Source organism: Macaca mulatta, chromosome 2 (assembly GCF_049350105.2).
Source record: "Macaca mulatta isolate MMU2019108-1 chromosome 2, T2T-MMU8v2.0, whole genome shotgun sequence".
Classification (NCBI taxonomy): Eukaryota; Metazoa; Chordata; class Mammalia; order Primates; family Cercopithecidae; genus Macaca; species Macaca mulatta.
In genome coordinates, this window is record NC_133407.1 from 92,635,145 (window position 1) to 92,779,323 (window position 144,179).

At 36.4% G+C, this 144,179-nt stretch overlaps 2 protein-coding genes and 1 non-coding gene across 5 annotated transcripts; 2 read left to right on the top strand and 1 right to left on the bottom strand.

The window, feature by feature from the left end:
• Positions 1-82: 82 nt before the first annotated feature.
• LOC114676478 (U6 spliceosomal RNA) lies at positions 83-189 on the top strand. The gene has a single exon (XR_003727550.1). It is a non-coding gene; the product is annotated as a U6 spliceosomal RNA (small nuclear RNA).
• A 21,971-nt stretch (positions 190-22,160) lies between these two features.
• Positions 22,161-38,621, top strand: TTC14 (tetratricopeptide repeat domain 14). Of its 3 annotated transcripts, XM_002802906.4 has the most exons (13): positions 22,161-22,420; positions 22,891-23,015; positions 23,125-23,324; positions 24,496-24,580; positions 24,747-24,876; positions 25,202-25,357; positions 26,101-26,172; positions 26,603-26,722; positions 26,831-26,953; positions 28,003-28,120; positions 29,058-29,167; positions 29,978-30,354; positions 37,680-38,621. In XM_002802906.4, the coding sequence occupies exons 1-13, from the start codon at positions 22,260-22,262 to the stop codon at positions 37,865-37,867; spliced, it is 1,965 nt and encodes a 654-aa protein (XP_002802952.4). In that variant the 5' UTR covers positions 22,161-22,259; the 3' UTR covers positions 37,868-38,621. The 3 variants fall into 3 exon arrangements, 2 of the variants coding, with proteins under 2 accessions (XP_002802952.4, XP_001099584.2); XR_013413661.1 differs by lacking the exon at positions 37,680-38,621 and having other exon boundaries at positions 28,003-28,629; positions 29,978-31,311; XM_001099584.5 differs by lacking the exon at positions 37,680-38,621 and having other exon boundaries at positions 29,978-31,311.
• Positions 34,333-98,620, bottom strand: CCDC39 (coiled-coil domain 39 molecular ruler complex subunit). The gene is made up of 20 exons (XM_015131565.3): positions 98,423-98,620; positions 86,282-86,401; positions 84,258-84,404; positions 82,978-83,136; positions 75,855-75,947; positions 75,630-75,758; positions 70,974-71,165; positions 68,396-68,499; positions 67,626-67,758; positions 64,370-64,564; positions 63,281-63,445; positions 60,326-60,463; positions 58,524-58,732; positions 48,179-48,302; positions 39,644-39,803; positions 39,097-39,203; positions 37,109-37,249; positions 36,799-36,978; positions 36,559-36,644; positions 34,333-35,363 (listed from the first exon to the last, which is right to left on the bottom strand). The coding sequence occupies exons 1-20, from the start codon at positions 98,510-98,512 to the stop codon at positions 35,207-35,209; spliced, it is 2,829 nt and encodes a 942-aa protein (XP_014987051.3). The 5' UTR covers positions 98,513-98,620; the 3' UTR covers positions 34,333-35,206.
• Positions 98,621-144,179: the final 45,559 nt, after the last annotated feature.

Here is a 144,179-nt window from a genome sequence, read left to right on the forward strand (position 1 = left end):
GATAATCAAGAAAGTAGAGATTCAGTTGCATGAAGCAGTAGGAAAAAAAGACCAGTGAAAATGAGGATCACAAAAAAATTAGGTGCTTGCTTTGTCAGCACATATACTAAAATTGGAATGATACAGAGAAGATTAGCATGGTCCCTGTGCAAGGAGAACATGCAAATTCATGAAGTGTTCCATATTTATTAGGAGGCTATTGGTATGTTTTAGTAGAGCCAGATTTTAGGGTAATGAGGCAATGGGAAGATAGGTTATGACACCACCAGCAGAAATAGAAAAGAGAAGAATTGGTTTGAGAGCAAAATGAAACATTTCATTTTAGACATGGAATTTTCAAACTGATGACAGGATATCCAAATAGAAACTGACAAATAGAAATATAATGTGAACACATATGTAATTTCAAATTTTCTATTAGCCACGTTGTTATTTTTTAAATCACTCTTCCCTTTAAAATCCTTCCACAGCTCTCCATTTATCCAGAATAAATCTAAACTCTTTAGTATACAAAGTCCTTCTAGGATAGTCTCTTATGCCTCCTCTAGCCCAGCCCCAACCTGCATTATGAAACAGCCATATTGGGTTTCTGCAGTGCCTTACATGTGCCATGCTGTCTCACATCTCTGTATTCTTTCTCCTCTACCTATAGTCCACTGTTCCCCTGACCCCTGCCCTAGTATACCTTTCTACTCCTACTAATCCTTCAAGACTCAGCTTGTGTCACCTTCTCTGTGAAGCCTCCTCTAAATGCTAAACTCATTCTTCATTTTAACACCCTGCATATCTTTCTTACAGCACTCATCACTCAGCACTGTGCTTTCTGGAAGCAACCAAGATATCCTTCAATAAGTGAATGGATAAACACACTGTGGCACATCATACAATATACTATTACTCAGTGATTTTTAAAAAGATAAATGAGCTATCAAGCCACAAAAGACATGGGGGAAACTTAACTGTATATTGCTAAGTGAAAGAAGGCAGTCTATAAAAGCTACATACTATTTGATTCCAACTATATGACATCCTGGAAAAGGTAAAACTATGAGGACAGGAAAAAGATGAGTGGTTTCCAGGCTTAGGGGAGGAATGGAGGGATGGTGAGACATTGGAGATTTGGGGGGTGATGAAACTATTTTGTATGATACCGTAATGGTGAACACATGATATTATACATTTCTCTAAACTCAGAACTTTATAATATAAAGAGTGAATCCTAATGTAAACTACAGACTTTTGTTAATAATAATGTGTCAATATTGGTTCATCAAGTGTAATCTAATTTAAGAGAAGTGAACTATTAACACAAGGCAGTATAAGAAGCCATAACATTTCAGACGGCTGGATTACTAGAGGACTTGTGTTAATAGTTCATTTCACTGTCCTTAAAAGCAGGAATCATATTTCTTTGTGCTCTTGAATCAACAAAGGTGCCTAGCAGAATTCTACACTATAAGAATCATCTATCTATTCACTGACTTATGACTCTGGAGAAAATAAAAACCCTACCATGTTTGTAAAGTTTGAGCTTTTCCTTTATTTGGAAGATGAAAATATGCTACTTATTACCACCTTTTGACTTGCATAAACTGAATCTCTAATTCCTATTACAGAACTCTTATGTAATGTTAATTATAACACTTATATTCTTAGCTGTTTTATCTATTATATTTCCCTGAAGACTGGCACATATTTTTTAAGCTTGTTGTTGAAATGGATTGAAAGGAAGCATGCTACACATATGACAGGATATACCTAGCAACATTATGGCCTAAATTTTTTTTTCTTAGGTTGGGGCAATCCAAATATTTTGTTTGATTAGCAACATTAGTAGATATTGTGGTTCAGAAGAATATGGCAATCATATATTTATTACTAGTTTGAACTGTTGTCCAATATAAAATAGTACTGCAAGTGAAGAACCAGGGAAAGCCAGATGAGAAGGTTTCTTGACTGGTTTAGTAAAGTATTCTCCATTCAAAGCATAAATAATATTTTGCTTCATGTTGACTACTGAATATACTCCATAGCCTCAAGCTAATATTGAATAGACACTGCTATTAATCCATTACATATGTTCAATGTAGTTAATCTTTTAAATAGTATATCACTAAAAAAGCTCATCAGGACTCATCAATTTAGACTAATTGAAGAAAAGCCTAACATGGTAAACAGAGTGATAAATCATCTTAAATTAATCTTAATACCTAAAATACACAGGGTAATTACATGATACCTAGTTGACTTCTTCAAAACTTGCTTCAGTGAATAAATTTGAAATTAACATACTTGTTGCTGTGTCCTTCTGAACTATAAAAGACCTATGGAAAGTTTGTTCTAATAAATCATGAGATGTAAATTCACTGAGCGTAGATTTCAGTGTGCATCTTAAAATTATTTCCTTTATTCATTTTTCACAAAAAAATCAAGCAGTCCTCTTTCTAAGACCTGGAGAAGTGAAAATATAAATTTATAAGAGCACAGTGATGCTTACCTAGAGATACTATGGATAAGAAAAATGCAGGGTTCCACCGTGGTTGCACTAAAAGGTAGTTTCTGTGAGTGGTAGTCTAGAAAATAATCTAAAATCTTAGAATAAGTCCCCACTCATGTAGATGGCAACAGCCTTCAGTTCCCTGCACCACAGACTTCCTAAAATTCCATGTATTGCAAAAATTCTAAAATCTTATCATGATACTAAATTGGGTATTCACTATCAAGCAATAAATTGTTCAAATGGCTAATATGATTTTGTCTTTTAAAAATACTGCATTTTCCACTTATTTTGAATACCAAAATGAATGGAGTATGTATCACTCTGGCTCCTGGTACAAAGAGACAGCTCACTCAAACTGTATAATTGAGAAGAATTTAATAGAGGCACTATTTGCAGAAATATGGAAGGGCTAAGGGAAACCAGTTAGGGATACTGTTTTATTCCAGAGCTTGCAACTGTGAGAAGGTATAACTCCCCTGGATCTGATGTGTACAGGGAGAAGATGGCTACTAAACCTGGAGAGGAAAGGGCAATTGACAGGATCAATAGCCTTTAAAAGAGGAACCATTCACCCTATTGTGATATAGCAGGGAGAGCCCCTAGAGTATATATGTTCTGACCTCCCTCTCTAGGGAGATTCCCACTGGCTGAACACAATCAGAAGCCAGAGGGCAAATGTGTTCTTTGATACAATCCTTATAGGTAAGTCCCCGGGCACAGAGAAGGTTGGGAAAAAAAAAAAGTAGAGAGTGAATCTGGAGAGCAAGTGGGAAATATTCAAGGTAGTAGTATTCTTGCTACAGGTAACAGAAAATAAAATCAAGCTAATCCAAGCAAACAAGGGAATTCATTGACTTATGTACCTTAAAAGTATAGGAGTAGCTCTATCTTCAAGCCCAGCTCAGCTGATCCAGCATCTCAAAGGATGTTGCTGGGATTCAGTATCTTTCCATCTGTCAGCTCTGTTCTCCTCCATGTAGACTTCACTCAAAGCCTCCATGTGGTGGCAAGATATCTGATAGTAATTTCAGCTTGACATTCCAAAAAAATAATAAATAATAATTTAAATTAAACTAATAAAATTTTAAAAGGTCCTTTCAACACTTTAATCAGAGATCCTGGGCTTGACTACTGTTGTCCTAAATCAAGTCACCTGCCCATTCCTAAGCCAATCAATTTAATCGTAAGTATTAAGCAAGATGATTGGCCTGTCTTTAGATTCAGTGCTACAGGCCAACCACAGCCCAATGACAGAGAGTGGAGAAAGGGTGAGCCCTTGGGTACTATTACCAAAACTAGGAAAAATAGATACTAGGCAACCAAAAAACAACAAATAACCACTAAAGCCCCAGTACCATATTTGGAATCTGATTCTCTTCTTAGCTGTCAAGTGTCATGATGTTCAGGAATATAAGAACCTACCAGTTTAGGCTAAGTAGCATTTAAAAATATGGTGACAACGTCTACCTTCTAATTTCCACATTTTATGCCAATAAAGACATGAAACAAATGTTTATATATATACATTTATATATATATATATAAAACTTGCCATATGCAATAATTTGATTTGTGTTATTAAATATTTCTATTGCCTTTCTTGATTTCATAAGCACTTTCCACAACATAAGCATTCTGTTTAGCCTGCTAATCCCTGAAAAAAGAAAGCCATTTATATTTTTGTTGTTAGTTATATTTTCTTCCCAAACTCCTTCTATTGGCACAGGAGGGTGAATTAATGAGTCAATTTGATGTTAGTTATAAAATAAATGACACTTTGGGCTATATTACTCTGAAAAGGAAGTGTAACTTCTTTCCCAAAACAAAAGGTTATGAAAACTAAAGATCACATAGTCACAGAAATTTAAAGCTGGAAATGTACAAGTTATTTTAGGCATTAAGAACCAATGAAACCCATGGCCAGGCACTGTGGCTCACGCCTGTAATCCCAGTACTTTGGGAGGCCAAGGCAGGCGGATCACGAGGTTAGGAGCTCGAGACCAACCTGGACTGTATGGTGAAACCCCATCTCTACTAAAAATATAAAACGTTAGCCAGGTGTGGTGGCGCAGGCCTGTAGTCCCAGCTACTCAGAAGGCTGAGGCTGGAGAATCACTTGAACTCGGGAGGCAGAGGTTGCAGTGAGCCAAGATCATGCCACTGCACTCAAGCCTGGGCAACAGAGTGAGACTCTGTCAAAAAAAAAAAAAAATCGAAGTGACCCTAAATTAGATAGCATTTTATAATAAAATATTGTATAAATGTAAGTTCATGTCCCAAAGAAATTATAGTATGATGAGGTAACAATGGTAGAGCTGCTATATTTTAACCAGGTATACTACTACATGAACTTGCAACTCACAGTGAATTTTTCCAAGTGAGTGGCAAGGAATTACTAGAACTGAGCTTAGATGTGTATTTTCCTTAAATCATCCTGATGTTTAGAGAAGAAAAGCTTTAACCAAGTAGACAACATAGTATTCTGTTCTCTCAGATCACAATGATAGGGTAGATGGAGATTTTTAATGTAGCTGCATATGTGCTGATAAGACAAAGTGAAGTATGCAAGTATTTAATCATCATGTCTTTAAAATGATAGAGAAGATCATTTCTTTTTAGCTGTCTATGATGCTTTTATTTATTTATTAATTTACTTTTCCTTTCAATAACATACCTACATATTACTTTGTAAATTGCTTACCTACACAAAGTGCATTAGCTTCGCACAAATTTGTTGACTGGTTTCATGTTTCTCTACAGAAATAAGTACATTTCTAAACTTATTCAGGAATGAATCTAAAGCTACATGTTTAGAAGAGCAATTGGGGAGCAGGATATTATTTTATTTTAGCCTGTTTAACAAGAAACAAACTGAGATGTACCAAAATGAAACCAACTGAGACGTACCAAAATAAATAGTGCACTTAGCACTATTTAAGATTGCTTTCTTTTTGCCCTCTTCCTCTTCCCTAGTTGTTGCTGAGCTGGGAGTCTTAATAAATGCCACCATGCCATCCTGATAGAAGAGTTGTGTACTTTGAATTTTAACCAGTCTCATTCTTAGGAGCTGGTGTCCTTGGAGATCATGTCTCCCCACTGTGTTGATAATCTACTGAGACATGGCAGCATTTTCTTCTGATCTTCTCGCATCTTCCCCAGGGGTTTCCTCATCCTGGCTAAGGAAGCGAATAAGTCTCCCCCAAGTCTGTTTAGTTCCACTTTCTCACCTATAGTCTATGCCCTTTCTTTCTTGTGGACACAGAAAAACATTCACTGCTTTTTTCCATGCCTCTTGGACTCCACAGAGTCCCAGGGTTGTCCAGCAGGTATTCACTGTTCTAAAGCATCACTTATGCATTTTCTGATTCATTTTTTTCAAGTTGCCACAGCATGGTAAACCTCGGCAAGCCTACTAGAGCTCCAGGGAGAAAGTGTAAGACACAGAGACTAGACTCATCAGAGGAAGACGGGGAGAAGAAATTTACCTCTACTCTCTTCCTTCATTGTACTTGCACCAGAATTTATTCCAAGGCAGAAACCGACAGGAAAAATATAAATAAATAAATACCTAAGTTATTTTTCCTTTCTTCCATCTCCATTCCTACTCTGCTTTTTTTTTTAGTTTGTTTGTTTGTTTGTTTGTTTGAGACGGAGTCTTGCTCTGCTGCCAAGCTGGAGTGCAGTGGCGTGATCTCGGCTCACTGCAACCTCCCTCTCCCAGGTTCAAGTGATTCTCCTGCCTCAGCCTCCCAATTAGCTGGAACTACAGGTGTGCACCACCACGCCCAGCTAATTTTTGTATTTTTAGTAGAGACAGGGTTTCACTACGTTAGCCAGGATGGTCTCGATCTCTTGACTTCATGATCTGCCAGCCTTGGCCTCCCAAAGTGCTGGGATTACAAGCGTGAGCCACCGTGCCCGGCCTCAATTTGCATACATATTTAGAATAGGTCTTTAAAAGTCCAAGTCCATTAATTTTGCCTGTTTCTAGAACTGTTTTCTATCAATGGATTTTTCAAACCTGGTTATGGGTCACATTTTCATGGGTTTTTTTTTTTTTTTTTTGCATGTCTAGTAACTTTTGATATCTATATATATATATTGGACATGTTGAATTGCATTGTTTATTTTGAAACTTCCTTTTCAACCTTGTTAAGAAGGGTCTAGAATAGATTTTACTAGAAGACTACTTTTAGCCCTTCTTCTTAGGACTAAAACCAAAAAGCGGTATGGCCTTTTGGCAATCTCTAATGAATTGTCTGAGTGTTCCACAGGGTCTTTCCACCCTAGTTGTTCAGTCCTGTGAAATTCTGATACTTGTTCAGCTTATAGCTTCCCAGTAATTATTCTTTCCCTGGTAATTGTTCTTTGGTCTTGTGGAGTCTCACCCTATATTTGTGCAGATTAGTAATCAAATACTCAAAAGGAACCTATGCAGATTTCTGGAGTTCTTTCCCTGCTTAGCTCTCTCCTCTTTGGTCTCCTGCCCATAAATTTCAGCTGTTTGAGCCTCTCCAAACTCTAATATCTGTCTCATCATCTCATCAAGGCTGCCATGCTCTGTCTGCGTTTCACCTCTCTGCACCTTGCCCAGTAATTGCCTCTAACCAGAAAACCCAGCACTAATAACAGTTATCTAGTGTATTTTTCTTCTCTCAGACAGTGCAGTCCTTCATGGCCTGTTGTCCAATATCTAAAAGCAGTTGTTTCATATAATTTTGTTGTTTCCTTTCTGTGGCAGGGGATTTGTTATGGCAGAAGGGTTAGTCTTGTACCAGTTCCTCAGTCATAGCTGCAATCAGGAGTCAAGGCTTTTGACTTTCTTCATGTATACTATTATTGACAGTCTGTGAAACAATAGTTACCCTTCTATGGTAAGTGCCCCACTGAGAAAAGCATCACCATTTAATCATGTAGACCAGGAAAAAACATCAATAATTCCTAAGTCATGCTGCCATACCTTAACCCCAGTTGCCATAGGTCTGCAAACTAGATTTATTGTCAAATTCTATTACTACTGCAATGACTATAATCCAGGTATGTGACATAGTAAGATAGGGCTAGAAGTCTGATTGACAATACAGGACAAAAGATAATTTACTGGAACAGAGGAAGAAGATGGGTACAGGAGCTAGAAATTACTTCCAGAAGAACAGTAAAGGAACTGAGTACTGTTCTTTTCTAATTAAACTGAAAAAAGTTCCTTGGGGAGCTGGTATTTGATCACTTCATGGTCTTTGGGAAAATAAAACATAGTATGTGGAAGAGAGTAAATGGATGCTAAAGTGAGGAAGAACTAAGACAATTTTCATAACTCCCTCCAAGACCTAAGATGTGACATGGTAAGGCTAGCCTTACAGAAGAAGTGTGTCATATGCCCCAAGTGAACATGGGTCTTGCATGGATCTTAGAGAAACTGAAATGAACATCCATGATAGAGTTTTAGGAAAACTGAAAGTTACATACAACCTAAATGGACAAGCATGCCAAAAATATCACATATGAGTTCTCAGAACAGATAAGGCATCAATGTTTGAAAAAGACAAAGAGGTTTGTAAAAGACAGACTGCCCAGAGATATCTCAGCAGCAATATCCTGTCAATCCACTCAGTATTACCTATACAAAACATATTTTTAAATAATTTTAATAGACTCTATCATAAGAAAATCTGTCTCCTAGTTCAACTCTCTTGCTCCATGAGAACTGGGAAAAGAGTTTATGTAAACCAAGACTGTTCCACAAAACAAATATCCTAGTAAATGATACAGAAATTTCACTGATACAGTTTGCACAACACTAGCTCCAAGGGTCCTACAGAGACTATTTTGTCATGCAATTCAGAAAATGAGTTATCTTTAATTTAGCCTGAAATAAAAGGCAATGACAATGGCTTAGAAATATCTTAATTATACAGAGATAGTCAAGGTGACGGTATTTATTATTGTCAAATTATACTATTTCATTGTGAATTTTTTTCTTCCCTATATCTTTAAATTATAAAAGACTACTAGTTATTTTATTCTGTGGAGCTGATGGAAGCTACAAAAAACAGTATACTTTTCCTTTCATATCCAAGTCCATAGGTTTAGAATTAAGGAAAAGATTCCTCAGGATGAAAGTAAAACATCAGCAATAACCACTCACACGATCTTTTTTCAACTGGGATTTTCCTATGATTTGTTCATTACTGAATTCCCAGCACCTACAGCTATTTGGAACAAAGAGATAGTCAAATAAATGTTAGGCGAATTTCTGAGTTACAATTCTCACATTCGTGCTAGTCACCACGATGCCAATGAAAATGAATACAATAAATTCTGGACTGTTGGCTAATGAAAAGTCTCCGAAAAAATAAAAATAAAAACATAGCCAAACAACTTTCCTAAGATAATGGTGTTTCTTTTGTTTGTTAGAGGTGAAATGTGGCCACAGAAACAGACATGAAATGGTTAACAGCAAAATTCTAGGCTGCTACAATTAGGAATGGCTTTGATCACTCAGAAAAGGAAGTCACCTGGAGTCAATGACCCATGCAAAATCGGTCATCACATGACCCAAAATTTTTTACTCAATGCTCGACACATAAATTATTGTTCAGAAACCACCATGGAGGAGGAGTATCTTTAAGTTCTAGACCTTGAAAGGGGCAAAATAAAAAAGCTTTATAAGCTTAGAAATTTTGTTGATAAAGGCCTTTAAATCAACTTAAATCAATTTTAGACCAAAAGACTATGAAATCTCTACCATTCATATTATAACTCTGATATGAGTAAGAAATGATGATGCAACTCAGATTGATATTGGCTGTAAGTGTGGAACCCAGTAGATTAAATGAGGCAGAATTTCTATACATTCCTAGCGACTTCAGCTGTTCCTCAAATCATGTGATTTCCAGCTGCTTCACCATCGTGGGGCTGTAATGCTTTAAATAGGCTTCATTGTCTTAAAATATGACATTGAAGTAGGACATAATTGCGATGGTTAATTATGTCAACTTGCCTGGGCCATGGTGCCCAGATAGGTAGTCGCACATTATTCAAAATGTTTCTGTGAGGGTGTTTGGGGTGAGGTTAACATTTAAATTGATGAACTCTGAGTAAAGCAGATTGCCCTCTATCATCCGAGTAAGGCCTTATCCAGCTAGCTAAAGATCTGAATAGAACAAAAGACTGACCTCCATCAAGAAAGAGGGCCATCTACCAGCAGATAGCCTTCAGACTTAAACTGCAGCATTAGCTTTTCCTTGGTCTCCAGCTTGCCAGTCTACCCTGTATACTTTCATTTGCCAGCCACCTAAATCACATGAGCCAATTCCTTAAAATAAATTTCCTTCTAAAGATACATATACCCATCTTATTGGTTCCGCTTCCCTGAAAAACCATAATATGAGAAATATGCAGATATTTGTCCCATAAGCTTGGACTACCACAGAGAGACTATCCCTAGTCTCAGATACAATGAAATAAACAATTATTAACACAAGATAAAAGACAAAATCCAAATGTAAACCTGGAGTGGCAGATAAAGGAACAAAACCAGAGGATTACATTTGTTTTTAGCTGGCACATCATTCAACTCATATTTGAGCTTATTTTAAGACAAACAAACAAAAACCTTCCATGAAGTCAAGTTAAAAAAAAAAAAAAAAATCCACCTCCCTGCTTCTGAAGTATCTAATCACCATGCTGCCTGAACCTGTCTAGAAAGCACTTTTATTTCAGGTTTGACCTGCAACATGGGCTACTTTTTTGTTATATTACCCTTTGCCAGTTGCTATAATACCCAATGACATGTTTTGTTTACCATAAATACCTCCAAGCCAACAGATGGTCCCATTGCCCAGAACTGAAGTTTATTTCCAGTCCCCCACTTCCATCCAACTTGGTTAACTAAGTCTTTCTCACCCACATATATGACATACTATGACCCATCCATTACTCTGAGTGTGATTTTTACACATAAATATTTGTACATAGTCATTCATTCATTCAAACGCATTTATTTAGTATCTGCTATGTGCCAGGCACTGAGCACAGAGCCATGATGTATGGAGTACAGAGCCATGAACAAGACTGATACGGCCCTGCCATCATGAATCTTATATTTTAGTGGGGAATACAGACAATCAATAAGGAAATAAATTATGATAAATGTATGCTAGAAATAAATGGAGTGCTGTGAGAAAGAAGAAGTACCCTTAAGTTGAGAACTGAAGATAAAGAGAAATTAAAGTGAGGGAAGAGTGTTTTAAAAAACAAGTACAAAAAATAAAATAAAATAAAATAAAAAGAGAAAAAACAAGTACAAAAGCTATGAGGTGGGGAAAATTTGGTGTATTTAGAAAATACCAGAAAATCTATGTGGTTGAATTCTGATGATTGATGAAAAGGGTTGAAAATGAAAATGAGTTAGGAAACATAGACAGAGACAAGATCATGGAGGGCTTTATAATGAGTTTACTTGGGCAAAGAATGGAGCCCTCCTGAACTTAGAAATAAAATTACTTTCTGAGAAAGTGAAACCATGAAAGATCAAAGTATAATGAATAAGAAACACCATCTGTGGAAATGACTACAGTCAGAAAAGAAAGTGTATGTGTGTAGAATTTGAGAAGTGTACAGTTCTTTTTTCTATGTCTAGGACTGCCATCTAGACATAGAGAATACTTTAGTGACTAAAGTATAGCCATAGAAAACATTGATTAGTATATTATTATAACTTAAGCTGAAACCTAATCAATGATATAGAATCCTGTCAGAAGAACTAACCTGTTAAAAAGTCTGAGATATTCCTTAAAGCAGGAGTCTCCAGCCCCGAGACCACGGACAGGTACCAGTCGATGGCCTGTTAGGAATCAGGCCACACAGCAGGGGGTAAGCAGCAGGCAAGAGAGCGAAGCTTCATATATTTTTACAGCCACTCCCCATCGCTCACATTAGCGCCTGAACTCCACCTCCTGTCAGATGAGCCGCAGCAATAGATTCTTACAGGAGTGAATACCCTACTGTGAACTGCACATGCAAGGGATCTAGGTTGCACACTCCTTATGAGTATCTAATGCTTGATAATCTGTCACTGTCTCCCATCATCCCCAGACGGGACCATCTAGCTGCAGGAAAATAAGCTCAGGGCTCCTATTGATTCCACATTATGGTGAGTTGTATAATTATTTCATCGTATATTACAATGTAATAGTAACAGAAAAAAGAGCACAATAAATGCAACACACTTGAATCATCCCAAAACCATCCCCACTGCCCCAGTCCATAGAAAAATTGTCTTCAATGAAATCGGTCCCTGGTGCCAAAAAGGTTGGGGATCGAGGATCGCTGACTTAAAGGTAACCTCTCCAGCCATCATTTGCTGTGTGTGAGGGAGAGGGGGTTGGAGACAAAAAGGAAAATATATTACTCGGCTGAGTTCTCAGTATCTTACTGTCTATTTTATATATTGGGCTTCCATTTTAAGAAAGTTAAAACAAAATTGAAAGCAGTTTTCAAATATAGACATAGTAGCAGTCATATTCCCAATATATTTGCTATTAATCAGTTATATATATAGCATATGTATACATTTATATTTTATATATTATATACGTGTGTGTGTGTGTGTGTGTGTGTGTGTGTGTGTGTGTGTGTGTGTGTGTAAAAGATTAAAGAGAGAAAGAAAAGGATGCCAGGCAACCACAGTTTTTGATTGTCTTAGAAGAAATACACATGCAGAGGAAACGAATGCATAAGATTACATAGTTTGATGAAATCAGTCATTAAAAACACCCAACAGGCTGCTTTTGTTCTTATTTTGGGCTCACAAACAAACTTCTGACTGAAGTTGGCTTTCCACAGGAGAATATATTGATACTCAATATGAGTTTCTGATTCACATAACATTTATAGTTCACCCTTAATACATTGTCAATGTGATTTGTAAGTCAGTGTTTAGTTTGGTTAGTGTGTATCAATATGTTGAGCCTTACTTGAATTTCTGCACTTGAAAAACTTATGATCAGTATCCAAAACTCAATCTACCTCATGGAACTGCCACACTGAGACTTCCAAACAGTGATTAGCCAGTCTCTGCCTGTGACTTCTGTGGCTGGTCCCTTTTCTAACTACAACTAAAGGAACTGTAAAGAATTTGATTCATTTAAAGAGACCAGCCACAGTAGGAATCCACACTTACCAGTACTGCAATACAATAGGAAAATAACTTCATACTGATTTCATAGAAAAAGCAGCACACTGGCTTAAAGGGAGACATGCAGTTTTAGCACCTGAACAGTTTTCATCATGGAACAGTGAATGTTAAGGGTTAGATCTCAAAGTTCATCTCATCCAACCCCTTAGTTTTAAAGGTGGCAAGAGAGGCATGGAAGATTAGATTATTTACCCAAAATACAGCTGGGACTTCTGGGCTAAGCTCTTTCCACTGTGATAACTCCCTATTTCACAATAGTTGCTCACACTCTTTATTTATTTATTTATTTATTTTTTGAGACAGAGTCTCACTGTGGTTTCCCAGGCTGGAGTGCAACGGTGCCATCTTGGCTCACTGAAATCTCCACCTCCTGGGTTCAAGCGATTCTTCCTGCGTTCAAGCGATTCTCCTGCCTCAGCTTTCTGAGTAGCTGGGATTACACGCATGCGCCATCATGCCCAGCTAATTTTGCATTTTTATTAGTGACGGGGTTTCTTCATGTTGGTCAGTCTGGTCTCAAACTCCTGATCTCAAGTGATCCGCCCACTTCAGCCTCCCAAAGTGCTGGGATGACAGGCATGAGCCAATGTGCCCGGCCCTAAACTCTTAATCTTCTTGTAGCTTTTAAAGCTTCATATTCTTATTCTATGCATTGACAGGTAAATTTTAAAATGAAATTATGTTTCCTAAGAAATAAAAAGACATCCTATAAAACTTTCTCCATTTTATTATGAGCAATAGGTATTTAATCAATTCCTGCCTAGATAACAGCCAAAGTGATACTCTTATAATGAAAGGCATAATATGCCCTCCTCCTTAAAACCCTGAAGCTGCTCCCAACCACTAGCAGTAAAAGCCAAGTTCTTGCAATGGCCTACAATGCCCCACACCTCCATCCTCCATGCTCATTCTGTTCCTGCCACATTGTCTTCCTTGCTCTTTCTCAAATACATCAAATACCTTCCTGTCTCACGACACTTGCATTGGCTGTTCCCTCTGCCTGGAACTCTTTTCCCTCAAACAAGTTGAATGACTGACTCCTCATCTACTTCAAATCTTTGCTCAAATGTCACCTTCTTAATTAGATCTGCTATAACTAATCAAAACTACTACACCCATCCCCCTGTACTTCCAATGCCCCTTACCCTGACTTACTTCTTTCTCTATAGGATCTATCACCTTCTAATACATGCACTATATCATTTACTTACTTATTATGTTTGTTACTCATTATATGTCTCCCTCCAGAATATAAACTCCAGAGAGGAAGGAAGGTTGGTATATTTTTTTCACTATTATATCCCTAACATCTAAAATACAGCCTAAGCCTCAAATATTTATTAAATGAATAAATTAATGCATTTGGCAATTTGACCATTATGTCTACAGATAATCAAAGGCTATATCTAAATGTGGCCCAGATTAAGGTTAAATCATTGCCCTGATATCCTGGATCTTCCAATGAATTCCATTAAGAAGGGCAATATACTAAGCCAGTAATATATCTCTACTCCCTGAAATTCTCCTTTAGTGCTGCCATCAATAAAATAAAAAAGAATTAGTATTTAAAAATTAGAAGATGACCAATTGCTTTCATTTAAAGGAATATCTAAATTGCATTTTAAAAATCAAAGCAATCCAGAATGTATTGACAAAGAATACTATTTATTTAGCATTAAACTTTCAATTCTTTTGATGATAATCCTGACATGTTCTCTGACATAGCATTCTGAGAAATTCCTACAAGAATCTAAGAATCTAAGAGGGGTGTGTGTGTGTGTGTGTCTTTAGGAGCAGTCATGACCAAGAACCTGATGATAAGCATCTTAACCTATTCCTTATCAGTATTACATACATGTTTCGACTTTTTTTCTAACAATCATGATAGATTTAATCTGAAATACCTTCATTCTATTTCCTCATCCTTTTTGTAAACAAAGACAAACATGAAAGAAACGCTAGCTGAGACTAGCACTGCAGATGGTCACTACAGCTGGTCTAAAGTTGCACATCTTCAGGAATGCCCCATACATTGAACATGGATTATAATGTAACTGTATCACTACTCTGGCCCCTTGTCCTGGATTTGTGCAATATTCACCTCTGGGTCTGTTTAGAACCATGTTGAATTGAAACTGAAATCAGTAATCTTTCTTCTTAGAAAAAAATAACTCAAGATTACTAAGTTAATCAATTCTAATGAGATATGAACTGATTTAAATTAAAATAATATCCTCAAAACATCTGTCAGTCACTAAAAGGTGGAGACAGTGTTAGAGATACAATTATCTCAAAATGACTGTATATAATAGGGTCACAGTTCCCCATCCCTAAATCCTTGTTTAGTTAGCAGGTTTTCTGGTGGAGGATATAAAACTGGATACCATGATGATCTTATAGCACCCTCAAGTGGATTAGACTGACAATGTTTTTCTTCTTGAAGAAAGGTGTTGGCCTGTGATATGAAAAAGAAATAAAAGCTGGGAGAATCTTTTCAAGCATAAACTACTGGAATGAATGAAGATGTACCAACATTTATCAGAAGGGCTTGCAGTTTGAATTATTCCTCTAACAATGGGGATAGATATTTGGCTGAGTTAGCCATATCTTCCATTTAGTATTCCTCATTCTTTCTTGAGTCACTTAAGGACAGCTTTGAATAGTGTTGAACATAGATAGCTACCTTATATGGTAGCAAATCTGTAATCTAAACCTTTTACACCATGTGCTTAGAAATGAAATCAAGTGGCCCCATCATGGAAATGAAAGAGTTCATGGTGATCTTTAGATAATAACATAACGATGGATATTTGTATTAGAGTTCACCAGAGAAACAGACAACAGGAGATACACACACACACACACACACACACACACAATGAAGACTTAGCTCATACAATTATAGAGGATTATGGAGGCTGAGAAGTCTTGTGATCAGTCATCTGCAAGCTGGAGACCGAGGAAGACTGCTGGCATAATTTAGTCTGAGTCCAAAGGTCAACGAGAACCAATGATATAAATCCTACTCTGAGGGCAAAAGAAGATGAAATGAGATGTCCCAGCTCAAACAGTGAGGCCAAAAAGGGGCAAGTTTTCCCTACTTTTGCCTTTTGCTCTACTCAGGCCCTGAATTTTTTTTTTTTTTTTTTTTTTTTTTTTTTTTTTGAGAGACACTCTCACTCTGTCGCCCAGGCTGGGAAAGGTTCAGTGCAGCCTCAACTTCCCAGGCTCAGATGATCCTCCCACCTCAGCCTCCTGGGTAGCTGGAACTACAGGCATGTGACACCGCACCTGGCTAATTTTTGTATTTTTGGTGGAGGCAGGGTTTTGCCATGTTGCCAAGGCTGGTCTCAAACTCCTGGGTTCAAGCAATCTGCCCTCCTGGCCCTCCCGAAGTGCTGGGATTACAGGATGAGCCACTGATCCTAGCCCCTCAATGGATATGCTGATGACCAACTACACTGCAGAGGACAATCTACATTACTGAGTCCACCAATTCAAATGCTAATGTCATCTAAAAACACTGTCACAGACACACCCAAAAACAGTCTTTAACCAACTATCTGGACATCCCCTGATTCCGTGAAGATGACACATAAAATTAACTACAGGTTGAGCATCCCTACTCCAAAAATCCAAAATCCAAAATGCTCCAAAGTTGGAAACTTTTTGAGCACTCACATGATGCCACAAGCGGAAAATTCCACACCTGACCTTATGTGGTAGATACCAGTCAAAATGTAGAAACACGACACCATGTTTACTCAGCATCCCAAGGGGAAAATAAAATTACCTTCAAGTTATGGGTATAAGGTGCATATAAAACATAAACGAATTTTTTGTCTAGACTTGAGTCCCCAAGGTATCTCATTATATATATGCAATTATTCTAAAATCTCAAATTCAAAACACTCTGGTCCCAACCAGTTCAGATAAGGGATACCTGACCTATGTCATAATTTTTTTAATAAAATAAGTTCCATACAATATTTTAAAGCTACATCCTTAAAGAGCATGGTTTCACTGACCTTCTAAATGGCATGGTATGGTAGAAAGAGTACTAGAAACACAGCTAGACAACATGTATTCTAAAGTTAGTTTTTGAAAAATGAAAGCATTTATTAACCTCTCCATATTTGTTTCTTCATTTTTAAAATGGCAGAGTAGAAAAAGCAAAGGCTACTAGTTGGTCGTTTCTTAGTGTATTAGTCAACATCCTTGGTTCCAAACTACAAATTTCCTCATCTTGCTTAAGCAACAAAAAGGGACTATTTTCAGGAAAATAAAGAGAGTAATTGGAGAAGAACAAAGTTGGAGAACTGGCACCACTTGACTTCAAGACTTACTATAAAGCTATAGTACTTAAGACAGTATGGTATTGGCAAAAGAATAGATAAATAGATCAATGGAACGGAATAAAGAGCCCAGAAATAGACCTACATAATACATAAGTACCGTCAACTGATCTTTAACAAAAGTAAAAAGGCACTACAATGGAGAAAAGAGATACTCTTTTCAGCCAGTAGTGTTGGAACAACTGGACATCCATATGCAAAAAATGAATCTATAAACAGGTCTTACATCCTTCACAAAATTAAATCAAAATGGATTATAGATCTAAATGTAAAATGCAAAACTGTAAAACTCTTAGAAGATAACATAGAAGAAAATCTAGATGACTTTGGATTTGGTGATGACTTTTTAGATACAATACCAAAGTCATGATCCATAAAAGAAACAAAAAACTGATAAGCTGGATGTCACTAAAATTAAAACTTTCTACTCTGCAAAAGATACCACTGGGAGAATATAAAGACAATTCACAGGCCAAGAGAAAATATTTTCAAATATATATATATATACACACACACACACACACAAAATCTCTTAAAACTCAACAATAAGAAAACATACAACCCAATTAAAAAATGGGCCAAAGACCTTAACAGACACCACACCAAAGAAGATATACAGATGGCAAATAAGCATATAAAAAGATGTTCCACATCATATATCATCAGGGGAATGCAAATGGAAATAACAATGAGATACCACTACACATCTATTAGAATGGCCAAATTTCAGCATCCTGACATCAAACACCAGTGATGATGTGGAGCAACAGGAACTCTTATTAATTGCTGATGGGAATATAAAACGGTACAGCCACTTTGGAAGACAGTTTGGTGCTTTATCACAAAATTGAACATACTCTTACCACACAACCCAGAAACTGTACTCCTTGCTATTTATGCAAAAGAGTTGAAAACTTATGTTCACCAACAACATGCACATGTATGTTTATAGCAGCTTTGTTCATAATTGCCAAAACTTGGAAGAAACCAGTATGTCCTTCAATAGGACAATGGATAAATTGTTTTATAAATCCAGCAAATTGAATACTATTCAGCACTAAAGATAAATGAGCTATCAAGCCATGAAAAGACATGGAGGAAACTGAAATGCATATTACCAAGAAACCAGTCTGAAAAGGCTATATACTATATGATCTCAAACATATAACATTCTGGAAAAGGCAAAAATACGGACACAGTAAAAAAAAATCAGTGGTTGTCAGGGGTTCCAAGAAGAAAAAGAAAAACAGAGCACAGGGGATTTTTAGGGTGGCGAAACCACTTTATAATACATCATAATGGTATATATGTCATTACACATTTATCCAAATCTACAGAATGTATGACATCAAGAATGAAACCTAAGATAAACTATGGACTTTGGATGATAAAGAGGTGTCAGTGTAGGTTCATCAGTTTAACAAATGTACCACTCAGGTGGGGGATGTTGATAATGAGGAAGGCTATGCATGTGTGGGGGCAGGGGATACATGGGAAACTTTTTACTTTCTCCTCACTTTTGCTTTTAACCCAAAATTGCTCTAAAAAATAAAGTCCATTTTTTTCTAAAAAGAAGACAGCCTTTAAAAGATACTGAAAAATTAAAGTTAGAAGTATCGTAAGAGACTTCTAGGACCTTATTTGGTACCCACCATCCCTGACAGACACACACTCCAACCTTAACCACAGCTAAAGGTGAGGCCTTGTTGAAACTGTTGGCATCAGGATCAAGAACCAGAAACAATCTATCTACAAATATTTCTCATAAAGTCATGGATTATTTGTATATCCTTAACAATTGGTTATAAAAGTTTCTGAGATGTAAAAAAAAAAAAAAAAAAAGACTTTATCTTTTGCAGATGATGTCACTAGCTGCACAAGTTATTTGTGGAAACTTGGAAGATCCAAGAAAAGCTAAAATGAGATATGCTGCTTCTCCCACTTCTTTATGTGGCTACCTTGCTTCCCCTAAGTTTCTGTGTTCTTTGCTAAAGAAATCAGGAATTTACTCTGTGTGTGGGGGTGTATGTGTGTGTGTTGTACGCACAGAGAGGCACCAGGGGTTTCTTCCCACCAATCTATAGCCTACCTGAAATGACACACTTACATAACCAAATGTCTATAATTAAAATATCCCTACCTACCTCCATTTCACACTTGCTGTCTCCAGAATGCATCTTGCTTCTTCACACCTCTACTTCTTTAATTATATTGCCCTCTGTGCCTGGACTGCACATAGTTGCCTCCCCCTCTCTCCTCTTACCCCCAGCAACTCCCACTACCTCATTTCACAGAAAAGAGGGATCTATGCAGACACCCTAGTAGGCGTCCACAATAGCACTTACCACTGTGCCATTATGTGTTTCTTCTTATGTCTAATCCTGTGTTGGACTGTGAACCACTCAAGAACCAGAATTGTTTTCTTCACCTTTATATCTCTGGGTCTAGAGTGTTTATTAAAGAATGTACCTATGTGTTTATTTAGAAATGGAATTTAACACTTACAATAAAAATAGGCAAAGGAACCAGACATCAAAGATCTGACTGCTTTAAATGTCCTGTCTTCTTCCCCCAACCCCATCCCACACTTTCCCCTGTCCCTCTCCTCAACATATTCATTTAGTTATTCATATTGCTTAATCTGGAAACATTTCTCGAAAAAGATATTTTTTAAGGTAAAGCAAGAAGTAAAAAAGAAAAACAGTATTTTCTTCCTCACCCACTTGAGAAGGCCCATATGTGGGACTGGTTTTTCTAAAATGAGAAGCAAAGCCAGTCCCATTTCCTTTCCTCACCCCCTCCAGTCCTATGTCAAAGATCCAGTGCTCTGTCCCCTTCTAAGTCAAAGGGGTGTCTGTCTCAAAAGAAAATTCAAATACACCTGTAACTGTAAAAGGCTTTATCCTCTGCGATGGGAGTGATATTCCGGAAGTAAAGAATAAGACTGCCTTTGGCACCCAACTAATGGGGCTACTTTCACATAAGGAACTAACCAAAGACAGAAAATCCCACCCTGAGTTTTGAGTACATTTGCTTAAAGTTCGTTTCTTCTGTCACTACTATACAAAAAATATCACTCCAGATAAATGCTGCGTACCCCCTAAAAGGAGCTGCTTTCTATGTTCATGGCCATTTTAGGTGTTAAAGATATGAGGTGGGGGAGGGTTATCCTAGTGTTGGAATTAGGAAGAAGTATAGACAGATCCCATAGTGATAAAACCATGTGCTACTAAAGAATGGCCTCAGAAGGTGACATTCCCAGGCTAAGTAACACTGTTTGGCATCTGGTTCTCAGACACTGGTTTCTTAGTCCCTCCAAAAAATGAGGTCCTCGATCACAGATTGACTCTAACACAAATCACGTATTTACCAAGCTGTCTATAATCATTTTTAGTGGTCAGCTTTCCTTTTCAGTGACAGCACTCTTTCCTAAAAACAACCATTCTCTAGAGTTATGGCTTAAAACCAGTCTGTACCATTTATTAAAGTTGATATGCCTATAGAAGCTTGAAATTTATTTATTTATTTATTTATTTTGAGATGGAGTCTCCCTCAGGCACCCAGGCTGGACTGCAGTGGTACGATCTCTGTTCATTACAACCTCTGACCGCCGGGTTCAAGCGATTCTCGTGCCTCCGCCTCCCGAGTAGCTGGGACTACAAGCATGAGCCAGCACACCCGGCTAATTGTTGTATTTTTAGTAGAGATGGGGTTTCGCCAGGGTGGCCAGGTTGGTCTCTGAACTCCTGACCTCAAGTGATCTGCCCTCGGCCTCCCAAAGTGCTGGGATTACAGGTGTGAGCCACCACGCCCAGCCCAAATTTATCTTTTACAGTTGCATTCTTGTTTGTTGCATTTTCTCAAATTTCATTAAACTGTTTACCTATTTGCCTAGGTTTTCCACAAAACAGTGTGTCACTATCGATTATGTTCTGGACTAGATTTCCTATACAAAAGTGGTAACACAGTGAAGGGCAAGTTGATTTCCTCAAAGACACATGGTGGGAAGCGAGGAGAATAACTGCCACCGTTTGTTTCTGCTCAAGAGGACTATACTGAACTATTTGCACTTCACATATTTAAATGGTACAAATTTTTTACTGGAATAAAATGAAGCTACATGATCTCAAAATTAGGGTTGAGGCCTTCTATATGATAAAGTACACAATCCAGCAACTCTGCCTGAGAAGATCAATTAATACTTCATTTGGAACCCTAACTCTAGCCTCTTACTATCTGTGTGACATTGAGCAATTTACTGAGACTCTCTGAGCATGTTTCCTCGTCTTCTAAAATGAAAAAGTACAATAGCTATCGTAGTGGTTGGGTTCTCAAGTCAATAAGTAAGGGGATGGAGGACCTAAGTTGAAATTCCCTTTGAAAATCACTTCAATTGTCCATAAGTACAGTATATTGACTTTTGCGTACACATCACTATACAGTAGGTCCTACAGACACTAAATTTTGAGCAACCATTGAGATAAACTAAATAAGAAATGAATGTATACATTACAGTTACTGTAACACTTGAATGGCATATGCACATGTCGAGACATTAAAGCCATCCTGGTTTTAGAACTCACAATCACTAACAGTACATGGGGTATGGATGGAGAATACCACTCCAGGTGCTTAACAAATGTCCGTGTCCTTCCTTCCTTCTGCACGTTAAAAGACCTGGAAACGTTCCCGGAGCAGCCGGCTGAATGCGGTTACGTCAGAGACATAGGTATTGGTTTACGCAGAGTACTTCGAGGGAAGAAGCTTGTGCGACTCGTTTGGGGTTCTTACCCTGGCATTGGCACTTAGAAGCACCTTGATGAATACGAAAAGGAATTATTGTTTACCCTAGGTTAGCGCTCGAGCTATTTCGACGCAATAGCGACTCCACGTACATTTGAAAAATCAAACTTCTCACATACATCACTTCCTGGAAGCCCTATTCAGACTTTAGCCCAAGCAATGCTGAGCCCAATCCTTCGGCCTTCCGTAGTCTCGCTCGGTTTCGCGAGACCGAGGCTGAGCTCCGCACCGCCGCCGTGGGGGGGGGCCCAGAACACTTCCGGGTGTAACTGGTTGTGCTCTCTGTGTACTTCCGGGAGCCTCTAGACTGTGTCTTCTGCTTCCCGTACCACCGGGCTCAAGTAGCGGACACGGAACCGGGAACCATCAGCCCGTCAGCCTCCGGGCCCTGCAGTCTCTAGCCATGGACCGGGACCTTCTGCGGCAGTCGCTAAATTGCCATGGGTCTTCTTTGCTCTCTCTACTCCGGAGCGAACAGCAGGATAATCCACACTTCCGGAGCCTCCTGGGGTCGGCCGCCGAGCCAACCCGGGGCCCGCCGCCCCAGCAACCGTTGCAGGGCAGGTAAATGCAACGTTGGTGCCACTGCGTCACGGGAGAGGGGACGCAGCTCTGGAAGCCACTACCGCAGCCCCGAGTCTGCGTCTAGAGGAAGTGGAGGCGCGGCCATGAGCACAGGAGGATCGCGCGCTGGTGCCTTGGGCTGGGTGGAGGGAGGGCGCTCTTGAGGTGTGCAATGCGGTTTGCGGGGTGAACTTTTTCTATGGCACTGCTTGCTAGAGGCGCAGATTCCTTAGCTAAAATCCCGTGAGCTTTCGTATCTGGGTTGGAGGCGTCATTTTTTAAGTTTCCCCGTTCTCCACCTCCAGGTTGGTTAATGAGGGAATGCCTAGTTAAAACTTTTTCTCTGAGATTGTATGATCTGGAACTTGGGATGGAGAGGAATGGCCGATGAAAGCCGTAAGCAGAAGGTTAGAGTTTGTAAAAAGGCTTTGCAGATAAACCAATTTTCGTATTTTTTTTTTCTTTTTAAGAAAAGAGAAGAGAGTTGACAACATCGAGATACAGAAATTCATCTCCAAAAAAGCAGATCTGCTTTTTGCACTTTCCTGGAAATCAGATGCACCTGCAACTTCTGAAATTAATGAAGATAGTGAAGGTGAGTTTAGCCTTAAAACCTTTAAGATTGCCGTTCTGTTTAACAGTACTTCAGGTGAAACGGAACTCAAAACTATCGTTAGTGATTTTGTTAATTTTTTTTTTTTTAGATCATTATGCAGTCATGCCACCTTTAGAGCAATTCATGGAGATACCTAGTATGGATCGAAGAGAGCTGTTTTTCCGAGATATTGAGCGTGGTGATATAGTGATTGGAAGAATTAGTTCTGTTCGGGAATTCGGTTTTTTCATGGTGTTGATCTGTTTAGGAAGTGGTATCATGAGAGATATAGCCCACTTAGAAATCACGGTAAGTTATTTTTGTTATTTGGATTGCTTCTGTTTTTGTTAATTCACCTCAATGCAAGAATTATATCTTTGCATGCAGTTGTGCTCAAGTATACCTGCCAAGATACTTTTGGAAATTAAATGTTAATTGGAGAAAAATCGTTAACAAAAATTAGTGAAAGTTACCCAGTTTGTCCCTCCAATTCTGGTTTTGGGGAGTTTTTAGATTTAAACTCTGGTTGGCAGGCACAGTGTCCTTTTTTAAGTACTCAAAGAGGTATCAGTGGACGTAGTGAGGTTGATTGGTATTCAGACTTATTTCTTGTAGTTGAACATATGTATTCTTAATATTTGGCATTGTATATTTTCATGTGGATAATTTAGAAATTTTTGTCATTTATATATTTACAATAATACTTTGCCCAAGATGGATAGTCCTGAATTTGAACTAATGTGTCATGATAAAAGATTGGGTATTTGCCATCTATCCAGGCGGATAAAAAGGAAGAAAAGCAGAAGGTATTACAGACTGGATAACAGACAAAAACTTTGGAGAATTCACATTTCATTTTCACTGGAATCCTTATACCTTTTAGACAAATTTTGGTTTGCTTTTGATGCGTGTAGTATACTGTTATAAGCCATCATATTTGGTTCCTAAACTAATGGAAAGTTTCATGAGATTTTAGTTTTTTAACCGAACCAGCAAACATATTTTACGGTGTTTGGACACAAAAATTACTTTTAACTAAATCGTTATTTAAATTTTTACGGCCGGGCGCGGTGGCTCAAGCCTGTAATCCCAGCACTTTGGGAGGCCGAGACGGGCGGATCACGAGGTCAGGAGATCGAAACCATCCTGGCTAACACGGTGAAACCCCGTCTCTATTAAGAAATACAAAAAACTAGCCGGGCGAGGTGGCGGGCGCCTGTAGTCCCAGCTACTCCGGAGGCTGAGGCCGGAGAATGGCGTGAACCCGGGAGGCGGAGCTTGCAGTGAGCTGAGATCCGGCCACTGCACTCCAGCCTGGGCGACAGAGCGAGACTCCGTCTCAAAAAAAAAAAAAAAATTAAATTTTTACTTTAGGTTGTTCATCTACTAGCTGTTTCATACCAAATAGCGAAGATAAAAGAAGACACTGTTCTTACCAAAGCTTGAAATGTCTAGTGTTTTAAAATACTTCTCATTACAGGCTCTTTGTCCCTTAAGAGATGTGCCGTCTCACAGTAACCATGGGGATCCTTTATCATATTACCAAACTGGTGACATCATCCGAGGTGATTAGTTTCATCATACTAATAAAAAAGTAATGATTGTTGAATTTTTGTTTTTATTAATTTTAAAAAATACAGTCTAAGTGGGTAGTGTTTGGGAAAGTTTATATTTTTTATGTTAGTTTACGTTTTCTTACTAATCAGCTTAGTTCTCTTTTTTTTTCTTAAGCTGGAATCAAGGATATTGACAGATACCATGAAAAGCTGGCAGTATCTCTGTATAGCTCTTCTCTTCCACCACACCTATCTGGTATTAAATTAGGTGTAATTAGCTCTGAAGAGCTTCCTTTGTACTACAGGTAATTTATATTATTTCAACAACAGTTCATTACGAAAGTCTCTTGCATTGAGGAATACCAAATTTTGTGAAACTTTTGACAACAAAGGGGAATTTTAATTTCTCTTATTGCAAAATGTGTTCATGTTATTTTTATAACAGTTAAACTGCTTCAGACTTGGGAAAAGGTAACCATATCATAATATTGCCACACCATCTTATGCAAAAAATGGTATTAGTATTTAAACCTCAAATGATACTGTTTCTTTATTCTTTACTATTTGTCTGAAATGGAGTGTCAGATTAGTCATTTTACAATTTTTGTGTTTGTATTTTCTTTTTTTAAGGAGAAGTGTTGAACTAAATAGCAATTCTTTGGAGTCCTATGAAAATATCATGCAGAGTTCCTTAGGATTTGTTAATCCAGGAGTAGTTGAATTCCTTCTAGAAAAACTAGGAATAGATGAATCTAATCCACCATCTTTAATGAGAGGCCTACAAAGGTATAGTAAATCAGTATTATTCTCTTAGGTGGTGAGGGGAGTGGTGGTAAGCTTAGAAGCTGCATAGCTGAAGGACATATTTGACCGTCCTAAGCCAACTAGTAGCGGGCATATGCCAAAGGTTGAATGAACCAGGTGATCCCATCTTCTGGACTGGACTGTCTTATCAGTGATTAAGATGTATACCATGTAAACAAGCAGAGAAGGATGCAGAAACTTTTTATAAGAATTTTGTGTGTATGCTAAAGAAAAATACTGTTTTTTTTTGTTTTGTGAGACAGAGTCTCGCTCTGTCACCCAAGCTGGAGTGCAGTGGTGCAATCTTGGCTCACTGCAAGCTCTGCCTCCCGGGTTCACGCCATTCTCCTGCCTCAGCCTCCTGAGTAGCTGGGACTACAGGTGCCCGCCACCATGCCTGGCTAATTTTTTTTTTAATTTTTAGTAGAGACAGGGTTTCACCGTGTTAGCCAGGATGGTCTCAATCTCCTGACCTCATGATCTGCCCGCCTCGGCCTCCCAGAGTGCTGGGATTACAGGCATGAGCCACTGCACCCAGCCAAGAAAAATACTGTTTAACAATAATAATCATTTCGAAAGTTCAAAGATTTTGGTATGTAAATAGAATGCAAATTTCTTGCTTGGGATTCATACTTTCAGTGTTGAGTGCCTGTCAAGCAGAATTAAGTATAGTTACTTAAAAAATATTTGTGGTTTAACGTTTTAATTTTTATTTTCTTTAATAGCAAAAATTTCTCTGAAGATGATTTTGCTTCTGCATTGAGAAAAAAACAATCTGCGTCTTGGGCTTTAAAATGGTATGAAGACTGTCTTTCAACAGTTGCATTATATCTAGTCTAAAAGCTTAGGGCAAGGCAAGCATGCTTATGTCATCAATAAGACAAATTTGAGATGAATTAAAGTGATGCCTTTTTGACATGAGCTTTTCTTTTATAGATGTAAGTAGTCTTACATTTTACACTTAACAGGTTTTACACTTAACAGATAAGTTTTATTCAGCATTTCTGTTTTCTCAAAAGGAATTAGTATATTGATATCTGGGTTTCACCAATATTTATTGTGAAAATGTCCAAAGGCAGAAGAATGCTCCTTAGGTATATTGTGAGTATTCTGAAAAATAAATATTTGCCAAGTTTGATGACATTTGCTTTTAAAACTTAGTCACGCTAACATTTTATTTAGATAGTGTTTGAAGTGTTTGTGATGCTTTACAAATGTCTGTCTTAGTGTGAAGATTGGAGTTGATTATTTTAAAGTTGGACGCCATGTGGATGCTATGAATGAATACAATAAAGCTTTGGAAATAGACAAACAAAACGTGGAAGCTTTGGTAGCTCGTGGAGCACTGTAAGTGAATCATACTTGGATTTTAAGGAATGTTTACCAGGTAAATGCAAACAAGATTTATGAAGAGCTTGTGAGATACAGCCCTCTAATTTTGTTTCATGTCTCTAGATATGCGACAAAAGGAAGTTTGAACAAAGCAATAGAAGATTTTGAGCTTGCATTAGAAAACTGTCCAACTCACAGAAATGCAAGAAAATACCTCTGCCAGACACTTGTAGAGAGAGGAGGACAGTAAGTGTCAGATTTTGTTTAATAGTAGAGGTCTTATGTTCAACCAACTACTAAAAAATTTTGAACTTAACATAAGGAAATAGTTTCTTAAGCACTTAATTTAGAACACTCTTGGTTTCAATAAATAAATAGAAAAGTACAAGAGATTAGGCAAATACTCCTTCCCTGGATAATATACTCAGATTTTTTGGTTTAATGGCTGTACTATTTGTATAGTCATTCCTGTTTGTGATCACAAATTCCAAGTTAGTTAAATTTTGCAATATTCGTTGATAATTCATAGGAACTTCTATTTAATGATTGGAGCAACTTTTTACATTCTTACTAGGTAGATAACTAGTACCTATTTGTATGTGGTTGTCTTATAGCCTTGTATTGGTGTCTTTTAGCTGAGTGAATAGCAATACCTTGCAGTTACTTAAGCCAGAGATATTGCTCATCTTTGACTTGTCCTTTGTTTCCCATATCCAGTCTACTGACACAAAAGTGATCCCCTTGTATTTGTTTTACAGTAATTTCTTTTTCCTTCTAAGAACCAAAAGCACTTTGCAACGTCCTTTGACTGCTCTGTGTCTAAACTTTCTCATTCTGGTGTTTCACAACCTACACTTGTGAGCTTCATTTAATGATTATGCTATTTACAGGCTCGTTGTGATATATGTGTATGTTGGTATTTCCAAAGATTTCCAAAATTTTCTATAGATAATTTTTCATAAACTGCTAGGGAAAAGGAGCCTGCTGCTATAATTACGTGCTACAGTTCAAGATTATACTAAATTTGTGGACACCTATTTATCATGGGTTTTCATGTATTACTGCCAAAATGTGCCAATATTGGATATTAGTTACTAGTAATGGATTTCTGTTTATGTGGTCTTTGAAATAAATTACAGTAAAAAGCATATTATTTTGGTATTTTATTTTGGAAAATAATTTACTAAATGTGGCTTTTCCCTAGTAAGCTCTCTCTTATAAGCCTCTGACCTGTATGCATATTTGGATAGTTTTGTTGTTTTTACAAAAAAGCTAAATCTTTCTTTTAAATTTAGGTTAGAAGAAGAAGACAAGTTTTTAAATGCTGAAAGTTACTATAAGAAAGCTTTGGCTTTGGATGAGACTTTTAAAGATGCAGAGGATGCTTTGCAGAAACTTCATAAATATATGCAGGTGATTCCTTATTTCCTCTTAGAAAAATTTAGTGATATTTGAAATAATGCCCAAACTTAATTTTCTTCTAAGGGAAACTTCTAGATTACTTAAGTAAGGCATTATGAAAAGTTTCTTTTTAGGTACGGTTCTTCCTAATTGGGTTTGACATTGCTTCGTAGTGCCTCTGTATTTGTCCGTAATTGAAAGTAAAAATAGCTATGAGAAAACTATTACCTAAATTTGGTATGTTGTTTTGAGAAATGTCTTTGTAGTGAGCTTACCTGGTGGTTTTTAAATTACCATTGTTGCTACTATAATTGAGTTAATTATAAAAACCTTTATGAGACATATTTTAAATTGTCTTTTCCTGTAATACTGATGATGATGTTTTCTCATGCATTTTCTTCTGAATTGGACCATTGCTGCTGTGTCTGTGACATCTGGTGCTGCTCATCCCCATCCACAAACTGGAAAATGATTTCCTATGTAATCATGCATCCAACTGGGCTGTGCTATTTTTTTAAATGGTTTGTATTTGAACATGGTGATTCCTCCTTCAATTCACCTTAATGGAATGTCTTTATTTGAATTTTATTTGTAAAATGTGTCCTGTTTAAATTTTTCAATTTTTAAAAATAATTTTTATGTACTTTTTTTTTTTTTTAACCTTTCTTGCACTCTGGGTCATGGGTACCACTGCAATGGCTTCCCCTTTTTTTATGGGATACCAACTGCAATATGGTCCTCAATGCTGTCCTGGCCATTTCAATGACTAATGCCAAACATCTGTATGACTAATTTTTTTATGTTAAAAAAATACTGTTTAATGCTGGCTCTATGGTGATTTGGTTTTACTAAATTGGGTTTCTGGCTGGGGGTGGTCTTTTGAATACTGGGTTTTATATATGCTGCTATTTTTAACGTGTGGTTTTTTTCGATATCTGGGTTCTAAAAGAAATCTTTGGAATTAAGAGAAAAACAAGCTGAAAAGGAAGAAAAGCAGAAAACAAAGAAAATAGAAACAAGTGCAGAAAAGTTGCGTAAGCTCTTAAAAGAAGAGAAGAGGTAAACTATAATATTCAGTATTTTTAAACTTAAGGCAACTACTGAATTGAACCCAAAGTGCCATACTGGAGGTAAAGTAAATAAAAATATAGAAGTATTTCAAGTGATAATCAATGACTGTTAAGAATCTTTAGCAAATATGTGTTCCATGTATTTTCCTATTAAAGAGATGAAGTGGAATTTGAGGCTAGAATTCTACCAAAAAAATGTATCTTAGAATTAAAATATAGAATAAGTTACTTTAATTATATTTTAGGAAGAAATATTTTAGAACTAGAGCAGTGGTTCTGAACTAGGGGGGGGATTTATTCCCCCGGGGACATTTGACAAGATCTGGAGACGTTTTTGATTGCCATAACTGAGGGTGCTACTGCATCTAGTGTATAATGGTCAGGGATGCTATTAAACTTTCTGTAATGCACAAGTCAGCTCCCACCCCCACCCCCAACAAAGAATTATTTGGCTGAATATACCAGTAATCAGGTGAAGAAACCATGAACTAGAGGTAGCCAAATAAAAAACTTGAGTTCTCCTTTATGTGTTCAGTAGTCTTAAGTTTTTAAGGTAGTGTTGAAAAAGTCTGTCTTTCAGAAATGATGGATTTGCTCACAATGATACCTGTCTGCAAGCATTTTTCCCCCAAAAGTGCTTAATAGTAAAATCAGATCTTGTAATAGCCGAGATTATTGTATCATTTATCTGAACCACAGCTTTTATAAAATCTTGAAAGGAAACAAATCGGGCCCACATCTTTATGAATCATTTAGAAACATTTTTGTACATATATGACAGGTTAACTGTTTTTTTTAGGCTAAAGAAGAAAAGAAGAAAATCAACTTCTTCCTCTTCAAGTGTTTCTTCTGCTGATGAATCAGTGTCTTCATCATCATCCTCTTCCTCTTCTGGTCACAAAAGGCATAAGAAACATAAGAGGAACCGTTCAGAGTCGTCTCGCAGTTCCAGAAGGCATTCATCTAGGGCATCCTCAAGTCAGATAGATCAGAATAGGAAAGATGAGTGCTACCCAGTTCCAGCTAATACTTCAGCGTCTTTTCTTAACCATAAACAAGAAGTGGAGAAACTACTGGGGAAGCAGGATAGGTTACAGTATGAAAAGACACAGATAAAAGAGAAAGATAGATGCCCTCTCTCTTCATCTTCACTTGAAATACCGGATGATTTTGGAGGTAGGTCTGAAGATCCAGGAGATTTTTATAATAGCTATAGAACCCAAGCAGGTAGTAGCAAAACAGAAAAGCCATATAAATCAGAAAGACATTTTTCCAGTAGAAGAAATTCCTCAGATTCCTTCTGTAGGAATTCAGAGGACAAGATTTATGGTTATAGGAGATTTGAAAAGGATATAGAGGGAAGAAAAGAGCACTATAGAAGGTGGGAACCAGGTTCTGTGAGGCATTCTACCTCGCCAGCAAGCTCAGACTACTCGTGGAAGTCAGTTGAGAAATACAAAAAATATACTCACTCTGGATCACGTGATTTCAGTAGACATGAGCAAAGATACCGATTAAATACAAATCAAGGAGAATATGAAAGAGAGGACAATTATGGGGAGGATATCAAAACAGAGGTTCCAGAAGAAGATGCACTAAGTAGCAAAGAACACTCAGAAAGCAGTGTTAAAAAAAATTTACCTCAGAATTTACTGAATATATTTAATCAGATAGCTGAATTTGAAAAAGAAAAAGGAAATAAGTCAAAAAATTAATACACCAAGGATATCAGCACCATTACACAAAATGCCATTAAGTTTTTGGGTGTTTTAGTCATAACAGTTCAGTGCAGAAATCTCTGCTCCTAAAATTATTTGTAGAGATTACAGGAAACAAATGCTTTTAAGCTTTTCTCAAATTTTGTTTCAGTTGTAGGTCCCTTGTCACAGCCTGGTTTTTAGAGTTTTTATGTATATGTTTATGTACAGTATATTACTCTGACAATTTGAATTTCTTCACTTAAAGATAATTCTCTGAAAGTACTGTTTCTTCATTCGATTACGGTATATGAGAATTCCTGGGTCCATCTTATCCTGCTGTTTGAGAGAAAAATTTGTGCATTGAACACTTGGATCATTTTTATAAAAATTGATTTTTCTGTTAAATTAAAAATCGTCAGCTTTTGAAAGATTATATGTTCGAATGTTTCTTGAACACTTTTATATTTATCAGTTTAAATATTACATTTTTTGCCCATTTTTTTTTTAATTTTTAAATGGTAGATTATGTCTTAATTTTCCTCTAAAGCCTGATTTGATTAAAAGTGGTTTGTGAACAGTCATTGGCTTCCCCCCAGCATAAGTGCCTTAGGAATAAGATCATAAAAGTTGAATAGAAGCCCATTTTGCTTATTTCTCCGTTATTATTTTTTACCTCATTGCTAGCATAGCCATAAAACGCTTTTTAACTTTAAATATTTGCAAGGCCCTTAAGGCCTGTATTCCACGCAAGGGTAAATCAGAAAAGAAAAAGAATCCTTTTAGCAAAAACATAGCAGTAGCAGACAAGCACATTGTAAATCTGGCTTTTTTGTAGTGAAAGAAAATTGGGAAACTGTCCTCGTATTGCAGATGTTCAGTCCAGAGGGCATTAGGCATGTTTTTAAATCTGACCTGCATTTCTCCTTACCGCCTCCTGTGCCTTGATGCTTCTCTGATGACCCCTTTCTCAGAGTCTGAATAAATAAATAGACAAACTAGAGCCTGGTTTTACTCAGAATAAATTCCAGCAGCTACAGCTGACGAACAAAGAGACTTGGATTATAAAGATCCTCCTGAAATTGTGAAAATAGGGTAGTATATTCTTTGGGAGATAGAGATAGGAATCATAAGTACTGGGTTTATGATGTCATTGGAGTCTTTGCAGTTTAAGATTCTCAAGGCTGTAAATTATAATGAGCTTTAGATACTGTCACAGTGACACTAGATAAGTGGATGGGTAGCTGGGTATCTGCAGAGGTCTAAGTGAGGGAGAATAATAGAGGAAGAAGAGACTTATTCCTTGTTCTGTCTTGCAGTTCTTGCCAACAGTAAAATGTCTAGGCCTTAAGTACTGAGTGTGTATTATTTGTGTCTACCAAACTCCAGTGATGAGAGCCTAGTGAGAAATCTGAAATTTGTTTTGCAAATGGAACAGTGAAAAGAAACCCTGCTCAAGAGCAATAGATAATGGTGGTAGAAATCGGCTAGTCACTCAAAGCATTAGTCTTTGCACCAAGAAGAAGATTCTTTAAGAAATTCGTCTTAAATGAGTCCTTAATTCTATGTATTAATAGCTCCAGTATCATCTTTACATAGTGTCCTACATTGTGGTGTTTATAATGAGTGAAAACTACCTCTTGGCATAGCCTTTGACATTTTGGAATCCCTAGTACAGCCTAAAATTTTAAACACAACATTTAAAAACATTTTTTTTCCTTAATTCATATAAATTTAAGGGATACAAGTACATTTTTGTTACATGGATATATCGTATAGTGGTGAAGTCTAGGTTTCTAGTGTAACCATCACCCAAATGATGTACATTGTAAACCCATTTCATAATTTCTCATCCCTCACCCCCTGCCAACCTACCAACATTGGTATAGGCACATTCATGATTCAGACCTCAAAAGTGCAAGCAAGAGGGGCTGAGTACAGTGACTCATGCCTGTAATCCCAGCACTTGAGGCTGAGGGAGGAGGACTGCTGGAGGCTAGAAGTTTGAGACTGGCCTGGGCAACGCAGCATGACTCCATCTCTACAAAAAATTTACAAATAAGTTGGGTGTGGTGGTGCATGCCTATAGTCCCAGCTATGCGGGAGGATCACTTGAGCCCAGGAGTTCAAGGCTGCAGTGAGCTCTGATTGTGCCACTGCACTCCAGCTTGGGTGACAGCCAGACTGGTTTCTTAAACACAACAAAAACAAAATGGGACTTAAGTAACCTACGAAGTTCTTGCACAGCAAAAGAACACAAGTGAACAGACAACCTGCAGAATGGGACAAAATATGCAAACTATGCATCAGGCAGGGGACTCATCCAGAATTTACAAGGAATTCAACAACCAAAAAACCCTATCCAAAAGTGAGCAGAAAACATGAATAGATATTTTTCAAAAGAAGACATAAAAATGGCCAAGAAGCATATAAAATAATGCTCAGCATCACTAATTAGAGAAATGCAAGTTAAAACCAAATGAGATATCTCACATCAGTCTGAATGGCTATTACACCCCATTCAGTGTAAGAGAATAGTACCTTATCCTGTACGCTACCTGAATTTATTAGGTAGGTGCAAAAGTAATTGCAGTTTTTGCCATGTTAAGCAGAGTAGACAGACCAATTTCTAAGGAAGCTCATCACAGCAAAAATTACTGGGGATTTACATTGTCAAGAATCCCTAGCGACATCTTCAGTAATTTTTCTCAAGATCCTATCTTGGTCTCCATAAGCAAATGAAGCGTGACTTTTGGATATGAGGGTAAGTGTCCAGATTTGGAGATAGGTTGATCCCCTGTTGCACCATTTATCATTAGTACACTGAAGTTAGAACTGTTATTTAAGGATTAAATGTAGATTTGTATGCTGGCCTAAGAACCAAACCATTCCACAAATACTGTGCTAAGCTCCAGGTGGCAACTCGGTAAGTAGAGGTTGTTAGTGCAATTTCTGTGTGTCAAGCCCTGTGCATTTTTTTTAATATCCAATTCAATAAACTTGTAGGTAACTTTCTGTGTCTATAGTACAAATGAGGAAAACAGGGAAGTAACTATCCAAGGTTACAGAGGCAGTAAGATACAACCTCTGCCTTCATAGAACAGTGTTTAATATTATTTCAAGTTTTAAGTAATTCCCAAACTAGCATAGGGCTGAGAATAAGAACTTTGATGAGCAAAGTGACTTTAATCAGTTTTTAGGTCTTATAAATCTCATGCATTAGAGCAGTAGTTTAGCCAGAAATATTATCACCTAGTGTTTTTTTCTGCCCACCTTATTCTTTGGACTTTGCTATGCCTTTTCCTATTTCTAAAACAAAACAAAAAATAATCAGGAGAACTATTCACTACCACTACTGCTTTTCAGAAAGAAATACAAACAACAGTTCTAAAACAACAGTTCTAAAATAATGACAGTTGTAATGAGTATTTTTTCCCCAGGTTTGAAGGAGACAACATTTACATTCATGAATTCTAATACATTTATTTAAAATCCAGTTTTCTAATATTCCACACCATTCCAAGAGTACAAAGTGTTGGGCACATGTTATAATAAATTATTAACTGGAAAAACTACTATATTTGGCAGTCTACCTCAAACTAAATGAAAACTCTATTGCAAATCATGTCCTATCTAGCTTTCATTGAATTGTTTATTAAGAAAATTTCAAAATTATATTCTTTATACTTGGTTGGCAAATCTTTAATGCGTATGATTTCTTTCAAGGTCAGAAGTGATTTTTATAAATTTAAGCTGCATTTTAAAATTGATATACAGTGTTTCTCTTATCAGTTGGTTTTTTTGGGGGGGTATGGGGGGTTGATGCTATTTTTTGGTTAAAAATTACAGCAAAAGAAGAAACTGCCTTTAACAATTTTCCTCCCCCAAAAGTCTGAGAAATAGTTACTTTGAATAAAGAAAACCTAATTTTGGTGTCTTGTAGGGTAATTGAGATTTTCACATTGTAATAAGCTCATAATAGTACAGTAAATTTTTAGACATTTCTTCTTGAAAGATTGTTACATTAGAAATGAGTGTAGTTTCGTGAAATAATGAAGCAAACTATTTTCTAACACTATGAACATCAAAATTACAGTGAAATACAGCATTTTTTCTATGCTTGTATAATATGTAGCCTTGTCAAGAATCTGCTGTTAATGTTTTTCTTCAGTATGGAGAAAATGAGAACGTTCCTTTTTTTTTTAAACAAGTTTTACATTTACCACTAAGTTTTTACACTTTCCACTAGATAAAATGTGTTGGGTCGTTTTGTATTTTAAAGTATACTTTTGTTTTTGTGTTTACAACTTTTTCAGAAGAGATTAAAATGTTTATTTGCTGCTCTTTTTGCTCTTACCATTACTAGAGCTACTTCTAGCACTAGTTGGCCTAGAAGGGCTGCCTATTAGTGAAGAGGAGGCCGGGAAGTTAAGCTCCAGTACTTTAATTGAAGACTGAGAAGTAGATGTACTTGTACTCCTAGATGACCTAGAAGAAAAACCAGAATTATAAATTTAATGCAAAGTTTGTATTTCAGTATAGACTCTATCATTATTGGCAAAATAATGATTCCATAAGTAAAGAGATCAAAAAAGTGCATATTAGTAGTGTTAATACGTTTTTAAATGATCATCAATAGATAAAAAGTTTAAAGAGGAAAAGAAAGATGAACATACATGAGTTTCAAACCAGTAGAAAAGTAGTTCAGTAAGTATGTTCCTACATGGTAAAAATGCTTTGAACTATAATCAGTTTTTTAGAGTTGGAATCATTAAGCATTGAAAGTTTCCAAGACAGAGGAAAGAGGGCCAAGAGGATTTGGTGCTGGCAAAAATTATAAAATGATACCTTTTGTAATTTAAGCTGAAGAGAAGAGTGAGAGGCATATTGATGAATAAAATGGTGGGGTCATTTGAAAAACAACTAGCTATATAATTCTGAAATAAGTTTTAAATATGTATTTTATGAAAGTACAGCGATGTTCAATTATATAGAAACAGTTTTTTTACTTAAATGAAACACTGTTTTTTAGGGGCCTCTTCATGAAATTTTTACCTGGACTAAGGAATAGTAATTTAATAAGTAGCTGCTGAATGCAGGAGATTGTGAATTCTAAAATCAGGATCATTATTAATAAACTTTTGTCAGCAAAGCACAAGAATGTTGCTTTAAGCATCTGGTGATAGAACTGTGGATAACAACTGCAGAAGAAAAAAAAAGTTTCCTTTTTAGCAAAATAAAGCTTCATAAAGTCAAATCCTGATTATGTAAAATACCACAATGTGGTTTTAATCACAAAAATCGTGTTTTATATGTCTTTACATCTAAGCTGCCCTTATATGTTTTTTAAAAATTTCCCCCAACTTGGGGTTCACCCCCAAGTGCTAGATGTAGCCCCCAAATTTATTTCTGTTTTATCCTACTGAAATAACTGATAGTCACAGAGCACTTGGGCTATACTAGAAATAGTGACACCAGCAGAAGTCAGAAGGAAATTCTTGTTCTGTTGGCTGTTTCTGCATCTAATCTATCTGATGCTGACTAGTGAGATGTCTGAGGGTGAAAAGAGCACTGGCCTTGAGTCCATGGGCCTGTCCAACAGCTGCGGTAATGTAGAAGTGGCTGGGATCACTTAGTGTACAGCTGTGAGAGTTAAGCAGATATTTTTTAACCTTCCACTTACCTTGCTGATAGTAGTGAAGTATGTGAAGGAGATCTAGAACTCTGATGACTGCCTTTAATACTAGCCGTAGGTAGTTCTAACTCACTCTGGAGGAATATTCAATAGCAATCATTAGTACTACTTACTGTTTTTTAGAAGAGAAATATTTTTAATTAGCTTTCACTTCATGATGAATGTCACAAAAGTTTTTATTTTCATGAAGTGTTTAAGAAATATATTTAATAGAAGGTGCTGTATTACCTGTTGAAAGTATGTTTGAAGGATAATACGGATCTCAGCATTTTCTTCTATGATATCAACTAACATTTCATCAATAACCTTGTGAAACTGTTTGACCTCACGAAGTCTGATGTCTTGTTCTTCCAGTGTTTCATCTTTTGTGTCTTTCAAAAGACGGATTTCCTTTGTGAGTTTTGCACACTGTTGGTAAATAATAGTCAATTATTCTATAAACCTGTTTTCCAGAATTTAATATTTTTAATAGATGAAGGAGGATTTGGGACTTCAAAAATGTAAATATGAAAGGTCAGTTTTTAAAAGATGTCAATACCTGCTTGGTCACTCTTTCTAATTTTGGCTTCTGCTCCTCCGTTTCTTTACTTAGTTGAAATGAATAAGCCTGCTTCTCTGATAACTTTTCTTTGACATTATTTGCTAAATGTTCTATAACATTTAATGTATTTTCCATGCTCTGTAGAAAAAGTATTAACATGTATTTTTTAGAATCAGAAATTGACTTTTATATAACTTGTCATTTATCAAGTATTTAATTTTAATTCATTTATTTTTGTACATAATATACATTATTTCTGTTGGTGAGTAATAAGTACAGTGATGTATCTCTTAATGACATCTCGGTCAATGATGGACTGCATGTATGATGGTGGTCCCATAAGATTATAATGGAGCTGAAAAATTCCTGTTACCTAGCGACGTAATGTTGTGGCACAATACATTACTCATGAGTTTGTGGTGATGCCTGGTGTAAACAAACCTGCATTGCCAGTCATATAAAAGTCTAGCACATACAATTATGTTCAGTGCATAATACTTGATAGTGATAATAAAACATATTACTGATTTATGTATTTACTATACAATATACTTTCATTATTTTACAGTGTACTCCTATTTATTTAAAAAATTAACTATAAAACAGCCTCAGGCAGGTCCTTCAGGAGGTATTCCAGAAGAGGGCATTGTTATCATAGATGACAGCTCCATTCATGTTACTGACCCTGAAGACCTTCAAGTGGAACAAGATATGGAGGTTGAAGACAGTAGTACTGATGATCCTGACCACGGGTAGGCTTAGGTTTATGTGTGTGTATGTGTCTTAGTTTTTAACAAAACAAGTTAAAAAGTAAAAAAAAAATAGAAAAATGCTTAGAGAATAAGGATATAAAGAAAGTTTTTGTGCAGTTGAACAATGTGTGCTTAAGCTAAGTGTTACCACAAAAGAGTCAAAAAATTTTACAAAATTAAAAATGTTTAAAGTTAAAAAGCTCTAGTAAGCTAAGGTCAGTTTATTATTGGAGAACTAAAATTATTTTATGAATTTACTGTAGCCTAAGTGTATATGGTTTATCATGTCTACATTAGTGTACAGCAATTAGGTCTTCACATTCTCTCACCACTCACTCACTGACTCACCCAGAGCAGCTCCCAGTCCTGCAAGCTCCATTTATGGTAAGTGCCCTGTACAGGTGTACTGTTTTTTTAATCCATTATACCATATTTTTATTGTACCTTTTCTCTGTTTAGATTTGTTTAGATACACAAGTACCATTGTGTTACAGTTGCCTGTAGTACTCAGTACAGTAACACACTTTACAAGCTTACAGCCTAGCAACAATAGGCTATACCATCTATGTTTGTGTAAGTACACTCTTAACGAAGTTCACACAGTGACAAAATCACCCAAGGATGCATTCATCAGAACGCATTCCCATTGCAGTGCATGACTGTATAATGGTTTTGTGGATTAAATTTTGTATGTAATTTAACTGGAAAGTGTTTTTATAGTATTTTGGAAAAAATAAAACAATCACAACTGAAATCATGGAATTTGCAAAGATTCACAGTATCTCTTCTTCAGCTTTATTAGTAAAGTCAATGTTTAGCGCCTGCTTACAAGGCACATTCTTTTATCTTTCAGTGATTTGCTTTAGTAACTACTTTCTACTATATTATTATTTTTTCTTTCAAACTTTTTTGTTTTAAGGAGCAATCTTAATGTGATCCTTAAGAAATTAAAATTCATTAAAGGGTTAATGGGTAGATCATAATAACCATTATCTACCAACTAATAACAAGTAATTGTCAGGGCTTAGCACTGGGATTTTAACTAACTTACCTCAGACTTTGAGCACTTGTTTTTGTCTCCTTTAAATAGAGACTGTTATCTCTTACTATTTGCTTCCCTAAAAGAGATTCTAAATAACTGTCTTCTTGGTGGAAGAGCAAGAGAATAGAAGTAGCAGTAATGATAGTTGACTTTTATTGAAGGCATATTACTAAAATGTCTGTAGAATTTACCTGGATGTCTTCTTGAAGTTCCCTGATTTGTCTTTGTTTGTATCTGTATTTTTCATCAACAGCTCTTTTTTGTTCTTCTAGTTGAATTTTTAGCTCATACTCATCACCTGAAATGTAGAACATTTTTAGTTTAAAATTTCAACATGCTATGTAGAAATCAAATTTTAAAGTGTTATGTAAATTGCACCAATATTTTTGTTAAGAAAGGTTAAATCTTTTATATCCAATTGTAGAAAAACACTATGGGCATGTAGTAGCCATTTCTTGTTTTGTCAACATAGAGGAGCAATATGCTGCCATTTTTTTCAGTTTTTGAATTAATTACCCTAGAGAGGTGATATGCCATACAGAACCTGAACTAATAATGGAAGTAACACCCTAGAAAACCACATAGCAAAAAAACGGCATGGGGGGAGCAAAGAAAAGGGATTCGTTTTTCTGACCCAATCAAACATAGTATACTTTTGTTCTTCATGTCTCACAGTATTCCTTTTAACTATGCACTTGTCACTGTATATATGTATAAAAAATTTTAACTCCTACATACTAGATGGAGTCACTTTTTTAAAAGATTGCTTGTAATTGTTGTTACAGCTGTTCAGCACTTGCAGGGTATTTTCTAGAGCGTAGATTTCTTTTTCAGCTTTGTTGATCTTAGCATCCAAACAGTCACCTTCCCTTTGAAGTTCTTCTTTTTCTTGAGCAGCCTATGAAGTACAGAATAGAACTGGTTGAATAAAAGCATTTACTAGGGGAAGAAATGCCTAATGGCTGTCTTTGGGGCAGAAAATAGTTAACTTGTGACAATAACAGTTTATCTTGTGGCCTACATACAGCACCAAGCATTTATTTCTTGCACTTGATTTACAGTGGAAGCCCAAATTATCAGGCCTTCAAAATATGGCACATAGGATACAGAATTCAAACCATCATGGAAATGTAGTAACTAACCAAGACTTACATAAAATTTTCCAGCAAAAATTGCCAAAGAGTTAATCAAATATAAATATTACTGGGAAGAGAGGGAGAGAGGTTTGATACTAGATATTAAACCAGAGGAATGTTTCTGGCCTGAAGGAGGTTCAGGAACACTTTATTTCAAAATTTAGGAGTAAAAGATATTTTGCCACAATTTTAAAAATAATTTTTAATAAAAAGATCATTGTAATAAATGTGGCTGAAAAAGCTGAAGTCTATGAATTGCTAAAGACCGAAATTATTTCCTCTAAGAGTGGACATACTCGGTGACTTTCTACCAGGTTAGGGTAATGCTGTCACTGGGCTAGGTTCTGTAGAGCTGTACCTAAACAGTTCCAAAGAACGTCCTAAAGGCTGACATAGATAGTATGCACATATATACATATATGTGTGTATATATATGCAAGAAAAATTTTAGTCAAAATCACTAATAATTTTATTTTAATTTATTCAGTTCTGAGATGTATGTATTTAAACTCGAATGTAGTCAATTAAAAATATAAAGTTTTCTCCGATTATTTTTATTTGTAAAAAATTATGGAGTACAAGTATATTTTGTTACATGGATATATTGTGTAGTGTTGACTAGTGTACTACCCATCATTGGAATACTGTACATCATATACATTAAGTAATTTCTCATTATCCGTGTCCCTCTGATACCCCCACCATGCTTCTGAGTCTTCCATGTCTATCACTCCACACTCTGCCTCCATGTGTGCGCATTATTTAGCTCCCACATATAAGTGAGAACATATGGTATTTGTTTTTCTGTGTCTGAGTTGTTTCTCTTAAGATAATGGCCTCCAGTTACATTGTGTTGCTGCAAAAGACAGGATTTCATTCGTTTTTCTGTTTGGATAGTATTTCATTGTGCATATATACCACCTTTTCTTGATCCAATCATCCATCAATGGACACTTCCGTTGAATCCACATCTTTGCTATTGTAAACAGTGCTGCAATAAACATAGAGTGGAGGTATCTTTTTGATTTAATGATTTCTGTTCTTTTGTGTAGATACCAGGTAGTGGGACTGCTGGATCAAAGGGTAGTTCTATTTTTAGTTACCTGAGAAATCTTCATTCTGTTTTCCGTAGAGGTTGTGTTAATTTACATTCCCACCAACCGTATATAACCATTTCTTTTTCTCCATATCCACACCAACATCTGTTATTTTCTGTCTTTTAATGGCCATTCTGATTGTTGGCTTTAATTTACATTTCTGGAATGATTAGTGATGATGAGAAACAACTCAGACACAGAAAGACAAATACCAGAATTCTATTATGTTGCCAGTGATTCCTTTCTCTCCCTCTTTTGTTTGTTTTATAAGACCTTTGAGTCCCATACTTTTGTGTGTTTTCATGATGGTGAATACTGACATTTTGTTTCCATTTTAAAACTCCTTTGAGCATTTCTTAGAGGACTGGTCTAGTGGTGAAGAATTCCCTTAGTGTTTGCTTGGTATGGTATTTCTTCTTCCTTTACGAAGCTTATTCTTGCTGGATATAAAATTGGGGGCTGACAGATGTGTTTTTGTTTTGTTTTGTTTTGTTTTTGTTTTTGTTTTCCTTTTAGTGCTTTGAAAATTCTGTCCCATTCTTTTCTGTCCTGTAAGATTTCTGCTGAGAAGTCTGCTGTTACTCTGATGGGGTTTCCTTTATAGGTGACTAGATGCTTTTCTCTTGCGAATTTTAACTTCCCTCTTGCAGTTTCACTTTGACTTTAGACATTCTGATTACAATACACCACGATGAGGTATTATTTTGAAATGTATTTTCCTGGGGATTGCTGGGCCTCTTGTATCTGGATGTCTAACTCTCTCACTAGACTTGAGATGTTTTCATCAATTATTTCCTTAAATGGGCTTTCTAAGCTTTTTTCTCTCTCTTACCCCTCAGGCATAACTGATAATTTGTAAGTTCAGTCACTTTACTAGTTCGAAATATCTTGAAGGCCTTGTTCATTCTTTTTTATTCTTTTTTTTTTTTAATTTGTCTGACTGGATTATTTTAAAAGACCTGTCTTCAAGGTCTGATATTCTTTCTGTTGCTTGTCTTATCTATTATTGACTCTTTCTTTTGCTTGTGTAGTCTATTATTGAAGTGTCCACTGTGTACTGTAGTTCTTTCAGTTTTTCAGTTCTACTTTGTTTTTTTGTTTTATTTTTTTAGATATCTCCCTGGTAAATTTTTTGCTCATACCCTGAATTGATTTCTGATTTCTTTGTGTTGGTTTTCAGATTTCTTTTGCATCTAATTGAGTTTCTATTAATATTTTGAATTTTTCATCTGGCATTTCAAGGATTTCTTTTTGAGTGGGATCTATTGCTGAACAGTTGTCATATGGTGGTTCACATTTCCTTGCTTTTTCATGGTTCCTGTGTCCTTCCATTGATAGATAGATGCATATCTCATGTAACAGTTGCTTCTGCTCATTTTTTTGAAATTGCTTTCCTAGGGGAGGATTTTCTCCTGAAGATGTACATATGTAGTTGATGCTTTGATATGGGGTGCCTGTGGTAGTGTGGTCTTTGTATGATTTCTTAGGCAGTACACAACGTCAGTGGTATCTGTGATTTCCTCAGTGACTTAAGGTATGGTTATTAGTTGACCTTTGTTGAAGTTTTGCTGCAGTCTAGGATGCCAGGTAAGCCTGTCTTTGGGCCCCATTGATGGCAGTGGTGGGCTGAGTGTATCTATTCTTAGGCCCGAGAGTAGCTTGTGCTGTCACTGGTGTTAGTGGGTCCTGGAAGGCTGATTCTTGGGCCTCTGGGTAGCTTGCTCAGATGTTGGTAGTGGGAATGATGGGCCAGACATGTAGGCGGGTTTTCAGGCCCCTGGACAGCTGGTGTGATGCAGGTAATGGCAGTAGTGGTGGTAAAGCAACTCACTGGAACCCAGAAGGTCCACACTGGTGTTGCTGGTAGCTGCAATGGGTTGGACACGCTGGTCCTCTGGCCTGTTGGTAGTGCACGTGAGTGGGTGTCAGCTGTGGTGGTATTGGTAGGTTAAGTTGCCCCAACAGACTATAGCATGACTGATCATGTGCCAGCAGTGATGCACTGGGCTGGTAACTATCTGGGCCCCTGGATGGCATACTTGAGGACTTGGGGGATGGGTTTGGGCCAGCAGACTAGTCCTCAGGCCCCTTTGTAGTACCTTTAGGTGCTGGCTGTGACAGTCAGAGATGGGGTGGTTCCCGAGACACTGGCAGAATACTCAGGTATGGGCTGTGGTGGCTGTGCTGTAGGCCTGCCACCAGGGAGGGTGCAACCTTTCTCAAAGGTGCAACAGCATGAGTAAGAAGCTGTAGGAAATCCCACAGCAGCCATCGTGGAGTGGCAGGAATTGTCACCAGAGTACATGGGCGTGCCTGGTCTCTTTTCTCCCTCCTTGGATCGGAGACAGCTGCAGCAAGTCAGCCTGCACTTGGCCCAAATGTGGGGCACAGTGTAGCATTAAACGCTCCAAATGGTGCTGGCTGTGGCCTTGCAACCAGAGAGTGCAGGGTCCCTCTTAGGTGAGGTGTGCAGGTGGGTAAGAAGTTGTGAGGAGTGCAGTCTTCTCACATCTCCGTCTCACAACAGCCAGTAGCAAGGTCGTGGGAATTGTCTTAGGGGTGCACTGGAGTGCCTGGTCACCCCTCTCCCACCTTGGACAGGTGGTAGCTGCAGTAGTGTTTTAAGGCACAGCCCAGCATTAAATTCTCAAAATGGCACCAGCTATGGGCCCAGGGCCAGAGAGGTTGTGGTTCCTCAGGTGATTTACATGGGTAGGAAGCTGTGGGGAGTGCCGTCTGCTTATATGTCAGTTTCACAGCAGCCTGCAGCAGGGCAGGGGGAATTGTAAAGGTAAGTTTTATTAGTAATATTTCCATTCTTAACATTTTCACTGGCATTTGTTTTATTGTGCTTCAGATCATTAGTTACACATACTTTGTGATAAGTATTACATAATTTTAAAAAGTTTAGCAAAAAAAATTATAGAAATTATATCTAATTTCTGTGAGTCTCAAATTGGTAACCCCATTTCATTTGAAATATAATAGTATAGTGGGAGACCGAGCTGGAATGAGCCAAACAGATTTTAGTTGTGGACTACTGGGTCAGTTTCTTCATTTTTGAAATGAAGGAGTTGAATTTGTTCATTTTATGCCAATTCCTAATATAATTCCATGTATAGCTTGAAGTTCTAAAATTCTGATTCCATTCACTTCTAAATCAGAGATGATATATCTTTCAAAAGTTTCTGTCCAACATTTTCAAGTAACTTTAATTGGACAGTTTAATTAAATTGTGGACAGAACTAGACTGTTTCCTTGCAAAGACTAAGAGAAACTTGGAAATGAGGTTTGAAAAATACTAGTCCTTCATTGGTTACTAATTATATTTTTCAGTTTGGCCCTTAAGGGTCAGATATAAGAAGGTACTAGAGTTGATGAAAAAGCCATGTATGCCCCATAGGACAAAGACCAAAGACAGGAGCTTACTACAAGACCAAAGACAGGAGCTATGGGTTGAGCTGTGTCCCTTATAAGAAGTTATGTTGATGTCCCAACCTGTGGTACCCCAGAAGGTGACCTTATTTGGAAATGGGGTCTTTGCAGATATAGTCAAGTTAAAATGAGGTCATTAGGTTGGTCCTAATTTGATATAACTGGTGTCCTTATTAAAATGGGAAATTTGGACAGAGGGAAAACTATGTGAAGAGACACAGGAAGGAACACCATGTAAACATGAAGGCAGATTTCAGGGTGATGCATTTACAAACTAAGGAACACCAAAGATTGTCAGCAGACCACCAGAAGCTAGGAGAGAGGCATAGAACAGGTTATTCTTCATAGCATTCAGAAGAAACCAACCTTATCAACGCCTTCATCTTTTTTTGTTTTTGAGACAGAGTCTTGCTCTGTTGCCCAGGCTGGAGTGTAGTGGCGCGATCTCAGCTCACTGCAAGCTCTGCCTCCCAGGTTCACGCCATTCTCCTGCCTCAGCCTCTCAAGTAGCTGGGACTACAGGTGCCTGCCACCACGCCTGGCTAATTTTTTGTATTTTTAGCAGAGACCGGGTTTCACCGTGTTAGCCAGGATGGTCTCAATCTCCTGACCTCGTGATCCACCCGCCTTGGCCTCCCAAAGTGCTGAGATTACAGGCGTGAGCCACTGTGCCCTGCCCGAGACATATATTTCTGTTGTTTAAACCATCTAGTTTATTGTATTTTGTAACAGCAGCCCTCAGAAACTAATAAAAAGGCTTGACAAGCTTTGTCTGTAAAGGACCAGATAGTAATTAGACTTTATGGGCCATTCTACTTCATTCTGTCATTGTAGCATGTAAGCAGCCATAACAATGTATAAATGAATAAGTGTATTTTGTCTCCCAGTACTTATTTACAAGACAAGTGGTGGGCAGCATTTGGCTGTAGTGCATAGTTTTGCTGAGGCCTAATCCACAACATTCAGAAAAGACAACAGTGGTTAGCATTGTAATCAAATTTCTATTACAGTCATAAACAATATGTGTTTGTAAACAATATATGTATCCATCAGGAGAGATCCCTTTGTAGGTAACATAAGAAGGATAGGGAAGGGAAAAAATTTTGAATTGACTATATTTAAATCCTAAATCTACTACATCAAGAAACAGAATCCACTACATTGAAAAACAGATTTACATTGAAAAAACAAAAATTAACTTCTAATTGGCAAGGTTTTTCCCAGCAGTGAAAATGCCAAGATACTATTTTCAAATAGTTAAAAATTCTCATACAAATATGAAATGAACATTTATTAAAGGTTTTATTTAACTTGTTAATGAAGAGCCAGTAAGATGTTTAGACTATTTCAAAGAAGAATATGAAGAACAGATTTTATATTATAGACATGTAGAATCAGAAATGCTGAAGTGAATTTGCTGGTAGATGCAAAACATATTAATATATTTTAGTGTAATAAACTTTAATGCTTGGGTTATCTTTTCTACAGAGCAGAGTTGTATTTCTGCTGGCCAAAATTCATTTACATTGTTAGCAGCAAGAATCACTTGTGTTACTATCAGTTGTCTACAAGTTATCTATACCTACAGAGTTGTAAAATAAGTTAGTCAGTAGAGAGTCGAAGGTGTGCACTCCTGTAGAATCAGATAATACCTGGAGGGCCCACTAGAAAATGCCAGCACTTTGGTTTCACCCTGCACTGGCATCATTGCACCCATGGTTTGCTTTTCTCTATTTTTCAGGCCATAATTTTTCCTGATACGAGCTAGACTGAGTTTAGTTATTAAGTTTCATTTTTACACATCTGAGACTTGTGAAGTGTTATCAGTAAAAAGTGTAAATATGCTATACAACAAAAAAAAAAATGGGAATAACTGTGTGCCAAGCTGTGGATCCCAGATAAGATGGAAGATAAGAAATACGGCATCAGGACATTGAGGAAGTCACTGATAGCCTCAGTTCATTTAACATAATCATTATTCTGATATTTATCCAGCACTTTCACTGTAAACAGAAGGAATATTCTTCATATAAAATGTGGCTGCTTTCCTTTGAGTTAGGTTAATCAGCATCATCACAGTAATAACAATAATAACTAACATTGAGGACTCATTCTGTGCCAGACACCATCCCAAGGGCTTTACATGTATTTTCTCATTTCTCCCAACAAGAGTAACAGTATTACCTGTTTCATTTTCCAAGTGAGGAAACTTAGGCCTCACACGGTTAAGTAGCTTACTCCTGGACACCTGTCTAAGCAGTGGTAGGATATGGACAAAGGCACACTTAACACCAGTACTTTTAGGTAACCCATCACACCACTTGGTAGAGAAACTTAATTGGAATTGCAACATCTCCCTATTTCCCAACACCTAAAAAGAGCCTACCCTTTATCCTTCAGGAACTTTTAAAACCTGAGAGGAGAAAAGTCGTGTTTGGGCAGAAGCCTGAGGTATTACAGACTGACAAGTAATAAGAACGTTTTGAGAGCTGGGACTGATTTCTCATAGGAAAGGCAGAATTTTAAACAAAGTGACAGGCATACTATACTTGCTGTATTTGTTAGGGGCAGATTTGAAGAAGAGCTACAGGAGAAAATTTGGCTAATTAAGTTGGTAGAAATCAAATGGAGATAGCATCCACAAGAGCCATTCTCTGAAGGTATGAACTGGAAGATCATCTCACCCCTATTTGTGTACGGTACAGGGAAATGAGTCAAAGTTACAAGTTCCATCCCTTGTTTGTAGCATTTTGAGAAATATCCTAGACCTTCCTATAAAGGAAATTACTCCTGTTCAGGGTATTTTCTACATGGGAAAAATGACTATAGCAGTGCTTAGAAAGGGAATAGCATTCAATTCCACATCACTTAATGAATTTCCCTTTATGGGTTAGAGATAACCATGGGATGACAGACTACTGTCAAACATCGGAAAAAAAAAACAGATTCACCTGGTCTGTCTCCCTATAATATGAGGGCAGGGAAGCGCCCTCTTCTTCTCTGAACAGCTGCCTTACCAGGACTATAATGGTAAACTGGAGTTTAAAATTCAGAAGTGGTGTAGCTCCAAGAAATGCTAAGGTCCAGCCAGGGTGTGGCATAAGTGTGGGTGGCTATAGTGAAGTCAAGGAAAGCTTTAAGCCTCAAGTGTTGAACAGGTTGTCACATGCATACCAAAGACCCTTAGAGTGGTAATAGGTCTTAAAAAGATTACGAATCTTGACTAGGGGAAATGACATGCCACAAATAATAGAAAAAAGAAAAAAGTGTCAAAGAATGGTCAAGTAGAATGACCTGAACTCAAAAGAGGAAGAGTTCTGGAGCAAGTTCGCAGTAAGTTTTGGGAATCAGAGGGCAGTGCTTGACCTCACAGACTGGAGGTATATAGAATGAATAGCGCTTTCAGTATCTCCATTTAGGAATGAATGTTTTGGCCTTTGTTAAGTGTAACAGTGGCCCTAACTAAGTGAAATAGTTGCTAGATTTCATGGAGGGAAAGTTGCAATTTTGTTTTTTTGTTTTTTATTTTGTTTAATTTAGAGGATTACAATGAATGAGTTAACAAAGAAAACATACCATTATAACTGTGAATCAATTAAAATTACCTTTATTACATAATAGGCCTGTGTTTTCTCCTCTTCTCCTTCAGGAGGCAGCATAACGACAGTCAGAATTTCATATCTATTCTTCAGCTTCTCAATTTTACTTAGCCGCTCATGAAACTCAGTGCTAATAAGAAAAAAAAAAAAAACACTGAGAAATGAATAACATACTTTTAAATTTTTAAAGGACTATCAGGTGTTCTTATTGAAGACATTTGGATTTGTGTTACTACTAAAACAGGTTAAATTTGTTCTCACATTTTAATAATTCGGTGTGAAGGATCTGATATTTACCCTACTTGAAAGCTGACAAGTTAGCCTGCCACAGTTTCACTGTGTCTTTTGCTGGCAAAAGACACGATTCCTGTTTCAGAGACAAAGGACTTTATTTCTCATGACATAGCCATTGGTTCCCCTGGCTCCCTACATCCCATGGAGGCAAGAAGGGGCTCAAGTGGATGCTGCACATGGTAGATTTGCATCACAGCTGAGGAATCTCAAGCCTAGGTAACCCAAATATTTTATAGTGGGGAATAAGCAAACATGCCTAATTTTTGCTCCAGAAGGAGATATTACCTCTAGTTTCTGAGGCTGTTGGCTATTCAAATGTCTTTAAAAAGATAGTGCAAACAGGGCGGTTGAGAATTGTCTTCCAGCATTCAGATTCAGATTCTTAAATCTATTGGTTAATTTCTCCTTTTATTTTAGTAAATTTATATTTTTGAGCTATTTTTAAGAACTTAGTAATCTTAACATATGCATGGCAATATGGAGAGTGACACAATTGCCTGCCACAAACTCATGAAAGTAAGCTATCATGATGAAAAAGAAATCCTCAACCTACCCGTTTTTCTACTGCTAGAGAAAACTCATGGTAAAATATGTTTAAATAGTGTCAGAAGTTACAGTTTTTCTTATTTTAAATTATCACTCATTTCCTCAGAAAATATTTACTCATCCTGTATGTGATCATAAAACCTTGCTGGACTTCAAGATTGTGGACCAATCACAGTATATTGCTCTTCCTTTCTAAAATAAAAAAAAAGATTTAAAAAAAAAAAAAAAACAGCAACATAGCAGTTCTGAGAACCAGAAAGGTACAATATTTTTTCATGAATTCATGGAAAACAGATGGGGTAAGATTAGTGGAAAAAAAAAAAAATAGATACAAACATGGAAGACCACTGCAGAAGCAGAAGCCATTTTCCACCAAAGAAGTCTGAAAAAAATCAAACTCAGAAATAAGAAAAAGAACAAGAGTGATCTGTGAGGCTATAATCAACACCTCTGGGCCATTCCCCTCAACCCCTCAAAGCATACAGAAATGCCAGGAATGCTTTCTGCTCCCGTGATAACCAGAAAGTTACCACAGTTCCTAGCATACATGTTGAAGCTAGAGAAAGAGGTAAAAACATGAAGTAAGTCTTGGCTTCCCCAACAGTGGAAGTAAATGAAAAAGAAAGGCAGTTCTACTTAGGAATGAGAGGAAGTGTTCATCACTCAAACACTTCCTAACTTTTTGTAACCATGAAATCCTAACCCTGTTTAATAGCTATTATGCTCTTTACAGGACAAACTAGCTCAGAGCCTACAATCAGCCCTCCCATTTAGAGGAGTAATCTGTTGGAGAAAACCAGAAATCCGCCTAATTGCAGAGGAAACCCTTACCAGTTAGCTGCCAATATCCACCAATTAATAAGAATTTATTAATAAATATTAACAAAACAAAGGACCATCAAACATTTATGGAAAGCAAACAGCATAAATGAACAAAATGAACAAAGAACAGACCCGAGATTAACACATAATGCATAGAAGACAATGTTCAGTGTTCTAATTAGTACCCTCTAAAAGAGAAGAGGCTATTGATTCCAAAAACACCCATAAAACAAGATGGGCTGCTATGAAAATAAAGGACTAATGAAAGAACAACAGTGCTTGCAAGTAAGTTTTCGTTTTCAATGTAAGAGCAGTGAAGAATATAAAGATTTAATGAGCAATCTGGAGAGAGAGGCAAGGGGGGAGATGAGGCAGAGGAGAGGGAAATAGGGAGAGAGAAAGAATATCTGAGAAAGTAAAATACAAGTAGAAAAAATAAACCTGGAGGACAGACCTAAAAGGGCCAACATCTACTAAAAGTGAGCAACAAATGGAGAAAACAGAAACTATGATGGTAAGAAAAAAATTAAATAGAAAAATATTCTGACCTGAAGAAAAACTTGAATGAAATAACTAAAAGAAACCACACAGAAAGGAGTTCAGCCTCTCTTCCCTGGGAACCCCCATCCCGACTCTTCACCAGACAGGGACCGCAGCCCGTGACCACAGCTCCACCCATGGCTGAGCATACCCACTGGTAGTGGACTGGAGTTTGCTGGAAACTCCCTGAGGCATATGATAGCCCCTCTGCCACGACCACAGCAGCAGTTCTATCCCTGCTGCCCTTGATTTGGGGAAAAAACAACCTGAGGACTATGCCTGAGCTTACAGCACACTAAAGGCACCATGCAGAAAAGACACCACTGTCTTATCCCGACTCCCTTAACTCCGTGCTCGCTCCCCAGCAAGCCACAAGCTCACACCAGCACTACAGCCTCCTACCCCACCAGCTGAACACTACCAGTAACAGCAGCTAAATGCTTCTCAGAGGTAGAACCGCCAGGGGCAACCAAAAGCCTCTACCACTGGCTGTGCAGTGGTACTACCCCAGCTATCCTCAGATTAACCAAGGAGCAAAGACCCTAAGTACCTCATCTGTATTTGCAACAAGCTGTAATCCACCCAAGCAGAGGAAGCCAGTCCATCTCCCACGGATCACATAAACCGCTACTGCTCATCACCAGGCAGGGTGTCCCCAGCTTGGGCCCATAGCACAGACCACCTCATCCTGGCTTTATTGCACTCAGTGATTGCTGACCTGCACCTCTCTGGGATGAAGCCCTCAGGAGACAACCAAAAGACCCTCAGCCACAACCATTACTAAGGTACCTTCCTCTGCTGCCTCCAAGTTGGGAAAGAAACATAAACCCTGAGATCACCCCAGAGCTGTGGTGGGCAGCCCAGTAGTACCAAGCCATGATCTACAGCCAGCACTCAGGTGAGAGAGGAGCCCACACTTACAGAGCATTGAGAAAGAGCATGATGCAACTGTGAGGAAATATAGAGGAGCCACACAGCCAAGCAAGAGCCTACCTACTGACCACTACACCTAAGCACCACCTATTGGATCACACCCCAAAGCTTCAGCACCAAAAATAACTTCCTAACATATCCTCCTGTGAAACCAAAGATAAGAAGTCAGCTACAAATAAAGACCCCACACAAAGCCTTGGCCCTGTGAAAACATCCAGAAAAGAAGTCTGTTGACTGTACTCTGTCTACACCACAGTTAAAGGAATAACCATTGTATTAGTCCATTTTCAAACTGCTATAAATATACTACCTGAGACTGGATAATTTACAACAAAAGAGATTTAATTGACTCACAGTTCCACATGTCTGGGGAGGTCTTAGGAAACATAATCATGAATCATGATGGAAGGCAAGAGGGAAGCAGCAGCATCTTTACCAGGCAGCAGGAGAAAGCAAGAGAGGGAAACTTCCAAACATTTTTAAACCATCAGATCTCGTGAGAACTCGCTGTCATGAGAACAGCACTGGGGAAACCACCACCAATATCCAATTACTTCCCACCATGTCCCTCCCTCGACATAGGATTACAGTTGGAGATGAGACTTGGGTGGGGACACAGAGTCAAACCATATTCTGCCCCTGGTGCCTCCCAAATCTCATGTCCTCACATTTCAAAACCAATCATACTTTCCCAACAATCCCCCAAAGTCTTACTCCAGCATTAACTCAAAAGTCCAAGTCCAAAGTCTCATCTGAGACAAAGCAAGTCCCTTCCATCTATGAGCCTGTAAAATAAACAAGTGAGTTGCTTCCAAGATACAATGGGGGTACAGGCATTGAGTAAATGTTCCTGTTCCAAATTGGAGAAGTTGGCCAAAACAGAGGGGCCACAAGCCCCATGCAAGTCCAAAACCTGGCAGGGCACTCATTAAAGCTCCAGAATAATCTCCTTTGACTCCATGTCTCATATCCAGGGCACACTGATACATGGGGTGGGCTCCCAAGGCCTTGGGTAGCTCTGCTTCTGTGGCTTTTCAGGATACAGCCCCTGTGGCTGCTTTCATGGGCTGACATTGAGTGCCTGCGGCTTTTCAAGGTGCATGGGGCAAGCTGTCAGTGGTTCAACATACACAAATCAATAAATATGATTCATCACATAAACAGAACTAAAGACAAAAATGACATGATTATCTTAATAGATGTAGAAAAGGCTTTTGATAAAATTCAATACCTCTTCATGTTAAAAAGTCTCAATAAATTAGGTACTGAAGGAACATAGCTCAAAATAATAAGAGCCATCTATGACAAACCTACACGATAGTAAAGGGAGAAAAGCTGGAAGCATTCCTCTTGAAAACCAGCATAAGGATGCCCTCTCTCACCACTCTTACTCAACATAGTATCAGAAGTCCTGGACAGAGCAGTCAGGAAAGAGAATGAAAGAGCATCTAAATCCTTGTTTGCAGATGACATGATTCTATATCTAGAAAACCCCATAGTCTCAGCCCAAAAGCTGCTTCAGCTGATAGAAAACTTCAGCAAAGTTTCAGGATACAAAATCAACATATAAAAATTACCAGCATTCCTAATACACCAACAACAGCCAAGCCAATAGCCAAATCAGGAACGCCATCCCATTACACAACACAAAAGGAATAAAATACCTATGAATGCAGCTAACCAGGGAGGTGAAAGATCTCTACAATGAGAATTAGAAAACACTGCTCAAGGAAATCAGCAGAAAGCTGATTTCTCATGGATAGGAAGAATCAATATTAAAATGGCCATACTGCCCAAAGCAACTTACAGATTCAATGCTATTTCTGTCAAACTACCAGTGACATTTTTGTAGAACTAGGAAAAAAACATTTTAAAATTCATATGGAACCAAAAAAGAGTCTGAGTAGCCAAGGCAGTCCTAAACAAAAATAAAGCTTGAGGCATCACGTTACCCAACTTCAAAGTACACTACAGGGCTACAGTAACCAAAACAACATGGTACTGGTACAAAAACAGACATACAGACCAATGCAGCAGGAGAGCCCAGAAATCAGGCTGCATCCCTACCACCATCTCATCTTCAACAAAACTGAGAAAAACTATCAATGGGGAATGGATTTGCTATTCAATACGTGGTGCTGGGATAACTGGCTAGCCATATGCAGAAGATTGAAACTGGACCCCTTTCTTACACCACATACAAAAATCAAGATGGATAAAATATTTAAACGTAATACCCAAAACTATAAAAACCCTGGAAGACAACCTAGGCAATATTATTCTGGACAGAGAAAAAGGCAGAGATTTCATGATGAAGATGCCAAAAGCAATCACAAAAAAAAAAAAAAAAAGTGACAGATATAATTAAAACTGAAAAGCTTCTGCACAGCAAAATAAACTATCAACAGAGAAAACAGACAACCTACAAAATGGGAGAAAATTTTTGCAAGCTCTGCATCTGATAAAGGTCTAATATCCAACATCTATAAGGAACTTAAACAAATTTACAAGAAAAAAATACAGCCATATTAAAAAGTGAGCAAAAGACATGAACACTTTTCAAAAGGCGACCTACATGTGCCAAAAAGCATATGAAGAAAAGCTCAATAGACATTAGAAAAATGCAAATCAAAACTACAGATACCATCTCACACAAGTCACAATGGCTACCATTAAAAAGTCAAAAAAAAAAAAATAACAGATGCTGGTGAGGTTGCAGAGAAAAAGGAATGCTTATACAATATTGTTGGGAATGTAAATTAGTTCAGCCACTGTGGAAAGCTATGTGGTGATTCCTCAAAAAACTAAAAGCAGAAGTATCATTCAACCCAGGAATCCCATTACTGGGTATATACCCAAAGGAATATAAGTCATTCTACCATAAAGACACATGTGCACAAATGTTCATTGTAGCACTATTCACAGTAGCAAAGGCATGGAATCAAGTAAATACCCATCAGTGACAGATTAGATTTTAAAAACGTGGCACATATACACCATGAAATACAATGCAACATAAAAAAGAATAAGATACTGTGTTTCACGGGAACATGGATAGAGCTGGAGGCCATTATCCTTAGCAAACTAATGCAGGAACAGAAAACCAAACACAGCACATTCTCACTTATAAGTGGGAGTTAAATGATAACTCATGGACACAAAGAGGAAAACAATGGGCATTGGGACCTGTTGGTGGGTGGAGAGTGAAAGGAGGGATAGAAACAAAAAAAAATAACTATTGGGTACTAGGATTAGTACCTGGGTAATGAAATAATCTGTATAACCAACCCCCATGACAAGTTTACCTATATAACAAACCTGCACGTGTACCCCTGAACCTAAGATTTTTTTTTTTTTAAATCACTGAAAGAGTTCACCCAGGAAGGGTAAAGCAAGAGAAACTTTAAAATGACAAAACACCCAGAAACATATAAGAAAATTATGAAACACCAAGGATAGAGTGTCCCAAAGCTTCCAGAAAGAAAACAAAGCCCAGTTTCCCTACAAAATAAATGTCATTAATCTATAATCAGACTTCTCATAAACAACACTGTAGTCAATGCTTTACAATGTTCTGACATTCAAGTTTAGGGGAGAATAAATATATATTAAACATACAAGGACTGCAAAGTTTCAGAAAACATCAGTTTGAGAAAACATTCAAAATCATACTCCAGAAAATGAAATCCAAGAAAATAGAATGATGACAAGGGATACATGAAAAAAAAATTAAATCAAGAAACAAAACACATAGGTAATTTTAAATTGTTGCTGACATTTGTATCTACAGCTTAGTGCACATTAAGGAGTTTTTTAAAAAGTAAAGACATAATATTAAAAACAATGGCAAGAGACTATCATCAGTATTTCAACAATATGTGAAAGATGGGAAGAGGAAAAGAAGAGGTAAAAGATGCTAAAAGTAGTATTTTTAGGAAGGGGAAAATAATAGAAACTAATCAATTTTCAATATTCATACAAAAATGATTAAAGTTTCTTTTAAATCTAAGAATAACCAACAAAATAATTAAAATTAGAATGTTTATTTTCCAAATAAAAGGCAAAACAAAATTCAGTAAAAATAATGAAAAGCTGGAAAGACAGAAATAATGAATACATGGCAATTTCTTAATGTTTCCTGAAAAGTTATATACCTACCACATGATCCAGCAATTTTACTCCTAAGTATTTATCCAAGAGAAAAGAAAGCATATATTCATACCAAGAACATGTATGTTCATAGCACCTTTGTTTATAATAGCTAAGAATTTTAAAGAACTCAAATGTCCATCAGCAGGTAAATGTATAAACAAACTGGAGGAAACACGTGCAATGGAATACTGCTATTTAACCAGAGAAAGCCAGGGTCAGCAAAGCATCTTGCCTGCCACCTGTTTTTGGATAGCCCACAAGCAAAGAATGACTTTTAAATTTTTAAGTGATTAGAAAAATAAAAGAATTATATTTCATGAAAATTTAAAATTACAATATTCATAAAGTTTTATTGGAAAATAGCCATGCTCATTTTTTGACATATTGTCATGGCTGCTTTCAGTCCACAATGACAGAGTTGAGTAAGTTGAGTTATTAAAACAATGACTGGAAGCAGCCTAAATGCCAATCAACCAACAAGTGGATAAAGAAAATGCACTATGGAATACTACTCAGCCACAAAAAGAAACAAAATCATGTCATTTGCAGCAACTTGGATGGAGTTGGACTCCATTATTCTAAGTGAAGTAACTCAGGAATGGAAAACCAAATATTGTTATGTTCTCGCTTATAAACGGGAGCTAAGCTATGAGGATGGAAGAGCATAAAAATGATAAAATGGACTTTGGGGACCTGTAGGGGGTGGAATGTGAGAGGGACCTGAGGGATAAAGGACTTTGAGTACAGTGTACACTGCTTGGGTTCATATACACCAAAATCTCAGATTACTGCTACAGAACTTATCTGTGTAGCTAAAATCCACCTGTTTTCCAAAAATTATTGAAATAAAATTTTAGGAAAAAATTAAAAAATAAAGACCATATGGCCTGCAAGGAACTGTAAGTTACTCACCTAGCTCTTAGAGAAAAAGTGTGTCAACCCCTGATAAAAAGGAATGTATATTGATATACACAACATGGGTGAATTTCAAAATAATTATGCTGAATGAAAAAAGCCAGACAAAAGGCAGACCTACTATTGGATTCCATTTACATAAAACTCTTGAAAATGCAATCCAAACTATATGGATGAAAAGCAGATCAGTTGTCTGGAGAGAGAAACACTGGGGAAGGACTGAAGGGAGGAATTACAATGGGGTACAAGGAAACTTGTAGGGGTGTCGGATACCTTATCTTGATGGTGGTGATAGTTTCTCTGGTATATTACATATGTTAAAACCTATCGAATGTACACTTTAAATATGTGCAACTTATATATCTCAAGTATACCTCAATAAAGTTTAAAAAGTAAAGTCTATGACAATTGAAAGACAGGAAAGGCAAAAAAGAAAAAAAATGGCAGTATTATTTTTTTGTGGGATGCAGCTAATATAATACTCAGAGGGTTTTTTTTCAGACTTCAAAGCTGAAAATTAATAAGCTAAGCATCTGAAGAATTTAGGAAAAGAACATTAAAAACCCATATAAAAGAAAGAAAAAGTAGTAAAGGCAAGATCAGAAACTAATGAAATAATGGACAGTAGAAGATACCAATAAGATTCTTTCCAAATAATGTTAAAACTGATTAACTTGTGAGAATTATCCTACCCCAAAAGAATGCACAAATAACCAATGTCAGGAATATAAAAGAAGTCATCTCTAAAAATACTACAACTATTAAATAATAAAATTATAAACAACTGTTTATAATTTATACATTATAAATAACTGGCAATAAATTTGAAAATTTGAATATAGAAAATTTTTCCTAGAGAAAAAATATAATTTGCCAAAACAGAATCAATAATAAATACAAAATCTGCATTGTCCTATAACCAGTATATAAGCCAATAGTTGAAAATGTTCCCCCATAGAAAACTTCGGGCTCCCAGTGTCTTTTTTTTCCAGTGAGGTCTTTGAAAGACAAAAAAAGATATAATTCCACTCTCTTAGAAACATATTCCATGTACAGAAAAATAAGAAAATACACAAAAGTCATTTTATGAAGGCAGACATAACCTTAATAGCCTGATAACCTGACAAGGACAGTGGAGCAAGGAGAATTATGGGTCATGAACATAGATGCAAAAATTGTATTAAAATATTCCCTAACAAAATCTAGATGTATGCAAAGACAATATGAAACAGACAAGTTGGGTTTATTCTAGAATGTAAGGTTGGTTTGACTGAAAAATTGATCAATATGATTAAACACATTAACAGATTGAAGAAGCTACATCTTGTCAATAAGTGCTGAGAAAGCATATAATAAAAGTCAATATCCATTCTTGATTAAACAAAATAACCTCTTAGTAAAGGATAAAAATAGATAGGAGCTCACTTAATATGGTAAAAGGTATCTAAAAAATAGAAATAAACAACAGTAAACCTTATACTTAATGCAAAAACAACGAAAGCTTTCCCTTTGAGATCAGGTAACAAGACAAGTATACCTGTAATCAACACTGCTCTTCAGTATTGAACTAGGGAAAAAAGAAAAGTTATAAAGATTGGGAAGCAAGAAATAAAACATTATTATTTGAAAATAATATAAATGAAATACAGTTTATAGAAAATTAGAATCTACTGATTGTTAGAACAAGATTGATTGTTAAGCAAGGTTGCTGAATACTTAATATGCAGAAATTAACTGCATTTCTACTTTCCAGCAACAATCCAAAAATGAAATTGACAGTAACATTAAAGAAAAAACATGTAGCCAGAAATAATCTTATAAAAGATGTACAAAATCTCTATGGTAAAATCACTTCAATAGATGCAGCTACTGAATATCTATTTTTAAAAAGACATGTTATTGGACTTTATCAAAAACCATACATAAAAAGTAATTCCAAGTAGATTAGTGATCTTAATGTAAAAGGGACAGCCTAAAGAATGAAGAATTAACCAAAAGAAGAGCCTAGATTTATGGCTATAACATGCCCTATGTCTTTCTTATATGAAAAGCCATTTCAAATGAATATGAAAAAGATGCACAGCCAGTTCTCCTGACATCACCCTCACTTTTTTTTTAATTCCTCAGCAGTTTTAAAACTAAAAATTACCTTATGTTTTCCCGTTCTTGATCAATATATCTTATTTGTGATGCAAGCATTGTTTTATGAACCTTAATTTCTTCAGTTCGCTCTTCCATTGCTGTGTATAATTGCTGTTTTCTTTTTTCTAGGGAAAGAACTTCTTCTGCCTTACTGTGAAGCATTTCTCGAGTACGCTTAACTTCAAGTTTTAAAAGACTGTCCTCTATCATCAAATCCTATCAACATAACAAAATGGTCAAATATTGAAATTATTTTTTATTGCAAAACCAAAATATTTTTCCTTTTATGGCTATATAAGTAAAACTTGAAAATATATATTTTTCTAATTTAACCATTGACTAAAATATTAACTAGGGCTAAAATTAAATTGATCAGAGTCATAGCCTTTTTTTTTTTAAGAAAAGGGTTTATAGTTATTCCAAATCTTTTTTATAATTCAATTTTAAAGTCAAGCTTTGCTATTATAAAAAACAAAGGGAAGAAGTTATTCCTGAAATTAAACTTACACTATCCAAAAAACATAAAGCCCTATGAATGGCCATTTTTATACTCTGAATCTCACAAAATAATGTGGAAATATATTTTTATTTTAAGACATAAGAGTACACATATCAATCAATTTTCAGAATAGAAACCCCAGAAGAAAAACACTCCAGAATATAAGATTTTATTGTTTTATAAACATAGCTTTTCATTTGGAGAGATTAGATACTTACATCTCACGTGCACCAAAAATATATTCTAGATGAATGAAAAATCTTAAGAGATGAAATCAATGTAACTACTAGAAATAGTAAACATTTGTCTGATTTGTAGTGTAACCAAGAAGTTTCTAAGCATAAAAATTAAAAAGAAAATAAAACTAAAAGATTTTGATGTTTAAAAAAACTTTTATGTCACAAACACTGAATAAAAACGTAAAGGTAAATGGTGAAAATATTTACAATATTTATGACAGAGATAATATTTTTACATATGACAAATTTTTATAATTTACATATGTAAACCTCCCAGTGGAAAAATGGGCCAAGAATACAAACTAGAGCTCCAAAGAAAAAAAATATGGAACATGACATAACAGAGAAAAGTGTTTTAAACATTTTTATTTAAACATAAATGTTTGAAAATTTATCATTAAAATATTTTTAAACCACCAATTTTAAAAATGCAGACTAAAACAAAGAGATACCATGTTTGACTATCAAATTGGCAACAATTTTCTAAATTAGGACATCCAGCCTCAGTGGTAGTGAATAAAATAGAATGCTTACACACTACTGATAGGAGTATTAATGGTAGCTACCCTCTAGTAGAGAATTGGGCTTAAAAATAGTTTTGAGACACTAAAAATATTCATTTCTTTCTGAACCATAATTATATAGCTAGGAATTTATCCAAAGGAACTAACTGAATAGAACTATACAATGAACAACTAATTGAACAACTGCATTATACATGTAATACTATTATAATAGCCAAGCATTGGAAAGAAACAAAAATCTAAAAAATAGGGGATGGTTAAATATACTATGGTAACTTCATGCAATGGACTTATAGAAAGCCTTCAAATATGTTTTTGAATAATGTTTTAGGATACATATGATATATAGAAGTTTTTTAAATACAACATAAAAAGCCAAATTTCTTAAAAGACTGGAGGGAAATAACAGACTTTAACACTGTTTATATTGGGTATAATGATTATAGTGACATTTTCTTTTTCATAATTTGCTATATTTTTTCATTTGTCTATGATTAACATGGAAACATGGTTTTCAATACTATATATGCATACAATTTTACTGCACCTGCTTAAAAGCTTTGGCTTTATCAAGTTCTTTCTCTGATCTGTCAATGAAAAGGTTTAGTTCATTTATTTTGGTCATAAGACACTGTTTTTCTTCACTGTTTTTACTATATGACTTCTTGATAAAATAAAGATCATTCTGCAAAAAGAAAAAAGATATATAAAGTATGTTTAAAATATTAACAAAAGTATTAAATACATACTGTATCATATGTATCTTACATAAATTATATACTCAGATATTTATAATAATCCTATGTTTTATTATCTCTCTTCCTGCTATGTCTCTAATATAATATACATGGATAGTCACATAGAAACATTTTCGTTTTTATCAATTGATGTTTTGGATTTAGTATGAGTTCAGTAATTCTAGGAAATATATACTTCCAGTTCAACCTAATGAATCACAGTCATCCCTCAGTATTCTCTGGGGATTGGTTGCAGGACAACAGCACTACCACCACCAAAAGGTATGGATGTTCAAGTCCCTTATATAAAATAGCAGTGTTTGCATGTTATCTACACGCATCCTCCTGTATAATTTAAATTATCTTTATATTACTTATGTAATAAAATGTAAATGTTATATAAATAGTTGTTATACTGTATCATTTAGGGAATAATGACAAGAAAAAGGTCTGTACATTTTCAGTACAGACGCAAATCACCCATTTTTTTTCTAGTATTTTCAGTCTGCAGTTGGATGAATCTGCAGATGTGGAGCTTGTGGATACAGAGGGCTGACTGTGTTAGGGGACTGCCATTTATGAGGAGATGGGAGCATACACTGGCTCATTACATGGTTCACCACTCCCATACTGGAGTTCATTGTTTGATTCTATGCAAGTCCCAGATAGTAAGGACATCAACAGTCTGAGAAAGCATAGGGTGCTGTTTAAGAGTACCAGCTCTTAGAATCAGATGGCCTTAATCACATACTAGCCATCTGACCCTAGTATGATGTACTCTTCCTCAGTTTCCTCATCTCTAAAATGGAGATGAGGACAGTTCCTACCTTCCTGCATTATTGTGAAGATTAAAGATGTTACTGTCAAAGCGTGTGTATAACAGTGCTTGACACATAGAACTTCCCTGTAAATGTCAGCTATTATTAAATTACATACAAAACTGCATATTGCTAAAGAGAAAAATGTTTGGTTAGATCCAATTCCATCATATGCATAAATAGATCATACATACGCAGATACCAGTTTTCTAGTTTTATACCTATTTATATCTCTCTTTCCACCCAGAACCCAGAATAAGGTTTATGCTCTTATTCCCTTGTTTCCTGAATCTGAACTTTCCAGTTCCAAGATCTCTTTCTCTCTCTTCCTCCCTCCATCAGTTCCTCCTCTCCTGTCTTTTTAATTGCCTGTATTTCTCTGAAGTATTGGGACCTAAGATTTCAGCAAGATAGTAAGAAGGAAATTTGTTGCATAAAAATGTGATTTTATGAAATTAAATTTGAGAAAAAGAGTTAAAACAATGTGATTTTCAACTTGAAGAAATTAGTTTCTGTATGTAAAATTAGATGGAGTGGCATGTGAGAGGGCATACAGGATGACTTTACAATCTGTTGCTACTATTGAAAAGAGCAGCTCTTCATAATGACCAAAGGCTAACTAGCTTTAATATAATTTATTAATTCACTTACATTTCTATTAATTTACGTATCTCTCTGTTAAAACCAGAGTTGGAATAGGCATAAGCACTTGACAGTGGTATGATAGAGGGAGCAGTCAGAGTAGTTCAAAGGGGGAAGAACTATAACCATCCCCACACAGCAAAACAGACACACTCCAGGCCCGGGGCAAGGAACAAAGTCATACCTCTAACATTGTATAGCATTAATATTCTCATATTCTAAATAATCAAAACAATACCACATACTGAGTACCTACTAAAGTATTGTGCTAAGATATAAATTGCTTCTAGTTCTCCCAAATGTCCTAAAATAATAATTTTCCCCCATTTAATAGACGAGTAAACTAGAGCTCAGAAAAGTTAAAATAGTAGTAGTGGTATAGCCTTGAAATTTAAAACTAGTTCTATCTGATCCAAAAACCAGTGTTTTTCCCCACTAAGCAAAGATAACCGTTTTAAAATATTTCCTCAGACTACAAACTACTCCAAACCAAAATTTTGTCTTCTTAAAATAAGAGAAAAAAATAAGTAATACCTCTCCACCTTTTGCAGCCCTCAAGGATAGGGCAATTCTTTTTATAACCACCAGAGGATACATCAATAGTCTTTCCAGTGGTAAATAACATTTAGACCCTGCTAAGTTATCACCCCATTCAGGTCCATGCTCAGTTTCTCACTTTTACTCTCTAGTCAAACTTTAACACAGTTTTTATATTACAATAAACATAATAAAATTCCTAAAGATGAAGACATTCTTTCTTTATTAACAGAATCCAATCATTTCAAATATTATAACTAAGTAAAGATTTGAATAACAACTGCTGACTCATTAAAGAGCAGTTTCTTTTTAGATGGTGTTTTAAAGACAAAGGGCAATCAAGTTATTTCTTATGGCAGTTATAAAATAGAAAACTAGAACTTATCAATGTTCTAAACAGTGTACTCTTAAATAAGAGTATTTAGAAGTCAAATGCAGGAGGGGTCAAATCATCGTTCTCTGTGTACTAGCTGTATAACCTGGACAAATTACTTACTCTATAAAACAGATAATAGTATCTTCCTCACGTTTGTAAGAATTATATGAAATAAAATACTAGAGGCATGTCATACAATATTTAGCATATACTAAATGCATCATCAATAGTAACATTACACACTAGTAGTACAAAAATAAGAACATTGTTCATACATTTGTTATATATGTGTGTAGACTGGCAATCACCCTATTCAAAGTAGTCTTAGGAACAAGTCTTAAAACAGAATGACTAGGATATTTGAAACATAAAATGTATTTTGGCTAAGTTACATGAAGCTTCTTGATCTGTGTTTCCAAAAGGCCACATGTAGATTTTTTCTCTTCCAAAGACTTCTTAAGTTCAACAATTTTTGCTTCAAGGGCTTGTTTTTCTTCTGAATTAATTTCTCCCTTTAACCGTGACATTCTCCGTTCCACTTGTTGAATGTGAAAATCCTGTTACAGTTAAAAAAAAAAAAAGTTATTACAAAGAAGCAAACAAAAGCATTTCTATAAGTGTAAAAACAAAGTGAATACTTTCTTATGAGTTTGGACTGGGCATTATCATGTAATAAAGTCACTTTAGTTTTTCAGTAATTCAGGATAAAATCCTTTTCACTCTAAGAGGAACAAAAATAAACTGTATCTCAACAATCAAGGTCCATGATAGACACAGAAATAATCTTCTGAAAATATGACAAAGTTGGGGGACGTTTATCATACTACCATGATGGAGTCTCAGTAAATTCACTGGATTTACATGAATTGGGATTCCTGAGGGCACATTATCTAAGGGATACAAAACAGGTAGTCACTAATTGTTAGCCATGAAAAGTTCAAATAACATCTAATTAATTATTCTTAATATTATATTTTAACATCTGTAATTTTTAAAAACTAAGAATATGTATTAGATGAGAAAATTAAGATGTAGGGATGGAGAATAGTAAGACATTAACACAAATATATAAATAGAACAAAATAAGGAAAAACTGAAAAAAATGCTTTTACTCTATTAGCATGGGAGTGAGGGTGGTGGTGCATAACTAAGAATCAACATACACTTTTTCTCAGTTTCAGATATCTCAGGCCTTCTTTTGTTTTACTCTGGATGCAAATGTCTCAGGTTCCTTTAAAACAACGTTCTCACTCTAACTAGAGTTCTCTCTCCTCTTGCCTGTTTATTTCAGACTGAGAGGAAAAAAATAACTTTTAAGGCTCCCTCACCCTACTACTGAACTAACATGATGTCTCACCTTCAGCATCTGTCTGTCCTCCACAAGAGTACTTAGAATTCTTTGTTTTATTAGAACATGGTGTATCTTGACCATCACAACTGTAATAAATCAATATGGAAGATATTCATAAAATAATATCTACCTGACTGTACATAATTTCTTGCTGCTTCAAGGTTTCAAAATCCAGTTTTTGTAACTGATGGTTGAGATGTTTCAGAGAGGAACGAGTTCCTTCAATTTCTGATAAAACCGCTTTTTCTTTCATTGTCTCAGTCTGTAACTCCTGAGCTTTCTTAAACAGCACATTTTTTATGAGGTTCAGTTGAACATCTACATCCTGATAATAAGGAAGTGATTAATGAAATTAAATATACTGAAATGTTGTATTTCATATGAACATAATAACTTAGAAACTCAAATAAATTTGAACCCTCCACCATTTTAGCCCCTTAGAAGATAAAGCTCTTCCCACAATTTTAACAAGTCCCTAACATTTCTTATGGTCTACTCTATTCTAGTAGACTAGGGTAGTTTTTATACCTGTGTCATACACCTTGACCTGTCATCTTAATTTCATCCCATGCTCCCCTAGCCTAGCAGTTGGCCATTCCACTGATTTCCTCAAAAAATAAAGTCCACTGGAAACATACAGCCTGTACATTCACAGAGTTTACTAAAGTCTTGAGGGTGCTATGGAGAAGAAATCACGTCATTCAATCTCCCACCTTTCAGGCACTATCCAGTGGTAAGCAGGTAAATGTTTAATCATCATCTCTCCAGGAGATGAGAGGCTAGGGGGAGAATCTGATTTCCATGGTATAAATACTCCCACTATGGCCAATTTCATGCTACTAACATGATTCCACTAAAGGCAGAGTTGGGAAGAAATTCACAGAAGCAGACCATTTTGTGCTATTTCCAACATACAGATAAAACAGACATAAGTAACCTTAAGAGCACAGAATAATAAAATATTTGGAAGTAATGAGTGCTGAGTATGTATTACTTTTTTTGTAAATGCCATTTATTTAACTGTGATTTTATATATTTTCATTTTTAATCATAGGTGTATTTAGGAAAATTTCTAAAAATTTAACTATTGGCTCTTGTAAGCTGGTAGGAGCTGGCCCCAGCACACTACAGGAGCTACCTGTCACTCACTCTTTGCCTCCAGTTGGCCTCTCTACCATGTGCAGCTCTAGGAAATAGAAATGAGTCCCCCATCCCACTGCTCCTCTCTCAGGAAGCAAACCTGTCTTGTCCTGGAAGCCTCACGACCAATGTGTTCTAGGCTTTAAATTGATCTACCATGCCATGATCAATTGAAAATTATCATTCTTAAATGCTGAAATAATTTGCCTCTGTGATCTTATACCCAAATAAGCATATTTTCCTTTAGCAACCAACAAACCGGAATATGACAGAAAACAAGTCTGTGACTGGTACATTTAAATATTCGCATAAACAAGAAATATAATCTGATATTCAATGCATTATTTTACATATAATAGACAATTTTCAATGGATTTAAGATCTTCTCAAAGATTGCCTGGCAAAATTTTAAAGTCAATGCTTAGTAGTGAATAACACAGTATATCTCCAAAAAAGATAGGGTTGGGATTTTTTCAAACAAACAAAAACCAACAGCAATGAAGAAAACCCCAAAACTATGAACACAGCCCTGCTGAAAAAACAATCAGTACACCCTGCTACTAATATTAATTTTTCTAATTTAGCTAGTTCTTCAAAAATGTGTGAAGTTTTTAATTCTCTGTGATGAAAAGGTCTATTTCATATAAATTTCACAATGTTTACAAGTTTCTGATAACTACTAATACATATCATCTGTTACAGGGAATCATGCTCTTAGGAAAAAAACACCAAAACTTTTAAAAAATAATGTGTAATTTGAATACCATTCATGTCAAGACTGCAGCATGATTTTATTACTTAGAAATTTTACAGCACACTGAGGAAGTTGGATCCCATCCAAATACAAGCGGAGCCAGATGAGATATAAGCCTCATATTGGGAGATTTTGCCACCATCTTCAACTACCTGTTTTTCAACCCCCCGAAATGCGTAAAAGCAAGAAGTAGTATCAGGTCACACTTAAAGTTCACACTTATAGTTCACTTTGAAGTTTTCAAAGAGGAAATGGTGCACCAGCCTTTTCCAGTTCCTCGAAAATTGGCTTTAATGCCATCAACATGCCAAAAAGACTGAGGTAGAAGAGGGTGCCAGTACAGTTAGCAAAGTGATAACATTTCAAAGGCCATTTACCAAGAAAATTTGCCAGATTTTAAGGTGTTAAAGAGATAGTAGATGACAAAGAAGTACAAATCAGAAATGTAGATGATGATGGGAATTTGATTACAAAAAAAACAGTGATAATCATGTAGAAATCAGTTGTAAAACAAAGCCACTTTTCAAGCTATTTATATGCAATAGACTAATAGATATATGGATGATGGCAGGGACACAGATACAGTAGGCTTTGGGAAGGAATGGAATCCAGGGCACAGTGGGGGAGCTACTTTTTTAAAAAGACACCAAGCCAGGCATGGTGGCTCATGTCTGTAATCCCAGCACTTTGGGAGGTAGAGGAGGGTAGATCACTTGAGGTCAGGAGCTTGAGACCAGCCTGGCCAACATGGTGAAACCCCATCTCTACTAAATATACAAAAATTAGCCAGGTGTGGTGGCACGTGCCTGTAATGCCAGCTACTCAGGAGGCTGAGGCAGCAGAATCGCTTGAACCTGTGAGGCGGAGGTTGTAGTGAGCTAAGATCATGTCACTGCACTCCAGTCTGGGGGACAGAGTGAGACTCAGTCTCAAAAAAATAATAATAAAATAAAATAAAAACTAAATAAATACAAAGACATCAAAATTAGTAGTTTAAGAAGAGAGGAGGCTGGCCGGGTGCAGTGGCTCACACCTGTAATCCCAGCACTTTGGGAGGCCGAGGCAGGCAGATCAAGACCAGCCTGGCCAACATGGTGAAACCTCATCTCTACTAAAAATACAAAAATTAACCGGGCATGGTTGCAGGCACCTGTAATCCCAACTACTCGGGAGGCTGAGGCAGGAGAATCTCTTGAACTTGGGAGGTGTAGGTTGCAGTGAGCTGAGATTTTGCCATTGCACTTTAGCCTGGGCGACAAGAGCAAGACTTCATCTCAAAAAAAAAAAAGAAGAAGAAGAAGAAGAAAAGAAGAGAGGAGACTGAGAATAACTTCAGAAGCAATGCATCAAAAGTCCAAAACCAGATTATAAATGTGATCATACCAAAAAGCAGAGCTTCTTACAAGACCTCCTCATCCTCCGATCCTGAGTCTAATTAATTTACTGTTGCTAAATTTTCTATGATTTTAAAAAAATTAAAACTAAACTTTACCTTCACATCTTTTTCCTCCTCCTTTAGCATATCTTCCAAATTAGTAGCTTTCTCTTCTACAGACATGGTTTTCTCAGTTATCTCCTTTAATTTTGTTTGTATTTTCTCATTATGATTTTTAGTTTTTTGTAACCTGAAGAAGGTTTATCACAAGATAGAAAACGTGCCTAAAAAGCATTTAATACAAACAAATAATAGTTTATCCTAATATTTATTTGTATAACTTGAAGGGGTTTTTTGCTGTAAACCTTTTTATTACCACTACATATTTAATAGACCATAAAAATATGGCTACTGAGTCTTTGTGATGAAAATACGAGTAAAATTTTTTTAGGTTTAATAATGTAGTAGCTAGCCAGGTACGGTGGCTCACGCCTCTAATCCCAGCACTTTGGGAGGCCAAGGTGGGCGGATCATGAGGTCAGGAGATCGAGACCATCCTGGCTAACATGGTGAAACCCTGTCTCTACAAAAACTACAAAAAATTAAAAATTAATTGGGTGTGTTGGCAGTCACCTGTAGTCCCAGCTACTCGGGAGGTTGAGGCAGGAGAATGGCATGAACCTGGGAGGCGGAGCTTGCAGTGAGCTGAGATCGCACCACTGTACTCCAGCCTGGGCAACAGGGTGAGATTCCATCTCAAAAAAAAAAAAAAAAAGTAGTAGCTAAAATCTTGCAGTTATTTAACCAACAAGTAGTCTTAAATATTTAATAATTTTCTAGATATAGTAGAATTAATCATAAGCATATTTAAATAGCTTTTTGCTTACCTTGCTGTTTCTTCATGAATGTCCTTCTTTATCTTGGAAATATTTTTCCTCAGAGCTTCTAAATCACTGGAAGTTCTATTCACAGTGGCTTTTAAAGAATCCAGCTATTTATTAGTTAACAGACAGAAATTATATATTTACTCTGTATCTTATAACTTAATTTCATTTCTGAGTTTTATTCTGCCTACTTTAAGTTTTAACCTACATCACACCCACAAAAATAGTAGCCATTTTCTTATATTTAATATATAAACAGATTTCCATACTGATCTGATACCAAATTGTAACCGGCTTTGTTGTATAATCCTAGAAAATTATAGAGAATATATATGTGTTGAAAGTAAATGCAGAAATGTCTAATATCACTAGACCTGCTCAGAAAGAGCACATCCCCAAAGTCAAGATAAGCTAATATATATGTGCTCATAAGAATTATAAGTTTAATTGGATTTGAAAAATCTCAAAAGATTCTAATACATCAGACTCCTAATAACTACATTTTACTGTTAATCAACAGTAAACTGCATTTTACTATTAATCGAAATTATGAAAACAGAAAATCCAAGATACAAATTTTCTTTTTCATTAAGGACCTTTGCAAAAACCCTAAACTCTCCACCAAATACTCTCAGAACAGACACATTCAGCAAGGTTTCTGGATACAAGATCAATATACAAAACCAGTTGTATTCTATACACTTACAACAAGCAATCCAAAAAAGAAATGAAGAAAACAATCCCATTTACAATGGCATCAAAAAGAATAAAATATTTAGGAATAAATTTAACAAAGGAAGAAAAAGATCTGTACACTAAAAACTATAAAACATTGATGAAAGAAATTGTAGAGGACATAAAGATATCCTGTGTTCATGGGTTGGAAGAATTAATACTGTTAAAATGTTCATACTATTCAAAGCAATCTACAGATTTGTGAAAGTTGTCAAAATCAAAATGGAATCACTTGTGTCAAACCCTGACAAAATTGAGCTAGGGAAGGCCATGAAGACACAGTTCTCACACATATTTGCCCAATAACAAGAGCTATCCCAAGAGACACTGCCAGAACCACAGGCTTGCATAACGACCACTGCAACGTTGCACAAAAGCCCTTCTACCAAGACACCTGCCCAGTAACTGACTGATCAACCTTGGACTGACACTACCCTTATTGATTCCTATAGCCAAGGGTTATTATTTTTAAAAAACTTAGGTAAACTTACTCATTTTACCTTTAAAAACTTTTGCCTTCCTTTATCTCCCTAGATATGCCTATAATCTGTCATAGCCTGTATATACTGGATTTTCAAATGCCCTGCTTATTCCTAATTAAGCTCAATATTTTTAGAGGGCCTCTCTCTGTTATTTAGGTTGACAGATTCAATACAATATCAAAATTCCAATGTCATTCTTCACTGAAATAGAAAAAGAATTCTAAAATTCATATGGAACCATAAAAGATCCCAAATAGCTCAAGTAATCTTAAGCAGAAAGAACAAAGCTGGAGGCAACATACTTTTTTATTTAAAATTGTATTACAAAGCCAAACTAATCAAAACAAAATGATGCAGTCATCCATTGGCATCTACAGGAGATTGGTTCCAGGATCCCTCACAGATACCAAAATCTACCAGATGTGGAGGTCACTTATATAAAACGACATGTATTTGCATATAACCTATGCACATCCTCCTGTATACTTTAAATAATTTCTTGATTATTTATAACACCTAATACAATGTAAATGCTATGTAAACACTTTTCATATTTTTAAAATTTATATCTTTTAAAGTATTGTTATATTATTATTTTTATTGGGTTTCTTTTCTGAATATTTTTCATTAATTGTTGGTTGAATCTGCACATGCAGAATCCATGGATAAGGAAGGCTGACTGTACTGGCAAAAAAAACCAGACACATAGAAAAATGGAACAGAATAGAGAACCCGGAAATAAACTCATGCATATATGATCAACTAATTTCCAGCAAAGGTGTCAAGAATACACAATAGGGAAAGGATAGTCCCTTCAATCAATGGCGTTAAGAAAACTGGATAGCCACATGCAAAAAAAAAAAAAAAGAGAAAGAAATTGGGCTGTTCTCTGGTACCACATACAAAAATTAATTCCAAATGGATTAAAGACTTAACTATAAGACCTGACACTGTAAAACTTCTCAAAGAAAACATAGGAGAAAAACTGCTTGACATTGGTATCTGTAATGATTTTTTGAATTTGACACCAAAATTACAGGCAACAAAAGCAAAAATAAACATGCAGGACTACATCAAACTAAAAAGTTTCTTTAAGGAAAAGGAACCACCAGTAAAATGAAAAGGCAGCCTAGAATGGAAGAAAATATTTGCAAACCATTTACCTGTGATGTGAATGGCACCCGTGGTGCTTAATTAGGGGCTTAATCAGAGTATCCCAAAAGTTCCACAAACAAAGAGACATTAAAAAAAAAACCCAAAACACTAGAAGCTGTTTCTTCATCATAGGAAAAGCTTTATGCTTATTTTATATTTTATAGTAATTTGTCATGAACATACAAGCCAGTCTTTTTTAGTTGACATACCTCACCCTTCAGCTGAATTCTACTAGTTTCATGGTCTTGATATGCCGTTCTACTTTTTAAAAGTTTACGATCAGCCACAGAAATTCTTTTCTCATATTCTGTGTTATTCCCAATCTCATTTTCCAAAAACTTGATCTTTTCTTTAACCAAATTTTCTTTTTCTCTTGTTTCCTGCTTTATCCTTGCTAATTCCTAGGATTACAACAAATGTATTTACTTAAATATATGTTTAAACTGACAAAACTAAAAGGAATTTAGTTTTTATTTTTCTATTATTACATTTAGTACTTATTTTACCAAAACTTCTTAGAAAACATTTTAAATACTTTTATATTAACAAAAACAAAATATTAGTATGCTACATATTAATGTCTATAAATTCATATTGTTAAATGTCTCTATTTCTTTCATATATCTGGTATTTTGCTAAAGAGATGAGAAAACAGTTATACATGAAAGGTAAAACCTACAAATGTAACAGTGTTGAATATTTTTCAACTGGAAAGCGGGGTTTCAGTGAAGTTTCCCAAATATTTTACAGACTTTTTTTTCATGTTTTGAAAATAGCATTTTAGTTACTGGTTTCAATAGGAATGTCTTCATTCGGGCCTTTCACTGGTCATAGAGACAATAATAAATAGAATACACAAAGCACTGTAACTGAAATGTGGACAAAGTACCATGGGAACAAAGACATGATGAATTATTTCCAAGAGGAGTCATTAGATGACATTACACTTTCCTGGCTTTCCAGGATAGGGAAGAAAAGGAAAAGAAAAAGAAAAAGTAGAAGAAGAAAAAAGACGTGCCCAAGAGGCATCATTTGAATCAGGCTTACAAACATGAATGGGGTTGCATAAATACTCTAATGTAGTTAAAGTGTAGGGTGGGAAGGCAAGGGTGCAAAGGGAATATATTAAGAAGGGTTGGGGTCCAGATGAAAGGTATAAAGCTGGAAAAGTAGGGGTTAGGGCCAAACTGTGAAAAAATTCAAATATCATGTTAAAGATTACCTTTTAAGTAATGTAAAACAAAAAGATTTCAAAACTGGGAAATAAAAAGATTAGATGTTGTGTTTACAAGTGATGCTGATGGCAATAAGTTGGATGAATTAGAAAAAAATTACCCTAATATATATTACTTGCATGTATTCCAAAATGAGGTCCTTCCAAACAACTAATCACAGGAGACTGGGGGAGGAGGTATGTGTTCTGAAATCAGTAGATTTTAGAAATGCTGCATGTATACATATTAGCATATTAAATGGCTACACATCTGAGATATAACATATTTTAAAAAGGAAAATTTAAAGTTGTTTAATTTTCAAGTTGTTTAATCCAATTTTTAAGTTGTTTGATTATAGAATTAGCTTTCCATAATAGTAGCATTCTAAATATTTACTGTCATTCACTCAAAAGACACGTCAAAACTTCCTGTTTAAATATTTCAAAATATGAATCCAGAGTTTCTTGCCTTATGATTTTTTCTACCACTTAATCAGATGCTTTAATTCTACTTTAATATCATACTTAATAGTGTTATTCATCATAAATTTTTCATATAGGTAATACTAAGTAATATTTTAAAACTTCTACACTATAATAAAAGCATAGTAGAAAAATATTTTTCCATTTCTCCACATGGTTTCTTTTAAGAATACAATTTCAGGATTTTATGACCAGACCCCTGACAAGAAAATGCTGAGAAGGCAGGAATGAATTGTTTTGCAGGAAGAGGAACAAAAGAGTTCAGTTAGGAGACAAAATATGCCACCCTCAAATATGCTACTGTCAGAGGCATTTGAACCAGAGCAACTCCATCTTCCTTGAAGAGGAATAGCGTAAAATAAGGCTGTGACCTACAGGGCTGCATTCCTAGACAGGCAATCTAAGTCACAGGATGAGACAGGAGGTTGGCTCAACATACAGGTCATAAAGAACTTGCTGATAAAAAAGACTGCAGTAAAGAAACCAGCTAAAACCCCCCCTGACCAAGATGGCAAACAGAGTGACCTCTGGTCATCTTCACTGCTTATTATATGCTAATTATGATACATTAGCCTACTAAAAGAAACTCCCACCAGCACCATGGCAGTTTTCAAATGCCCTAGCAATGTCAGGGAGTTACCCTCTGTGGTCTAAAAGGGGGAGGCATGAATAATCTACCCCTTATTTAGCATATAATCAAGAAATAACCATAAAAATGGGCAACCACCAGTCGTCAGGGCTGCTTTGCCTATGGAACAGTCATTCCTTTATTCCTTTGCTTTCTTAATAAACCTGCTTTCACTTTTACTCTGTGGATTTGCCTCAAATTTTTTCTTGCATGAGATCCAAGAACACTCTTTCAGGGTCTGGATCAGGACCCCTTTCTGGTAACAGTATGAAAATAATAAAACCATAGAAATCAGAAATCCTATATATCAGGGGTTTTTTAAAAATGTGTTCTATTTTGTTTTATTCTCAGAGAGCAGTTGTCAAACACTTAGAAGCATCCCGCTGCCAATGGAACCACCTCTTAGCACCCTCCTTAGTCCCTGACAGCACAGTGAGGAGATGTCAACATGTAAGAAAGGAACCTCTGTGAATGTAACTAGGGAGCTATTAGTTGTGTATTCTGCCAAATCAGCTGACTGAGTTACTTTAGCCATGGGGTTGTATGAGAAAACTGATTGTGGATCCATAATTGGCACATGACTTACAGAGAGGAAGCAGTCATGACTTGAGAAAAGAATTTTTATCTGAGAATTTTACATTATCAAGCCCAGAAAGGCGTTAAAATCAGACAGAAATAACATCCCACTCAACCCCTTTTATGAGCTGTGTATTCATCTCTTGATACAGCTTGCGATTGCCACAAGTAGCTGTAAATTAACCTAATAATGCCTCAGCAGATGCTATAACCCACACCCCACAGCTTAACAATGTATAGCCAATCAATAGCTGATGTTATTTCAATGTAAATTCTTGATAAACAAATCAGGAACTTCCTCTTTTTTCCCCCTTTAAAAATCTACTTGTAACTACTGCTAATTGGAGTGTATATCAGGGCAACTTGAATCTATACTCCCAGGCTGCAATCCTCAAGCTTGGCCCAAAGAAACTCTGCTCCATTAATTTTGCTTCAGCTTCTTCCTTGTAAGTTGACAGCTTAATGTTTGAAAGCAATGAGAAGTTAAGAAATATTAATAACAGACCGAGTGTGGTGGCTCACGCCTGAAATCCCAGCACTTTGGTAGGTGAGCGGATGGCCTGAGGTCAGGAATTCAGGACCAGCCTGGCCAACATGATGAAACCCTGTGTCTACTGGGAAAAAAAAAAAAAATTAGCTGGGCATGGGGGTGGGAGCCTGTAATCCCAGCTACTTGGGAGGATGAGGCAGGAGAATTGCTTGAATCCGGGAGGCAGAGATTGCAGTGAGCTGAGATCACAGCATTGCACTCCAGCCTGGGCCACAAAAGTGAAACTCCGTCTCAAAAAAAAAAAAAAGTAGTATCAGCATTAAGAATTAAGAGAACCTGGGCCGGGCGCGGTGGCTCACGTCTGTAATCCCAGCACTTTGGGAGGCCAAGGCAGGCAGATCACGAGGTCAGGAGATCGATATCATCTTGGCTAACACAGTGAAACCCCGTCTCTACTAAAAATACAAAAAAATTAGCCAGGCGTGGTGGCGGGCGCCTGTAGTCCCAGCTACTCGGGAGGCTGAGGCAAGAGAATGGTGTAAACCCGGGAGGCGGAGCTTGCAATGAGCAGAGATCACGCCTCTGCACTCCAGCCTGGGCGACAGAGCAAGACTCCGTCTCAAAAAAAAAAAAAAAAAAAAAAGAATTAAGAGAACCTCATAGTTAAGATTGGTTGTCCTTTGTCCCTCCTAGGGAGGTATAACCCATTTTGTTGACAAAATGTTGGTTACTTACAGAAATTGAAAATATAACAACCAAAAGTAAACCACACCCAGATACCAAAATTTAAACTCCCAGTAGCCTGAGCTGCTTGCCAAATGCCTTTCCGTGGAGTAGATGGAATTTAACCCATCTTCTCACCTGACTCCGAATTCCTTCTCTTTCTCAAATCTTCCCACTTTTATTCCCCATTATTTCACTCCTTGATGATTTTCCAAAAACATTATCCTAAATTACTTCTGAAAATAACAAGAGATAACACTTGGTCTGTGTTATCAGTGCACTATTACCCCCTTCCAAGCCTCTATGTCATTACTGGTGTCTCAGCTTCAAATTGTAGTCTAGGTTTCTTTTCTGACTCTCTCTCCTTGTCCCTTGGTTATTCATGGAGGTTCATTTTCCTATTGTAACTTACTGCCAAATAGCATACACATTAAATCCAAGGGACCTTGGACAGCCATGTGTAAGTCAGGGCATTGGTTTTATTGCAACAACAGTATCTACTGACTCTCTCTTGTTCCACAATTCTGAGATGACAGGATCCAGTGTTTGGAGTTATAATACTACATGCAAATAATCTTCACCACATTTCCAAATGCATATAGAGTCAGCTTTCAAAAATATTTACCAAAACTACTCAATATTGCTACAAAATTGACTTTCAAATAACAGTGTGATTTACATTTGGAATAATGAGTTAAATACAAAAGAGACAAATACAGCTGAACATTACAAGGACCAAACGACTACTTTACCAAAGCACTGTTATCTATGTCTCCATCCCTCTTCCGCATCTGTTCTATTGTGTTCTCCCACTGTTTAATGAGTTCTTGTCTTTCATTATGAATCTTACAAAAATCTTGTGCCGCTTTATCCAATTCTAACTGTCAAATAGAGAGCAAACAACATTTCTGTAAATTTAAGTGGTTTTGCAAACATCACCTTGAAAATTAAGAAATAAAAATCTTCCTTAAACTAACCTGTGCACTTATAGTCTCTGTAAGTTCATTGTCAAGTATCTTTCTCTTTTGATTACATTCCAAAGTTAGTCTTTCTAATTGCAGAGTCAGTGCCTATAATGTAATTATATACAAAGATACTTATAATTCTCATTCTACTAATTTAAATGTTATTAGTGTATCTAACATTAAATAGTATTACACTATACATATACATTTATTTGATATCTAAAACAACTGTGAAATAATATCTTTCTTATCTTTTTTTTAAATTTATTTATTATTATTATACTTTAAGTTCTAGGGTACATGTGCATAACGTGCAGGTTTGTTACATATGTATACTTGTGCCATGTTGTTGTGCTGCACCCATCAACTCGTCAGCACCCATCAACTCGTCATTTACATCAGGTATAACTCCCAATGCAATCCCTCCCCCCTCCCCCCTCCCCATGATAGGCGCTGGTGTGTGATGTTCCCCTTCCTGAGTCCAAGTGATCTCATTGTTCAGTTCCCACCTATGAGTGAGAACATGCGGTGTTTGGTTTTCTGTTCTTGTGATAGTTTGCTAAGAATGATGGTTTCCAGCTGCATCCATGTCCCTACAAAGGACACGAACTCATCCTTTCTGATGGCTGCATAGTATTCCATGGTGTATATGTGCCACATTTTCTTAATCCAATCTGTCACTGATGGACATTTGGGTTGATTCCAAGTCTTTGCTATTGTGAACAGTGCTGCAATAAACATACGTGTGCATGTGTCCTTATAGCAGCATAATTTATAATCCTTTGGGTATATACCCAGTAATGGGATGGCTGGGTCATATGGTACATCTAGTTCTAGATCCTTGAGGAATCGCCATACTGTTTTCCATAATGGTTGAACTAGTTTACAATCCCACCAACAGTGTAAAAGTGTTCCTATTTCTCCACATCCTCTCCAGCACCTGTTGTTTCCTGACTTTTTAATGATCGTCATTCTAACTGGTGTGAGATGGTATCTCATTGTGGTTTCGATTTGCATTTCTCTGATGGCCAGTGATGATGAGCATTTTTTCATGTGTCTCTTGGCTGTATGAATGTCTTCTTTTGAGAAATGTCTGTTCATATCCTTTGCCCACTTTTTGATGGGGTTGTTTGTTTTTTTCTTGTAAATTTGTTTGAGTTCTTTGTAGGTTCTGGATATTAGCCCTTTGTCAGATGAGTAGATTGCAAAAATTTTCTCCCATTCTGTAGTTGCCTGTTCACTCTGATGGTAGTTTCTTTTGCTGTGCAGAAGCTCTTTAGTTTAATCAGATCCCATTTGTCAATTTTGGATTTTGCTACCGTTGCTTTTGGTGTTTTAGACATGAAGTCTTTTCCCATGCCTTTTGGTGTTTTAGACATGAAGTCTTTTCCCATGCCTATGTCCTGAATGGTACTACCTAGGTTTTCCTCTAGGATTTTTACGGTATTAGGTCTAACATTTAAGTCTCTAATCCATCTTGAATTAATTTTCGTATAAGGAGTAAGGAAAGGATCCAGTTTCAGCTTTCTACTTATGGCTAGCCAATTTTCCCAGCACCATTTATTAAATAGGGAATCCTTTCCCCATTTCTTGTTTTTCTCAGGTTTGTCAAACATCAGATGGCTGTAGATGTGTGGTATTATTTCTGAGGACTCTGTTCTGTTCCATTGGTCTATATCTCTGTTTTGGTACCAGTACCATGCTGTTTTGGTTACTGCAGCCTTGTAGTATAGTTTGAAGTCAGGTAGTGTGATGCCTCCAGCTTTGTTCTTTTGACTTAGGATTGTCTTGGAGATGCGGGCTCTTTTTTGGTTCCATATGAACTTTAAAGCAGTTTTTTCCAATTCTGTGAAGAAACTCATTGGTAGCTTGATGGGGACGGCATTGAAACTATAAATTACCTTGGGAAGTATGGCCATTTTCACGATATTGATTCTTCCTATCCATGAGCATGGTATGTTCTTCCATTTGTTTGTGTCCTCTTTTATTTCACTGAGCAGTGGTTTGTAGTTCTCCTTGAAGAGGTCCTTTACATCCCTTGTAAGTTGGATTCCTAGGTATTTGATTCTCTTTGAAGCAATTGTGAATGGAAGTTCATTCCTGATTTGGCTCTCTGTTTGTCTGTTACTAGTGTATAAGAATGCTTGTGATATTTGCACATTAATTTTGTATCCTGAGACTTTGCTGAAGTTGCTTATCAGCTTAAGGAGATTTTGGGCTGAGACAATGGGGTTTTCTAAATATACAATCATGTCATCTGCAAAGAGGGACAATTTGACTTCTTCTTTTCCTAACTGAATACCCTTGATTTCTTTCTCTTGCCTAATTGCCCTAGCCAGAACTTCCAACACTATGTTGAATAGGAGTGGTGATAGAGGGCATCCCTGTCTTGTGCCAGTTTTCAAAGGGAATTTTTCCAGTTTTTGCCCATTCAGTATGATATTGGCTGTGGGTTTGTCATAAATAGCTCTTATTATTTTGAGGTACGTTCCATCAATACCGAATTTATTGAGCGTTTTTAGCATGAAGGGCTGTTGAATTTTGTCAAAAGCCTTTTCTGCATCTATTGAGATAATCATGTGGTTCTTGTCTTTGGTTCTGTTTATATGCTGGATTATGTTTATTGATTTGCGAATGTTGAACCAGCCTTGCATCCCAGGGATGAAGCCCACTTGATCATGGTGGATAAGCTTTTTGATGTGTTGCTGAATCCGGTTTGCCAGTATTTTATTGAGGATTTTTGCATCGATGTTCATCAGGGATATTGGTCTAAAATTCTCTTTTTTTGTTGTGTCTCTGCCAGGCTTTGGTATCAGGATGATGTTGGCCTCATAAAATGAGTTAGGGAGGATTCCCTCTTTTTCTAATGATTGGAATAGTTTCAGAAGGAATGGTACCAACTCCTCCTTGTACCTCTGGTAGAATTCAGCTGTGAATCCATCTGGTCCTGGACTTTTTTTGGTTGGTAGGCTATTAATTATTGCCTCAATTTCAGAGCCTGCTATTGGTCTATTCAGGGATTCAACTTCTTCCTGGTTTAGTCTTGGGAGAGTGTAAGTGTCCAGGAAATTATCCATTTCTTCTAGATTTTCCAGTTTATTTGCGTAGAGGTGTTTATAGTATTCTCTGATGGTAGTTTGTATTTCTGTGGGGTCGGTGGTGATATCCCCTTTATCATTTTTAATTGCGTCGATTTGATTCTTCTCTCTTTTCTTCTTTATTAGTCTTGCTAGTGGTCTGTCAATTTTGTTGATCTTTTCAAAAAACCAACTCCTGGATTCATTGATGTTTGGGAGGGTTTTTTGTGTCTCTATCTCCTTCAGTTCTGCTCGGATCTTAGTTATTTCTTGCCTTCTGCTAGCTTTCGAATGTGTTTGCTCTTGCTTCTATAGTTCTTTTAATTGTGATGTTAGAGTGTCAATTTTAGATCTTTCCTGCTTTCTCTTGTGGGCATTTAGTGCTATAAATTTCCCTCTACACACTGCTTTAAATGTGTCCCAGAGATTCTGGTATGTTGTATCTTTGTTCTCATTGGTTTCAAAGAACATCTTTATTTCTGCCTTCATTTCGTTATGTACCCAGTAGTCATTCAGGAGCAGGTTGTTCAGTTTCCATGTAGTTGAGCAGTTTTGATTGAGTTTCTTAGTCCTGAGTTCTAGTTTGATTGCACTGTGGTCTGAGAGACAGTTTGTTATAATTTCTGTTCTTGTACATTTGCTGAGGAGTGCTTTACTTCCAATTACATGGTCAATTTTGGAGTAAGTACGATGTGGTGCTGAGAAGAATGTATATTCTGTTGATTTGGGGTGGGGAGTTCTATAGATGTCTATTAGGTCTGCTTGCTGCAGAGATGAGTTCAATTCCTGGATATCCTTGTTAACTTTCTGTCTCGTTGATCTGTCTAATGTTGACAGTGGAGTGTTGAAGTCTCCCATTATTATTGTATGGGAGTCTAAGTCTCTTTGTAAGTCTCTAAGGACTTGCTTTATGAATCTGGGTGCTCCTGTATTGGGTGCATATATATTTAGGATAGTTAGCTCTTCCTGTTGAATTGATCCCTTTACCATTATGTAATGACCTTCTTTGTCTCTTTTGATCTTTGATGGTTTAAAGTCTGTTTTATCAGAGACTAGTATTGCAACCCCTGCTTTTTTTTGTTCTCCATTTGCTTGGTAAATCTTCCTCCATCCCTTTATTTTGAGCCTATGTATGTCTCTGCGTGTGAGATGGGTCTCCTGAATACAGCAGACTGATGGGTCTTGACTCTTTATCCAGTTTCCCAGCCTGTGTCTTTTAATTGGAGCATTTAGTCCATTTACATTTAACGTTAAGATTGTTATGTGTGAACTTGATCCTGCCATTATATTAACTGGTTATTTTGCTCGTTAGTTGATGCAGTTTCTTCCTAGCCTCGATGGTCTTTACATTTTGGCATGTTTTTGCAATGGCTGGTACCGGTTGTTCCTTTCCATGTTTAGTGCTTCCTTCAGGGTCTCTTGTAAGGCAGGCCTAGTGGTGACAAAATCTCTAAGCATTTGCTTATCTGTAAAGGATTTTATTTCTCCTTCACTTATGAAACTTAGTTTGGCTGGATATGAAATTCTGGGTTTAAAATTCTTTTCTTTAAGAATGTTGAATATTGGCCCCCACTCTCTTCTGGCTTGTAGAGTTTCTGCCGAGAGATCTGCTGTTAGTCTGATGGGCTTCCCTTTGTGGGTAACCCGACCTTTCTCTCTGGCTGCCCTTAACATTTTTTCCTTCATTTCAACTTTGGTGAATCTGGCAATTATGTGTCTTGGAGTTGCTCTTCTCGAGGAGTATCTTTGTGGCGTTCTCTGTATTTCCTGGATTTGAATGTTGGCCTGCCCTACTAGGTTGGGGAAGTTCTCCTGGATGATATCCTGAAGAGTGTTTTCCAACTTGGTTTCATCTTCCCCCTCACTTTCAGGCACCCCAATCAGACGTAGATTTGGTCTTTTTACATAATCCCATACATCTTGCAGGCTTTGTTCATTTCTTTTTCTTCTTTTTTCTTTTGGTTTCTCTTCTCGCTTCATTTCATTCATTTGATCCTCAATCGCTGATACTCTTTCTTCCAGTTGATCGAGTCAGTTACTGAAGCTTGTGCATTTGTCACGTATTTCTCGTGTCATGGTTTTCATCTCTTTCATTTCGTTTATGACTTTCTCTGCATTAATTACTCTAGTCATCAATTCTTCCACTTTTTTTTCAAGATTTTTAGTTTCTTTGCGCTGGGTACGTAATTCCTCCTTTAGCTCTGAGAAGTTTGATGGACTAAAGCCTTCTTCTCTCATCTCGTCAAAGTCATTCTCCGTCCAGCTTTGATCCGTTGCTGGCGATGAGCTGCGCTCCTTTGCCGGGGGAGATGCGCTCTTATTTTTTGAATTTCCAGCTTTTCTGCCCTGCTTTTTCCCCATCTTTGTGGTTTTATCTGCCTCTGGTCTTTGATGATGGTGATGTACTGATGGGGTTTTGGTGTAGGTGTCCTTCCTGTTTGATAGTTTTCCTTCTAACAGTCAGGACCCTCAGCTGTAGGTCTGTTGGAGATTGCTTGAGGTCCACTCCAGACCCTGTTTGCCTGGGTATCAGCAGCAGGGGCTGCAGAAGATAGAATATTTCTGAACAGCGAGTGTACCTGTCTGATTCTTGCTTTGGAAGCTTCCTCTCAGGGGTGTACTCCACCCTGTGAGGTGTGGGGTGTCAGACTGCCCCTAGTGGGGGATGTCTCCCAGTTAGGCTACTCAGGGGTCAGGGACCCACTTGAGCAGGGAGTCTGTCCCTTCTCAGATCTCAACCTCCGTGTTGGGAGATCCACTGCTCTCTTCAAAGCTGTCAGACAGAGTCGTTTGCGTCTGCAGAGGTTTCTGCTGTTTTTGTTATTTTTACTGTGCCCTGTCCCCAGAGGTGGAGTCTACAGAGACAGGCAGGTTTCCTTGAGCTGCTGTGAGCTCCACCCAGTTCGAGCTTCCCAGCAGCTTTGTTTACCTACTTAAGCCTCAGCAATGGCGGGCGCCCCTCCCCCAGCCTCGTTGCTGCCTTGCCGCGATATCGCAGACTGCTGTGCTAGCAATAAGGGAGGCTCCGTGGGCGTGGGACCCTCCCGGCCAGGTATGGGATATGATCCTCTGGTGTGCCTGTTTGCTTAAAGCGCAGTATTGGGGTGAGAGTTACCCGATTTTCCAGGTGTTGTGTGTCTCAGTTCCCCTGGCTAGGAAAAGGGATTCCCTTCCCCCTTGCGCTTCCCAGGTGAGGCGATGCCTCGCCCTGCTTCAGCTCTCGCTGGTCGGGCTGCAGCAGCTGACCAGCACCGATCGTCCAGCACTCCCCAGTGAGATGAACCCAGTACCTCAGTTGAAAATGCAGAAATCACCGGTCTTCTGTGTCGCTCGCGCTGGGAGTTGGAGACTGGAGCTGTTCCTATTCGGCCATCTTGCTCCCCAATACCTATCTTTCTTATCTTTTAATCCCAAAAAGCTAATGTAATGTGTTTGCACATAGCTGCATAAAAAGTCAATTGTTTCTAAAATGACTTTTAATATTTTTAAAGTAAATTAGAAAAAACTTAAGTTATAATTTGCTATTTGAAAGTTTTAAAATAATGCATTTGGTATTAAATCTACTAGAAAATAGCATGTTTTATAATACTAGCTTTATTAGTATCACCAGATATAAGTAGATTTTAAGTGATTTTTATAACATAATCAATAGCACTACAGTCTCAAATCAGCAAAAACTACATGTAATATTCAAACCACATTTTAGGCAAAATAGCTAAAATACATTAAAATACTTCTAGTAGAAAACTTTCTCTTCTGAAATGCTTTTGAGCATCCTTATAAATCAGGATATTCTTAACCTGCGGTCCGTGGATCCTCAAATAATGAAAGGGAATCAGAGAATCTATAAAACAGTCAGTAATATTTTATGGGCATTTGAATATAGTCATTTTTTTCTACAGAGAAGACATTTGGCTTTATTAGCTTCTCCAAGAAGCCTCTGACTTAGAAGTTTCAGAATTGCTCCCTTAAAAATCGTTAAGTATAACTTTAGGTAAATAGGTTGACATACTATAGATTTAGAGAAAACCTAACAGTTACAATTTGTAATTTCTCACCCTGATTTTATTATCATCTTGTTGTGCATACTTCTGAAGAGTGAGAGCATCACTATCTTTATGAGCTGATTCTTCTAACCAGGCCTCCAATGCTTGCTGGTCCCAGTTCATTTGACATTTCAAACCATCCAATTTTTGAGTGGCTTTAAATATGCCATTCTAATTTCCAAAGAGAGAGAAAAGGGGACATTAAAAAGCATTATTTATTATACAGACTAAAATAAAACATACCTTTATATACTATGAAGCAAAATTTAAAAAGAAGAAATCCTGTCCCTGCCTTCCAGATGTTTATAATATGCCATATTTCAATTATATAACTATTACACTTGTATCTTAACTCTTTGATTGTAAAATAGAGGAGAGATGACCATACAAAGTCAAGAACAGTAGTTGAGCCAAAGGTTGCTTTAAAAGGCTTTAGGCTTTAAGGTAGCTCCCTCACAGCAACTGCATTAATCATTCCACCAAAGCCACCCCAAATATATATGCAATCATAGTTAAAATAATATGTTTGGTATGCTAACTCAAATCCAAGAGAAATATCCTTCAGCCCCATTTCCAATCATATTGTTTGCCCCTACAAAGTCTCTTATAGAGAATGTTGGAAACACTTCCAATTGAAGTAAATATAGTAAAAGAGATAAAAACATTTATGTACTAAATTTAGTCACTTAAAAATCTAGACTCATAAAAAACGGAGAAGACTATATAAACAAATACAAATTAATAAGTATGTAATTATATACAAAGATTACATTATAAAATATGTACGTGTATTTCCATATGTATATGCACATGTAAAGAGAAGAATCAGAATTTGGAAAGAGCTCCCAAATCAAGTAACTATAAACAAAAGAAAAGACAGAAATAGGTTAAAGTAGTTTAGTGTTAGAGTCACAAAACTGATAAATCAATATGAAAGGTCAACATTTTAAATGAAATTCAAAACTAAAAGTGATTTTTTAAAATGTGGCTATTAAAAATATTACACTTACATATAAACCATGCCTGGTATTTTATAACAGGCAGCAAGCATGGTACTTATAGTAAGTCTCAATAAGTAGCTGGTAAATGAATAATGGGGAAAATGTAATATTCCATTATTGTTTCATTCAAATCACAGCTCTATGTGCCTTTCATTGTCCAAAAAATATGTAAGGAAACACTAGAAAACTAATATATGCCTTTCCCATACAGAAAAAAAAAAAATTCAATGCTCATTTGGTGATGGAAGAATGAGCAGTAGCACAGAATTTTAAGTAAATTTCAACATATACTTCTTTATCGCTTTTCTTTTCCAGTATTGAAGCCATCTCATTTTCCAGTCGTTGAATTTCATCTTTCACTCGTCCCAATTCTCTTTGAGCAATGGCCTTAAAATGTTCTTCACTTTCAGTCTCACGCTCCCTTGCTTTGCAAAGAGACTACAGAATAACACACAAGATAAAAAGGCTTTCAAAATTTTAGAAATTTTGAATAAAAATATTTATAATAATCCATTAGATTAAAACAAAGTTCCCATAAATTGCTTACATTAAGTACTATTAATTCCACTAGTCTAAAACCTACATTACATTAGACTGTGATTACAATATAGTTGGTGTTGCTCACTAGTTGTAAGAAAGTCAATGAACTGTGCTAGGAGAAAATACTGTCAATAGTTTTCACATCTACTTTGATCTAGGAAAACTAAAGAAAACCAAAGGTTTGGTTAGACTTAAAACTTATTATCTACAAATAAGAAATATCCATTAAAAAACAATTGAGAAATGAGATGTTTTATATGAATTGATCAAATATTCTAATTAAGACATTATTTTTAAATAATTATTTAAACACCAATGGTTGTAAATATTCCGTAGAATATATTAGCATATAATCACACCTTTGTGTTCAGTTGTATGTAATAAAAGAGTATGTGTTAACTAATTTTACAGTGCTTCAAAGTTATCATTTAGTATTAATTTTACAGTACTAAAGCTACCATTGTTGGAGGCTTATTCTTCTTTTATCTCTATTACTCTATTTATTTGAAGTTCGATGATAGTAAGATACAACTACAGAGTCTCTGCCTCTCAAATCCCCAGCTCAGTAGTTCAATAACTTAAGGAAAAGTGTTGTTCCAAATAGTTAATCAATTACTCAACCACATTGAGATTCAAGAATTCTGAGTTTGTTTTTGAGTTTATTAGATTTGTAACTTTCTAATAAGACTGGTAAGCCATGTAATACTTACTTATCTATATTGATTATAAATTGCTTTTTAAAATATGGCACTGTTCATTTTTTGAAACTGCATACTATTTCTCAGACAGTAGATGCACTTTTAAAAAAAACTAGTTTGAGATAGAAGTTAGGAAACTTTCCAATGCTGTTTGCTGAGCTGCCTGGTTTGCTGGGCATCATTAGGGAGTGAGTTTCTATACTTGAACAGATTATTTATAAAACAAGCTTACTTAATCACCAGAAGTTTTAATTTTTATTATATTTATGTTAACATTTCTAAGATGCCTAATGTCTTCCCCAGTTATCTTAAATAAAGTCTCTTGAGTATAATTTAACTTTTTAATCTCAGAATTATTACTATGAGTTTCAATTCCTGAACAATGCTAAAATGCCGTATGTGTAGACTACTGGCCTCCACTCAAAATGGCCCCAGTGAGTTGTGCTGATAAATTTAAAAGGAGACAGAAATTTTATTATGTGATATATTAGCTGTTTCTGCTTATAGTCATCATTTCTCACCACCATCATTATACCTTTCTCAAATAACCTGCTGTCTAATACAGATTGTTTGAATAATGATTTCTCCTTTCATATGGATTTTTTGTTTAAAATCGGAGCAGTAGCAGCACTTTGGGAGGCTGAGGCGGGCAGATCACCTAAGGTCAGGAGTTCGAGACCAGCCTGGCCAACATGGTGAAACCCCGTCTCTACTAAAAATACAAAAATTAGCTGGGTATGGTGGCAGGTGCCTGTAATCCCAGCTACTCAGGATGCTGAGGCATGAGAATCACTTGAACTCGGGAGGCAGAGGTTTCAGTGAGCTGAGATCATGCCACTGTATTCCAGCCTGGACAACAGACCAAGACTCCATCTCAAAAAAAAAAAAAAAAAAATGGGCCAGTAGTTAGTTCCCCTAAGCCTTTTTCTATTTACTTTCATGTTCAAGGTTATGTTCACAGTGGTTTAACTATGCTAAGCCTTCCTATTAGAGCTGTAAAAATTACAGATGTAAATGTACTATGAGATATTCCATGACTATACATGATATAATCAACATAAATTTCAGTTACTGTACCTGTGTAATTGAGAGCTCTTGCTTAACATTTTTGAAGTGAGAAGTCATAGAATTAATACGCTCTTCATACTCACGTAACTCTTCTTGCAAGCTTGCTCTTTCATCCTTCAGTTTTGACAACTGTAAATAATAAATACTATGATTAACCAAAGTTCTATTAAGTTTTACCATATGAAGGACTTAAAATCGAAGAAAATTAAATTTTCATTTACTTGTCTCAGTCAATTTGGACTGCTATAACAAAAATATCATAGACTAGGTAGCTTAAATAAAATTTAATTTGATTCATGAGAAATTCCTCACAGTTCTGAAGACTAGGAAGTCCAAGATCAAGGTGCCAACTAATTTGGTTCCTGGTAATGGCCTTCTTTCTGATTTGCAGACAGATGCCTTCTTGCTGTATCTTCACATGGCGAGAAAGAGATCATCTCCCTCTTAGCTTTTCTTAAAAGGGCACCAGCACCATTCATGAGGGCGCTACCTCTATGACCTATTTACTTCTCAAAGGCTTCACCTCCAAATACCATCACATTGAGGACTGAGACCACCATATGAATTTTGGGAGGACACAAACATTAAAAACATAGCATTTTGTTTCTTTAAACGTCCACATGAACTTCTAAAATCTACTAATTCTTTAAATATTATAAAATAGTGTTGTGATTTGGAGATTACTGTGGGAAAATTAGCACCATATTACACGGAATAGAAACCTCTCAGATTTGCAGTAGTAGTAGATCTACTCAAAAACGCATTTTTCATACAGCAATACTATATTTTTATAGGGCAAAAATGAGATTCTATTCCATTATTAAACCACAAGTATCTTTTTTTTTTTTTTTTTTTTTTTTGAGATAGAGTCTTGCTCTTGTCACCCAGGCTGGAGTGCAGTGGCGCGATCTCAGCTCACTGCAACCTCTGCCTCCCGGGTTCAAGCGAGATTCTCCTGTCTCAGCCTCCTGAGTAGCTGGGATTACAGGCGCCCACCACTACACCTGGCTAATTTTTTTTTTTTTTTTTTTTTTGGTATTTTTAGTAGAGAAGGTGTTTCACCATGTTGGCTAGGCTGGTCTTGAACTCCTGACCTCAGGTGATCTGCCCGCCTCAGCCTCCCAATGTGCTGGGATTACAGGCATGAGCCACCACACCCGGCCTAAACCACAAGGTATCTTAAGTAAACAAGAGCATACTAACAAGATGTAACAAAAACACAGAGCAGGAACCATAAATTTGAATAGTCGCTAGGCACCAAGCATGATTTCTTCTCCAAGAACTCCTTTTCAAACCCCATTGAACTGGGCTAAGCTTAAGAGAACAGAACAACTGACTCTCATGTACCTAGAAACTGTTCTTATTTTGTTTACCTTTGAATTATAACTCTGACTAGAAACAAAACTGCGTAAATGTTAAACAAACAAAATAAATCCTTGGGAAATTGTAAGACAGATTCTCAGGATTATTAGAATATACTATCCCTCAAAGCAGAATATAAGCTCAACAAAATAAAAATATGTTTTCTTAAGGTCTGGAGCTACAGTCCCCAAAGTCAGGGATATCTCCTGAGGGTACACAACACAATCCACTGCAGTGTGAAAGGAAATACTAGAATTTCTATTTAAGAAAAAAATACTAATTGACTCATTTGTATGTCCTATACTAATATTACATACATATTTTTTTGCTTGTGTCATCAAACTTTTACTTTTAATTCCCTCTCGTTTCTTGTTCTTTTTTAAAAAAATTATTAAACTGAGTTCTTAGCTTCTTTACTTTTTGTCTTAATGATTGAATTAAAAAGGCATTTAAGGCTATATGTTTTCTTTAAAATTTTTGCTGTTTCCCATGGATCTGGGCATGAAGCAGTCTCTTTTTATTGTTTTCTAAAAGGTGATTTTTCCGTTTCAATTTCTTTTTCATATAAGGGCCACTGAAGAATATTTCTCAGAAACATGCCTAAGTATTTAATATGGAGGATCATTTTAAATTATTTAATACATAATTTTAAAAAATAATTTTAAAATTATTATAAATTATATTGGCTTATTATCAAATAATGTGACCTACAAAATGTTTGTTTGTATAGCATTTTAGGGATTATAATTTTTTAATTTTGGTAAAATATACAACAACATAAAATTTTCCATTTTAACCACTGCTATGTGTACAGTTCAGTGGCATTAAGTACATTCACACTGTTATACAACCATCACCAGCAATCCATCTACAGAACTTTTTCATCTTCCCTGAACCTCTATAAACACTAACTCCCTATTCCCCACTCCTCTCAGCCCCTGACAATCACCATTCCACTTTCCATCTCTATGAATTTGACTACTCTAGGTACCTCACATAAGTGCAGTCATGCAATATTTGGCCTTTTGTTTCTGGCTTATTCACTTAGCATAATGCTTTCAAGTTTCATCATTGACTTAATGCATTAAGATTTTTATTTTGGTATAGTATATGATCTACTCTTGTAAATGTTTTATGGGTATGTTTTAAAGTATATATTCTCTATTCAAGAGATAGCTGTCTCTATGTTTTTATTTTTATTGTATTATATCCCTTATATCCTTATTTTTGTCTAGTAGAGTTGTCTAATTCTGAGGTGCTCAATGAAATAGCTCACTGTAACTGTACTTTTGTCAAATTCTACTTGCATTTATAATAGGTCTTGCTTTCATGTAGTTAGCTGCTGTGTTTGGTGCATAGAGCTTTATGACTTTTATTTGCTTCATCAGTTATGCCATTTATAATTGCATAATGTCCCCAGAGCAAACTTCTGACTTTTGAATGAAAGCATAATTAACTCTCCACAAGTTGAAAAGCCCTTCCCCATAGAGTTCCCAAACAACATTTTATAGCTTCTTTCTTAAATATAAAGGGACATGTACCAATCACCAGATATTTATTGAAAACTTACATCATGTGCATGATGCCAAAATAAACAAACAAGATCCCAGAAGAAACAAATAATTCAGAACAAAAAAGACAAGAACTGAACACATACACACACACACACACACACACACAATCAGATTGGAGAAGATATTTTCCCCCTAAAACAAGACCATAGTGCTACAAAAAAAGCAACAAAGAACTTGAAAATATAGTTCATCTATATAGTTTCCCAAATAAAACATGCAATGGAAAGATAAAACCCTAAATACTTTCAGAGTTTTTTTAAAAAAAGGTAAACTACAAAGAAACAGAAATCAGACTAATAGCAGATTACTAACTGAAACACAGCTGGAAGATAATTGATACATTCCAAATTCTGAAGTAAAATTATTTTCAACTTAGAGTCTTCCACCCAGCCAAACTACCTTCAAATGTGAATGTAAATAAAGATATTTTCAGAGATTCAAATATTCAGAGTGTTTACATCTCATACAGCCTTCTTATGGAGACACAAGAAACTATTCTACCAAAATAAGGGGATAATACAGACATACTTCATTTTATTGCACTTTACTTGATTGTGCTTCTCCAATAGCACATTTTTCACAAAGTGAAGGTTTGTGGCAACCCTGTGTCTAGCAAGTCCATCAGCATCATTTTTCCAACACCATGTGCTTATTTTGCATCTCTACGTCACATGCTGGTACTTCTTGCAATATTTAAAACTTTTTCATTATTATTATATCTATTATGGTGACCAGTGATCAGTGATCTTCAATGTTACTATTGTAATTGTTTTGGGGTGCCACAAACCATGCCTCTATAAGACAATGAACTTAATCAAAAAATATTGTGTGTGTTCTGACTGAGCCACTGACCAGGCATTCCCTCATCTCTCTCCTTCTTTTGGGGCCTATTCCTTGAAACACAATATTGAAATTAGGCCAATTAATAACCTTACAATGGCCTCTATGTATAAAAATCAAAAGCTAGAAATGATGAAGTCTCAAAGTTGACATAGGCCAAAAACTCAGCTTCCTGCACCAAACAATTAACCAAGTTGTGAATGCAAAGGAAATGTTCTTGAAGGAAACTATAAGTGCTACTCCCTTGAACACACAAATGTTAAGAAAGCAAAATAGCCTTATTGCTGATATGGAGAAAGTGAGGTAGGAGGTGGGTCTAGACTCCAAAGGCAGGACTCAGACACCAGACCAAATTGAGGACTAGCTAAAACAGGGACAGGTGGAGGCAGGTTTCTATAAGACATGCTCAGCAGTGTGCCTTGTGAGTTCACCTTTGCCATGGCAACATCCAGAAGTTATTACCCCTTTGAACCAGGCACAATGGCTCACGTCTGTAATCCCAGCATGTTGGGAGGCCAAGGCGGGCAGATCACTTGAGACCAGGAGTTCCAGACCAGCCTTGCCAACATGGCAAAACCCATCTCTACCAAAAATAAAAAAAAAATTAGCTGGGCATGGTGGCACACAATGGTAGTCCCAGCTACTTGGGAAGGTAAAGTAGGGGGATCACTTGAGCCTGGGAGGCAGAGGTTGCAGTGAGCTGAGATCACGCCACTGCACTCCAACCTGCCAACAAAATGAGACCCTGTCTCAAAAAACAAAACAAATGAAAAAACCAAGGTGTCTTGGTTTTTATCTGAAGACTTTGGGTCTTCAGATAAGCTGGCCTCTCTTCCTAGAACATTTTCCTTCCCTAATGGCTAGTTCTATATTATTATTCAGGGCCTCATATTCTTCAGTTTGTATATAAAATTAGAGAGGCTGTCCCTGCCCATTTAATTCAATACAGTTTTTCCCAGTTATTTTCTCTCATGGCAACCTTTTCACATTTAGTAATTACCTTCAAACAACTTACCACAATTAGTAACTATGTTTCTATTTGCTTGTTTATTTTCTATCTTTGCCACTAGATTATAAGATGAATGACAACAGGAACCATATGCATTCTTAAAAATTTTGTGCTTAAGCTTAATGGCAAGAAGCATATGCATTTTGTTCACCCTACATTCAGAATCTAGAGTAATGCCTAGAACATAATAGCACTCAATAAAAATCCACAGAGAGAACAGATATAGGAATTACAAGAGTTTTAGATTTGTATGTAGTTATATCTGTCAGTCTTTTCTTTGGTGATTTTTATGTTTTGTGCTACACTGAAGAAGGCCTTTCCCAGAAGATTATTTTAAAAGTCTCCAATAAATTCACGTAGTACTTTTATACATACTCTACAGCAAAATTTGTAACACATATGAAATGTATGTTCATGTGTGAGAGGAAGCAGATTCATAACTCTTTTTTCAAAACAAATAGCAATAGACCATTTATTAAATAGTATATCCCTCTCCTTTGGTTGGAAATGCATCTTTTTTTATACTAAATTCTCATACATGCAAAGATGTGCTTCTAGATGCCGGGTGTTTCACTGATTTATCTTTACAAAAGTGCCACACTGTTTTGAGTAGCACGGCTTTTTAGTATGGTAGGGCAAAACACACTATCACCACCATCACAACTATTTTGTCTAGTATCAAACACTTTCACTTCCAAATGAACTTTGGAATTGACTTGTCAAGTTTTGTTTTAAAAGGGCCCTAGGCATTTTCATTGAAATTTTCTTAAATATACAGAATAATTTAAGAACTGAAACTTTTATCATATTGTCTTCCTACCCAGAAATACGTAAATGTCTGTTTGTTCAGATCTTCTTTTACGTAATTAATTCTCAATATACTTGCACATGACCAGATTCAGAGCATTTCTATAACCCCAGAATTAGAAGAAATCTCCAAGACTGCCCTGACTACAAAATGTACATCAGCAACATGCAGTGCTTTTACACTTCCTGAGGTACTTACTACCTCCTGAGGAAATGCATTTTATCACAATAGATAATGAAATAGATAATGACTTGGATAATCAAATAAGTCTCATAGGGGAAATGCCAGAGGGGTCCTCTAATTGTCCTGTTTCACAATTTGCTTATCTACACAAAATGCTTTTTTAGTGATGATTATCTTGACCAGTATCTATAAAAATTTTTAAACATGTACACTTCACAAGGCTGTATCAGATTGTTGACTGTTCTGTTGAGCACTGTTAATGAAAGAGATGGATATGAAGTCTTTATAAAGGGGCACTGACTTCACAGCCAAATATTTCAGAAATCACTGTTACTTTTTTCAGTGTTTTCATCATTGTTCTTGGCACATAGTAATCTCTTGATTAATACTCACTGAATTAATGAATGGATCATTCTTATGGATTTATTTCTCCTCATAACAGGGGGACATAACTACGTTAAAAAAATGTTATAATGCAGAGAAACAGTAAAGACCTCTCTAACTACAGACTTTCAATATCCTTTTCTGGGAAATACACATTCACAATTTGTTTTTGCCCATGACAACCACTGCCTCGTAAAAAAAATATATATATGTAATTTATTTAATATTTTTAAGGACATGTACAAGTATTATCATGTAATTAAGTTGGGTACAGTGGTGTGTGTGGAAGGGGTGTGTATCTGTGTGTCTAATTAATTCCTGAAGATGAGTGACATTAAACAAAAGCTAACAACTTTCTATGACTATTTCCTAGAACTCAAGACAAAGAAGAAAAGGAAGGTCTTTATATCAAAGTATTCTCACCTATAAGTAAAATGGTCCTAAAAATCAAAAGAATTGGTTAAACCAATACTTTAAGAAGCTTTGATATTCAGAGGTCCACACTTTTACTAGTGGAAAAATAGACTTTACTGATTGTATTCATTTACTCTGATCCCACAGATGGTACTTCATGTCTGTATTTGTAAAGTATCACAGTGCCTTTTTTTTTCTTTTTTTTTTTTTTTTTTTGCTTTACTTTTTTCTCTTTACTTAATTTCTAAAAATAAATCAAAAGTGCTACTCCCTTGAACATATAAATGATAAGAAAGCAAAAAAGCCTTATTGCTGATATGGAGAAAGTGAGATACGAGGTGGGTCTAGACTCAAAGGCAGGGCTTTGACACCAGACCAAATTGAGGACTAGCTAAAGCAGGGATGAAGGGGAAGCAGCTTTCCATAAGACGTGCTCACCAGTGTCCCATGTCAGTTTACCACTGCCATGGCAATACCCAGAAGTGATCATCCCTTTGGGCTGGACGCGGTGGCTCACATCTGTAATCCCAGCATACTGGGAGGCCAAGGCTGGCGGATCACTTCAGGCCTGGAGTTCAAGACCAGCCTGACCCACATGGCAAAACCCTATGTCTACTAAAAATACAAAAACTAGCTAGGTGTGGTGGCATGCACTTGTAATCCCAGCTACTTGCAGGGCTGAGGCACAAGAATGCTTGAGCCTGGGAGGCGGAGGTTGCAGTGAGCCAAGATGGTGTCACTGCACTCTAGGCTGGCTGACTGAGCAAGACTCTGTCTCAAAAAAAAAAAAAAAAAAAAAAAAAAAAAAAAAAAATTGTTTCCATGGCAACAACCCAATGACTCAGAAATTACCACCCTTGTTTTAGAAATTGCTGCATAATCTGACCCTAAGTATATGTATAATTAAAAGTGGGTATAAATATGACTACAGAACTGCCTCTGAGCTGCTACTCTGGGCACCTGTTTTCAAGCATCCCTGCTCCACAAGGAGCAGTACCTCTGCTGCTGCATCCTGACACTTCAAGAAAAGTTGCTGTCTAACACCACTGACTCACCCTTGAAATCTTTCCTGAATGGAGCCAAGAACCCTCCAGGGCTAAGCCTCAATTTTGGAGTTCACCTTCCCTGCATCAAAAGATTTAGTGGTCCAGATAGAAGATTAAATCAGCCACAATCGGCTTACAGATGCAGTGGTGTGATCTCAGTTCACTGCAACCTCCACCTCCTGGGTTCAAGCAATTGTCCTTCCTCAGCCTCCTGAGTAGTGGGGATTACAGGCATGCACCACTATTTCTGTAAGCCAAAGCCTAATCCAGAGCAAGGCCCTTAACTTTCTTCAATTCTATGAAGGCTGAGAAAGGTGAGGAAGCGGCAGAAGAAAAGTTTAAAACTAGCAGAGCTGGGTTCGTGATGTTTAAGGAAAGAAACCATCTCCGCAACACAAAAGTACAAAGTGAGATAGCAAGTTCTGATGCAGAGGCTGCAGTAAGTTATCTAGAAGATCTAACAAAGATCATTGATAAAGGTGGCTACACCAAACAACAGATTTTAAACATAGATGAAACAGCCATATATTAAAAGAAGATGCCATCTATGACTTTTATAGCTCAGTAGGAGAAGTCATTGCCTGGCTTCATAGCTTCAAAGGACAGGTTGACTCTTTATTAGGGGCTAATGCAGCCAGTGACTTTAAGTTGAAGCCAATGCTCATTTACTATTCTGAAAATCCTGAGGCCCTTCAGAATTATGCTAAATCTACTCTGCCCGTGCTCTATAAATAGAACAAAAAAGCCTGGATGACACATCTGTTTACAACTTGGTTTACTGAACATTTTAAGCCCACTCTTGATTCCAGCGGCTCAGAAAAAAAGGAATTCCTCTCAAAATATTACTGCTCATTGGTTGAGTGTGGTGGCTCATACCTGTAATCCCAGCACTTTGGGAGGCCAAGGCAGGTGATCACTTGAGGTCAGGAGTTCAAGAGCAGCCTGGCCAACATGGTGAAACTCCATCTCTACTAAAAATACAAAAATTAGCCAGTCATGGTGGCGCATGCCTGCAATTCCTGCTACTCAGAAGGCTGAGGAAGGGGAATCGCTTGAACCCAGGAGGTAGAGGTTGCAGTGAGCCAAGATCACACCACTGTATCTCATCCTGGATAATAACAGAGTAAGGCTCCCTCTCAAACAAACAAACAAAAAATTAATGCTAATTGACAATGCACCTGGTCACCCGAGAGCTATGATGGAGACGTACAAAGAGATTAATGTTTTCATGCGTGTTAACACAACATCCATTCTGCAGCCCATGGATCAAGAAGAAATTTTGACTTTCAAGACTTATTTCAGAAATACATTTTGTTGGGCTATAGCTGCCATAGATAGTGATTCCTATGATGGATCTGAGCAAGGTAAACTGGAAACCTTCTGAAAAGGATTTATCATTCTAGGTGCCATTAAGAACATTCATGATTCATGAGAGACGATCAAAATATCGGTATTAATGGGAGTTTAGAAGAATATTTCAGCCCTCCTGGATGACTTTGAGAGGTTCAAGTCTTCAATGGAGAAAGTAACTGCAGATAAGGTAGAAATAGCTAGAGAACTAGAATTAAAAGGGGAGCCTGAAAATGTGACTGAATTGCTGCAATCTTAATAACAAACTTGAACAGATGAGAAGTTGTTTCTTATGGATGAGCAAAGAAAGTGGTTCCTTGAGATAGAATCTACTCCTAGTGAAGATGCTGTGAACACTGTTGAAATTACAAGGATTTAGAATATTACATAAACTTATTTGATAAAGCAGCAGCAGGGTATGAGAGAATTGACTCCACCTTTGAAAGTTTTACTGTGCATACAATGTTATCAAATATTATTGTACGCTACAGAAAAATCTTTCATGAAAGGAAGAATCCATTGATGCAGCAAACTTCATTGTTCTCTTATTTTAAAAAATTGGCACAGCCACTTGAACCTTCAACAACCACCTTGATCAGTCAGCAAACATCAACATCAAAGCAAGACTCTCCACCAGCAAAATGGTTACAACTCCTTGAAGGCTCAGATACTTGTTAGTATATTTTTTAACAATAAAGTATTTTTAATTAAGGTATTTTTTATTGAACACCTAATAGACTGAAGTAAAAGTAAACATAACTTTTACATGCACTGTGTGACTTGCTTTATTGCAACGTTCACTTTATTGCAGTGGTCTGGAACTGAACTCACAGTATCTTGAAGGTATGCCTATACAAGAAAAATGAAGGTATGTGATCTAGGAAATACAGCCTCAACTCAGCAGAAGAATAAAGAGAATTTCTAAGGTAACAGTTGTAAAACAGGTCTGTGGGGAAATCTGTACATATTGTAAAATAGGGTACTCCAGAAGGAAGTGGGTGGGAAGTAGGGGGCAGAAGGAATAGAAGAGTACCTTGAAGATCTGATACTTTGATTTAAGATGTATAAACTCAAAGCAGGCAATGCAAGTAGACTGGCAATCTAGGATGCAAGAAATTAAAATCACAGTACTACGGGCCCTTCTTGCAACAATCATTTGAGGATAAAATCCAGCCAGCCAAAAGACAAATCAAAAGAAAAGTTCAAGAAAGATAAACTGATAAAAGTGACTGCAGTAAGGACCATTAGAGCAAATCAAGTATAAAACTAACACTAAACACTTGTGATAAATTAAGGGCATTGAATCAAATGCAAATAAAACTTGATAATATTAAAAATGATAAAAACCATTATTTTTAATAGGGGAAGAGGACATGGGAAAATGTGTAAGAGTGCTAACTTATTCTTTAAAATCAGAGACATTCAGTCATCTATAATTGAAATATAGAGTTCTTAAAAACTATTTTTTCTTAAGTAGTTTTTCTTAACTTAGGGGAATTTTTTAGCAATCAACACCTCTTGTGATCAAGTAATATTTACCTGAAATTCAACAACTGCTTTTTCTTCTCTCAAATACTAAAATTAATATTGTGTTAAAAACAGCATATATATAACAGAATTCCATTATAATACTCCTCATTTTTCTCTTCTTTCTGTATATCTGTATACCAAGATGTCTGAAATGTGTGTTTAATGCCATGATAGTCATTTCTACAGTACAGCGGACACTTTGGGGAGGGAATACCTTATGTTTTTATCTCATACCCTTCTATTCTGTTTGAATATCTTAAATTTACAGGAGTTGCTTTTTAAATGTCAGAGTTTATTTATATAATGCAATTGTGGTCCTCTTTTTTCTTCTCTATATGGCTCTGTAATTTTTAAAAATAGCTAATATAGGTAATATGTACATAAAAATTCTGTGAGACACAATAAGCAATAATACTAAAACCTAAAATTTGGATGGAGCTTTAACCCATATTATGTTCCTAGAGCCCGCGAAGTAATTAGTTTGTTTATCTCCATCTCCACTTTACAGAAAAAGAAGCAGGATTAGGGTTGGTAAGTAGGATCTGAACCCAGGGCTGGATACTTAGTATTAATTCCTCAGTACTCAGTGCTAGATTTCTTCTATTTCTTAATATTGCCCTTCTTTGGGGAAAAATTGCAGTCTTCTAAATTACACATGAGTAAATAGGTCAGAACGTTTTAAAAAGTATTTCCATTCTTTTCAAAAGGTAGAGTCACGGGATTTTCATTTTCCTTTTTTAGAGCTGAGAAAACTTTCTGTTCCGTTTTGTAAAGTTGTGTAAGCATCATCTGTTATTCTTGGACCTTCTTCTACACAAATCACCACCACAGTTTTTCAAAATTTGCTGACCCGGCTGCAACTTTTTATTTTTTTATTTTTATTTTTTCGTAGAGATGAGGTGGGAGGGGTTTGTGGGGGGTCTCGCTTTGTTGTTCAAGCTGGTTTACTTCTGGCTTTTAGGGACCCTCCGCCTCAGCCTCCCAACGTGCTGGGATTACAGGCGTGAGCCACTGTGCCCGGCCTGCAATTTTTTTTTTTTAAACAACTGCTATGAATTGTAGTGAGTATAAGTTCGTCCTTACAAGGTAAAATTTCTTATGTCAATCTGTGACAACTCAATCTTCTCTTTGAAAAATTGTAAACTGCACATTTCACATTCTTACTGGGCTGTTCCTGTTGAAAACATCTCAAGTCACTTTCAGCTTTAAACATTATAGACGGAAACTCACAAAGAAACATGAACCTTCTAGTGTTTAATTTATAAACGTGCGCAAATAACCGTTGCTATGCAAACCTCAGAAGTTCTTTTCCAAGCAGCTCTTTAATTTTTGAGCAAGCAAAAAGCGGGCGTCAGAACCAGCCTTTCCTCTCCCGCCAGGAGGAATGAAATAAGAGGAACGGGCATGAGGGAGTAATAATTCGAGCTTTATAACCCTAAATGTCAATTATGGTTTTAATAACATTTTTAAATGCTTAACAATTACTGAAATAGACAGGGTAAGGGAGGAGGGCGATGGTGGGAGGAGTTTTAGAGGAAGCACAGGATTAGGAAAGGAGAGAAATAAAAGGGCTGGGGTAGTACTGCCAACCAGAAAACGCCCCCCAGCAGGCCCTCTCTGCTTCCTCCCGCCTTCTTCAACTGATCTCACCTGATCTTCCAGTAGCTTGTTCTCCTCGTTCGCCACCGGGATGGCGAACCCATCCTCCCAGTGCAGCTCAGCCAGGAATTCGCTACTCATGACTGCAAACGGATAGAGAAGGTACAGAACAAAGATCCGCCTTCTTGTACATCGGGTGAACAGCACCCGCGTCAAGCCCAGGCACCTGCACAGCGCCGCGGTAATTGCGGCGGGAGCCCTACCAACCTTCCCGCGTCCTTAGTTACCAAACAGGAAGCGCTCCAGACCAAAGGCGAAACTTCCGGTTGAGAAATCCCTGCCTCCAGGCCGAACAACCTTTTTTTTCACCTTGAGCACTGAGGGAAGAGCAGCAACTTACCCCTCCCGAGGTTCCCGAGCTTGCCAGGCGGCAGCATAACTTTCCACGAAAAGGCGGCTCTCGGATCGCTCCCGGAGCGTGTGAAACCTGTGGCCCCCGGAGCGGGCTGGAGGACCACCGGGCAGGTGACTGGAAGTAAACCACAGGATCCTCCGATTGCCTGGGGGAAGGCGGAAGCCAACAGAGATAATAAACTACGTTTCATTTCAAGTTGTGTTTGCTGTGTTGTGTAGATTTCATCAGCTACTACAGTAGGTGAAAGTAGACCGGGGTGAACTGGTGTTTGGAAACAGAACTCTCTCTCTGGCATCACTGGGATGTTGTGATCGTCGCCTCTTTCAGTCGGCCAGCCTTCCTCACCGCGCTTACTCACCCCGTCGCGGTTGACCGCAGACGCGGTCCGCTGGGAGGCCGCACACTTGTAGCGCGGTATGGTGACCCCTCTGGCACCATTCCCATACTTGCATTTTTCTTTGCATTTTCGTTTGCTAACATTTAAAGTGTGGAATTTCGCATAAATTTCTGTATTTCCTCCGCTTAGAAAAAGGGTAGGTGACACAATCCCCATTATCAAAAGGTAATGTTCCGCTAGAGAGCCGCCCCCTTTAGACCGACAAGCACTTTACCAATTCACTAATTTGAATTACCTGCTTGGCATGGGTAGGCATTTGAGTTATAGTCTGTCTTGTATAGTATCTCAGAACTGGAAAGGACAAAACAATCAACTAATCTAATCCTTTCATTTTCTGGGTAAATTAAACTGAGGCTTCTTTAGGCAAAGAAGGGATGTTGTGCATGAATTAATTTTACGTATCCAATAGCCACCTGTAACCTTTTTTTGCTCTTTCGAATTTTATTTTACCTAGACATTATTAAACTTTTATTATAAATATTTTAAATGTATATGGGAATAGAAAGCAAAGTATAAATAACTGCTATATACGCATCACCTTCATTTAGCATTCATATTTTGCCATATTAGCATCATCTGTATCTTTTGCTCAAGTAAAAGATAATCATAGACATCATGACATTACATCCCTAAATACTTGAGAATGTATTGGTAGAAGAGTGGTTAATGTTATCTAACAAGCACAATATCATTATCACAGCTTAAAAAAACAACGATTCTTCAATATCATCTAATAACCATTTCAGATTCATATTTTGACTGTCTTAAAAATGTATTTTTACAGTCGATTTGTTACTATAGTTCTGAAATCCTCCTGTAGGAGCTTTGTCTCTTTGTGCCTACATTGTTTTCTATAAACTTAATCTCGTGGACTTTGTGCCTGTAAAGACTAGAATTAGCAAAGCATTTTATTCCCCCTTTCTACAATGATTAAAGGCTGGGGAGAAAGGCTCAACTTGTAGAAGAAATTTTGACCTGTATGGAATAGTGGAATTTTAGATATAATGATATTTAATCCTTTATAAATGATCATTGCTTATTTTATAATAGTGTAGTCATTCCAACTAATGAAAATGTTAGTATTCAGCTTATGTTAAGATGGTACATAGTTATTTATACTTGAGATTTGTTGTGGCAATGCGGCTTCCTAAAATTATTGGTGTTGGGTCAAAGGTGGGGAGGAAAATGGCAGAACAAAAGACTTCCAGCAGTCAGCCCTCACAGAAACATCATTTGAACAACTCTGCACCTATGAAAATACCTTCACAAGAGCTAAGGAAACCAGTCACATTTAATTACATTTTAATAAAGCAAAAAATAAAAATAAAATAAAATAATTGGTATTATTACCACCCATGTATCTTAAAATTACCTAGTTTACCATCCCAGTTTTTAATATGAATACTGAGCTGCCTTGACCTGTGCCAATGAGTTGAAGCACCCCTCTCAGTGTCAGCTGTAGCTGCCAAATGCATGACTGTGGAGTCTTTTTCATCTTTCCATTAATTTTACTTCTAGGAATATGTCCTGCAGAAACAGTTACATAGGTAAGTTCCATGCGTTTACACCATATGGGCATAAGAAGTCTAGCAACTGAAGCTCTGAGAGTCCCATGTCTCATTTCTCAAAGATTCCATTTCCTGAATTTGAGGATAACAATTATGTGATATTTACTTCTAGATGAAATGCCCATGCTTTCTCCAAATTCTACAATTCTGCCTTAAAATGGTATCCCTGCTTCTCTACCTCATCATCACGACATCTCATATCACCTAGTTCTCACTCGAATTCTACAAGTTCTAGACCATAACTCTATTTGTATTCATCCAGATCTAGCTTTGGAAATAAAACCCATAGTTTTATAAGCTTTGTTGCTGAAATGCTCAATTTATTTCCAACATGCTAAAGAAGGTGTTTTACTATCTTATTCCCTTAAATTTACCAGATCAAGTTGCTAAGGCTAAAACATAAAGTTTATTTGTTCTGCAAAAATAATGTTATCTTTGTTTAAAAAGATAGAAAAAAATACTTCTATTTATGAAGTAAAAGAAAAAGATATATTTCACCTCCATGCCAATCCTCCTTGTAAGAGAGTACCACTGTTTAGTGTTTACCTAACCAGCATTTTTAAATGAAGCTTTAAATATTTACATATGTCAATTTTGTCCTACATAAATATAATCATATAGTAAACATTCTTCTGCAAATCCATTCTTTTCACTTAACAATAGTGGCCATGTTTCCATGTCAGTACATTTGAATCTACCTTAGTCTTTTTATAGAAACTTAAAATTCAGCATTATCCATTATAACTTTTAAACAATGCTGCAATGCACATCTTGATAATACTGCATTTCATCAATTCTGGTTATACTTATTTTCACATTTTAATATCTCTGAAATTGAGATGCATCTTTTTAATCAATGAAGTTAGATTTGGTGAAATAAGATATAATCTTGCATACCTATGTAAATGTCTCTGCAGGAAAAATTCTTAGAAGTAAAATTAATGGAAAACAGATATAAGCAATATTATTTTGATGGGTAACACTAAATTATTCTTCAAAAAGGCTTTACATATTCTCCAAAAATATGAGAGTATCTTTGCATACCTGGATATTACAAAATATTAAATATTTTACAATATAAACAACAAAATGCGGTATCTCGTAGTTAATGGACATTTCCCTAATAAGTGAGACCAAGCATCAAATTTCTTCTAAGAATTTCTTTATCATATTCTTTGCCCAGTTTTTCCCTATTCAGTGATCTTATTGAATTATAGCAGTGCTTTCTGTGTTACGGATAGTATTCTCTCCCTCTCTCTCTCTCTCTTTCTCTCTCTCTCTTTCTGTGTGGTGTGGTGTGTGTGTGTGTGTGTAAAGAGTTTTCTCCCAGTCTGTTTTTGGAGGCTTCTGTTTGACTTTGTTTTTAGTGTATTTTGCCATGCATGGCTCAGAAACTACCCTTGTTGCCATCAGCATGCTTCCTATACAGCGAACTCTTTCATCATCAACTTACCCAATCTAGCAGCAGCATTAAACTCAGCTGTTCCTTCCCTGTTAAAACATTTTCCTCTTTTGGCTTTTATAACTTTTTTTTCCTCTCAGTTTCCCATTAACTTTATTAATCTCCTTTGCTGCTTTATCTTGGCTCATTTGGCCACTCAACATTGGTATTCCTCAAGACTCAAAGCTGATCCCTCTACTCTTCTTACACTTGCTTCCTAGGTGATGATATCCATTTTCATGTCTTTAAATGCCATGATAGGTGTATTAGTTTGTTAGGAGTGCCATAATAAAATATCATACACTAGGTGGCTTAACAGAAATTTATTTTCTCACAGTTCTGGGGGCTAGCAATTCAAGAGCAAGGGATGGTTTCTGGTGAGGCCTCTCTCCTTGGCTTGCAGATGGCCGTGTCCTCACATGGTCTTTTCTCTGTGCACATGCATTGCTGGTGTCTCTTTCTCTTCTTATAAGGATACCACCAGTCCTGTTGGATGAGGGTTCCGCAGTCATGACCTCTTTAAACCTTAGTTCCCTCGGTAAAGGCCCTGTTTCCAAATACAGTCAAATTGGGAGTGGCTTCAACATACGAATTTGGGCAGGGGAGGGACCCAACTCAGTCCAAAACTGCTGATATTTTCTTGATTTTACTCTTAACATTTCTCTAGCCCAGATCTCTCTTCTGTTCTCCAAACGTACATCCAGCTGCTTACTAGACAATTCCGTCAAGATGTCTTATAGATATCTTAAACCCGATTCACAGGTCTAAGATAGAATTCTTGATTTTAACTGCACATATTTCAAACCTGTTTCTCTGTCTTCTCTACACAGCCAACACACCACCATCTACTGAACTGTATAAAATCAAATCCTGACTGTGATTACTGATTCCTTCCTTTTCCTCACCTCCCATCTTCAAACCATCACTATTACATCTCACTTTCAGCCCCCAAAGCTGTACTGATCCTACTGCTCTCCATCTCCACTACCACTACTCTAATTTAGGCTTTCATCACCTGTCATTACATTACCAAAATTGTCTCCCCATCAATCTGCCCACTTCTGCTCTTGTTCTCCTAAAATCCATCCTCCCCTCAGCAATTAAGGTAATCTTTTCTTTCTGACATCAAATTCCAAAATGTTTTAACATAAAAAAGGCTGAAATAATTTTACCATGAGCACCAATGACCTCTAGATCTAGTTGGTACCTAGATCCTGCCATTAATATTTGCCTCTTCTTGTGTTATCATACGTTTATCTCTCTATTCATCCATCAATCCATATTATTTCTTCATGCATTTCAAAATAAATTGTAAGAATTAATATACCTCCTTCTTAAATACTTTACCATGCATATGTTTACTTTTGTTTACATTTTTCTTCTACAGTGAAATTTACACACAAAGAAATACAAAAATCTCGCATTTTGACAAATGCATGACTTGGTTAACCTAAACTTCTCTCAAGATATAGAATATTACCACTACCATAAAACATTCCCTCATGCCTCTTTCTAGTCAGTCCCTGCTCTCACCTCCCCAAATCCCCAGAGACAACTATTTTTCCAGGTTTTTATTTTTCTATTGTAAGTTTTCTTTCTTTTAAAATTCCAAATAAACAGAAAGGTACCATATTGTACCAGTTAATAATTTATTGCCTTTCAGCTCCAAATTCACCCATTTTGCCTGTTCTGTTAAAACTGTATGGGCTCTTTACAGAGTTCTCTTTTGGCTGTTGGCATAAAATTAAGCTTTATCAACAGAGGGTACAGGAGATACTTTGCAGAAGGAAAATAGTTTGGTTTTTTTTTTTTTTTTTTTTTCCTTTGTTTTTCTTTCTGGTTTCCATGAGCTCACCTGGCAGGCTCCCATAGCACACACAGCTTCTCCAGCCCCTGGCTCCTGTGTTGCACACAGCTTCTCCAGTGTCCAGCCCCTGCATCACAGGCATTTTCTCCAGCATTAGGCTCCTGCAGTGCTTGTGACTTCTCCAGTTCCCAGCTCCTGCAAAGTGTAGCAGGTAGCAGCATCCAGAAGCTTTCCTTAGCACCCCACCCCACTCTGAACTCTTCACTTGGGCAGTTCCGTAGCAGAGTGCCTCTGGTGAGACATCTTCCAATTAACAGATTTCCTAGCATCATAAAGAATAGATTTTCAGTCAGTTCCACTGCACCAAAACAACTCGGCCATTCTCTGAACGCTGCGGTGGGGGAGGGAAGGTCTCTTCCTTGGGTACTGTATTTCAGCTTTAGGGATACTGGCTGCTCCTTATAGCTGCTATTTTTATATTCCTTAGAGTTCTTTACATCTTAATAGTCAATCATTGTGACTCTTATTCTCTGTTATAATGAACAATTTTTATATTAAACTTTCTCTATTAAGTTACTATGTGGTTTCTTTCTCCTCACTGGACCCAGACTCATACAAGGACAGTTTGTACTTTTTGAAATAACACACTTCTTTTCACTCTGCATAATGTTTTTGATATTTATCCATAATTGTGGTACATAGCAATAGTTTGTGTTTCTTTTTATTGCTGTATTGTTTCCAGGTTTGGACAACTATGAATAAAGCTATTATAAACATCCTTGTACCAGTCTTTTTAACACGCTTTTTATTTTAGAATAGTTTTGGATTTACATAAAATTTACAAAGATAGTAAACAGAGTTTCCAGATACCCCTCACCAAGTTTTAGTTTCCCCAATGCTATTATTTCACATTATCATGGTACATTTGTCAAAATGAAGAAGCCAGCTGTGCTACATTACTAGCTACACTTGAATTTTTGTTTTGTTTTATTTTAGATGGAGTCTCACTCTGTCGCCCAGGCTGGAGTGAAGTGGCATGATCTCGGCTCACTGCAACTTCTGCCTCCTAGGTTCAAGTGATTCTCCTGCCTCAGCTTCCAGAATAGCTGGGATTACAGGCGCCCGCCACCACACCTGGCTAATTTTTGCATTTTTAGTAGAGATGAGGCTCGTCTCGAACTCCTGACCTTGTGATCTGCCCGCCTCAGCGTCCCAAAGTGCTGGGATTACAGATGTGAGCCACTGCGCCTAACCCAGACTTTCTAGTTCTTCCATTAATGTTCATTTTCTGTTCCCGAATCCAATCCAGCATATCACACTGCATTTTATTGTTTTATCTCGTTAATCTCCCTCGTGTCTGTAATAAGTTCTCAATTTTTTTCTTTTTCATTACCTTGACAGTATTCAGGAGCACTGACTCATCCAATATTGTGTAAAATATCCCTCAGTTTGATTTTGTCTGATGGTTGTCACATGGTTAGGCTGGAGTTAGGGGTTTTTGGAAAGAAAACCACAGAGGTGAAGTGTCCTCATCACATGAGATCAGAGGTATATGATGTCTCCATGACATCACTTGTGATTTTACCTTCAGTCATTCTGTTATGATAATGTTTGCCAGGTTTCTTCACTGTGAAGTTACTATTTTTTCCCATCCATACCCAATTACTTGGAAGCAATTTACTAAGTTCAGCCTGGTCTCAAAAGAGGGAGATTAAGCTCTATCTCCTAAAAGAATAGAATCTACATATATTATTTAAAATTTTTCTGTAAATAACACTATTTCTTCTTTATTTATTTGCTCAATCTTTTTATGTTACTATGGACAAATGTATATTTTATATTTGGGGTTATAATCCAAACAATGTTATTCGTTTTGTGGCTCAATTTGTTCCAGCCTTGGCCATTGGTCCCTGTGTGTCTTTGACATGCCTTCATCCTTTTGTTTTTGTTTCATTTGGTTTGTTTTTGAGCACCTCCTTACTTTCTGGTACTGCATGACTTTTCAGGTTCATCTTGTATTTCTCCTAACCCAACTCAAGAATCAGCCATTTCTCCAAGGAGCCCTGGTTCCTTTTATGGGAGAATGGTGTGTAGAAACCAATATCTAGATTCTGGGTATGTTTGTTTTTGTGGTGGTGTCATTGCTTTCAGGTCCCCTCAGAGTCAGAGCTAAATAATATATGTATGTACATTATTAACCCATGAATTCATACATATCTATCATTGTTTTTGCCTCTGTATGCATAAGCTAAACACTAGCACATATTGCTATCTCTGACTCTCACCCAGTACCATAAAACTTGTACTAGCCTTCCCTTTTTACCTATTTATAACTTCCCTGCTGGTCCTGAGAAATCTTGCTCCTACAATCCATTATTCATGTACTTATTTTTTTCAGCCCCAGTATACATTTAAAGTAGTTTCAGAATTATTAACCTGTACTTCCAGCACAAGTGTTTTCGTGGACGTATGCTTTTATTTCTCTTGAATAAATTCCAAGAAGTGCAATTGCTGATGAAAGATAGGTGTTTGGGCCAGCATGGGGCACACACCTATAATCCTAGCTACTCAGGAGGCTGATGCAGGAGGATTGCTTCAGCTCAGGAGTTTGAGACCAGCTGGGCAACGTACCAAGACCCTGTTTCTTAAATAAAATTGTTATTAAAAAGATAAATGCATGATTAGTTTTATAAAAACACACGAGACCTTTTTCCAAAGTAATTGTGCCATTTTAAGGGTTGTCTTTTGTTAAATCAAATTTTTCCCAGGTTAAAACTCTTCAATGGACTCCTAGTTTAGTTAGAATTAAATCCAAACTCCTTAACTGGTCTGCAAAGTCCTATGTGATCTGACCTCTGCCTATTTTTCTCATCCCATCTCTTGCCAACTCTTCCTTCACTAACTACGTTTCAGCCACACCGACTTTCCAAAATTGTTTCTCCAGAGCCTCAAAAAACTGACCGGGCATGGTGATCCATGCCTGTAATCCCAACACTTTGGAAGGCTGGGGTGGGCAGATCACTTAAAGCCAGAAGTTTAAGACCACCCTGGGCAACATGGCAAAACTCTGTCTCTACTAAAAATAAAACAAATAGCCAGGCATGGTGGCATATGCCTATAGTTCCAGGTACTCGGGAGGTTGAAGTGGGAGGATTGCTTGAGCCCGGGAGGCAGAGGTAGCAGTGAGATCACACCACTGCACTCCAGCCTGGGCAACAGAGTGAGACCCTGTTTCAAAACAAACAAACAAACAAAAGGAGTGTCTTCAGATATGCTCGTCTCTCTTCCCACAACATTTTTCTTCCCTAATGGCTAGTTCCTTATTATTCACCAGGGCCCCATATTCTTCAGTTTATATATAAATTTAAACTGCCCATTTAATTTGATACAGTTTTTTCTAGTTATGTTCTCTCCTGGCAACCTTTCCACATTTAGTAATTACCTTCAAACAACTTACCACAATTAATAATTACATTTCTATTTGCTTATTTTCTATATTTTCCCCTAGACTACAAGATGCATGACAATAGGAACCATATGCATTTAAAAAAAATTGCTTAAGCTTAGTGGCAAGAAGCATGTGCATTTTGTTCACCCTATATTCAGAATCTAGAGTAATGCCTGGAACATAACAGTGCTCAATAAAAATCCGTAGAAAGAATAGGCATGACAAGAGAATGACAAGAGTTTTAGATTTGTATGTAGTTACATCTGTCAGTCTTTTCTTTGGTGATTTTTATTTTTTGTGCTACACTGAGGAAGGCCTTTCCCAGATTATTTTAAAAGTCTCCAATAATTTCTTCTCATATTTATGTAATTACATATTCTACAGCAAAATTTGTAATGCACATGAAATGTATGTTTGTGTGTGAGAGGAAGCAGATTCATAACTCTTTTTTCAAAACAAATAGCAATAGACGATTTATTAAATAGTTTATCTCTCTCCTTTGATTTGAAATGCATCCTTTTTATATTAAATTCTCATACATGGAAAGATATGCTTCTGGATGTCTAGTGTTTCATTGATTTATTTATCTTTACAAAAGTGCCACACTATTTTGAGTAGCATAGCTTTTTAGTATGGTAGTGCAAAACATATTATCACCACCGTCACAATTATTCTGTCTAGTATCACACACTTACACCTCCAAACAAACTTTGGAATTGACTTGTCAAGTTTTTTTTAAGAGTCCTAGGCATTTTCACTGAAATTTTCTTGAATATGCAGAATAATTGAAGAACTGAAATTTAATCATATTGTCTTCCTACCCAGAAATATGTAAATGTCTCTGTTTGTTCAGATCTTCTTTTATGTAATTAATTCTTAATATAGTTGCACATGACCAGATTCACAGCATTCCTATAACCCCAGAATTAGAAGAAACCTCCAAGATTGCCCCTACTACAAAATGTACATCAGCAACATGCAGTGCTTTTACACTTCCACTGATTAGGTACTCACTACCTCCTGAGGAAATGCATTTTATAACAATGGATAATGAAATAGATAATGACTTGGGTAATGAAATAAGGCACACAGGGAAAATGTCAGAGGGGTCCTGTAATTGTCCTATTTCATAATTTCCTTATCTATACAAAGTGCTTTTTTAGTGATGATTATCTTGACCAGTAAGTATAAAAATCTTTAAACATGTCCACTTCACAAGGCTGTATCAGATTGTTGGCTGTTCTGTTGGGCACTGTTAATGAAAGAGATGGATGTAAGTCTTTACAAAGGGACATTAAACTCACAGCCAAATATTATGCAATATTTCTGAAATCATTGTTACTTTTTTCAGTGTTTTAATCATTGTTCCTGGCACATAGTAATCTCTTCATTAATACTCACTGAATTAATAATGAATTAATGAATGGATCATTCTTATGGATTTATTTATCCTAATAACAGAGAGACATAACTACATTAAAAAAAATTTCTAATGCAGAGGTACAGTAAAGACCTCTCTAATTACACATTTTCAATATCTTTTTCTGGGAAATACACATTCACAATTTGTTTTTGCCCATGATAACCATTGCCTTGTAAAAAAAATTATGTAATTTACTTAATATTTTTAAGGATGTGTATGTCTATTATTATGTAATTAACCTGGATACAGGGGTGTGTGTGCGTGTGTATGTGTGTGTGTGTAATTAATTTCTGTAGATGAGTAACTTGAAATAAAAGCTAACAATTTTCTGTGACTATTTCCTACAACCCAAGACAAAGAAGAAAAGAAGGCTCTTTATATCAAAGTATTTTCACATACAAGTAAAATAGTCCTAAAAATCAAAGGAATTGGCTAAACGAATACTCTAAGAAGCTTTGATATTCAGAGGTCCACATTTTTACTAGTGGAAAAAAACACACTTTACGGATTTTATTCGTTTACTCTAATCCAGTAGATGGTGCTACATGTCTGTATATGTAAAGTACCACAGTGCTTTTTTCTCTCTCTCTCTTTTCTTTCTTTCTTTCTTTCTTTTTTCTTTTAAGCCAGAACTCTCATCAAGGTCTACTATTATAATGAAGATCATTATTCTTGACATCTGAGTCAAATCTTTGGGTGCAGCTTTAAAGATGTACTTAAGAAGAAAACCCCCTAGAAATAATTTTGGACCAGATACCAACCTAACAATTTATTAACATTTTTCCCCTCAGTGCATTTTTACTTTAAAATGACAAATCGTTGACCCCACACAGAACTCTGTGCCAATCCATGAAAAATCCAAAAAAAATCATAGTCCCTCTTATTCTTCTAAAAACTGCTAGTTGCTATTGTTTTAAAGCAATCATAATAATGATAATAATTAGCAATAAAAGTTTAAATTCAGGATCATAATGGATAAATCAGCTTGTTACTCAAGTTATAAACTTAGATATATAAAAATTTATAAACATGAAGTTTTTTGTTGAATCAATGATTAATCTAGTCACATAAGTTAATGTTTCTTTATGGATCATAAAAAACAGAAAGCTTTAGAAAAGCAGTGATGATATTTAAGTGTCAGCACAAATAATCCATATCACTCTGCAACCTACAAACAATTAATTTATGTTTCTTATTTACTCTAAATACAACTAAACTTGACATATAATCTGAATCAGAAGTTATCCCTTTTTTGCCTCTTTTGAGTTTGCAAATTTATAATATGTTATCCCACACACTCAAAATGCTTTGAAAGTGTCATTGCATTGTAAATCAAGGATAAGGGAGACATCAACTATTAAAATAAAAATTAGAATATTTTCATTGCTGTATTAGTTTACCATATTACATTTTGATTTAGTTCATTATGATGCAATTTCATGAAATTCTTTCAAATTTTTTGAAAATTCTTTTGCTCTTTTCATTGACTCAAAAGAAAAATGAGAGCTATGGTCACTAATCAGTGTTATAGATAATACAGGTATTCATAATCTGCTGACACAAGGCTTAATAAAATGGCTTTAGTTGATGAACTATACCCGTTTAAGGGTTAAATTCTGGTACGAATATAGGAAAATCAGAAGTAACCTTTCAGATGACTTATCATTTATTCTTTCCTTCATTCATATCTCCTTCAACTCTTTTACCTATCTTTGAACAAACTCAAGGAAACAGGATATAATCGGTTACTCCTAGGTACGTTACACAAAATAGAAAAGCACATGATCTTCATCAAGAGAACGACAACTTAATGAAAAAGACCAAAAATATATATAATTAAAATGATCAATTATAATATAGGCAAAGTGGATAACATAAATCAACTTAAATATCTCTTGGTAGATGAGGTCAGAGTAGGGTGCTGCTAACACCTCCTTTGTGTAACTAGCCTAACTAGAGGTGGTAACATTGATCCAATGACTAGATGGGTTGTAAAGGGATAGAACTTCCCAAGTGAAGTAGCTTTTAAATTCTTACTTTTTTGAGATATGATAATTGTTATAAGTAAAGTTCTACATTTATAAAAGAAACGTTGCATTCATTCAGACAGTGATCTAAGCCCTTAAGTTACAACACTGAAAAAAATGATTATCCTTTCCCTTGAGTTTACCATCAAGTGGAGAACTGACCACAGAAGCGGCCTCCTATCTGAACTCCTGACCTCCATAACTGAACTCTCTAATATCATCTCCATACCTCTGTCAAAGTGATTTTTCCAAACCTCAAATCTGAGTACATCACCCCTTCCCCACGAAAACTCCTCCATGGCTCTCTGTGACCCCGCTAGCATGGCATATAAGGCCTTCCTGAACTGAACTGGGCCCTGTTTCTTCCCCAGCCTTATCTTTCACTCACCTTCACCTTAACACTACAATTTTTAGCCTGACTAAATTTTTTTTTTCCTCAAGTTCTCTCTCACTTCAGTCTTTCACACATCTGTTCCCTCTGCTTGGGTACTCTTCTCTCATTTGCCCAGCGAATGCCAACCTTCTCTAACCTATATGTGCCCCCTAATACATTATTTTTGATATCATGGTACAGTCCTGCCTCCTTGAGTTTGTTATACTTTTTATTTCTCCTGGTCTTCTATTACTCTAAAAGCAACATAAGTCAGACAGCATCCACCTTATTTAGCACCGGCTCCCTAGCACTAGGTACCCAATAGACATCCATGCGTTCATTGTATTAACAGTCATTGAGCACCTAATACGTGACATGCTCTCAGTAGAGGGTGATGGGGACATGTATCTGTTAACAAAAAAGACTAGAATGTTGCCTTCCAGAACTTTTGTTCAATTAACAAGAGCAGACCAAGTGCACACAGTATATAGCAAGGCTGTCAGGACTCATCAAGGCAAGCATTTCATTTTTTTTTTTTTTTTTTTTTTTTTGAGACGTAGTCTCGCTCTGTCGCCCAGGCTGGAGTGCGGAGTGCAGTGGCCGGATCTCAGCTCATTGCAAGCTCCGCCTCCCGGGTTCACGCCATTCTCCTGCCTCAGCCTCCCGAGTAGCTGGGACTACAGGCGCCCGCCACCGCGCCCGGCTAATTTTTTGTATTTTTTTGGTAGAGATGGGGTTTCACCGTGTTAGCCAGGATGGTCTTGATCTCCTGACCTCGTGATCCGCCCGTCTCGGCCTCCCAAAGTGCTGGGATTACAGGCTTGAGCCACCGCGCCTGGCCAACGCAAGCATTTCTATGTCTCCAGGTGGGAGGGCAGCAGAGGCAGAGGAGCCACCCAGGAAGAAAAGCCTCTTACCTGAAGCTTTTAAGATGGGAATACAAAGGTTCCCATAAAAAGTTGGGTGAAAGTGCATTCCAGGTGGTGGGAATAACAATAAAAAGACAATAATGTAGAAACTCCTGAGCTTCGCTGGGGGAGTCCAAGGAACTACTTGTAATTAGTGGAGAAATACAAGTAGTTTAACACTGCTGGTCACAGGGTGACTTTTGTGGGGTAATATTTGCCTGGGAGAATAACATGACGTAAGACAGGAAAAGCTGAAAGATACCAGATCACAAAAATATTTTCTTGTAGACAATGGGCATAAATTGAATAATTTTAAATGGGAAAGATGAGAGGAAAGGAGAATGTGAAATAGGAGAAAAGAGGCAGAAAGCAAGACTTTGTGACTATTTTAAAGTGGGGCCAACCAAGAGGATGCTCTTCTCATTGTGTGGGAAATATCAGGGACCAGGGGATTTGGGGTGAAAAAAACCCCAAATCTGCCAGCAATATTGTGCCACAAGTAGCAAAGTTTTCAAAATCTCTTTACGATCACCTTATAAAGTGTAAACATGGTTTTGCCTAACTTTTCAAATGCTTATATATCTCCAATGTTCCTAACAACCACACTCTTTAAGGCATCAGAGTATCTGTTAACACCTACGAGTACCTGTATGTTTGTAAACATCAGCTAATTCTCCGGGGTCCACGGGAAGACCAGGCCTCAGCACAGGAAATAAAGAAAAAAGGGGCAGGAATTCTATGCCCCGTATGCTGCACTAGTTGTTAGTAAAAGAAATATTGGCAATGGCTTTCTTTGCTTTCAGTGTTGCTCTTCGAAATTACACTATCTTTCATTTCCTTCCTTGCTCTTTCTTGAACTTTTTTCATGTTCTTTACAATGAGCATGAACTACTCCTATAATTAAAAGAAAAATACTTTCTAACAACAATAATATGCAAAAAAAAAAAATCCTTGGAGCAACAAGAAGTAGTGAAAACAGCAAACAAAAAACATACCCACCATGTAACCACTATATAGAAAAATGCAGGGTAAAGATACGAGGAAATGTGTGTTTGTCATGATACTGTACACATCACATCACCCATGTGAGCACAGCACAAAAACAAGGCTGGTATGAGGCTTCAGCTTGAACTTCCATGCTGCTATATGGAAAAAGCAGCCCTCCACTGGGCTAAGACACTTGGCTTTCTCATAGCTAAGGCTTTAATTTAAGAGACACTGCAGAGAGGTGGCTTGCTTTTATTCTATGAGCTATAGCTCTCCACATAATATATGGGTAAGTTTACTCAAAGCACTTTTTATCAGCTGTCAATCTGTTTCTTAGCTTGTATTTGGCTACATTTCAGGTAGCAAAGGAGAAAACAGGGATTATTCCATGGCTCTTGCCCTGGGGGAATTAATTGTTGCTTGTTACTTTAGTGAATTGTATGTGGAAGTAATTGCTGTTCTTCTGCCATATTCTATGGTTTTATTCACATAAATCCTATGTAAAGCTCAAGTTGAGTACAATCTAGTCAGTATATTCAAAAGCAGATGAACTGCCTGTATTCATGTACCTAGATAGTTGGAAGCAGTTATTTGAAAAACTGTCTTACAAATGCCATCACATGTTGACACACCTGTGAAGTTACATTGACTCCATCCTGGAATCCGGTCAGTGTGTCTACCATGTCCTACCATAAGCTGAGAATTTTACGCTATCAAATTTTTTTCTTCTCTCCACACTCAACACCAATTTCTTATTATTCCCATATCATTATCTTACTCCAAACTCCTTTATGAGTGAGTTTCTTTAAGCTTCAGTGAGGATTTCTGAAGATACAAACTATTCTACCCTTTCTTATTTTCTTTTAACCCTGACTCTCACTAAGGTTCATTGAAGGGTAGCTAGTAATGGTAGGGGAGAGACAGAGAAAGAGGAAAAGAAAGAAAGAGAAAGAGAGAGAGATGCACACATTAACCAACAGTTTTCTTTAATGAACAAGAAAATTGGCCATTTTCCTATTAGCATACGAGGAACCTAAGAATGTCTCTTGTTGTCAAGGCAACAGCTATTCCTTGGGTAGCTGCAATAGAAAAGAAACCAGAGCAATCTTTATAGGATCAAGTTTTTTTTTATCGTCAAATCATAGAAAGGAACCTTGGGCATCTACCTAGCCTATTCTCCTGCCTTTAGTTAAGACCCACAAAAATAATGTGAAACAAACACAAAAACAGTCCTATTTTATATGCTTGTGAAGATCTTGCATAGCTTTCCTTGTTAATCATTTGCAGTGTTTCTCAGGGCATATTGCAAATAAAATTTTTTCAATCATTCTAACTTAAATCTTTCACGCTGCAGTTTGAAATTTGCTTCCTACAGTTCCACTCTCAGTAGAAATAAACCATTGTACACTTTCCTTTCTAAGAATCTTGGCCAAACTTGAGAAAAATAACAAAATTATCTGTCTTAAACTCCCCAAAGTGAATAATGCTAGATCCTTTATCTTTCAAGCCATCAGAATTGTAGGTCTCCTCTGATGAGTCTTATACTCTACAAGACCATCTCTAATCAGGGAATCCAGTCCTGCCTCTTAACTTTCATAAAAAGCTGGCCAGTGGCACCCAAAAAGAACAGAACACCACCTAGTTTCAATCTGTCTACTCAAGTATCATTGGTAAATTTTATCTGTAGAGTTATGTTCATTGTCAGATGGTTTTAGTTGTTGTTTTGCACAGAATAGCTAATACAACTTTTGCTGACTGGTTTGAGCACAATCACTAGTTCCACATCTGATACTTGGAAAACTGATTTTATTCAAAGGACTCTGATACATAGACTATTATTTTTCCTTGTAAAATCATATTTTCTTGATTCTTTCTTTCAAGATGAAATTCCCCCCTTTCTGAACGCACAGTGACAAGTTTAGTAACCATCCTTTCGGTTCCCCTGTACATGTCTCTGACAAATACATGCTGAGCGCTAGGCACAGGAAGGCATCCTGACATTTTTTAAAAGATATCCATATTGGCCAGTCAAGCAGAAAATATTTATCATCCAGAACCAAATATTTCTTTTTTCCCACTTGATTTCTTGCATCATTTTGACCTATTACCTTAATGCTTCAGCCATAGATGCCATATTTTCTGGTCCTAATTTTCCTCATCTTTGAAATGAAGAGACAGCAAACATAGACTAACAGCATTTATTGATCCCTTACTCTATACTAGGCATTTTTAAAAACATAGACTATCAGCATGTATTGATCCCTTACTACTAGGCACCATTTTTTTGTTTGTTTGTTTTTTGTTTTTTGTTTTCTTTTTTTGAGGCGGAGTTTCACTCTTTTGTCCAGGCTGGAGTGCAGTGGTGTAATCTCTGCTCTCTACAACCTCCATCCCCCAGGTTCAAGAGATTCTCCTGCCTCAGCCTCCCAAGTAGCTGGGATTACAGGTGCCCACCACCATACCTGGCTAATTTTTGTACTTTTAGTAGAGACGGGGTTTCAGCATGTTGGCCAGGGTGGTCTCAAACTCTTGACCTCAGGAGATCCATCTGCCTTGGCCTCCCAAAGTGCTGGGATTACAGGCATGAGCCGCCTAGCCTGGCCTACCCTAGGCACTTTTTAAAGCACTTTATATTGTCTCAGTTTGGTTTCCTATGAGGTAGATATTTATTGTCATCACCATTTTACAAAAAAAGAAAACTGAAGCTTAGCGTGTTCAAATAGCTTTCCCAAGATAACACAGATACTGGGTGGTTGGGCCAGATTTTGAAATAAGGTGATCTGATCTCTCATACTCTTAACCACTATTCCATGGGGACAGGAAAATGAGTACTCCACTTACATGCTGCTGTAAGGAATAAAGATTGGAGGAATCTTTCTGGAAGGTAATTTGGTAATATGTTATTAAAGTCTTTTAAAAGATGCATATCCTTTGCTCCAGTACTTTTTTTATTTTACAAACATCTACGTTGTATTTGCAGTGTGCCAGTCACTGCTCTAAGTGTTTTTCATATACTAAAAACCAAAATAATGACCACACAATCAGGTAGGTACTAATATCTTCATTTTGTAGAAAACCAAATGGAGGCACTTAGAAGATAAGTGATTTTCCCAAAATCTCACAGTTAAGGTGTGAAGCTGAGTTACAGCTACAGAATCTAAGTGTCCTTAATCACTGCACTATCCAGTAGTTTTAATTTTAGAAATAAATTCTCGAGAAGTAATTATGTATATACACAAGAAGTTATCATTATAGCTCTGTTTCTACAATAAAAAAGTGGAAAGAAATGGTTGTAAATTCATATGGCACTCTGTAACAAATAAATACTTTGTTGTAGAGGAAGCAAGTACTATATTAATAACATCATGCATATATTGATAATAAAAGACAATACATGAAATAATATTATGACATATCTAGTTTTTATTTTAAAAGTAGGCATATATAGGCACAGAAATAAACTAGAAGAATATACAAACAAACTAGAAGAACAACAAAAAGTAAACAGTGGTCTTTGGGTGATGAGGTGATAGGTGTTTTTTTATTGAATATATATTTTTTTCAAATAATGAAAGTATATTTCTAAATAGCAAATCTTAATTTTGAAGTAATTTAAGGAGGTTGTAATGGAGCATGTCTGGGGTCTTTTAGACAGTGGAGTGGTGCTTACATTGTATATTTATAGGAACAGCCATGCTTTAACAAACATTAACTGGAAATCTAATCTCCCTGGTCAATCCTTTGTTGATATCATGCTGGCAAAAAAGAAGGATTACTTGGCTTGTTTTAATGCTGATTTTATGTAATCTGAGTAACTCCTAATGACAATTTGGAAACTCTTGCCCCAGATCTATCAAGATTACAAGCCATTTAACTCCTTTTGCTATGTCTCTGCATTCTGTTGGTGTTAGTGACTGTAAGATCGAGTGATGGTTAAGTGCCAAGTTCCAGGCATCAGTCCTCTTTGGTTGCATTCCTAAATCCAACACTTAGTTTAGCCATATGACCTTGAAGTCTATAGGCTTTATTTTCCTCATCAGTATATAGGGTTTTTGAGATAATTAACTGAGAAAACATATGTAAAACACCACTATGTAGGGCAAATAGTAGTTACTCAGTAGATGGTAGCTATTTTTATTAATAGCCTTTGTTATTGTTCAATGCTCATTTTTAAAAGTGCATGTGAAGCATAGTTGCTCACATCTGTAATCCCAGCACTTTGGGAGGCCGAAGTGGGAGGATAGTTGGAGGCCAGGTGTTCAAAACCAGCCTGAGCAACATGGCTCGACCCTGTCTCTACAAAAATCAATAAATAAATAAAAATAAGAAATTGAGCTTGTCATAGTGGCACACAACTGTAGTTCTAGCTTCTTGGGAGGCTGAAGTGGGAGGATCCCTTGAGCCCAGGAGTTTGAGGCCACAGTGAAATATGATTGTGCCATTGCACTCCAGCCTGGGTGACAGAGAGAGACTTTGTCTCTTAAAAAAAATGTGCATGTGAGATTCTCTAGTAAAAGCTACTATGCACTTTTTAGTTGGTGTTCTCAACTGAAGAATTTAAATTTTTCTTTGGCAGAGAGATGAGGAAAAGCAGGGTATCATCTATGAGTGGATCTATTTAAATTTGTTAAACTCTGCATGTTTTAAATGATCCCTGTGGTTTTCTAAGGCCAGTTTTCATGATCAATGTGATTAGCATATCTATTTCAGTTAAAAAATAATGATTTTTATGAAACTATTTCAAATTCATAGTCAATATATACTGATTGTTTTAACTATGCTATAGACTATTTGCTTTTACATGTAGATAAACTCTTAAATCAAGATGTGGACCCTCACACACCCTAATTATCATCAGAAACCAATGCTATATTGTTTGATGCCTGCCAGTTTCCATGGGAAAGGATTATCAGGTTAAATTATGCATCTTATGTGCAAGAAGAATATCAATGAAATACCTTTATCCCATAGCACTCTATGGCTATTTCCAAAAAAGACTTCCATGTTTATATGCCAACATAAGGAAGGATGAATGCACACAGACACACACACACACACACACACACACACACACACACACCTATTTTTCAATAAATGAAATTAAGAGAGTGGTATTCACCTCCTAACACTGTTTCCTCTGAGCTCAAAAGAAACAGCTTTAGAAAAACTTTAGCTGTCTTTTGCCGATAGAGTTGTCCACCAAAACCTGAACCGGCTTTTCAACTGGGTCTGGTTGTGTGAGGCAAAGCAGGGCTTGTGTTATTAGACATCTCTCTACCTCTCCCCATGCTCCACATTAGCTGAGCCTCACTGCCCTTCACCATAATCCTCCCAGGCCTGCTCTCCACGTTGGTTGAGCCTCACTGCTCCAACAAGTAATGCACTTCCCACACAATGGAGGCATGGCAGGAGCAGTGTGAAGGAAACCAGATAATGCAGTCACAAGCTTGACAGACTTGCTCCCTTTTGAGTGGTACATTATGAACTGGCCAAGTGAAACATGAAGGTATTATCCTGTCTTATCTGCTGGTTGAATGGGGTGCAGCCTCCTTCATGGTAAGGTTTTTGGCTTGTTGCCAGAGGATTCTCACTTTAGCTGCTTCACGTATTTACCCAGAGTGCTGCCTCTTCACCTCTGTTAACTATTTTGGCTGTGACTTGCTCCAAAATGAGAAATGAGGACATGTTGGGTCCAGGTGATGACTCTGTCAAACAGGTTTTATGAATCACAGGTCAATTCTGGAGATGATTTAGAAACATCTGCCACTGGAGAGTGAGTTTAGGGAACCAGGTTACATTAAAGAGAACTTGGGTTTCCTACACTTATCTGCCTCCACAGAACTGGCTTTAGTCTTTTCCCAGAGAAATATATCATTTTGGGTCATAATTTCCTACCTGAGAAAGGAGATTGTAAACACACACACACACACACACACACACACACACACACACACACTCTTCAGAGTCTACATGAAATGGATTCAGGGTTGGATTTTTCAGCAAGATTCCAAAGTGAGTATGATGCCGAATCTGTAGCTTGAGAATGACTACCCATAGAATTCCTAGTCCCAACTAGAGACAAACTCAAGGGCTAAATTTCTAAGTTTATGAGCCATTCTGATAAAGCAAAAACACCCTTAAAGCCTAAAGTTCCTTTTATAGTTGGCAATAATTAACAATAAAATATATAGCACTGCTTTTGATAAGACACCCATAATGGTTGCCTAGTTTTTATTAAACGTTTTAAGTAAACAGCTGAGTCTGCCAGAACCAAAAGCATAGCCCTTTTTACAGAATAATTAATTATACAAAAGACCAGCACACAGACCATCATCCAGTTGTTCCTTGCGTGATCCTAAAGAAAATTACTTGACATAGCTAAGGTTTAGTTTCATTATGGGTAAAATGTTATCTCTTTCTCATAAAAATTTGCTAAGGATTAAAGGTAGGTAAAGAGCCAAGCCCAACACCAACTGGTGTAACTTACGTACCCAGTTCAGGTCAGCTTCCTTCTCTTCCCTTTACCTTTGACTTATTTGCCAACAAGTAGATTGTGTATCACTGTATCAAGAGATCTTAATCACAGCAGACAGCAATCAGCATAATAAAAAAGGTCTATAAGAGCACAGTCCAATTTACTTATTGGTTCATAATGCTGAAATAGCCGCTGGATTTAAAGGCTCAGGAAAGTAATTAATGCACACAATCCTAGGATTTCAAAGGTGTTTATAGGTACTATTTCATTCAACTCTATAAAGGTCTGAAGTTGAAGGCAGCACAGATTCTCATCTTCATTTTAGAGGCACTTGAATTTTTTGAGATTGTGTGCTTCCAAGAAAACAACCAATCTGTGACCAAGATGTAATTAAGACCCATAATTTCTAATTCCCAGGCTTTGACTCCAACCTCTGAAAATGCTTCAATTCAATGAAACTAATGGCACTTTGGTCTCTGGAATTAGATCCTGTTATCAATGACTTCCACATGGAAAGATCATTCCAAAATGTGTAATTAACCAAGAAAATGCAAATAAACCAATTTGTACCTGCTATTTAGAGGTAAGACACAGAAATGGCTTGAGTTTATGATTTGAAAACCTAACCTTTTTCCACTTTGAATGTAGCTCATGTTCTCCAGTTCACGTATTTTTTTGCAAAATTTACATTTTCAGTGAAATATTTTAATCATTTGTGATTCTATTATCAGTGCAGAGTTTAGAACGGAGAGAGAAATACATGTCATTTGGCACAATGTGAAGACACAAAGGTCTTTCAATGACCTTTCACAATTCAATTCAATAAATATTTTTCAAAATTCGACTCTTTACCAGGCTTTATGCCAAGTAGGGTAGGAGTCAAGCTTTCAGCCTAGCACAGTCAGAAATATGGTAACATTTGGCCAGCATTACTGAATGAATGAACCTAGTGGAATGATTAAATACGTATGTATACCTTCTAAAAAGCAACCGGTAATCAGTATAATAAAAGAGGTCTATAAGAACACAGTCCAGAAAGGCATCCTAGTGAAATAAATATTTAAGCAGGACCTGGAAGACAATTTCTTTCAAGTGACAGAGGTTCAATTCAAAGTAGTTTATGAGAAAAAACAAAACAGAGATTATGGTTTGGCACTGTCAGAACATGGCCTGGAACACATAGCCTCTCCTAGTCTCTTTGACGCCTTAGTCTATCTCTCTGATTCTCCTGAGTCATGAAGCATGGTGGCCTCATTTTCTCCTACTGTATGTGAGCTTTCTCCTTGTGTTGAAGAACATGATTGCTGGCAGCTTTAGGCTAACGTAATTCCGAATTAATGATTCAGAAGGAAAGAGTAACTCTTGCCTAACTTCAGTCTAGGAAGGACTCCATTTGGCACATTTGGTTACTTCTTTATCCTTGGACCAACATTGTGGTTGCAAAACTGATGACTTGCCTGGTCTGGGTCATGTCACCAGAATTGAGTCGCTGCTGTGATGACAAGGCTTCCAAAAACACATTGTTGCAGTGAGAATAAAACCGGTTCTTAAAGGAAGAGGGGTTCCAGATAAACAAAAAGAATGAATTCCAGTGCAGCCTAGAAGACAGACTGGCCACTGTTAAACTGACATGGAGAAAAAGATCACTCTAAGCAGGGAAGAGAGTCTGAGTAAACAATAAGAGGGAAAAAGTGTGCATTAAAGGAATAGATGGTATTGGTTAAACACAGCAGGAAAGGATAGAGGGTTGGTTGGGGTCAGCTAGATGTGCATATTTGACCTCTGTAAAGAAATTTGCCCCGTGTTCTCTGAGCAATATTAGGGTTTTAAGGTTTTGAGAGTCACACGATATAGTTTATATTTTATAAAGGTAACTCTGATGATATTGTGGAGTATACACTGGACAGAAATGATGAAGACCAGGAGTTGAGTAGGAAAGGTATGTCAGGCATGGGGTTTCTTTGTCTTGTTTTGTTTTGTTTTGTTTTTTGTCTGAAAGCATTAATTTCCTGAAAGAACTTCTCCTCTGCTTTGTCACAGCGTCCCACATAACCACAAGGCAGGGCTAATGTTGTGCTGTATTTCCTGGGACACAGTAATTAGTTCACGGGTAAGCACATAACTCAAGCAGGACCAATCTGTGTCCCTTCTAAGGTTTAATACCTGAATCCTTTCAGACAGCATTCTCCAAGAATGTAGACTTAAGTTTCCAGCACCCATCTTGCCATTACATTGAGGCCAACACATGAGAAAAATCGAGGTGAAAGGAAAAAAAGAGGCAGAACTCTATTGACATTGCTTCAGCCCTGTCTTGAAATTATCAATTACATGTGTCAATATTATCCTCCTTTTGTTCAAGCTCATTTGAACTGCATCTCTTTCATTCAGTGACTAAAAAAAGTCCTGACTTAAAAGAAAAGGCACTTGCCACTTATTGAACACTTATTGTATACAAGGCATGGTGTTGGGTACTTTATGCACATTATCATACCAAATATTTATAATAACCTTGAAATGTAGATATTATGATTTCCCATTGTACAGAGGGAAAATCCATGAGTCAAATAAGAAACTCCCCAAAATTTAGTTAGTTGTTAAAAGTTGGAAATGACGTTCTAAATATTTGTTCAACTCCAAAGTTTATGCTCTTTCCATTTTACTGTCTCTATGCTACATTGCTTCAGTATCATTAGAAATCAATATTCCAGGTGAGAAGTAATAAAAGCCTGAACTAAGGCATGGCAGTGAAGACAAGAAGAAAAGACAAAATCAAGAGGTATTTAAGAGAGAGTCTAGTGATTCTAGATTCCTGGTGAGTTTATCAATGAATTTTAAATGTTGAGGAACAGTTCGAAATCTAAGAAGATTCTGAAATCAGGTTAACTTAAGTAAGTATAGGAAGAAAATCTGGCTGGAAGGAACAAATCATGTTTCATTTGAAGTGCTTGTTGAATATCCAAGTGGAACCGTCCAGTTGGGGGTTATTGTTTATTTGTTTGTTTTTCAGAGAAAAGGTCTCATTCTGTCGCCCAGGTGAGAGTGTAGTGGCTTGATCATAGCTCACTGCAGCCTCATATTTTTGGGCTTAAGTGATACTCCTGTCTCAGCCCACCAAATAACTGGGATTACAGGCACACGGCATCATGCCTGGCTAATTCTTGGGGGTTTTCTTTGCATAGATGGGGTCTCACTGTGTTGCCCAGGCTGGTCTCAAACTCCTGGCCTCTAGTGATTCTCCCTCTTCAGTATCCCGAAGAACTGGGATTACAGAAATAAGTCAACATACCTGAGAAGTGGGTTGTTAAGAATACAGTTCATTTTGCAGGGTTGCTTTGGGGGATTTAAAAAAAGAAAAATTAAAAAATAAAAAAAATACAGTTCTGCTGATCTGTAGGAGGGTCACAATAAAGACATAGGCTTGAAAGTAATATATCTACACCAGTGTTTATAGTCTCCAGAATGGATGAGATTGTTCACAGACAGCCCATGAAGTGAGAAGTAAAAGATGGTGGAAAATGGACTCTCTATAGTCTAAAATATCAGCATTTAAAGAATAAGCCTTTGTTCATGATAATCCCTCAACCTGGAGTGGTCTTTTTCCTTTGCCTATCTTATGAATATATATTCATCTGAGATGATAACACGCAATCATAATATCTCCATGAGGTTTTTTGGATCTTCAGTTTTTCATCCTCTAGTAGAATTTCAACCTTTGTCCCAGGTCCCTGGGGCTTTGTACAGTAATATTCTTTTTATACTTCTTGTAATGTTCTTATCCTATAGCACTGAGACAAGAAAACAGACTTCAGATTTTGTACAGATCTGAGTTGGATTTCTACTCCACAATTCACTGGTCATGTGGCCTTGGGAAAATTACCCAAGTCATGGTTTTCTCCTATGTAAAAAAGAAAAAAGAAAAAAGGAATAAAGGCAAGGATGTGGGGTTCTGCTTGGGGAAAGTGAGGTTGAGAAAAATACCTCCTTCACAAGGTTGTTTTGAGAATAAAGAAGATAATTGTGAATCTTTTAATAATATACTGAGTAGCACATAGAAAACACTAGACTAATAGTAGATATTATTGGTTGATGAGTCTGTTTCTACCTACCAGACTTCTTGAATGCAGGTTCTGTGCCATTCATCTTTGTATCTCAGTTCTCTAACAAAGTATCTGGCACCTGACGGTCCCTCAGGAAATGTGTGCTGAATTAATACCTGAGTAGATACGAAGTCAGAATGCTTGATTATGTATTGTCTTATTTGTTCTCCACTGACTGTGTCACAAATTGATGAGCTCCTCACTAGGTGTCTTTCACCATCCCCACTCTATTGGGCTGTGATAGGTGCTATATGCTCAGTTGGTGTGAAGAGACATCAGGCAATTGTTTATTATGACAGGTACACCTATGGCTCTATTTGAAATGACTAAAAAAACAAACAGTCACATTTTCTCTTTTTTCAATAACTGGTATGTATCCCTGATTTCAGGGCATTTTTGAAACGTTTCTGTTTTCTGAGAACACTCATAGTTTTCTGGGAACACAGGGAACACTCGAAATATTCATATAAAACATCACGTCAATTTGGCATCATCTATTAAGAGACTTACAGATGTGAATAATTTGATTTAGCAATTCCACTTCTAGGAATTTATTCTAAGGAAACAAACGCGAATGCTGCATAAAAACATGTTCATTGCTACAGTATTTATTATAGCAAAAAAAGAAAAAATAACCTAAATGTTCTTCAATCGGGAAATGGTTTACAGATTATAGTACAGGGGATGATTATCCAGTCAGTACAATCATGTTTCTAAAGATTATATTATGACATAGGGAAATGTATAAATATAATATTAAATAGAAAATCAGAGCACAATCACACATTTGACTTGTAGCCAATTTTGTGAAATGTCTACATTAAAAGATTGGAAGAAAATACAAATATTTCATGCTATCCAAACTCATATCAGTTTCCGAATTCAGATAACAAGAATTTGGACAGTTAGAAATACCTGTATATTAAAACATTTTAAAAGTACCTGTCTGTGAATGGAGGAATGGGAGATTACTTTCATTTTCTTCTCTCTACTTTTGCAAATTATACACATTTGCTAAATTAAAATACGCTAAATGCACTGCTAAATTAAAAGTTACTTTTCCTTCTTTGCTGTCAAGTGATTAGAGAAAAACATGAACAAAAGATAACTAAGTAGTTAATTAACCTACCAATGACCCAACCACATGTACCATTTAGGGTCTTCTCTCTTCTTGGGCCACACAAGTCATCCAACTCTTCCATGTTCCCTTCTTGAAAATCTTTGAATCTGTCTGCTTCTTTTCATTGCCACCACTGCTATGCTAGCTCAGTTCACCACCACCTTTTTCCTGGACTTGTCTGCATGCTTTCAGCCTCCCTGCCCACTGCCCCTTTGATAACTCTGCAGGAAGCAGAGTTATCATCCTAAAGTGTAAATCACACAAAGCAAACACCTTCACAGGCTTCCCATTCCCCTGTTCAGTGGTTAACTCCTTAACATGGTTCATGAAAGCCTCACCTTCTGGGGTCTGCTTACTTCTTCAGCCGTATATCTTCTACTTTTCACACATGGATACTCTTGCACCAGAACCCCTAGAACATGCCATGTCTTCCCTCGCCTCTTGCTGAGTTTCTATGTCAACAATGCATCTACAGTGCTTTTTCTTTCTCCCCTTCCCTCTGTGCCTAACAATAGCTGGCATCTGGTTGTCCTATGGGCCTTAGCGTGGATATATTTTTCTCCAGGAAGCTTTCCTTGACTGCCTGGTCTGTGTAATACTTCCTGCTCCTATGGCATCCTGTTATAGGCACTCATGCATATTATGATATCATAAAGTATGCTATGATAATATATGGTGTGGAATATATGGTAATAGCATTTTATCATAACTATTTTTTCTTGATATGTTTATCTGTTTACATTTTGTTTGCTATTTTTTGTTTTTTGTTTGTTTTTTTTTTTTTTTGGTCTCTTAATGCGCAGTGCAGTGCCTGATTTCTAGCAGAGGCTTGATCATATCATGGAATGATTGCGTGGACAAATGAAAGAGGCATCTCAAATACAAACACAAATGGCTAGTCCCTGGGTTAGCACAAGTAGAGAACAGCCAGTGTTCCACCACTAGCACAGACACAGCCCCGATTTCACTATCAATATGGAGGAAAAGCACACTGGTTTATACAAAGCATACTATATAACCTATAAATCAGAGGCTTATTTAAGAAATGAAATAAAAAAGGCTGGGCGCGGTGGCTCATGCCTGTAATCCCAGCAGTCTGAGAGCCCGAGGAGGGTGGATCACCTGAGGCCGGGAGCTTGAGACCAGCCTGACCAACATGGAGAAACCCCATCTCTACTAAAAATACAAAATTAGCCAGGTGTGATAGTGCATGCCTGTAAACCCAGCTACTCAGAAGGCTGAAGCAGGAGAATTGCTTGAACTCAGGAGGCAGAGGTTGCGGTGAGCAGAGATCATGCCATTGCATTCCAGACAGGGCAACAAGAGCAAAACTCCATCTCAAAAAAAAAGAAAGAAATGAAATAAATAAATAAATGTTTAGTTAATAAAATAGTTTCTAGCAAACTTTAAAAATACCACTCAGTTTTAACTGCAACTAAGTGCCCTTATTTTATCTATACCAGAATTTGAAGTCATCCATGTTTTTTTTTCCTTTGATTTCCTTAATTTTGTTCATTGTCTTTTCATTGTAGGAGGCATGGCACTTCACCGCTATCCTCAAAAGGACATTCTACAAAACAAGTGGCCTTTGGTATGTATTATGGAAAAAGGAGGTATAGGCAAAGTAAATTGGGATTGTGTGGCTTATTATTTTCTGGCTGAGAAAAATTTGTTAAATTTTTTTGAAGCCTGAATTATCAAACCTGTTTGATCTTGAAGCACAGGTAAAATGTTACAGAAAATACTGATATATGGGTACAGGACTGGATTCAAGGTCAGGAGACCAGGCTCCACTCTTGACTACGCCATCCTTCACAAGTCACATTAGTTCCTGAGCCTCAGTTTCCTGATTTGTAGAATGAGAAAGTTAATCTAGTGTCAAAGATTTCTTTAGACCTAAAATTCTATTTAATCATGTCAAATCATATGTTGATCTACTCTGCATGAGAGATACTTAAGAAAAATATATGTCAAAGATTATTTAATACAATCATGGAGAAATGAATTTTATTACACTTACATTCTGCATTTTAATTTTATAACATCATCATCTACATCTCCAGATAGATATTGAGACACCTGAAACCTATTTGATCCTCATTCATGAAAATAAAAAATAGTTAATTTAGCCCTCCATGCAATGGTCCTCTTAACTGCATAGTGCCATTTTTTTCTTTTCCCTTCTGATAAGTAACTGAAATAAAACTAATGGATATACAAGTACAAAGATATCATAAGGTTGGGACCTCTGAGTCTGACAAACAAAAAGCCGATTCTGCGTCTGCAGCATGCTGTAGACACATCTGGCTTACTTTAGCTCACAATGGGGTAATATGAATTGTGCTAAAAAGCACTATTTGTGCAAATGCAAATAATATTCCATCTGCTCAGGATTTTTTTTTCCTTATATAGCTTTTGTTCCAGTGTGGTAAAAGCCTGTTTCTTTACCCTGAAGTGCTCCTGCTGATGAAGAGTGAAGTACATGACAATGAACTAAAATCCATTATCAAACAAATACAGTGAGCTTTTCAGCAAGTCATCACCGGGAATGTTGCCTTTTTCTCTGGCATTAAGTTGAAAGCGATTTGTGCTCATGCAAATAAGACAAAGTGGTAGGTTAAAAAAAATTGTGTGTGTGTATATATATATCTATATATGTGGAATATATATATCATATATAGAGATATATATACACATACATTGTAGTTTGTTTTGTAAATCTAACATTTTTATCTCTCCTTTTTGGTGGGGGAGGGCAGCAGCGAAATAGTTTGGCAGCCTTCTTTAGATTTCCTTACGGTTTGAGTCATGTTAAATTCTTCAACAGAAGAATTTAGCTCTGCCTTATATTGTCTTGAATAACTTACTTGGGATTTGGGAGAACTGCTTTCCCATTTCCTGAGAGAACCTAGGGCAAGTTAGAAGAAAACTTAACTCCTGTGCTGCTGAAAGAAAACTATAAGTTTCAAGAGATCCAATTTCAGGATTTGCTGGTGGTGACAGTCAAACGGTAAATCATCCAAGTTCAATCTAAAGGTATACATTTCTGCGTGCTCATATATTCCATTCTGCATCCTGGACCTTAATCTGAGGGCTTTGTGATAGTTATACACTTTCTAATATTAAGAGGCCATTTCTCTAGTTTTAGGAGGAGATAGAAATGCGGGACAATTATATGACAATTACACAAGATGTTGATAAGCCAACTCCAGAGAACACCAGTGTTTGGGAAAATGTATTCCATCTTCTTTTCAGTCCACTTGGTCTTCAGCTTTGTCCTTTGATTTACTTCCTTGCCCCCTTTCTCCTGAGATCTATGATTTCTATTTTGACAAAACAGAGAAAAAAAGCAAAAGAACTTGATCCTTTCTTCCTAAGATCAGGGAAGAAGTGGGGCAGAAGAAGATTATAAGCTTGTATGAGCATGAAAACACACTTTTATTTTACACAAAAATTGAAAGCTCATTTTAAAGCATCTTTGGCTGTTTTATTTATGCCTGATGATTTTATTCAATACTAGTTGGATTTTAAATAATCTAACTAATGTTTTCCTCTTCATGAAATTTGAAGATTATTCTTTTATGAAACAGTCGTTTTGGAGTTTTGCTTTTTTAAAATGTTTGCAGTTTATAGATTTCAGAGATTATGCATTTTTATTTTCAGTTCAGCTTTATAATGCCATTTTCAATGAGCATTTATTTGTAGGTTTGAAATATAATGGAGCACATACACTTTTATTCTTTTTAAATATTTTTGTCAGGTTTCTACATACAGCATTGATGAAGCACATATAGTGATGTCAAGAGACAATGAAGTCATAGATGTAAAAGCACTTCAATTATTAGCGTGAAAGATGTTATAGGCATTTAAAGCATTAATTCTATTAATACATATAACTTATAATTCTGGAATAAATAATTGACTGAAAATGAACAGTATTTTCTTTCTAGAGCACATAGTAAACATCAACAGCTAATTTTATTATAGCTTATTTTCTATGATATTTATTAAACTACCTTTCACAGTTCAAGTAAAACCTGAAATTAAGCACTTGAGTACACAATTATGTCACACCAACAGTTTTGCTGTTAAGCTATCTTCAGATATTAACATCATTCCCCAAGCGCTCTATTTAACAGCTAAAACTGTGATCTAAGTGAATTAATAATTTAGACTATAGTAGTTATCTTTACATAGTGTCTATAATTATATTTACAATCTTGCAGTGTATTTTAGAGCTACTCAGAATTGTGAAGCGATAATATTTGCCCTAATAAGACCATTTTTATCAAAGGTGATTTCCTTTTATGTTAAGACAAGATAACTTTTCACTCTTGCTGACTTCAAAGGGAAACACATTATTTCAAATATATTTCAAACTTTTAACATAAAAGCCTTACACATGAAACCATTAATATGTGGTTGGTGAGGAAAATGTCTTATTCCACTCACAATAATGTCTGACTTTAATTAGACCCTGAAAAGTAAAGGATTTAAATTCAAATCCTGGCCAACATTAATTATAGAGTTCTTAATATTGTAGCATGCCCTTTACTAAGTTTCGAGAATATGTTCCATGCTAAATAAAAAAGGAAATTCACTTCTGGGGACAAGGGACTGCTTATTTTTAAACGTTATATGTATTGATATGTGATATACCATTGTAATCGCATCTCCCAAAATCTAAAGTGGCAAGGTAGAATTCCTTGTCTGTTCCAGTGTTCTTTTTCCACGTAGATAGGTAGCCAAAGGCCTGCCCTGAATCTTGAACATTTTTTCATCTTATTCAGTAGGACGATGATTCGCTTCGCCACTCTTTTTATAGTCCCTCCTCAATCTTAGTTAAATGAAGAGTTCGTTTACATACAGCTGTGACTGCTACTGCCACTGCCAAAAAGGCGCATCCCTGGGTCCATTTCATAGACAGTAGAAATGGGACCTAAGAGTGGCTGAGGATGAAAATTTATAGGTGTAAGCCAGGTCCTCCCAAGGCCTATTATGAGACACTTTGCCATCCCTACTTACTTAATACATGAAGATTTACTCTTTTATCAATCAGTCAATCACCTCAATAGTTTTTTATTAAGCATTCATTTTCATATCAGGAGTTCTGTGAACTGTATCCCAAGGCAGCATGCTGAAGGGCAAAAAGCCCTGGGCTAGATTTAGCATTCCCATTCAGTCCTGCCAATCATAAACCATCTATGTGACCTGATCAGTCTCTTAACCAGTCTTAAGGTGGCTTAGTTTTCTTACCTGTAAAATAGTTATAATAACTGCCCCATTTGCCTCTTGGCATTGTTCTGAGAATTAAATAAGTTATGGAGAAAATGCTCTGGAAATTCTGAAATACTAAGCAAACAAAAAGTAGTAGTGGTATTGCAAAGAAAAAATCTTCGTAATTTCTAAATTGCAAAAAAGAAAAGAAATCTATTGTAAAAGATGCTTTAAATATCGAGTGAACACTATCAACTCTAATTTTAGCAAATATTCAAGTAATTTGAAAGTTACTTTGGGACAAACAATAAATACATTTGATTTTAGTTATTTACTATTTCATTCATTCACCTCTTAGTTTATTTAAGCCAAAAATTTAGGCAGTCGCTTTGAGTTTCTAGAAGTAAAACAAACAATTCTTAGTCAATCAGTATTCTGAAAATTTGGTTTTAGACTGAAAGAATTATAAAAATTTGATAATGTACCATTTGTGTTTCAGTGTGGGACTCCTTCCTGGTATTTCTTAGGATGTTTTCATGTTTTTCAAAATACCATATTCTAAGAAAAAAAATTGAGAAACTGGGAAGACAGGAAATGTGTTATAATTATCCTGCATGAGTTAAGACTTCACAATCAACATAGACATGTGACAGATTTGCAGGGATCCACTGACAAGAAGTCAAAAGCAAGAGCAGGAAGCACTGCATGCCTGAATAACAGTTTGCCCATTCTGAAGCTTGAGTCTCTAACCTCCTTACCAATCTCAAAGCCAAAAAGAAAAGTTAAGTTCTTGAAATGTATATCATAATACCCAGACAGTAAAATTTACACACTTTTCTCGTAGGAGAGACTTTATATCAGTAATCAAAATCCATCTACTTCCTAATGGACATTTCTAATTTGTCCCAAGGTCAAAAATGATTAGAAGCAGCAGATTAGGAAGGGAGAGAAGCGATGTAGAAGGATATTTCCTACAAACAGACTTCAGTATTTTAATAAGAAATGACAACATAGAAGAAAAAGAAAATGGAGAAATACCACAAAAAATAAAGCAAGAACTCAAAAAAGGCAGGTATGTAGAGACATTTAAGGATATGGTAGACGGTCTTATATACCTCAGAGGAGCCGTTTATAGTTACCTACTGAAGACTCTTGAAAATGTCTGCATTGTTAGTAAACAAAAGATTGACACTCATACTGGAAAAATTTTCACTCAAAATTATTGAAATACATATTAAAGGGTTGTCACAGCTTAGTCCTTAGGAAGCAAAAGTTTACCTTTAAAAATATAACTCACTTGCCAAGAATTCAAAGTACCCAAATATAATGGTATTTTTACCTTAATTTTCAAACCAGCTGAACTCTACAAATAAATATTATTGGCTCTCTGCTGATGTGGAAAGTATTTGAGATAATACTGTATGTAGTTTTGTTACACCGTGATAGATTTCTAGTTCTATCCCGTAACTAGCAGAAGTGATCATTGGTTTAACATTGCTTTTCCTCAATTTCTGTGCTAGCACTGACTACTCTTGTTTCATGCTTGTGACTATTATTGCAAGGTTTGTAATCAATACTGTGGCTGAAATAACGAGACCCACTGCATTCATAACAGTTTATCAGCTGGAATAGTTTATTGCTTAGAATTTGTTTTTCAATTGTTTTGACATATTATCTTATGATGGAAGTTTCTGAAAAAAAATAGATGCGTATATAGGCTTTGTTAATTTTTTTGTGGCAACTCACAATTTATATCTAATTAATGGATTCCACTGTGGGTGCTCACAAGCCGAGAGCATAAGACAATTCATTGACAGGTGAGAAGAAATTATGAATTTATATTTATTTTTATTTTTGTCTTAGAAATAAATTATATTAATATTTAATAAATGGTTGACACTGGCATCCAAAATTGTTCAGCCTTTCATAAAACATTTATCAGTTTGCCTGAAGGATGTGTATAATTATAGCAAGGCAAAGGGTTGACGGGAAAGCTTTTATCTACAAGCTTTTAGCATATAGTGGTCTACTGCAGTCTATGTCTGTGGATAAATGTACATATAGATATTACTTTAAAGAATAGAATCTTTACAATATCTAGAGTTAGATTGGAAGTGACTACAAAAATCCTGGCATATTGGGAGGTGGAGGTTGCAGTGAGCCGAGATTGCGCCATTGCACTCCAGCCTGGGCAACAGAGCAAGACTCCATCTCAAAAAAAAAAAAAAAATATTCTAGTATGTTACAGATGCTTGCTAGTAGTCTCTCCAAAAAGTACTTAGAAGAGTGTTTGAGCTTAAAGATGAGTTGTGGCTTTTTTAAAAACAACTGTTCTAAATTTGTTGACTTTTACTGAGATGATAAATATTTGGCATTGGGTATTACCCAGCAGACATTTTTATAAAATAAATAAATTTAATGATGATAATGGTGATGTTAGTGGGAGAAAAGGAGTTTTCTGTAATAAGTAAATAAACAAAATAAAATTATGTTTTAAATAACTACTTCATTTTTATCCCTTATTTCTTTTGTGATTTTGTATATTTTATAGCATATATAATATACATTACATATATTATATACTATATTTTATATGTATATATTTGTAGAGCAATGTTTCTAATAAATAAATGTATTGAAGCTGCATGCTCAAACACTTGTGACTGAGATGTGAGATCAACTAACTCATGCATAATGGCAGCAACATTTTTGTCCCTAAAGAAATCTTATTAATAACAATTGCCATGTTCCTGGTGATAGTCTATAGCACTCTAGAATCATGCTTTTATTTGTTTATCACACTAGACTTGGAAGACTTAATATGTATCAGTCACGATGCTTTCAATTGCAAGTAACAGTAATCAGCCAGAGGTAATGTGGGCTTCAGACAAAGGGATATCAGAGTACTAGGCTCCACTTCATGTTATTTTCTTAGCTTCTCTCTTCTCTTTGAGTCAGTTTTGGTCTTTGGTCCCTGGGCTGACTTGCCTCATTATCTCAAGATGGTTGCCAACAGTAGCCAGGGCAACAGGATTCCTTGTTCTTGTTTGAGGGCAGGGTGTGTGTGTGTGCATACGTGTGTCAGAGAGAGAGAAAGACAGAGAAAAACTACTCCTGCCAACCTTATTAGACACAAGAAGCTTCTTTCCCAGGCCTAAGCAAGACTCTTCTCAAGTTTTATTGGCCCAAATTGGTTTAGACAGGACCTTATCGAAACCAACTTCTGTTAAGTGTGATAAGTAAGACTATCATAATCTGTCACTAAAGAGTTAAGATGGAACCACTAATGAGAATTCAATGATAATATTCACTAGATAATATTCTCCCCATCTCTCAGATTCTTTCCATTTTATTACTTCAAATGGAATAACTTACCTAAGATTACCTAGCAAATGAGTCCTTGACTTGAATGAAATACTTGTCATCATCATGTTTATTATTCACTATTATTATTACCAAAATACTAATAAAAATAATTGAGATTTGTATTATATAAAAGAGCACAATAATATAGGGGGATAATACCTACAGACAAATAGATCAAAAGAGTCAAAATCGAAGTCGGAAAGCATCATAAATCAATGAGACATCTAATACAAGGGGTTGGAAAAGTGCCCAACTATGTGTAAAAACAAAACTAACAGCCTACCTCTTCCTAAATTCCAAAATAAATTTCAGATGGTTTGTGTAAATGTAAACACTGAAACTATAAAATTTAGAATTAATTTTTTTTTTTTGACGGAGTCTCATTCTGTCGCCAGGCTGGAGTGCAGTGGCACGATCTCAGCTCTTGGCTTACTGCAATCTCTGCCTCCCGGGTTCAAGCGATTCCCCTGCCTCAGCCTCCCGAGTAGCTGGGACTACAGGCACACACCACCACGCCCAGCTAATTTTTTGTATTTTTAGTAGAGACGAGGTTTCACCATCTTGGCCAAGATGGTCTTGATCTCTAGACCTCGTGATCCTCCTGCCTCAGTCTCCCAAAGTGCTGGGATTACAGGCGTGAGTCACCGCACCTAGCCAGAACTAATTTTAAGCAATAATTTTCTGCTGCCTAGGAGTGAAATATTTGGAGGTAACATTTATAAAAGTGCTAAAATTTACAATATTAAAAATAAAAAAGGACTTGTTTTCACTATAAAAACAAAAATTTTCTGAGTGGGTGTGTGTTGATGGAGGACAGAAGTCAGGCCAATCACACCATAATTGTTAAGTAATGGCACAGTCAAAAGTGGGCAAACTTTTCTATAAAGGACCAGATAATAAATATTTTACGCTTTGCAGGCCATATACTCTCTGTTGTGACTATTCAGTTCTGCCCTTGTTATTTAAAAGCAGCCATAGATAATAAGTAAATAAGCAAGTATGACTTTGTTCCAATAAAACTTCATTAACAAATAAATAAATAAAATTAAAAGATAAAAATGCCAAAAGTTTAAAACATCAAAAGGCCAACAATAAGTGTAAAATAATAAAGGGTTTGTATTTTAATGTGTAAATAGTCCTCATAAATTAATAACAAAAAGATAAACACACCAATAGATAAAGGAAAAAAGGATAAGATGATTTACCATAAAAGACATTTTAATTCCAATAAATGTAGGAGAAAAAAGTTCAAACTCACTAGCAATAAAAAAAGGTCCTAGTAAAAACAAATGTATCTTTCATTTTTAAAAACAAATTTAGTCAAAACAAATAAAATAGCTTATTTCATTTATAATGTTCAGTGCTAATGAGGCTTACATGACGCTGGTACTCATACACTTTTGGTAGAAATTAAAATGTTCAATGATTAAATTTACAAAAGTTTTGAGAAATAATGTGCTCAAGTTACAAAAGAAGGATTTGAGAAGAATATTCTCACAGTTTGCTTGTGAGAGTATACAGTGCTACAACTCTTCTAGAGTTTGTCATTGAATCATAAATACCTTTAAAAATATTTGTATTTGTTGACCACTATCTAATCTAAGAAGATAAGAAGAAATACAGATAAAAACTTTCATTAATTAATCTATATAGTAGCCTTAAATTAAAAACAACCTAAGCATCTAAAAATAGTAAATGGTTTGATAAATTATTGTAAGGTCACTCAATTGGCTATTTTGCAGCCATTAAAAATTATGCTTCAATAATAAAAATATTATGTAAAATAGCAGTATAATAATTTAAATACAATAAAATATAAATAGTATTTTAAAATAGTTAAGTCATGGTGAAGCACTATTATAGTGAAATATATATTAAATCGTAGAAAATACAATATGACATCAACTTTGAATATCTGAATAGAAAAAAAAGCTGAGAAAACAGCACATTTAAATGCCTTTGAAATACAAAAAGAAATATTTAAATGTTTTAATAGATGTTGTTCTATATTTCTTAAATATTCTACATTGAACATGTCAAGATTTTTTTTTGTTTAGAAGGTATTAAAATGTATCACATGTTCAAAGTCCCAGTTCTCTTTTGAGAAACAAGCCCATCTCTACATTACTCATGGAGGTACGTATTGAAGAATTACATATGGAGATCATGCCAATATACTAAAAAACACATAAGATCTAAAGTACAACAACAAAAAATGGTTTTACATCCCTCTAGTTGACTAAACAGTTATATGTGGAAATCATACCAACAATTTTAGAAAAAATATGTGCACACACAAAAAAGTAGTCTTACATACCTTCAGTTGATTAAGTGCACCTAATGTTTATTACGTACCTATATATTAATAAGTCAATTATTTTTATGCATGTTTTACTCAATCTTCCCAACAAACTATGAGTATTGTCATCTCATCTTTCTAAATGAATAAATTGATGCTCAAGTGAAGTTACATATCTAGCCATCATAGAGTAGCTAGGTAATGCCATTGCCAAATTTCGAATCTAGGTCTGTTAGATTCAAGAGTTTATAACTTTTTACAAATACATGCATGCTGCCTCTGAGGCAATTCACAAAGACACAATTCATCAATAAAATGAGGAATTAATTAAAAGTAAACCATCTGAGGCCGGGCGCGATTGCGCACGCCTGTAATCCCAGACCTTTGGGAGTTTGAGGCTGGCGGATCACAAGGTCAGCAAATCGAGACCACCCGGGCTAACATGGTGAAACCCCGTCTTTACTAAAAATGCAAAAAGTTAGCCGGGCGTGGTGGCGGGTGCCTGTAGTCCCAGCAACTCGGGAGGCTGAGGCAGGAGAATGGCGTGAACCCGGGAGGCGGAGCTTTCAGTGAGCCGAGATCGCGCCACTGCGCTCCAGCCTGAGCAACAGAGTGAGACTCCGTCTCAACAACAACAACAAAAAAAAACAAAAAACAAAAAAAAACCAAGTAAACCGTCTGGAAAAAAAAAATCAAACAAGTTTTTCAGTAATAGCATGTGATTATTTGCAAAACTTTATTTTGTCTTTTTGCCTGAAGTATCCTGATAATTTGATTTATTTTCTAGTTTTAGTTTAGATTTGTTTCTTCCTATTCCAGAACTCTTAGAACGTATAGGAAGTTGTGAATACACAATGTCAATCACACTGATACCTTAAATTAGCTCAAGGAATGGCTGTCTCACTCTACATGCAAGAGCTAGACTATATGCAGACTTCTGGGGAATAATGACACTTTGATTATTCGTCTTCCATGGGATTTCTTAACGGCTCAAATCACCATTGCCAAGGTCAAAACAATACATTTAGGAAGTTTCAGTTAGTTAAGTATCTTATAAACAGAGGATTAACATATCATGGTCCAAACAGCTGACTGAGCTCAAACTCTGTAGTCTGCCTTTTGGGAATATTTTACAAAGCTCAATTGCTGGTGAATTTCAACTTCAAATTTCAGAAGAGATTTAAAAGCATCCTAAGACTATATGATTACACACTGAAAATTTTAGAATTTATAATGATGGACACATAAACAGTATTTTTCATTCGGTGTTGTTAAGGAACAAACATTTTGTCATTAAACTTTACCAGAAGGAGAGATGACAGTATTTGAAAACGGCTATGGATAGATCTGAAAATGATATTTTACTCTATCTTATAGAAGCATCATTTTCAGAATCATTTATATGCCTTTTGAGTTGTGTTGCTAGGTTTTATTTGCTTGATATTATTTTTGAGTGTCAGTTTTAAAACACTGTAAGCACATTTGTTACCTTTGTTTGAAAGATTTCTCCCCAAAAATAAAGGGAAATTGCTAGTTTGGATTCAGAGCAGAGATGAGAAAAAGAGGTATGTGTCTCCCTTCCCCATCCCACTATGCTTTCCCAAGACCCATCCACTCTTACCCACACATATACCACAAATACTCATTTGTAATTTTATTCATATCAATAACTTATACTATCAAGTTGCTCTTTTTAAAACTCCATTTAGTTATGGACAAAGCTTATATCAGAACACTTTGAAGAAGAACCTTAACAGAAAATAAGCTTAGTTTATTTTTTGGAATTATTTTAAAATGCTCTTTGAGTACTGTAGGTATCCTCCCTGGCACAGGATGCAATTGTCTTAAAAAGTGACCTCTTTATATTGAAATTTTATGAAATGCTTTGGAAGCTGTCATTATCTTTTTCAGTCAGAATTATAATTAGGATTTATTTTCAACATAGCATTTTGATAACTTTTTTAACACCATGGCACTGAAAGTGGAGAGCTTCCTCAATGATATTTATTCAGCCTTCGAAGACATAGTCACCTGATACATCCTAAGAAACTTTTGATCATAGTTGAACAAAGTGAAATAATTAACAGGAATTAATTTTAAGTGATTGGGAATTCCACTTAATTGAGAATCTTAAGTGATTTCCAAAACCCTCTGGAAATAAAAACTTTTCACCTGTCCTTAAATCAAGAGATAAAGTATTCATTGACCAATAAAGACTCTCGTCACCATCAGCTAGAAAACACCCTTTGAAATCCCATTAACTCTTTCATGCAGACAACCTTCATTTTCTATTTTATCAGAAAGTTAAATTTGCCATTCTATACTCCAATAAAAGTTAAGTTGTTGTGATCTGATAATTGTAAGAGGTACTATATGTATCTTAATTTATAAGTTTTAAATGCTAAAGCTCAAGGCTGTTCAGATATAACAGGAGTCTGGAAATGAGGTACAAAATGCTGGAATTCAAATTAACCAATAAATATATTTTAATATATATCAGCAGGACTCTAGAGGATTCCATTAATGTTGAAAAATAGAAAGGATTTAGGTTAATTTGGTAAGAAGGCAGGTCAGAACGTTTACAACAGTGGTATAGAATTGTATAGAGATGCAAAATTTTTCAAGAGAGCAGAATTTTTTCAAAAACGCTGACTCTAGCTGTCACAGCCCTGCCTTGGCTAAATCCAGTGGAGAGATAGGAGGACTTTCTAATTTGCTTTCCCTCTATTTTAATAATAGCTGTGCATAAGTAATTTATGAAAGGCCAACCAGGCAGTGGGCAACAGAAAATTAAACTCATTTTATCTGAAAGCAGGTGGATTTCTATATATCATTAGCATGCATAGAATTCTCACAATGTTATTTCTCATACTGATGGAATGTAACCAAATAATATATGAGTTTTTTGCTTATGCACGAGTGAAATTTTTAGATAAAAGTGCCAGCCCCAATGGCAATTTTCTGCAAAACGAAAACTAATTCTGCGAAGCTTCTTATTACTGGAAAGACTCATTTGGCTTGCATTAGAGACTGACATAAGTGACTTTAGGATTTTACTAACAGATTAGATGAGATGTGCCACATACAGTAATATCATTAGAGAATGTAACAGCACTGGAACGCTTTGGGGCACTTATTAAGGGTACCAGCACAAGTAAATTGTTTTCCTTTTTGACACAAGCTTTTGAATTTCTTCCCTCTGATTAGAATGCTTTATTTTTATGGTTGCTTTTTATGATATTTAAAACAACTTTTATTTTATACTCCTGAAATTGCACACAAATTATGTTTTGCATGATTCAGCTCAGTGTTACTAAATGCATTATCTATGCCTTATTTCGTGACTATCACCTAGGCAGAGGGTAGATATGTATTAAGAAAACAGCTTACACAATACTAAAGTCAGAATTCTTCTAACAGAATATTATCCTAACTTACAGCAAAGACTAATCTTCATGGCTCTGAAGAATTTTTGCTATTAGTACCTTTCACTCAGTGTTTGTGTGAGTTCTACTATCAACTTCTAACAAAATCTTAGAATTGGATCATTAGAAATGGTTATTATAATATGAATACTTCTATTGTTCTGTTTAACTACCATTCTAAAATTCATTCACATATATTAAATACTATAGCTCTTTTTATTCTGATGAATCTTCCCTCATCAAAAATTATGGATAAAGCAAAATATTTTTTGCTAAGGTAGGCAAAAATGTGGAGTGGGGATGGAAATGCTTATCACCTTATGAAAGAAGCTAAGGGAAAGGCTGGAAGTATTGGGGGGATGATTTTATGCTCAATATTTTTCCTTTTCTGAGTTACCTTTTCCTTATATAAGTTTTTACCTTTTCTTGGGCATAGAGAAGGTTGGGTTTTTCCCCCCTCCTTTTATACTTCATCATCAGAAAAGAAAATTAATGAGAAAATGAACACATACAGTTACCTAGAGCCACAGGAATGCATTTGGCAAAGTGCTATTCAGTGTCCCAATCTATAGAGTGGTGAGGTTTACAGCCTGTGAGGCCAAACAGATGGGCAACTGAATCCCAGCTCTGCCACTTGACTAACCGCCTAATTTTAGGCAAACGACTTACCATCTTTTAGTTTTTATTTCCTTACCTATAAAACAGGATTATGATAACTCTGACCTCGAAGGCTCTCTGTGAAGATCACATGCAACTGAATCATTCTGCTCTTCATATTCTATCACCATAATAGAAGGGGAGGCACCTGAAAACAAAGGGTGGCCTCATGAGTTGGAAATTATGTCAGACTCATTGTGGTAAATGTTTCAGATTTCTATAGTAAGAACTCAAGAACCCAAAATTGTGTTAGTTAAGAAATAGAATGTGAAAATAATCCATGAGACAATCCTCCTTGAAATATCATGATCTAAAGACTCTTCAATCTAGCAGTGACTGAAGTCAGTCATTTCTATGTTCAAAAGCCATCTCTTCTGAGGACTTGGTTGGTCACAGACACCTGTGTACTCCTAATTCTATTTTTATTAGCATATTTATCACAGTGCTTTGGTATTATTTACTCAAATATCCTCATGTCTTGCACTCTTTAAGGCAGGCACTTTGTCTTTTCAACTCTAATTCTAGCAGCCAGAACAATGCCTGGTACATAGACGTCACTAAAATACATGTCTATGAGCTTTCCATGAATTTATGTTTGAGATCTGAAAAAAAAATTAGTACAAAATAGAAAAAAAACTTTTAAAATAAATGAATGTATTTAATTAAATTTCTATAAACTGCTCCATTCATATCTTATTACCTCTGAAATTTAATATTCATAAAAATTCATTACATTAAAAAATGTAAGGTGTATTTTCACATCACAAAAATTTCTGAGGATGCAAAATAATTACCAAGAAATTATAATCAATCTTAAGTGAGTTACACATAACCAAATAATTTTGGATATAAAAGGATAAAAATTCTTTCAAATTATTTTTACAGTAAAAAATCTATATATAATTAATATGGAATATTGGTGCATTTTGATGTGATATGATGTGGGGTAGGGCCTATAAAAGTGGGAGTGCCCAGTCCCTCAGAGGTCTTAAACAGCCTGATAACAGTAGGCCAGAATTTAAACAGGCTGGCTCAAGCATAGTGAGACTAATCAAGAAAAGCTTCTTAGTGGAGGTTTCCCTGATCTTCACTATAAAGGTGGAGAGAGAGAGATGGTTTGGAGAAGCAGAGTTAGGCTTCACCAGAACTAATCTTATAAGTAAGCAAAGTAAGAGACTGAGAGTATTTTCCAAGATGCTAGACAAGACCCCTTGACTCATTGCACCTTCATTCCCTCACCTGAGAAACTTTTCCACTATGCTTTTTGAGATCTAAAATTCTACCCAAAAGAATAATTTTATCTAAAACTTATGTCAGCTAGTATATGTAGATGTGGCTGAGAGATACAACCCTTGAAACAATATATTTGATTTAGACAATAGTGTGAGTTTAACATTTTCTTTCTTCTGGTTAGATTTGATTTAAAAAAGAAAAAAGAAAGAAAGAAATACATTTAGTACAGGCAGGCACTAAATGACCAAGTAGGGGTACACTTGGAGAGGAGTGGTAAGCCAGAATATCAGAGACAAAAAATGCCAGTGGTCTACTGTAGACTGCACTTGAGACAGCTCGCATTCCTGGTCAAAACCCAAGATTATCACAAATTGTACTGAACCAGCTTTTGGAGAAATGTGAGTTGTGGGAACCACTGAGGGCTTGTGAGTTATGGAGCAACCTGGTCAAAAAATGAGGATGGAGAATAACCTGAGGCTGAAAAAGAAACAGAGAAATATGTGTAACAAATGGCAGCAGCCACCACATTCTTACTGAGCCACTGCAAGAGGGAAAAAAAATGGATTCATTCTATACAGATGCTAAAGACAGGATAGTTCACCTTAGCATTTCTATTGCTAGTCGTTTTATATATTTTACTTACAGAGTTTAATCATACGTCCCAACTAATAGATGAACTAAAATTGTCTCTAGCAGAAACAGCAGTGTTTAATAGTCAATCTGAAATATCATGCATGTATAACCTCTAAGGTTAGCAATACCTATTATCTTTATCCAACATCTGGGAAAACATCCTTTTAAGTCACCATATTTTTAAAAGAAATTTAATTCAAGTTAGCAAATAGAATATACACAATAATGCCAGGAGACTGGCAGATCAAAAGTGATAGGAGTATTTGTAATGCTTATCCATCTCAGAAATAGAGGTGGCATGGAAAGACTCAGTCCTATCATTAGGGTTGAGTAAACCAGAATTTCACAGCAAGTCTTTGAGCCCATAACCATTTATAACTAAATTTATTCTTACTTTAAAAATGGAAATCTATGCAGTAGTTGAGAGAAGAGTAGTTCTTTTCACTTCATTGTTTTATATTATTTTTATCTGTCCTTTGCTTTCCATGGGTAAAACAGTTAGTACCCAAGATAGTATCAGCCGGTGCCTCCATTATTCCTACAACATTAAGTTTCCTAATTTCTTTTCCCTGTTCTCATCATAAAATATTGAATCTTGGGCCGGGCGCGGTGGCTCACGCCTGTAATCCCAGCACTTTGGGAGGCCGAGATGGGCGGATCACAAGGTCAGGAGATCGAGACCATCCTGGCTAACACGGTGAAACCCCGTCTCTACTAAAAGTACAAAAAAAACTGGCCGGGCGAGGTGGCGGGCGCCTGTAGTCCCAGCTACTCGGGAGGCTGAGGTTGGAGAATGGCGTAAACCCAGGAGGCGGAGCTTGTAGTGAGCCGAGTTCGCGCCACTGCACCCCAGCCTGGGTGACAGAGCAAAGACTCCGTCTCAAAAAAAAAAAAATATTGAATCTTATACCCTGTAATATTCACAAAATTTCAGCTCAATCAACTGAGCAAAGAATTATTATGCAAGAGTTTGTCTCTATCCTCTAATTTAGGGAGGAGTCGAAGTATTGAATTTCAAAAGACCTTTAGGAATATTATGAAAATGGGTTACCATTTATTCTAGGAGGGCTCATTAAGGGTCTTATTTAAAATAAAAAATATCATCCTTTCAAAATCAGGGAATGAAAAAAGTGTATATTTTTCTCAAAGTATGAATGCCACAAGGGTTTCTCACATTGATTCATCGCTTATAGATAAAAACAACTTACGCTGATTTTTCTTGTATATAGAGTAAGTGTAAAATGCTCCACCAAAATAGGTAATGACATTTTTGTGTCCATAAATGTGCATGTAAGTCCAATTATGTATTTGTTGTCATTTAAACATCACCACCATTATTGAAACAGAAGTGCCGGTACTAATTCTTGCTGTCACTTTTTCCAAAAATGAAAATAAGGCTTTTAAGCAAAATGCTAAGGTTTTCAATGTGAATTATTCATTCTTTGCATGGCCTTAGCAGAACACTCTCAGCAAAATAGCTAAACAAAAGCCTACCAGGGTTCTGGTTTCTAATCTGGTTAAGAAATACATTATAGGATTTTTCTTTTAACTTCACAGTTAATGGAAAAGTTTTCCTTTCCTGAAACTCAGCAAAGAGTTCAAGAAGCCTTCTCTAACTACCACAGCCTCCATCTAATTGAAGTACCATGAACAGACCTTGAAAACAGTGGCATTAGTCACACAGCTAAACAAACTACCTTTGATGGTACCAGCCAACCAATCAGAACCATTCCCCAGATGATCTTTGTGGGAATAGCAATCCATTAATAATAACTGAAGTAATGATCTTTCATGCCACCTTTCTTTCATGTAGGACCACTCCACTGGTAATCTCTTAGGGGAACTATTAGCTACTTCAGTGTCCTTCAGAGAGGGCACTCTGCCGGTTCCAACATTTATTTCCACTGTAACTATTTTTTCTCTCCTATAGAAGTGCCTTTTAGAAATTAAAATAATTCTCACTGTGACTCTAGCAGGTAGGCAGGGGTAAAGAAAAGAAGAAATGAGTGGCAGAATAAATGAATTAAGAAGGAAAACACCTTCTTCCCCACACCTAGCTCTGAATTTCAAAGTTATCAAAGATAAGTAATGCACTTAATTATTTTATCCCATAGTGGTTCATCATCACTATTCTTTGTCATTAAGGAGACTAAATCTATGTGTATCTAAATGGTTCATACTAAATATAAATAAAGTTTTACAGGATTTTTTTACCCCGATCTTAATAGCTATGAATATATGCTACAAGAGTGAGGGTAGGAGAGAATAAAAATCTGAGGTAGTCCAAGCCGTACCCCCAGCTTCCTACAATACTGAGCTTCAAGTTGGGGTCTATGTATCATTTGATTTCTCATGTTTAGTGCCTCGCCCTGCATAGGTACTCAATAAATGTTTCATGAATAAAATTTCTCCCATGAAGGGACAAATCAGGCAGAAATCAGCCACACTGCTGAATCTTCTACATTCCGCACATTAGCTGCCTTTGCCATTTT

What these genes read in the sequence shown, in the direction of transcription:
- TTC14 (XM_001099584.5), top strand. Translation starts at nt 22,260, where the DNA reads ATGGACCGGGACCTTCTGCGGCAGTCGCTAAATTGCCATGGGTCTTCT. An exon ending in CAGCAACCGTTGCAGGGCAG is followed by an intron (nt 22,421 to 22,890) that starts GTAAATGCAACG and finishes TTTCTTTTTAAG; the next exon opens with AAAAGAGAAGAGAGTTGACA. An exon ending in AACTTCATAAATATATGCAG is followed by an intron (nt 28,121 to 29,057) that starts GTGATTCCTTAT and finishes GGGTTCTAAAAG; the next exon opens with AAATCTTTGGAATTAAGAGA.
- CCDC39 (XM_015131565.3), bottom strand. Translation starts at nt 98,512, where the DNA reads ATGAGTAGCGAATTCCTGGCTGAGCTGCACTGGGAGGATGGGTTCGCC. An exon ending in AAGAGCTCTCAATTACACAG is followed by an intron (nt 84,405 to 86,281) that starts GTACAGTAACTG and finishes GTTATTCTGTAG; the next exon opens with TCTCTTTGCAAAGCAAGGGA. An exon ending in ATTCATGAAGAAACAGCAAG is followed by an intron (nt 67,759 to 68,395) that starts GTAAGCAAAAAG and finishes AACCTTCTTCAG; the next exon opens with GTTACAAAAAACTAAAAATC.